At 37.8% G+C, this 144,179-nt stretch overlaps 1 protein-coding gene across 3 annotated transcripts; it reads right to left on the bottom strand.

The window, feature by feature from the left end:
* Positions 1 to 58,316: 58,316 nt before the first annotated feature.
* ETV1 (ETS variant transcription factor 1) lies at positions 58,317 to 143,103 on the bottom strand. Of its 3 annotated transcripts, none has more exons than XM_079786465.1 (13): positions 142,971 to 143,103; positions 142,376 to 142,507; positions 141,490 to 141,577; positions 140,045 to 140,092; positions 130,703 to 130,756; positions 99,387 to 99,516; positions 96,610 to 96,798; positions 91,759 to 92,006; positions 75,159 to 75,225; positions 73,516 to 73,586; positions 70,344 to 70,513; positions 64,574 to 64,675; positions 58,317 to 58,717 (listed from the first exon to the last, which is right to left on the bottom strand). In XM_079786465.1, the coding sequence occupies exons 2-13, from the start codon at positions 142,418 to 142,420 to the stop codon at positions 58,496 to 58,498; spliced, it is 1,434 nt and encodes a 477-aa protein (XP_079642591.1). In that variant the 5' UTR covers positions 142,421 to 142,507; positions 142,971 to 143,103; the 3' UTR covers positions 58,317 to 58,495. The 3 variants fall into 3 exon arrangements, with proteins under 3 accessions (XP_079642591.1, XP_079642592.1, XP_079642593.1); XM_079786466.1 differs by having other exon boundaries at positions 142,376 to 142,534; positions 142,971 to 143,083; XM_079786467.1 differs by lacking the exon at positions 142,971 to 143,103 and adding an exon at positions 142,609 to 142,717.
* Positions 143,104 to 144,179: the final 1,076 nt, after the last annotated feature.

The raw sequence follows: 144,179 nt of genomic DNA, 5'->3' as shown, positions 1-144,179 counted from the left end.
TATAACAGTTCTAAAAAATTTTCCAGATGGATTTATGTATTTGAGAACAGATGTTTCTTCTTCTTAATTTTTTTCTTGTCAGCATTGAAAAACTGACTTTGAAATTTTAGATCAATTTATAGATTTCCCATAATGTTGATTCACTTTCTATAATGTTCTATTTGAAGTAAAAATAATCTTTATTTTTATGACAATGGAAAAAAATCCTTTTGGAATATAAAATGGGATAGTCAGTATAATAAGGGAGATAGTTAAGGAGTACATTTTTCTTAGGGACAATCTGTTTTGTTAGATTTCTTAGAGAAAAAAGAAACGAGTCAGTTAGTAAAAATTATACTGTAAAACCACTGCTAATTTAAAATTCTTTTCAATTGCAAAAGAACTGAAAAATTTAAGTAAATACATAAAAGTAATTATTCCTTTTTTTCCCCCAAAACAATTGTTTTTGGCTCTAGCCAGGTTGCTCAGTTGGTTGGAGCATTGTCCCGTACACCAAAAGGTTATAGGCTTGATTCTCAGGGAACACACCTAGGTTGTGGATTTGATCCCTATTGCAGAGCATAGGGAAGACATAACCAACCAATGTTTCTCTCTCTCCTGCTCTCTCTCTAAAATCAATTTTTAAAAAGTAATATAAGCCATAGGTGAGAGTAAAAAAATTGTTTATTTTTTCATCAAGTTTCTAGAACTCTTCTAATTTAGCTATGCTTAAATTATTTTTAGAATCATATTTCATGACCGTGCCTCTAAACTTAGGTTTAATGGTTCAAAGATTGTGATTACAACTAATAATTTTTTAATAAATAAAATACTTTAAAACAAAATCTAGTGCAAAAGAAAAAAAGGAAATGATGTAGAAAATCAATGCAAATGAAATTGTACCACAAAGTACAAAACATGGATAGACAAGTCCATAGTTTTACTGGTTCTACTGAAGAGTATATATATTAGAGGCCCAATGCATGAAATTCGGCAAGAGTAGGCCTTCCTTCCACCCTAACTGGTTTGGCTCAGTGGATAGAACGTCGTCCTGTGGACTAAAAGGTCTTAGGTTTGATTCCGGTCAAGGGCACATCCCCAGTGGAAGGTGTGCAGGAAGCAGCTGATTGATGTTTCTCTCACATCAATGTTTCTAACTCTCTATCCCTCTCTCTTCCTCTCTGTAAAAAATCAATAAAATATATTTAAAAAAAAAAAAAAGAGTAGGCCTTCCTTCTCCTGGCTGCCAGCACCGGCTTCCCTGGGACACAGGACCCAGGCTTCCCTTGCAGCCCCAGCTTCCTCTGGAAGGTCATCCGGAAGGACATTTGGTCTAATTAGCATATTATGCTTCATATATATACCAACACAAGTGAGTATTTTACTTAAGTAAGGGTTTTCCTCATAAAGTACTAGATGTAGCAACACAAATAGCTCAACCTGTAGTAAATAAGTTTTGTTCCTTTTCTACAATAGACCTTCTCCTTCTTTACTTAGTATCCTGTTAATTAAAACTTAGGTTTGACACTTTCTGTGGCTTATCTTTAAATATAAAATTCTATGACTACATTCACTGTTTTACTCCCAAAAGGAGAAATAAATTTTGTTGGTCATTCCTCATTTTACATAAGACAAATACCCATTATAACCATCAATCACTTATTGCTTATATATTTTTAAAAATATACATTTTTTATTTTAGAGAGGGAGAAAGAAGGAGAGATAGAAACATTAATGATGAGAAAGAATCATTGACTGGCTGCCTCTGGCATGCCCCACCCCGTGGATTGGGGATCGAGCCCACAACCCCGGCATGTGCTCTGATTGGGAATCAAATCATGACCTCCTGGTTCATAGGTCGATGCTCACACACTGAGCCATGCCAGTGGGAAAAGGATATTTTTAAGATTTTCATTCATTTAGTGATCACTCAAATCACATTTTAGTTAAGAATTGTTAAAAGTTAAAGATAAATCAATTATAGCTTTTAGAATTTTTATAATAAATATCATTAATTTTTCTTAATACTTCTATTTTTCTATTTATATTTTTTCTTTTAGCAATATATATTTAATTATGCAAAAGTAGTTCCAAATGATACCAGGAAGGTGGAAATCTATGCCAGTTCTAACCACCATTTAATATTTAAAATCCAGGAATTCATGAGACTATTTTTTTCCTGACTAAACAGCTTCCACCTTTGGCTGCTAATTGATCGCAATGTAAGCAAGAGCAGAGAGTAAAGATCAATTATCACACTGTGGTACCCATAACATAAGGATATCTGCAATTAGGAGCCTTAAAACCCAGATTCAGTCAGCGTATGTTTTCTTTCTCTTCAATGACTAAGGACAAAATCTTTCTACTCAAACCATGTTTAATTAGCCTAAAAAAGTGACTTACATGAGGCGAGGCATATAGGCTTTATAATCTAAAACTTACTTCATTTTATTGCTAAATTCCTTGATCCTTTAGAAACGTTAGTTCTCTTTTCAATGGCATAATCAAACCCATAACCAACCTTGGAGATATATTAGAGAGAAGATATTTCTCAAATAAATTGTTCTTACTATGTACTAGATTGTGACCTCTGATAACTATTCCTTCAATAAAAGCCCAGTAATTCAACCTAGTGAGTAATTACACAGTTAAAATAAACTTTACCAGAGGAACCCTAAAGGGTGGCACAGGAACTCTAATTTACCCAAAAGAAAAAAATATACAGTAGGTCCTCGGATTACGTGGGAGATCCATTCCTGCGATGTAACACGTTTTTGCCGTAAGTCGGAACCCACCTACATAAGCACCTACGTCACTCACATGGAGCACATACACAGCAGTAATGAAGTGAAACAGTAAAAAAAATTTAAAAGAAAGATAATAATTCCTGACCTTTACTTTTGGTAAATAATGAACATAAAGCACATATGTACATACGTCGAAATGACGGAACATTTTTTTATAAATAAATGGGAGATGGCAACGTAACCACGAAACGACTTACATCGAGTCCGACGTAACCCGAGGACTGCCTGTATAATGCTCCTGTAACAGCTCTTTATTTATTACTTCAGAAAATGTCCTTACTGAAATGTATTAATTTATATTAAGACTAGAGGCCGGTGCATGAAAATTTATGCACTGGACAGGGGGTCCCTCAGCCCGGCCTGCCCCCTCTCACAGTCCGGGAGCCCTCAGGGGCGGGAGGCGACCTGGCGATCAGGGAAAGGTGACTCCCCATTACACCTCTGCTGCTGCCACTGCCAGCAGCGCAAGCCTCAGCCGGCCCTGGTTACCTGAGCCTCAGGTGGCCCTAGGTGGCTGGGCAGCCACCACCCAAGGCTTGCCTGTGCCTTAGGCCTGCCCTGGGTGCCTGAGCAGCCGACATCCAAGGCTTGCCTGCACCTCGGGCATTGGCTGGGCAGCTGCCATCCAAGGCTTGCCTGCGCCTCGGGCTGGCCCTGGGTGGCTGAGGGTGGGTCTGGCCGCACTGTGTGCCTGCCACCCCATCGGCGGGGCTGAAAGGACTGGGGGACTCCAGTGGGGCTGAGGGGACTGGGCACCGCCATCTTATGGCTATGGGCACCGCCATCTTAGTGATGGCTTGATGGTCAATTTGCACATTCCCTCTTTATTAGATAGGACTAGAGGCCCATTGCATGGAATTCATTCAAGGGCCTTGGCCCCGGCCTCCACCGCGGCCGAGGGCCTCTGCCACCTCTGCCTTGGCCCCCACCCGCTGCGGCTTTGTCCGGAAGGAAGGACATCTAGAAGGATGCCTGGTCTAATTAGCATATTACTCTTTTATTATTATAGAAAGGTCTAACTCAAATTCTCACCTTTATATATAGAGACACACAGAGAACATTACCATTTAATTATATCCAAAGTTTGTGTCAAATCTAAGAATCTTACCTAATAATAGACAAACATGTAAATTGACTGTACCTCTGCTATGCCACCAGCCAATCAGGAGTGATATGCAAATTAACCCAACAAAGATGGCGGTTAATTTGCATACACAGGCGCCGAGTGATGGGGGCAGGACGCCATGGCAACTATGCAGGCGTTCTGCCCAACCGCCAGTCTCTCAGGGCCTCTGGGCAGCGTGGGAAGGCAGGGCCAGAGAGGAAAGAGGCGGCTCTCTGAGCAGAAAGGGGCTGCTCTGGGGCCTGAGCAGAAAGGGGCTGGGCCGGAGTGGAAAGATGGTGCTGGCAGCCAGGGAAAGGAAAGCCCATTCTCGCATTAATCTTCATGCATTGGGCTTCTAGTTTATTATAAGCATCACTACAATACTTTATGAAAAGTTTAATAGAAATAGATGCTCACATGCATTGTTTTAATTTAAAAGAGTAAGCATTAAAAGAAATATTTTAAATGGAAAAAATATAAAAGTTGGTCCTGGCCAGGTTAAAGTGTAATTTTGATATGCCATGCTTGAAGGTTCCATCCCTGATCAAGGCACATACAAAAATCAACCAATGAATGTATAAATAAGTGGAACAACAAATAGATGTCTCTCTCTCTTTCTCTCTCTCTCTCTAAAATATTTTTTTTAATTTTAAAGAAAACAGAAATGACCTAGGCAAGATGAACTTTTCATAGAAATAAACAGGTTTCTGGTGGCCTATTACTTCCATTTTCCAAATTGTAGAAATACAAAACATTACATGCACTTGCAGGTCTGCAGACCAAGCTTAGGTTATGGATTGAAAAGGAGAAAGGGCAAATGTCTTGAGTTTAGCCAAAGTAGAGGCATTGGTCATATGTAATGATACAGGAAGGAAAGGAGTAGTCAAAATAGGGGAGAAAATGTATTATTCAGTATGTCCATGCAGGTGGACAGGGTACAGCAGTCAAAAAATCAAAGAGTGAACATCTGACATCCGATTCTATTTCCTTCTTGGAGTGGGCATTCCTATGCCTAAAAGTATTCCACATGAACGACACTGGTCAGAAATCTTCAGTTCAACCTTGCCCCTTTCTGAGGCAGGGTAATGATAAATAGATTCATTTAGCATTCATTAAACAATTATTTAATGAACATTCATTGCCTATGTGCCTGGTACTCTGTGGGGTACTATGTATACAATTGAGGGCAAGGCACTTTTGATTCCTGCCTTCAAGAGTATAATGATCTATACCAGTCTGCTATCTTGTATTATTTTCTTTAGCTGTGCTGCACTACCCAGGTACAGTACTAACTGTACCGATAGAGGGTCAATTAATCTTAACCCAAGTTAATGATTTGGCTGGATGCAATGAATAGGCAAAGGTGCAAGAGAGTTAGGTCACTGGTGACAGAGTTATTGAAATAGAATAGAATGCAAACTGGACCAAGAGGTAATAAAGAAAGGATGGGGTTACAAGTATGGACAGAGTGAGGCATCAACAGACTCGAGCTACTGACTGGGAAGCATAGAGATTTTTCCTACCTGCTGTGTAGAGTTAGTCCAGTTGTTCTAATTGTGAAATTATCCAAATTAAATAAATCAAATTTAACAGCAATAAGTCCCTGGGAGAATACATAAAGGACATTAAAGATACTTTTACACGGGAGGAAAAGTCTGGTTATCCACTACCAATGTAGATTTGGTTCAACAATGCAATGCAATGGTACTCAAAGCAAATTCATTCCGAGAAGGTAGACCGAGAAGCACTGTGTGCTAATTAGGTATCAGTTAGCCAATGTGCTCATCATTAGCACTGTGCAGTACATTCCTCATTGCAACACTAAAACAGATTTTAAAGAATTTGGAAAACCACTAGAGACATACCAAAAAACAGTCAAAGTTAATCTTGAGCTGTGCCAGGGGATGGATTGTGAGGTCATGGTGATCTCACTGTTTGACCTGCATGGATAAGTGATTCAGTTCTTCATTTCTGAGTGTATATACACACAGACTTTTGGGTCTTGTGTACGTTTTGAAGTCCTTGAATTCCACTACTCTCAAGTAAATGGAAACAGGAGTGCAATCAGAAGGAGAAATCTGCAGTGCGTTCCCTGGAATCGATTGGAATAGCCTGACAGGCTACCCCAATTGGCGATGTGGATGTTGGAGTAATGAAAAAGGCAGCTGTGTAGACCAGAGTACAGATCAAAGGTTAGAATGCCTATTTTTATTTTAATGTTGTGAAAAATTCCCTGGTCCAAGAACCACAGAGATTTTTAACATAAAGGCTCCATAGAGAGAAGTCAAAGGCCTTCAGTTCAGACGTCCCTTGGAAGGATCACATAGTAGTGAATGGGTGGAAATGAAAGGGCTCAGATTTTTCTTTTAAATCATGTAAAATTGCAACATGAATTTTGGAAGTCTAAAAATACCCTTAATGCAAGCAGAACAGATTTTAAAAGTTTCCATACTAAACTTTTACCTCTGAAAATAAACAACATGCTGTACGTAGCAACAGTGAGTTGTTGTTCTGTGTTTCTCAGAAGTGATTATAAATGTGTCGAGATTACATTTAGGGTTCTAGAAGCAGAACTGATCTCATCATATATATATATATATATTGCTGGGTTTATACTGCCTCTACATTAATTCTAGTTATGAAGAAATAAGGTAGAAAAACATGCTAAGGTTGTGATCTGTGCTACTAAAAAAAAATCTTGCTTTACAAAAGGGAACAGAGCTGCACTAACCACTTCATGTCCCTTTTCCCTAATATGACAGCACATCTTCTCTTCCCACTGCCTTTTGCCTCAAAATATACTGTCAAAGGGGGCATAATACTTTCAACAATAAGGATTTCAAGATATAATCTTCTTAAAGCCAAAAAATGCTGCATTATTTCTGATGACCAGACTCCTAATTATTTATATCCACCCTATGATAACCACCTGCAATTGTATAAGCCTCCATAGTCCAATACCCTTTTCCAGCTGTTGAGTTTGTATTGAATTATATTACCAGATAGGCTGAGGTCACCACTGACAGGAAGAACCTCCAGCAACTGAACACAATAGAACTTTCCAGAGCTTTTGAAGGGGATGGCCAAATGTTGAGAGAGTTCACCTGAGTAGCTTCTTTCCATCTCATTTATTTTTATAGGTTCCTCACTTTTAGCAGAATTTGGCAGGGGAAGGGGGAGGGGTGATTTAGATTCCAAGTGAGAGTCAGTTCTCAAAAATATCTGTTAAAATGTACAACAGTGTAGGAAGGGCAATGAATTCTTTTAAGTAGTTTCTGAAAATGTCCTTTATTTTTTTCTATAATCTATGTGTTATTTAGGGAAGCCATCATAACATTTTGAGGGTATCCAAATACTAATGGCGGGGGGGACCTTTCATGTATTGGAGTCATATGTCTTAGCAACTTGAGTATATACTACTATGCCTTTAAACTGACATGTGTATTATAAAAGCAATTTGCTTTTAATTTGAATGCATTACTACCAAAGCAATGTATAGTTAAGAGTTGTATCTATAGTTAATTATTTAGCTCAGGGCTTAAAGCTGTGTGGTAAATGGGTTTCTCATTTTCTTAACAGAAGGTTGGTTCAGGCTTTTAAAAGCTATCACAAGTTGGCAGCCAGGAGACCTCTAGTTGCCTCCATTCTCTCAATTTGTTCTCTGCTACCTGCTATCAGCGTCAATATCCAGGTTTGCCAGCTGCTCTCAAGTATTCTGAGTAGCATCATGCAACGCAGCTATTATCTACAATTACACAACCATTCCCAACCACTTAAATCTCACATTACCCCTGAACAACAAAGGCAAACCCCCCCTACTCTGTGAGCGTACCAACGTGTCAAATGATTTTAATAAAGGTTCATGTCGAATGGATTAGGTAATTGTGAGAAAGATAAAATGTGGCCCTGTCTAACATCAGAATGTCTCTCTCTCACTGTGTGAATTTGAATATTCTACTGAAAACGAGGGTAGTTGTTGCTCTCTGTTACTCCTGTTTCCCAGGCCTGGAACAGATGGTGCACCACCTGACTCAGAACAGTCTAATGTAAGATTCATTGTGCTTCACAGGAAATCAAAGATCAAGCAACGTTACAGAAGGTGACGCAGCACCTCAGCAACCAATAGCCCGGTATGATACAGTCAAGTGGAGAAGGGAGGGGAGGAGGGCAAGAAATTAAAAGGAAAAAGACAAAGAGAGAGAGAGAGAGAGTGCAAGCAGTATACCTACTTGGAAAATAAAACCTCGGCCCTTGAAGGCGAATATTTGAAAATACTATCAACCTCTATCTTCAACCTTTAGCCTAAGACAATAATAGCTTTCTCGCCAAAGGATTTTAGTTATCTGGTTGTTGTCAACACTAAAAGATTGTTCTGAGGTCCTTTAAGAAATGTCTTAAATTCAAATCACCTTTAAGGAATAATAGTGGAGGATGATAGTGAAATGTGCATTAAATTTGTGACTTTATCAAAGCTATGGGACCGAATAATTTGAATTACATGGGCTAAGGGCTCCTTGCTGCTTCTTTGTTTTTGTTGTTGTTGTTTTGTTTTGTTAATCTTCATCCGAGGATATTTTTTCCATTAATTTTTAGGGAGATTGGAAGAGAGAGGGAAAGACAGAGAGAAACATCGATGTGCGAGAAACACAGATTGGTTGCCTCCTGCAGGAGCCGTTACCAGGGAGGAGCCTGCAACCAATGTACATGCCCTGGTCTGGAATCAAACCTGGGACCCTTTGGTCTGCAGGCCAATGCTCTATCCACTGAACCAAACCAGCTAGGGCCTCACTGCTTTTTAGAAAAGATAATAAGCACAGTAGTGCAAGCATCTGCAACGCCCTCGTCCACTTAACATAGAAATGGGGATGGCAAACTACAACCTGTGCACCAAATTTGGCCCACTACCTGTTTTCTCTAAATAAAGTTTTACTGGAACATAGCAATTCTCATTTATCTGTTCTTGTCCATGATATTGCACATTAGCAGAAATAAGTAGTTACGACAGAAAACTTACAGTCCACAAAGCCTGAATTATCTACCCTCTGACTCTGTACAGAGGTTTGCTGAGCCCTGACCGGGAACATCTTTCCTTCTTAGAATGTCCACGTGAACAAAGATTGTCACCAAAGCCAAGCAGCCCATGAAAACTCCTATAACAAGAGTATCCTATATACTCGACTCACTTTCTTTATCTTTTAGAAAGAAAGTAGTTCCCATGAGAATAAATCCTTTGTCACTTGGCAGTGATATTGTTTCTCAGGCTTTTCCACCCACCCCCACCAGGCAGGCGTTCAAGTCCACATTAGTGGAAAGGTTGTAAAGGTGGATTCTTCATGCCTCAATGTCAGCTTCTGACTTACTCATTTAAATATGTGTGTGTGTGTGTGTGTGTGTGTGTGTGTGTGAGAGAGAGAGAGAGAGAGAGAGAGAGAGAGAGAGAGAGAGAAAGAGAGATGATGTTTTATGGCAATTATATGCTAATTTGTAGCCTCCCTACCCTTATGCTGCTAAAGCTTGTTGAATAATTTTTCCTGTGAAGCTGTCACAACAACAAAAAAGTTTTAGGTTTTAGACAAATACCACTGAGCATGTATTCCTAACCTTGTTATCTCTGTAACTGGTTGTCACACAGACTCACCCCCAGAGACAGAGTGGCATTAAAGTGCAGTCAAGACATTTACAAATAAATTACAGCCTGAAAAAATCATAATAAGTGAAACAGCATTTCATCCACAAAGAGCACACTTGAAAATTTGTTTTCAAAGTCAATTTGCTATTTCCACCCTACATTAGCCTAATACAATGCGCACAAGGCACGGTCGGTGGTGTTCCAGCACAGGCTCTCCAAAAGAGAAGCCTTAAAAGATTTCCAAATATCTGAGAAACTGCATTACTGGTCAAGATAATGGCATTCTTACAACAAATGAAACATAGCAGCTGAAATGCACAAGGGCATAAGATTGGGCATGAACATTCTGGTTCCTATACAATCCCATCATCTGCCACTCCATGCATCATTCAACGCTTTACCTATTTTATGTTTTAAATCAGTATTAGCTAGAAGGATGACCATGAGACACAGGGATACGTTTTTTTTTTAACCATCCTTCTCCCATATTGCATTGATCATGAGAATATCACTTCCTGGGCTGACAACCATTCTTCTCCCCAAACCCCAGTCATTTTCTCCTAGAAGAGTAAGATAGTGATGAACAGGTAGGTGACTAGTTGTAGTTACTGAGGACAATTTTGTCTTACAGAAAACCTAATGCACATGAGGGGAAAAAGTTTTAAAAATAATTAATTGAATCACCTGTAGTACATGTATTTCCCTCTGCCAGTTCAGCATTTACTCATATTAGGTAGTAAGAACATCAAACAGCATCGCAGAATTGGGGAACCTCCCTATTTCTCTCTTTGAGCCTTTTCAGCAGGTCCAATAAAATCTAAGTGGCTCATTGTACTGTCTCTGTGAAATGAAGACGGGTACTAATGGAGTTTTCTTGCCAATGAGGATCACCCTGTCATGGATGATCGCTTTAATAATATGCTCCGTAACATAAATACACACATTACATGCATTCTTTTGTGTATCAAATCCTACCTAATAAAAGGGTAACATGCTAATTGACCATACCTTCGCTATGCCCACAGCCAATCAGGGCACTATGCAAATTAACCAAGATGGCGGCCCCCACGCGTTGCCCCACCCCCCATCACTGAGCAGCTGATGGAACCGGGCTGGCAGGAGGGGCAGGGCCTCCCGCCACTCCGAACCCTGAGCGGCTGATGGAACCAGGCCAGCAGGAGGTGCCCAGATCGCTGCTGGTGGAGCGGGACGGGCAGCACCTGCCCCGTGCCGCTGCCACCCGGGGCCAAGCCCCGACCCTGAAAGAAGGCGGAAGACGGTGGCCAGAGCCAAGGCCTGGGTCCCCCCGGTACCAGCGGAAAACTGGTGCAGGCAGCCAGATGAATGAATGTCTTGCACGAATCTTCGTGCAAACGGGCTTCTAGTATTTCATAACAAAATAGGGAAAAGGTAAAATTTTAACAGTTTTTAAAAAGCAATGATTTGACTCCTTTAACTCACTGACCTAATTACAATGGCAGAAACAAATGTGAGAGAATTTCTTCAGCATCACTATCCTTGCTGAAATGGGCACAGAATCTAGAAAGATGTTTGCTTTTCTTCTTAAAAGAATCGTAATCTATACATTGTTCATTCTATAAGACCCAAGACCTTTAAGGGTATAATCCAAAGAGCAAACTTTTTAACAAGTTAAGTCAGAACCCAAATGCCCCATCAATATTGTCCTCTATAGTAAGAAGATAAACTGCTGAACCTGTAAATGTATTTAGGGATGAATGAAAAGTCATCGGTGTCTCCCTGACTGTATAGACAACCTCAATGATGCATTCATAGCTTCATTTCAAGATTAAGCCTACTAAACTGCTCTTACTTTTCCCAGAAAAACTAAGGAACAAACTATTTAGATTACAACTTTTAGCAACAAATTAATCTTTGATTCCTTAAATTTAAACAAATGCATATATTTAATTTGTATCTTTTGTAATTTTATACAAATATTTTCTGTTTATTCAAATAATAGCACAGAAAGCTAACTTATGATGCTATAAAGAGACCTAATTATCAAAGGTTGGGAAAAAATTATTCCAAGAAGAGAAAAGAGTTCAGTCTCTCTTTCAAAGCCCCACATGAAATAAATCAATGCAGGAATACTAATGTCACATTGACCTGAAAAACATTAGTATTAGTAGTTCTAATATTATGTTGGTATGTTTTCAGATTGTCTACGACTTAGATCAACAAAACGAAGGGGAGTAATTCATTCAACAAATATTTACTGAATGCTTGCTCTGTCCTGTGGGGAACAGGAGATAGTTTGCAATAAAAAGCTCCTGAAAGAAAGGGGCACCTAAGTGAGAACTCAGAATTAGCAAGGTCAAGGGTAGAAAAGAAGGGGGTCTTCTCAATAGTAAGAGCAAAGGCACAGAGCAGAGGAACTAAATAGTGTCTGACAAAAATGCAAGCAGTTTGGCTTTGCTAAATAAAAAAGGGCAAAACAGTGGGTAGCTAGAGGTGTGACTGGAGGTATAGGCAAGGACTAAATGAGAGAGCTTTTGTCCTCAATTAAGAAGCTTAGGATGTAGCTCCTAAATTATAAGAAGAAATTGAAAGTCTTTAAGCAGAGAGTATTATATTTTAAATCTGCATTTCTGAAGGATCATCTAGTAGCCGGGATGAAGATAGATTTGGTTGGTATAAGAATGGTGAAATGAGACCAATTAAGAATCTTATAAAAAGAAAGTAGCCAGATTAAAGATAATGAGGGTGTGAACCAAGGGGATGGCAATAGGGATGGATTAGAGAGGACAGATAAAGATTTTAAAAATCAGCAGTGTTCTATAATTAATTATATATAAACTAGAGGCCCGGTGCATGAAAATTCATGCAATGGAGGGGGGGGTCCCTCAGCCCTGCCTGTCCCCTCTCACAGTCCAGGAGCCCTCAGGGGCAGAAGGTGACCCAGCAATCAGGGGAAGGTGATGCCCCCATCACACCTCTGCTGCCGCCATTGCCAGCAGCGCAAGCCTCAGCCGGCCCTGGTTACCTGAGCCTCAGGTAGCCCAGGGTGGCTGGGAAGGCGCCATCTGAGGCTTGCCTGTGCCTCAGGTCGGCCCTGGGCAGCTGGGGGGCTGAAGGGACTGGGGGACTCCGGAGGCAGGCGCGTGGAGCGTCGGGCCCACCTAGGGGCGGGCCTGGTCGTGCTGTGTGCCTGGCATCTCGGCAGGGCTGAGAGGACTGGGTGCCGCCATCTTGTGGCTGTGGGCACCGCCATCTTTGAGGGCATGGCAGTCAATTAGCATATCCCCTCCTTATTGGCTGTGGGTGCCGCCATCTTTGTGAGGGTGTGACGGTCAATTAGCATATTCCCTCTTTATTAGATAGGATGGTGGGTAAAGGGAAGGAGTAAGTTACAAATTTCTATCCAAGTTACCTGATGGATCTAGAAAGTATTGGATGAGGAGAGAAATTTGGTAGAGGGAGGCAAATTTACTTTTTGACATATTACAGGTCAGTTTTCTATGGGGCAATCACGTAGTGGTGCCCAGTAGGCTATGGGATATGTAAGTCTAGGGAGAGGTTTGAACTTCAATTTGGGTGATGAAACTATGTGAGTAGATGAGATACTCCTACAAGCATGAGAAAACTGAGGTGAAAGAGGAAATGAATAAGAAGACAAGGAAGCAGCAGTTAGAAAGATAGAGAAGCCCCAGGAAAATGCCAAATCACAAAAGCCAGACAAATAGGCAATAGAAGGATCATAATGGCAAAAATAACAGATAGGATCAAAACATAAACAGTAGGAAAGTCTTCAGTTAATAAGTAGGAATAATTAGAAGTCATATCATAGTGGGTCAATGATTAAACAGGATGTGGACATGGAGCACTATTATGATTGGGCAAATTCTCAAATATCAGTAAAAAGAAAATAACCCCAACATCATTTTTAGTTATTTTTGTCAGAGACCCTGGTCTGTGTTATACCTGTGTTATACCTCTGCTCACAGGTACTATGTTGTACTTTTCCCAAACCTCTGACTCTATGCTTAATGCATCGTTGGGTACAAGAAAAGGAATTTTGAATGACAGAGAGATAACCACATTAGGAGGGAGATAATCTTGCTACTTAGAAGAAATGGCATCTAAGACCATGGGAGTAAAAAGGAAAACTAAGCAAGGTAGATCAGAGCTTGGAGGGTGGTTAATGTCCACGTTATTATTCTTGAGTCCTTTGGAAACACTCCTCCATGAGGACATTCTCACAAGGGCCAGTTTCTGTTCACCCTTCACATTAGCAGGAAGTGCTTGCTTCTATACTAGGTCAAGGCCAGCACACTGCATGCCTGCCGCCTCAGCAGGGCTGAGAGGACTGGGCACCACCATCTTGTGGCTGTGGGCATCGCCATCTTTGAGGGCATGGCAATCAATTAGCATATTCCCTTCTTATTGGCTGTGGGGACATGTGGCATTCTGAATGAAAAGGGCAATAGTTATCAAACCACATCATATTCTAAACAAAAGTGTCCTCTAAAATGTGACCATAAATTATGAGTCACCATAGATTCTCCCATTTCTATTTTTTATCAAAGAATAATAGAAGACAATAATAGTTTCAAATCTAATTCATAGGCAAAAATGGCTTCCTTCTAAAAGAACCAGTTTCACAAAGCCACTGATGAAGTTCAGATGATTCAATCACCAACTCAACTCTTATGTGAAACTCATACTTTCCCCCTCACTTTGCCCAGAATAGATTACTACTGCAAAGCAATTTGCACTTTGCAATTTTAAAGTGAGCCGAAAGGACTAGACTTGCCAGAAGGCACTTGGGCAATTGTCACAGGCAGATTGCTTATTCTACCTAGAAGTTTATTATTATTTTCATAGAATTCTGCAAAGATCAAGCGAAAGTGCTAACAGGCTCTGGTGGGTTTTTTAAAAGGTGGCATTTAAAGTATTAGAAAGCAATAAACCATCAAGTTGCTGGGCAGATTATACACATAGATAGTTCATATATCAGCAGGAAATACACTTAATTGTCATTCATTCCAGAACCCTGCGGCCCAGCCCACAGAACAATCTGCAGGGATTTTCTTAAACTTTTCCCCAGATTCTTGGGAGAGCTGTGCGAGTGATTCAGTGCTGGACTGTGGTAAACCAATAACATCTGAAACAGGAATCAATATTGACACTAGAAATCATGATTCTGTCCTTTTTCAGCTTCAAGTAAATTGGTAAGGATAGGAAAAGTTCACTAATGAAAACACAGTGTCAGAACTCAAGGAAGAAAAGAAACGACAGGAGCTTCTTTCTTCATGACACATAATGGGACAAAATCAAGTTCATGATTCTTCCTACGAAATAAAATTGCTCCAACTAGGAACCTGAGAAGCATCTATATTAGTTTCCTGCGGCTGCTGTAACAAAGTACCACAAACTGGGTTGTGTAAGCCACCCAGAAATTTATTCTGTCACAGCTCTGGAGCTAGAAGTCTAAAATCAAAGTGTTAGAAGGGCTGGCTCCTGTTGAAGGCGGTGTGGAAAAATCTATTCCAGGCCTCCCTGCCAGCTTCAGGTGGTTTGTTGCCAGTCTTTGGTTGTCCCTTGGCTTGTAGACAAATCACCTTGCTCTCTGCCTTCATGTTCACGTGGTGTTCTCCCTGTGTGCATGTGTCCCAATGTGTCCTTTTCATAAGGACGCCAATCACATTGGATTAGATGTCCACCCTACTCCAGGCTGACCTCATTTCAACTATTTCCAAATAAGAGCACATTGTTAGGTTACTGCAGGTTAGGATTTAAACAAATTAATTTGGGAGGGGTACAATTCAACTCATAACAACATCCTAGATGTCTTTATCCTTCCACCTATTATTGTCTCAATGTACAGTTCACCCACCTTCAATCTTCCACAGAGAAGATTAACTCCTTTTTCTCCAGCTCTGCTCTTGCCCTTGTCGTATTGTATTTCATCCTCATTGAACTGTGATTCCATTAAGGCAGGACCCCTGACCACGTTTTTCCTCCATTGATGCACAGTGACTATTGTGTGCTGGCTTGCTCTTAAAATAATACATTTAATGAGTTTCAAGTGAAAGACTCCTCATTGATTTTTTAAAATTTATTTCTCATTAGATTTCCTGTTTTTTAAACTTACTCTCCACTTCAACCCATTTCCTTCACTGCTAAAAGAAACATCTTTGAAATCTTTTTGCCATGCTCCAAAATTTTCAATGGCTTCTTATGATTTACAAGATAAAAATCGAAACTCTTTAGTGGCACATAAGGAATTTAATCCTTGCTTCAGTTTACCCCTTCAGTCTTATTTCCTCAAATTCCTCTTCTACCCCTTATCCAATAAAAGCAACAATTGTAGCTCTTTGAAAACCTTATACTCTCTTACGCCTCCAAGGAGAAAATTTGTAAAACATCTTTGCCTAGAATATGTTCCTGATCCTATCGGCTCAAGCACAACCTCCTGTGTGAATTCTTCATCAAACCCTCTAGTATACCTATATGTACATCTATGTTAGAATTATGTATATATTGTCCACTTAAATACTTTAGTGTCTTACTTTCCATAACACTCTGAATTCCCTTTGCTCTTGAGGACCAGATATAAGGCATTTTTTTCATCATTGTATTCTTAACATATAGCTTAGGGCAGTGGTCGGCAAACCGCGGCTCGCGAGCCACATGTGGCTCGCGAGCCGCGGTTTGCCGACCACTGGCATAGGGTAAAGGCAGGCACTGAATAAACATTTGCAGAAAAAATAAACACAAATGCATGGCAGAAAAACTCTATGTGTCCAGTGTTCATTTGTAGAGCTTACGTGGGACCCTTTTGTCGGAAGTAGGATATGAAAGTGATTGTAGCTCTTCCAAATCAGGAGCCAGAGTCAATAGAACACGTGCGGCACCAATGACCTCAATGTTAGCATTCTACCTGTCATATCCAGCCAGGCAAGCCAGCAAAGGAGAGCAGCTTAGACGTCCCCTTTGTTCCTAATACTTTGCAAATGTTTCCTGAGACTGAGGCAGGAAAGAGAGCTCAATATTCTTTGGCTTATAATCTAGGAATGTCTAATAGAGACCATGACTCTAACAAATAATATGGAGACATGGGCAATATTTGCTTTTTCTTTCTTAAACCAGATTAATTAAGTTGGCAGTTACTGACTCTTGACTCAGATAATAAAACCAAATCAAAACTACGAAAGTTAGCAATAGAGGGGAAAGTTTTCAGTGTGTGTGTGTGAAGAAGTAGTCTGATCATGGGCCATAGAAGTTTTTCTGTTTAGTACCAATCTTCAGATGTGGAGGTTTGAGTTTACTAAGGAATACAGTGGACTTCCTTCATGTAAAGGAAGCAATGACATTAGCAAAACATTTCAAGGAGGAGGAGAATCTGAAGATGTGTAGCTATGAAGCACAGGAAATTGCTACCATGGACATTTACCCTTCTATTTCTAGCTTTTGTCATTCAGGCATCATTTAATTATGGGAACTGGTGGATTAATTTTTCATATTTCTCTGTGGTATATACAAGATGATATTGTAGCCATTGCAAATGAAAAGATGGCTTCCCTCCTCAAGAAGATCACAACCTATTGAGGAAGGTGTATCTTCAAATAAATAATTATGACCAAACGTGAAAAAAGTTTTGCTGAAAGTATATTGTAATCTCAGAACAAGAAGTGATGTTATCTCTACTGCACATAAAAAAGTCAGAATTCCATGAACATTCCTTATTTCTGCACTGTATCACGGGCAACCTTCCACAATGTGGGAGAGAAGGGACTGACTGGGCAGGGTAAACAGGTGCTGCTTCTGTCTGATATTCGTCCAGCTGATTGATCAGTGAATAGTGGACAGTGGGAGACTGGAGAGCAGAAGGAAGACAAAAGCCCAGTTATCTCTGTCCTTCTCTCATTGACTTGAATGAGTTCCTCAGTAGTGACGATGTCTCCCCCATAAGTCCAACACAGGCCATGCCGTCCTGCCATGTTTTCTAAATGCCACATCCCCTGGTCCTCCCGCTGGTGCAATTCTCTGGGTAAGGAAAATAGTTGGCTTCTTAGCTCATCCATCAGCTATGTAAACTACTCTGTATATTTAATTTTCTTTTTAAAAAATACTTTGTGATTTCTACTTGTTTCTGTACTCATATCGATGTTTCTCGCTCCCTCCCCTTCCTCTCTCTCTCTCAACAAAAAAATCAATAAAATGCTTTGTGATTTCTACTTTTCTGTTGGATTTTGGTTGATATAGATAATACAAAACAAACCAAAGTCAGAACGGAAAATGTGTACTTCTTTCTCCAAGTCTGGGATCTTCTATGTACAAAGAATTGAATAGTCAAAAAGGTTACTAATAATGATCTTATTTCACACTTATATACTTTAGGATCAGCTTTTGAGACCAAATTAATAATATCAATGCCAGAAATTTTGAGATATTTAAAAAAATATGGAATGGCACAAATCAGTAAAAAAAAAAAAAATGGGACTCACAGGCTATGTGCAAAACCTAGCACAATATCACTACAGAAATAAACAACAGTCTGGGCTTCATTAATAAAAAAGGCTAAAAATTTACCTTCTAATTTCAAATTTTGCTATAACTTTGATATTAATAATAATCACCAAATTACCCTAAGAAGAGGTACTGAATTATCTTCATTATCCTAATTTAATAACAATAGAAATAATATGCAACAAAAATATAATACTAAGATCAATAATAATAATGATTAAAACCCACTTATGTCATTAACAATAACAATAGAAAACAAATATTTATGAGTTACTTTTTATGCTAAACATTTACCTTTAAACAGTCGGCAAAGGCATCACTCTTTGTGCCTCAGTTTTCTCATGGGGAAACCGAAGAATTTGGATGAGAATAGTTTGGCTCAACCATTGATTGGTTCACAGGTCTAACAGGTTGCTATAATTAAATATGATATTCATCTCTATTGCAATTCCTATTACTTTAATAAAAAATACAATACTTATTTGAGAAGTGTTTTCTTTAAAAAGAAGTAGTTTAAGACCCTCCATGTGTCCTCAAGTGAGCATATTTGGTGCTCAGTGGAGTTGAGATGAGCTGGCTCATGAGTCAGTCACTTAATTTCTTACTCAGTTGGTAATCCTAGCAAGTACATTGGTTTTAAACAGCACATTGCTTTTTAAAACTCTCCAATATTGTTTAATTTATATCCATAATTGACTATTTGTTAAAGGTAGAAAGCACAAGGAACACTTGTGTAGAAATGCAATAGGAAACTAGGAACATAATGATATAATTCTGCAAATTTGGTTCAATTTTTTCTTCATCAGATCAAAATTTGTGTGCATGTTTGGTACTTCAAAAATCAATTGTAAAAGCATAAACTAATCTAACAATATTAAAATATGGCTTATAATTATGGGAAATAAAAGATTATACTGCATACAATATGTTATTTAGACCTTTCAAAGAATAGCTTGAACCTCCTCTCTTATAATCCAGTTAGAAACAAAAAGTAAAAGGTATTTTAAAGTTCAATTATTTTTTAAAGTAAAGAGTTCTACATATCTGATCACAACTACACTTTTTCATATTATAACATGCATTTTAAATACATTTTTATATTTATTCACAAAACCAAATGTGATACATTATTAAATTGTTTATTTTTCAACAAATGATGATGTTTAAAATGAAATTTAAATTAAAAACATTTACTTTTACTAAAAAGATTAAAATTTATTTTTTAAATATTATTTCTCCTCTTAAGATTGTATTAAAGTATTTTATATTGTGCGGTAATGTATGAATCCAAAGGTGTGTGTGTGTGTGTGTGTGTGTGTGTGTGTGTGTGTGTGTAAACAGAAAAAATTAAGAACCTTAGGCTTTCATTCATATGTGGTATATAAAACTGAAGGCAGCAAATGAACAAACAAGAAAAACAAACAAACAAAAACCTCATAGACACAGACGACACTATGGTGGTTACAGAGGGAAGGGGGTAGGAGGGTAGTAAAGGGTAAAGGGTATGGTGACAGATGATTTGACTTTGGGTGGTGGGCACACAATGCAATATACAGATCATGTATCATAGAGATGTACAATTGAAACCTATATAATCTTATTAACAAATGTCACCCCAATAGATTTAATAAAAAGAACATACATTTTTCAAAATTAAAAAAAATGAAAGGAAAGAAAATAATTCATTTGTAAAGGAACCAAACATTGAAAAATCTCTGTCTTCCACTTGCTTCTCCTTTTTTCCTCACCATGCTGTCTTTTTGGGCAGTGTGATCAAGTTTTATACTGCCTGACACAGTCTTATGAAAACATTCATGTCATCCAATCTTTTTTTACAGAAACTTACTTTTTTCACATTCAGAGGATAAGAAGGATTTTTATTTGAGATATTTGAGAACCTGGTACCTGTTATTTACGATGGCCATTTTCTCTTTTTCACTTTCATTTCTAACTGTGCAAAATGCAGAGACCAAAGGAAACTGAGTCCCAATCCTTAGTCACAATGGGACTGAACTAGAGGATGGCCTATACAGAGAAGTGTTCAATCCTCTTGACTTGAATGTTTATATGGAATTCATTTACATGGAAAAAAGGAGATACTAGTAATTCTCACAAGCAGCATGCTCACTCTTTGGATTTCAATCATTGTGTGTTAATTAGAGAAAAAATATACCAATGAACATATAATTGAATTTTTTTCTGCTTGCTAATATCATTCATCTATTCATCCTGAAAAAAATTAAAATGAAATTTTCTAATATTGTGTTTCCAATGCTGATGACCCTTGTACCTTGAGATCACAGTTTAAATCATGACTCTAATGTAAAATTGTCACTCTTAGAATTGAGTGGAGATTTGCTCTGTCACCTTCTTGGAGAATGACAAAGGAAAGCAGCTGTGTACCAGAAATATTGCCCATGTAGTTGAGACAGTAGTTTGGTTTCACATTTTTGCATTTAACATGTTTTACATGTAATAATTATTACAGCATCTAATTTGAAGCCTTTACTTTTTAGTAAATGGAAATTAGGGTGATAGTGTGCTTCAAGAGATGGCCGAGATGTTTGTGTTATCCCAAAATTATGTATTGAAGTCTAATCCCCAGGGTGATGGTAGTTGGAGGGGGGTCACTAGGAAGTAATTAGGTTTTGACGAGGTCGTAAGGGTGGAACCCTTATGATGGAATCAGTGGCTTTCTGAGAAGATGATGAAACCAGAACTCTCTTTCAGCCATGTGAGAACACAACCAGAAGGTATCCAACAGAATCCAGGACCAGGGTTCTTCCCATAACCTGACCATCTGACTTCTCAGCCTCCAAAACTGTGAAAAAATATATATGTCGGTTATGCCATTCAATCTATGGTATTTTGTTATAGTAGCCCAAACTAAGACAGGCAACATAGAGATGAATTATTCTTTGAGAATGGGTCTCTGCTCAAAACATATTAAGATTCTTCTGATGAATCTTAGTGAGATTTCAAAATGTATAAAAATACTGACACTGTACCAGTATAAGGGTATAGGACCTTATTGTTATGCAAATACCAAGAAGAGAGAGAGCATCCATTCCACTAATGAGGAAGTGACATCAAAGTATCTGGGAGAAATAAAATGCCTTTAATGCTGATGCTTATGTTGAACAGCTTCTAAAACTTGCAGGTCCCAGAGTCATCATGAGCATATATAGTACCATTCTACTGATTTACAGAATTTATTGTATTTGTTATATCCTATATTTGTCATGAAGAGGATCTTTTGTAGTAATTATTTAATTAGTTCAATACTAAGTAATCCACATATAGCTATACTTGGAAATAATAGGTCAGGCAAATACTGTAATATAGGCAATATTTTTGTAGAGATGTAATTCTTTGGATATTTGAAATCCTTACATTCCTTCTTTCTGTATACTTTAGCTTTACCTAACATTTAATGTATAACTATTTATTCTCAACTAGACAAAGCCATGAATTGATGTTTATGTAAACATCATTTCATTTATTCTTCATAGTACTCATAGAGCAGGAACCATAACATCTTTTTTTTTTCCAGAAAGCTTAATATTTAGGAGAAAAGTGATCAAAGTTTCCTAAAGTTCTAGCCTTATGTTGTTCTTACTGCTGGCAATTTTATAGAAATGAGTGTATTTTCCCAAGTGTCCCCTCTGATTTTTCAGCTATAACTCGAATCACTTTGTTTGAGTATTCATATCCATTCGTGACCCATTTGCTGTTGGAGGATGAGACACTCTTCCCTGGCGGAGCCTAGGTCTTTTACTCCTGCTTAGAACTGGAGCGAGGGGTGGGGGAGTCTACATAAACTCCATGGACTAGGAAGAGGAAAGGGGTTTTCCCCACAGAGATTCTGGGCAGCAGACCAAAATAAAAATATGTCTTCATTATGTTCTGCTCCTTGCTTGTCAGCATCTATGCATGTTGCTATCCTAAAATAAACACTCAAAGTTATCAGGCCCTCACTGATACAATTACTCCATACATGACCAAGAGACCCTCACTCTATCCCACCAGGAGAAAAGTCAAAATTGTCCAGTTACTACATCCTGACATCTCATGAACAAACCATGAAAATTATTAATTTAAACACCCTCAACATAATCAATATACCATGGTAGAAGGTAAATAGGGTATCTTTGTTAACAACCATCTTGGAAGGGGACATGAGGAAACCATAATTACAAGTCCAAAGTGTAGGCTATCATCGGGGCATGGGAGAGCAATGATTCTCTGTCCTGACAATGAATAAGTTGCTCAGTTAACTGGGTTTCTCAAAATTCTGTTCCCTGGTAAAATTTCCCCTGACCTTGGTTTTTCTAGACCAAATATAAGCTGTTTATTGGAGAAAGATTTTCTTTGTGGAGGCTGGACCTCTTCAGCAACCCACATCCTACTGAGCTTTGTTTAAAAGCAGAGCAACAACAAGGTTCCTAAAAGATGGCATTCCTCATCAAAACTAACTTCTAGAATGAGCCTGTTGAAAACAATAGTGATAAAAGAAACAAAATGTCTAAGAACAAGCATTCATCTACTGGGAATAGCTTTTTTAAAATAAGAATGAAAAGCTGGAAAGACCAGCTGGTATTGCTCAATGGTTGAGCATCGTCGGCCCATGAACCAAGAGGTCACTGGTTGTATTCCTGGTCAGGACACATACCTGGGTTGAGAGCTTAATCCTCAGCATGGGGCATGCATGAGGCAGCTGATCTGATTTTCTCTCTCATCAGTGTTCTATCTATCTATTCCTCTCCTTTCCCCTCTTTCTAATATCAATAAAAACACATTTTAAAAAAGAAAAGCTTTTAAAAGTCTAATATGCCAAGAAGTTTACCCCTTAGAAGGATAATTTAAACATCTTTTCTATTTAAAAGTAGGCCATATTCATGAAGTGATTAACTTGTACTTCTAAAATCTATTATGACTTTCCCTGGCTTTGGTTTTTCTTTATTGTCTCAGTGTTCATCCTGGACTTGTAAACATTCTACAATGAGCTTTAAAACTTCATTTTTGGCATCAAAGCACAGTGCTCTCTTCTATACCTGGAACTGTTGTCATTGTGAGAAGGTGCTGAGAGAGCTCATTCCAGAAAAAGACTGAACAACCTCAAGCGGGCCAGAGACCCTGGCTCCCACAGAGCCACTATGGTATACAGTCAGACAGGAGACTCTACTGTGGTTTCCCAACGGCAGGATGTTATTTATAATGTTTTCAACTTAATCTGTTTATCGCATATATGATTTTTCACGTATTAGTCAATGAAACATCAGCTGTATGATCATATTGCCTCCTTTAAGCTCCCACTCCACTCTACTTGCTCTGGCTTTTCTCACTGAAATTCCCTGTTTACAGGGACACAAAGAGCTGTTTTAAATAGGAAGCCAACATTCGGGTGCCAGACAGCATGCTGGTGCCACATAGCACGCATTCCATAGTGAAACTGCAAACCAAGACCTTTCTGTGCTAAATGGCACCGAATCTCCCATCCTACTCCATTAGAGTAGATTTCCTCCACGGTGCCAGCTGCTTTTCTGGCACCAGACATGAAGGCTCGGGCTAAACGATCCCACTCAAACTACTGCCGGCGTCCTTGTGCCAGACGCGCTTTCACCAGGCTAAGTTGGAAGGCACATCTCCTCCAGGCCCGTCTTGGATTTTTTCTAGTTTTCCCTGGATTTTGTACTTTTGCATCATTTTTGTGGGCGCCGGGTTAGATAAACGTGTTGATTGCCATTTTGATTGCTGTTACTCACCAAAGCATTTCACAGCTCTTCATGCAGAGACTTGCTGCCTTTACTTCCTGACTTTCCCCCATAATGAGAATGCTATTGTTCAAAGAAGCACAGAGAAATAGGGAATTCATCGTTTCCATTCAAGGTGAGATGAAAGTCATTGTGTTGTAGGGAATCTAGCTCTTTGCAAAAGCTAGCCCTAGGAATGATTTTGAGCCAGTCTTCAGTGTAAATTACTGGTATACTGAGGTTACTTGAACTGTTTTGAGAGTATTGTATAACCCATTTCCCACGAGTGGAAGTATTTCATCATGTTCACTTTTTTAAATTGCAGATTTATTGATGTGTAATTGACAACTAATAGTAATGTTTACTTCTTTACCCAACTTAAAAATGTAATCCCTTCACTGTTCCACAATGGTCAGATAATGGCAAAGAGTAAGATGACCATCCATCACCAAAGTTGGGCACAGGAAAGAGTACAGGCTCAATGACAGCAAAAGAGGAAGAAAGGACCACACTACGTCTAAAAACCAGTCCTCACCTAAAAACTCTATATTTTAAGAGATAGAAAATCAAAATTAAACTGACTTAAGCAAAAAAAGAACCCACTGATTTCTATATGTGGAAGAGGCCGAGGTAGTGGACAGAGCTCAAGGCGATCCTTAAGACACTTCCTTTTCCCTATAGCTGCCCCAACTTCCTTAGTGTCCTTTTTCAAAGACCATCTAAATCACTGCCACAGTTCCCAGATCCATAGCCACATATCATACCATCCAGAAAGACAGAAAGAGGTAGCTGCAGCCAATCCCATCCTCAGTCACTAATCAACACCCATCATGTTTTGTTGGCCCAGATCACCCATTCCTAACCCAGTTTCATTGACACAGGAATATCTCTGGAAACTAAACTAAAAACAGAGTTCTCTGAAACCATCAGCGTGGCAGGAGGGAGGACATTTTCATGATGGGATCAATAAGGGCACAGGTATAGGTAGGATGCAAAAGGGGCCTCCACTCCACTCCAATTCTTTGCTCCTCTACAATGGAGAATTATGGGAGAGGAACATGAGACAATCACAAGCTTAGTACTTCTAGCAACTACTAACAGCACATCATCTTCTCCAGAATCCCTTTCCAGGGCTGCATTGTGGGAATGTGCTTGACCTAAAGACTATGCAAATCCTACTTCTATCAGTGAGCTCTCTCAGAACTGAGGAAACTAAGCTTCTGCTCCATACTCAGGGCATTTTTTAAATGGAATCACAAATTATCTTTAAATATTTTGTTACCTTTAATGTACATAAGATCTCCTAAGCAAGCTGACAAGCACAAAAGTCCCTATTTGAGGAACTTTTATATATTCCTTGAGCCAAGGAATATATAAAAAGAAATATATCTACATATATATACACACATATATGCACTCACACATACGTATATACTCATACCCACATATATGCATGTATAAATAGATAAATGCAGATATGAGTATATATGTGAAAATGCATATGTAAATGCACATATGTGTGTATATAGATATATACATGCATACATATACACTTTAATCATTAGCTACATTTGTCTTCATTTATAAAGAAACAAGAAATACATCTTAAAAGTCTCCTTTAACTATTGTGACTCTCAATAAATTATTGTTTCAGTGCAAGTATCCATCAGAGATTATAAACTGAATGTAGCCCACAGAAATGGCCCGTTTGATGCCTATCTAGGCAAGCCAGCCTTTCGCTTCTTGGACCAAAGGCCACAACTCCCTGCATTACACCTGGCCCAATTCACAATTTACTGTTAAGCCAGCTGCTACAGATGTTAGCCTTTATCCATTAGAGTTGAGATCAAGATGTGGTCACAGCTTGTCTTAACATGGGTATCAAAGTTAGATTAATAATCAGGCAACTCCTTGGTAAGCAAGAAAAAAGAAATAGGATGGAGTGTTCAGGGCAAAATGAGGAAATTCAAAACTACCAGGTATTTTTTCTGTCATTCAACTTTTTTAAGTGCTCTTAAAATGACAGACTTTTTTTTATTTTTAACAAATAGGGTCAAATAAAATTGAGTATGTGATAGCTTTAGCAATGCTATGGTGGTCACCCAATAACCCGAGTCATGGAAATTTGTTGTTAGGTGTTTCTTGACTCTGTGGTCACGGATTATTACTTTAAATCAGTTATTTCTATAGCTGACTGATCTCAGTTGTTTCATGATTATTGTGTCTAATTTCATTCTCAGAGGGAAACTTTAATTCCAAGAGTCCAGGTTACCTAGCTGTTACCTTCAAGGTACTCACTACAATTTTCACTATGGGTGTTAAAGTCAAGATTTAAAATATTGGTTCAGTATCACAACATGATATTGATACTGAATTCTTTTCGCTCTTTTAAACATTTTCGTAGTTTTTGTTTTTGTTTTGTTTTTCTCTCTGTAGGGTCATGTTTACTCTTCAGATGAAGTATGATAACATTTTTAGAATTTCCATGCATCATACTGTGTCTGACAGTCTTGGCATTAAAACAATCAGCATTGGGTACATGCAGCATTTGAATGCTGCCTCACTTGCTATGCTACATACGGGGATATGACAAATAGCAAAAATCTAATACACCTTTATGAGTTAAATGATGGCATAAAGGTTTGTGGGCCAAAAAGGACTAAACTACATTTCTTCACGACACTTTCTTATTCAGCTTTTTATTCCCAGCACCTAGAACAATGCTTGGCATGTACAAAGGGTTTGATAAATACTTTTGAATGAGTTAATCAACCACAAAGGTTGGAAAACAAGTTCAAAGAAAATATATTTTCCTGCAAAGTTACTTAACATGCAGGGAGATTTCTTATAGAACATCTTAGCCAAGATGAAGATATAGATGCCAGCAAAACAACAAAGTAACAACTATTTCCTCTATTTGAACTGATACTTCCAAATTATCATTTAATGACTAATACTACTTTTCAAAATTCACAGTAGAAATACTTGTTTTCTATAATTTGCCCTAAACCAAAGTTAAATATTTTTGTCTAAGGAATACACATTGTTAGGAAAAGCTTTTTGTGAACTTAGCCACTAAAATAATACTTTTCTTCTTATAGACTATCTTCTTAAGAGAAGGGAGATCAGTGATGAAAATAAAACATATTTCTGAAAGTAGAGATTGACATTGAAATGTCCCAAGGTTTACCCATGCAGTTATTAAGTTCTTTAGATTTCTTCTGCCATGGCATACTTGTGGGAGAGGACATTTTACTCTGTAAACTTGAAGCATACTCTTAATTACATGGGGAAATTAAAATCAAAGCTAATAACATTAGCTATTACATGATTAGATTATTTAGAATTTTGGGCCATACACCTGTTTCAACTCAGGAGATTATTAAAATCTAGTAAATCTTTTTTCAGGGTAATGAAAGTTAGTTGAACAATAATTGGACCAGAGCAACATGACAAAATAGATGGCAGGCCAACACCAATACCACCTGTAACTTTCCTGGATGTAAGCAATGCGACTTTATTTTACTTCTAATAATACAACTTTATTTTACTTCTAATTCCAGCTTGAATCAAAGCATCTACTACCCCAAGCATCAATGCTCTTCAATATCTAATTTCACAGTTTTCTTAACACGTATCTCATGTTATTTATTATAGTCAGAGGCATCCCAACACCTTTGACTATCCTTGTTACCTTTTAAATGGTTTATCTGGCAAACCATCAATCACAAATCATGAAACATTTTAACTCAAGGAAGATCAGTTAAGAAAGAAAACAAGGCCTGTACAGCCTAATTGGAAACATTACTCACATCAATAAGTGATAAATGCTTGTTCTGAGGAAGAATAGTTCCCCCTCAGATCTGTCTGTAATATACAATATGGACAAGATTCTCCAATCACCTTCTACCTTGAGGCCATAAAGATATTAATAAAAACAATTCAAAATTTTGTAAAGATAAAAGTTTCAAAAACTAAATTTCACAAGATTGCTTATGTTACTTAACAAGTGAGAATGTGCATTTTATGATTCATTATCTGATTAAAATTAGAGCTCACAAACAACTTGAAAAAATTGCTCCATCAATATATGCAAATGGTTTAGTTATGTTACAAAAGCCTTAATAAATTGGCTTTATCCTGAATGTCATGGGCTGGAAATTTTCAATAATCTCTAATTTGATATCTAAACTACTCATGTAAGTTTTATTAATGATATTTTAAAATGTATAATTCAAATTTTTAAAATATTACATATAATATTTTTGTATCTTGTGGAGGAGGTATTAAATATGTCCAAGTAAACATTCTCAAAATAGAAAAAGGCATAATGTTTCTTTTATAAAATTTTAATTTAAAGAACATAGATGAGCTCACTTATTCCATGAGGTCAATTGCACTACCACAACCACAGTAACCAGGTGATGTTCATTTCACTTTACAGGTAATTTATTATAACTGCAGCACTGTCACAGGGATGGTTCACACAAATAATTTAACTTAGGTAAATACCATTTTCCAGTAATGATAGGACAAAACAAACTTTGGAAGCGTTTATGAATGGTAACATCTTTTTCTCAGTACACATTTGCCCACCGATCTCTGTTGTTTGCAAATGAATTAACGATGGGTTGGGAAATCATTAGAGCCATCTGCTTTGATGGTTAGGAAGAACTGCTACGATCATTTTAATATAGGAGGAGAGACTAGGTATTATTTTAGCATGCTTTTAGCATCATTTACTCTAAATTTCACATACAATCTTAAAAAATTACCAGGATTACCCATTCTCATTGAGGCTCCTTATAAATCTATTTACTGAGAAACCACTTTTTTTAAAAATAAATGTTGAACATGGGAAATATCTATTTTTCCCCTATTAAAATCAATCATTATGGTTACCAAAAGGCTTGACTTTTCCATATATTTTAATCCCTCGAGTAAGCACCAATGAAAGAAATTAAAATCAGATTAACAAATTAGTTCCTCTGGTTGTTTTGAGTCAATGGATTCAAAATGTACCTTTGTTCAATGTATTTTCTTGTGCAAACAACTTATATGAATGTTACTATCAATGCTACCAACATTTGAATACATTTCACTTGCTTGAAAAGCATCTGTCTATCTTTACTTTCCTATGGATATTTGATTCAGGAACATGCTTGTAATGTAACTTTGAGTATTTGCTTATATTTGCCAGGTCTATAAACACAATGGGCATCACATGTCCATACACACATGCAGACACATAAATTAAACCCACTATTGTGTATGTGACTCTCAAGGAAACATGTATTTTTCAAAAGAAAGGAGAAAGTAAGGATAAAGAAAGGGTTAGAGAGGGAAGGAAGGAGGGAAAGAGAAAAGATAGAAAGTTCACTGTTGTTTATCCCTGATGGAAATTTTGCAATAACCACCAAGTTTAAATAATGTTTGATGCATAATATTAAGACACATGCTTTATCTTAAGAATCTTTTTTCTTCTCTTAGGGTGGTGGTGGTAGAGAGATGACTATTAAAGAGGACCTGTCCATTTTTAAGTGCACTTGAATTCAGTAGACATTCAATAACTAAATATATGTTGAACAAATGATGGATGGATGGATAGATGGAAAGATACATCAAATGGTATACTATCTAAAGCACAATTAAAAGTTAGAGGGAATTGTTTATTGCTTACCATTAAAAAGCTAGAGGGAAAAATCTGCCTATGTATTAAGAAGCTGTTCTCTTCAACTTAGAAGAGCATCTTTTCCCATCTGCGTTTGCCTTAAGAAGGGGACAAATAAATATATGGCTGTAATTCATCAGATTCGCTAATTCAAGACTCTGAATCTGTGGGGTGAGAAATATTCTGAATATATCTTCATCATAACTTCCTTTAGAAGTGTCTTTTTCAGTAGGATATAAAAACTGGCAAGCAGGTAAATTACACAAGTTTCTCATGATCCTAAAAGTAGATAACAAAATAGCAGATATACTTGATTGATTAAGAGAGTGAATATTGAAGCATCTATCCCTTAAAACTTGTTTATTTATTCAAAATGTAATTTCACAATCTGGTAACTGACTATTTTTTTTTCTTTTTTTACATTATTGAGAAAGCCAGCATCACACCACAGTGAAGGTTTAAGTCAGTGAAGCCAAGAGCTGGTCATAGACTGATAGTAACTGGCTTCTTCCTCTCATTGGACAAACGACGAGAGTGAGAGCGAGAGGAGGCCCAAGATGGGAGTCACTGTCTTTCCACAACCTAATTTTGGAAGTAACGCCTTCTGGGATATTCATTAGAAGCTAGACACTAGGTCCTGCCCATATTCAAAGGAAGGAAATAGCTCAAGGAAGTTAGTATCAGGAGATGAAGATTACTGGGGGCCATTTTAGAAGCTGACTACTCTAGCTCCTTAAATCATAGCCAGCCTTTCCTCCATTGGTTCATTCCAAGGTAATACTCATTTTAAAATTTGAATCATTTATTTCAAATCCAAACCTGGTGCCAATTAACCTAACTAGAGATAAGCCATTCCTTCATCTTTTTCCTAGATCTTAGAAAAGGATCTTATCCTATCTATCCTATAGGATTATGGAAAATATGAACTATGATAATGAATAAATCATCTGCTAGAGCACCTATGATATATAGTAGCACCTACTCGGTTATCTTCCCCCCCCTACATTATTGCTCAATATTAATTTCTAAGCCTCTATTCTGGATCCTATTTCTACAAGTTCTTTCAACCCTTCTGTGAGTGAATGGTGATAAAGAAACCAATGATTACTAGTACTACTTGGTGCCAAGGACTTTAGTCATGCTAAGACGCCAGAAATTTTATCCACCATTGTTTTTGTATCATAAATGAAGTATTCAATGCAGTGAAATAAGTGAATAACCCTACTACTGTTATTTAAATTTTTTTTTTGACTTTTCAAACTTCCTGAAAGTATCTCAGGGATTATCCCCACCACCCTTAGGACTCTACAGACAATGCTTTTACGCTCACTGTCCTCCCCGATTTGAACAGTTATGATGGTGGAGTTGCCAGAATGGTGAGATTTGAATTTGACGGTGCAATCTATTAGCTGTGTAACTCTAGGCAATAAATGGTATCTATAATTATTATCCCAGAAACTACAGCCTAGTAAAATGATAAATTAGGATTTAAACCCAGGACTGTCTGATGGTGCCTACATTTAAATTCTTACACCCTTTACGTGGCCTCACCATAGTCTAGTTTCCTTTTCTGACTTTCTCTGGTCTCACGCTATTCCCAGATGCCACACTCCAGGCTCCCCAGAACTAAACTTGTCGTAATCTTACAAACATATTAAAAGATGCGTTTCACATCTATTTGACCTATGCATTCTCTCTCAGTGGTCTCTCTATCAATACTAATCCCAGAACTGGGGCCCTACATATTTTATAAGAGCATTAATGCATTTCATTCCACTTAAATGTTTACATAATTGGTTTCCCTTTCTTGTGGGCAGGCATCTTTGTATAGTGGAATCAGTGAATAATAATTGTTTTTATAACTTTCAAAGACTTCAAAACACAATGTAGTTTTAATTTAGAAGACATAAAATAAAAGGATTTATTGCAAAGCACTCTCATAAATATGTTGGTTTTCAAAGGAAATCGTGAGAAATTTTCTTGCAAAGGGCTGGAAATGTTCTCTTATTTAGATTAGTCTTAAATAAAACCTGGCTTAATTACCATATGTAAAGCTGGCAAAGAGTAAACTAAATTACCTGTATAAAAAAATGTGCTGATGTAGAAGGGGTAGGAGGTGGAAGGAGGCCTGAACTGAAGAACTAAACTGGTCTAGAACCCAGAATTATACCCTGGAACTAGTGTGGCATATACACCAAACATTAAAGGTGTTTTCTTTTTATTTGAAGAATATACATGCATGTGTGTGTGTTTTTTTATCACATATATTACTCCCCATTTTCTACATGGGAAAGAATATAGAAAAAAATGTTATTTTGAAAAATACCTGAGAAAAGCAATACAGAGTTGCCCAATCACAGTAGAAAGAGGTAAAGGTTAGTAAAGAGAAATAAAAAGATTAAACATTATTTGTTTAATCACAGGTGTGAGCAAAAAAAAAGGGTGCTTAATAAATCTAACAAATGTAACCTCACAGGGAGATCTGTTCATAAATTCCTAACTGGGCAGGTCATGGTAGCTAATCAGGTCCCACATATATAATTTCTTTAGTAAAAGGTTTATCTTTACCATAAGCAAGCCCTGTCTATTGTTTCTGTGTATCTAGGTTAACATGCCTATGAAACCCTATTTTTAAGAGTAATCACCTGCCCTGGCTGGTATGGCTCAGTTGGTTGGAATGTTTTCCCCAACCAAAGGGTTGCAATTTTGATCACCAGTCTGGGTACTTATGAGAGCCAACCAATTGATGTGATGTTTCTCTCTTTCTCTTTCTCTCTCTCTTATATCAACAATAAGTAAATAAGTAAATAAATAAATAAGTGAGTAAAACAAAGGCTATATAAGAAGAGACAAAGAAGCTGACTAACACTAATTCAAAAACACTAATTCAAAAAGGCATGCATCACTAAGTTCATTGCAGCATTATTTACAATAGCCAAGATATGAAAGCAACCTAAGTGTCCATCAATATATGAATGGATAAAGAAAAAGTGATACATATACACAATGGAATATTACTCGGCCATAAAGAAAGAAATCTTGCCTTCTGCATCAACATGGATAGACCTCGGGGGTATTATGCTAAGTGAAATAAGTCACACAAAAAAAAGACAAGTACTATATGATTTCATGTATGTGTGAAATCTAAAAAAATATAAAAAGAAACAAAACAAAAACAAACTCAAAGATACATTTTGATGGTACCCAAATGGGAAGGAGGTTGTGGGGGTGTGCAAAAAATGGGAATTAATTAGTCATGGGGATGTAAAGTACAGCATAGGGAATATAGTCGATAATATTGTGATAACTATACATGGTGTCAGAAAACTAAGTTTGTTGGGGTGATCACACTGTAAGTTATACAAATGTCTAATCATCTTTTATAATAAATGCCTAATATGCTAAGTGTCCGGTCGACTGGTAGACCATTCAACCAATCAAAGTGTAATATGCTAATGATATGCTAAGGCCACTCAACTGCCCACTATGATGTGCATTGACCACCATGGGGCAGACAGTCGACCAGTTGACTATTCGCTCTGATGTGCACTGACCACCAGGGGGGCAGAAGCTCTGACTGGTAGATTAGCTTGCTGCTGGGGTCTGGCCAATTGGAAAAGAGCGAGACAAGCCAGACACTGGAGCCCTCCCGTGGTCCCTCCCCAGCTGGCCAACCTCCAGTGTCCCTCCCCGGCTGGCTGGCCCTGATCAGCCCCAATCGGGACTGGGCAAGATGGGCCGAACATGCCCTGGAGCCCTCCCGTGGTCCCTCCCGCAGTCCCTCCCCAGCCACCAGCTCTGATTGGCCCCAATCGGGACTTGGTGAGATGGCCCTGACTGGCCCCAATCGCTGGCCAGGCAGAGGGACCCCACCCACGCACGAATTTCATGCACTGGGCCTCTAGTCCTATATAATAAAACCCTAATATGCAAATAGACTGAATGGCTGAATGACCAGTCGCTATGACGTGCACTGACCACAAGGGTGCAGACACTCAACGTAGGAGCTGCCCCCTGGTGGTCAGTGTGTTCCCACAAGGGGAGCGCCACTCAGCCAGAAGCTGGGCTCACAGCTGGCGCGTGCAATGGCGGTGGTGGCAGCCTCTCCCACCTCCACAACAGCGCTAAGGACCCCTTGGAAGATGTCTGACTGCGTGAAGGCGCAGGCTGGGCTGAAGGGAACCCCCATCCAGTGCATAAATGTTGTGCACCAGGCCTCTAGTCATATTATACACTTGAAACTAATATAATATTGTATGTCAACTATAATTGAATAATAAAATTATTCCAAATGTATAAAAAAATATAAAACTGTCACTCTCCAGAGCATTTGAGATCTTGCTTCCCAGCACTTGTCCTCAATTTGGCTCAAATAAACTCATAAAAATTCTCTACAGGTTTGGGTGTTTCTTAATTGACACAGGACTGCAAAAACAAACAAACAAAAAACAAAACCTTGTGAAAAGATCAAAGTCAGGAAGCAATGTTCAATGGCATTTGACATTGACTCTTGCCAATCTTAAATACATACAACACACACACACTCACTCACACACTCTCACACATATTCAAGCATCTCTAATATTCCTCAGGATATTCAACTGAGGCTTTGTGTGTCACAACCACACCTGGTCTCTACTGACATTTCCTATGGGGCGTTCCTATGTGCAAGATGATCCATGGAGTATGGGTAGATAAAGATAAAACATAGATTTACTGGTGTACCTGGATATTCTCAATAATGAGAAAGGGTTAATAAAGCACCTATTGTATAGGGTTGCTTCCAAGCATATATAAGTTAATTCACAAAAAGCACTAAGAATTACTTGGGAGAAAGTCCCTGGATCAATAAATGATAGCACTTATTGTTGTAACTGTTATTGTTGTTGCTGATTTTTTACTGAATTTACTGGGCTGACATTGGTTATTAAAATTGTTAGGTTTCAGGGGTATAATTTTATAATACATCTTCTGTATATTGTATTGTGTGTTCAGCACCCCAAGTCAAGTCTCCTTCCATCACCATTTATCCCTCCTTTACTCTCTTCTAATTCCCTTTTCAGCCCTCTTTCCCTCTGGAAACCACCATACTGTTGTCTGTCTATAAGGGTTTTTTGTTTGTTTCTTGCTTAATCCCTTCACCAGTTTCACAAAAGCTGAGCTATACCTATATTTACAGAATGGGGCAATATTGATAACTACAAAAATACATATATTTGGATGTTCATATTCCAAAATGTTTACTGATGGGTTTCACAATAAAATTTTTGGAGATTATTGGCATACAGAAAAAAATACCAAACAAAATCTCACCTCTATCCAAAATGTGCCTAAATTCAGCCAAGTTGACAAGGTGCTACAGGAGAAACAAAACATACACACACAAATCTAAAGGGCAAATCTATATATGTATTTACATTATATTTTTGTCTTATATAGTATGTATGTATGTATATACTATATATATTTATTTATTCTCTTTCATTTTTAATTTTTTTATTTTGTTATATGTATCTCACAGATCTTAGATTATTAAAATCTGGTCAGAGATTGATTCCATAATATCATCTCCCTGGAGATGAAGACCTTACTTTTCCTTCACTTCTGCCTGAATTTGATGTTTAACCAAGATGCTCAAACAGCTAATTTGGCTAAGGATCCTAGGAAGGCCACAGGGTGGGGGGAGGGGGTATAGATATACTTTACAGTCATAGGAAAACCTCAGTTTGTATATTGGCTCTACTACTTGGGGAAATTTGTCCTTCCTTTATTTCACTATTTTAAAAGTAAATTAAAAGAAAATTATAGCCCTGGCCAGTGTGTCTCAGTTGGTTGGAACATCATCCAATACACATGAAAGGTTGTGGGTTTGATTCCCAGGCATATATGTAGGGTACAGGTTTGATCCTCAGTTGGGACAAATATGAGAGGCAACCGATTGATGTTTCTCTCATCAATGTTTTTCATCTCTCTCTCTCTCCCCCCCCCCACCCCATTTCCTCTCTCTAAAGTCAATTTAAAAATATCTTTGAGTAATGATTGCAAAAAAAAAAAAACAGAAAGAAAATTATAAAGTTTAACCCATAGCTTGCTTTAAATTTTCTTTTTTCTTTTAAGAATGTAACATCCCAGGCACACTACCTGGCACAGATTAGTTTCCTTAGGCACTGGAGATATCACTGACACCCTGAAATACAATCACTCTCTCCTAAAATTGAACTTTTAAATTATTTTTAATGTTAAATGATTACCTCATTTCTTTAATATAGTGATCTCCTTGATGACAGACTCAATCTCTTCCTCCTCTTTATTATTTTTCAATGCTAAGCCTGGGACAGAGCTTGCTGAATCAATATTTGTTCCTTGAATTGAACTGAGCTGGGTGGTAAGATTTTTCCTCCCGTTTTGGTTATTTTCAACGTGTGCTAATGTAAGTTGGAGTCTGGATGATCCATTCCCTCAAATATACAGTACATGTGCCCTTGCTCAGCCTGCCAGGCTGTGATCACCAGCCAATTTTCAGCTGCAAGACCACATTTTTTTTTTATTCTGGGAAGTTATAAAAATAACAATTCTGCCATCACTTTCTAATTCACAGAGTGACTTGAGTCCCTGCTTTCTAATTCCTCTCATTTCTCCTTTATAGGGCTGCCAGGAGCCTTGGCCTCTGCTGGCCTCACACACTTAATCAGAGTAACCAATGCTGATGATTTTTACAGGGAATTAAGTTTGATTTGTTTTGAAACATTTATTTATTCCATATGGCATTTGAAGTAACTGAATTATTTTTGGTGTTGGAATGAGGTTGCATGAACTAGATTAGAATGTTCTAAAAAGAAAAAAGAAAAGGGGGGAAGAAAACACAATCCCCAAAGCCCAGGAATTTTGTAGAAAACATCCTCTGTAAAAGAAATTAACATACTACACAGGGATCAGAACAGGGATTTGGCAAAATCACAAAGGTAATTTGGCAAAACCTAAATCCCCAACATAAAACCTCAGGCCAAGGCTTGGTCCCACAGTACAGAGAGCACTGTGGACAGCCCCTGGGAGCACCCTGCTGGTCCCTGCTGCCGACCTCTGCAATGTCAGTGGCATTGGCAGTGACACTCTCTTAGCTCTGGGGGTCGAGGGGAGAGGGCCAAGTAGCCTAGTGCAGTCAGTGAAGTGCCTTCGTTCTTACACAGCTTCAGGATAGTCAGGGGTCCAGGCCTAAGGCCCAGCATTGTGCACAGTGACTGATGGTCGGGTCGGACTTAGGGATGTGACCTAATTTTGTCCGATCAGCAACGCCTAGTATTTGTATTCAATGCTTGGATAGAGATAAAACACTATTATTCCAGATCCTGAGGTTAGAGGATGGGCATCCTGACGCTCCTGCAGCCATTGTCCTACCAGGACCCGACACACTTAGAAAAATTAAAGACACAGAGTCCGAGCCTGATCTTCAAGCACCGCCTAGAGTTCACTAACCTGGATGGGGACCAAAACATTGTCTTTATTGTTCAAGCCAATGGGAGTTGGATTTCTTTGTTTGCATTTCAAAAACAATAAATAATCCTGATGTCTACGTAGAGATGCAGCCTAGTACATGCATAGTTGGTAAGTCCTTGTGCTGGGGTTCTTCTGCTGGGGGCCAGTCAAACGGGGGGTGTTATTTTACACATTCCCAACGGAGGGAGGCAAGACCGCCCTTCAGCCCTTCGCCATGCTCCAGGGGAAAGGCTGTGCTGGGAAGACCACCGTTTCTAATGTATGCTACAAGGTGGATGCTAATCAGCATTTTAAACTAGCTACGTGCATCACGGCTGTTTCCCTTCGTTTGCAGTTAGAGGCGTGAGTCATGCTTCCTGTTAAACCCAAAGACAGTGCCTCTGTTTGAGGTTTTATTATTTGGTAACAAAATGGGAAAGCACACTGGGGCTGCGTCAGTGAGCTGGAAGCAATCAACATTGACTGGGCTTACAACACATGAAAAATGCAAATATGTTCATTTGCAGGGATATGGGTTGGTGGCTAGACTCAAACAGTTTACACCCCCAGGAAAAAGGAAGTTAAACCACAGGCTTAATCCTTGACTAAATCTTGAGGCATTTGGAACCACAAATTAGAAAATTAAAACCAAAATGGGTTCTGCCATTCCAAAGCTGAAGAGCTAAGCTCTTCCTGTAGAGGCTGGGAAACCCCACCACCTTGGCCCATTTCACTGGATTCTTCCCCACTGGTTTACTTGTATGGTCTGCTGCCGGCCCCTGTAACACAGAGCTGTGGAACCATCACTCTCAGCCACGGAACCAGAGGCTGGGTGGCCAGTAGGGTTGCGAGGTCACCAAAAGCTTCCACCTGCTGAATTTCTAAGGACAGCTACAGGAGGTCTCTGGGCTATCTTGAAAAAAAAAAAAAAAGTACTTTAACCCGAGCAATTGGATTTCCACAGCTGAGAATTCTCTAAAACGCATGTTAAAAACCCTCCAGAGCAGAGTTTGGGGATCTTTTTCTGTAAAAGACCAGATAATACGTATTTTCAGCTTTAGGAGCTTAATGGTCTCCATCACAACTCTTTAACTTGGCCATTGCAATGCAAAAGAAGCCGGGAATGGCAGGTATACACAGGGGCATGGTTGTGTGCCAGTTAAAGCTTATTTCCCAAAACAGGAGCCGGCCAGATTTGGCCAACAGGATGTAGCTGACTGACCCCTGACTCCTGTAACTGCTGTGGCAAATGATTTGTTCAGTCATGAAAACCTGGCATTTAACCACATCACCTCTCTGTCCTCCTTTACTCTTAACCCCTGTAAAACTGCTAGATGTTACTAATCAGCACTGGTGTGTTTCACTTAGTGAGCTTAGTCCCTCTTGCTAGAATCAGATGCTTGATGTGAATTTTCCACAATAAATCATTAATTTTTGCACCTCCTCGGTTGCACCTGTTCATCGCCTGTATGCTGCTGGCCTACATTTCCCCTCGTCTTTTCCTCCACCTGCACTGGCCCATCTCCTTTTTCCCTTTACTTCTATGCTAACTTCTACTTATGTTTCTGCACTAAATAGTCTTTCTTTAAATCCATGACTTTATTTTTCCATTTATGTCTCTACTCCCTATGTACAGCTGTGACTGCAACACTTTTATTTATATGTATATCATCGGCATCTCTGTGGACACCATGTAAATTCCATAAAGACGAAATGATTAGAGAATCAGCACTGAGCAGGGACAGCTGAAGAGTTCAATGCTACTCAAAAGTTTGTGTTAATATGGCCTAAAGGCTGAGAAAGAAATACAAGATGAAACAAACAAACAAATCTAAAGTGAAAGTAAACTCATCACTTTCCTCAAAGAGACTCTACTACAGCTGAAAGGGACGTGACTATGTCCACCACTTTCTAAAACAAAAACACTGAAATCAAGAAATTACAGAAATGTATTGAGCTGGATACAGAGTTTATCGAGGAACTGACTCTCAAACCCAAGTCTTCTGAGTCACCATCTAGACTTCCTTCTAGTTACAGAAGACCTGAAGCGGTGAAGAGAGAAAAAGCAATGAAATGCTCTTCCTTGCACTGATCTAACATATTGCATCATTATTCCTGGCTCCAATTCCTCAGGGAGAATGACTGAGGCTCCTTCCCTCACCTACAAAGATGAACGTCCAAGTTGGTTATATCTTCTTTTCTTAAGACTTGCTCCTTTCTATTTATTTTCTTTTAGTCAATCCTCATTTGAGGATATTTTCCCATTGATTTTTAGAGAGAGTAGAAGGAAGAGGGAGAGTCAGAAAGAGAGAGAAACATTGATTGGCTCCGTCCTGCAAACACCCCGACCAGCGCCAGCATCAAGTCTGCAAACAACGTTCATGCCCTTGCCCGGAATTGAACCTGGGACCTTTCTGTCTGCGGGCCGACATTCTATCTACTGAGCCAAACCAGCTAGACCAGAGTTGGTTATATCTTTAAAGAAAGTTCAGTTTTAAATCCTCATTGCAAGTCAAGCATCCGTCTCTCCTTTCTTGAAGACTTCCACCTGCAAAAAATCCCAGGGCATGGGGAATCTGTCCTTCGTCAGTATCAGTATTCCTGTCCGTGAGGTGAAGTTTTATAAAAGCACAATTCCGAAATGGTCGCTCTCCTCACTCAAAATGCATTCAGAGGCTCCTCACTGCTTCCTCACACTGCAGTAACTTCTTAATCTTTGAGTTTTGGTTTGCTTTTTCCTTCTCCTAAAACCAAACCAAAACAACAATCTCTTTGTCTCATCACCACTATTCTTGTCAAAACCCTAGTATTACTTTGCCAGGACTGTCATAGCAAAGTACCACCGACTGGGTGGCTTAAGTATCTTCGCACAGTTTTGGAGGCCAGAAGTCCGAAATCAAGGTTAGCAAATTTTCATAAGTCTACAGACATACCTCATAGATGTTGTGGGTTGGGTTCCAGACCGCTGGAATACAGGGCGTATCGTAATAAAGCAAGTCATCATGTGGGAGGTGTTGCCTTTAATTTGTAAGAAACACAACACCTGTGAAGCGCAAGAAAGCAAAGCGCAATAAAACGAGGGAGGCCTGTATTTGGGCAGTTGGCTTCCTTCAGGGGCCTGCGAGGGACAATCTGTTCGACGATCTCTCCCCTGGATTCTGGTGCTTTGCTGGCCATCGTTAGCTTTCCTGGGCTGTGGCAGCATAAATCCAGTTTTCACATGGCGTTCTCCCTATGTCTCCCGTGTCCCAATTCTCCCTTTTTATAAAGTCACCAATCATATTAAACCAGGGCCCACCCGACTGACCTCATCTTAACTTGGCTACATCTGCAAAAACCCTATTTCCAAATAAGGTCACATCGTGAGGTAATTGGGGACTTGAACATAGGAATTTGAAGAGGAGACACAATTAAACCCTTAACTACCACCCCCCCACCCCCCGTTATGTTTCCAGGCCTTAAGCAAAACTGTCTGTTAAACATTTCCTACCTGCCGGCTGAGCCCTTGAGTGACAATCCCCTCCCCCTACCTTATGGCAAATTTCTTGATTTCTTGAAATCAGGGATTGTTTTTTTCACAACTTGCTGCTTTATCCCCCAAATCTGTCATACTGCATGACCTAAAATAGACCTGCCCCCCGAAATGTTTGCTGGACTGAGGAGATGGCTCGTACCCTTAGGCCCTATCCGATAGGGGCTTAATCACAAGTAACAACAGCCTGTAATTATTGGAATCGAGAGTCTAGGTCAGTGGTCGGCAAACTCATTAGTCAACAGAGCGTCAAACCGCGGCTCGCGAGCCGCAGTTTGCCGACCACTGCCCTAGGGTGACAGTAATGTTTCTGTAGTTGGGATCCAAGCAAAGGTGTTACATCTTCTCCTACACGTTGACCCCAATGCTGAGACAGCACAGCATTGTGGGTAAGAGGATGGACTGGGTTCCAATACCGACTTTGTCATCGATGTTTGTATGTAACGTTAATGTTGTTCACCTTTTGCAAATTTCTCTCAGATCTCCACATTTCGAAAACATGACCTGTATTCCATACCTTGAAAGATTTGACTGAAAGTCAAGAGAATAAGTGCAACCTCCTAAATAATGGCAGCTAATAATGCTGCTGTGTAGGCCGGCTGCAAGCTTAAAGTGCTGACACATTTTAAAGACTTCAAACAGTTTTTAAAGAATTTAAAGCATGTAGCATGACTATAGTTCACCTACACTCGCAGAAACACTTTTTGAGCCAGATTCGTGAAGAGGAAAAAGAAAAATAAGAGCCACTTTGTATAACATTAAGGAAATAGTGGTCACGACTGGTCACGGAGAACAGACAGTAATTGTGCCGAATAAAGCTATAGATCCTACCTTTGACTTTTCTTCACACCACACAGCCAGGAGAGCCATTTTCAAATATCAAGGGCAATACAAACAGAGTTATTATCATCACTCACTCTTCAAAGCAGTGACCTTTACTTTGGGCAAATTTCTTTGGCAAGGAAGTTTGGCATGAAGCTGCTACAGTAACCTTAAACAGCAGCAATCTATTCTTGTAACTACGCTCCTTAATGGCAATTTAACAACAACAACCAAAAAAAAACAACCACCACCTAATGTCAGGCTCAGTGGTCAAAATACTTAAGATAACTCACCTGAGACCCTCAGGCAGCCTATTTATCAAAACAAGTTAAAGTCACCTTCTGAGTAATTGCTGTGGAGGTCTTTTAACACAGCACAGAGGCACATTTTCTGTGGGTTGAGCAATTGATCACTAAGTTCTAGTAACAGGTGCATCTTGCTTCTAGGGCCCTGAAACATGACAGCCCGGAGAAAGGCTATTAAAATCGCTTTGCTAACAAAGAAAAATCAATTGTTCTCCACAAGGAGGTGCCCGTCGGCGCAATCGATATACAATAGTATGGTGCTGGGCAGTAAGAATGTGAACAGATTTAAGCTTTTGATTAGGTGAAAGGTACAAAGGGTAGCTGTTTTTCATCTCCCCATGGACTAAGACAGATAAATGCTGCAAGTGGCATTCAGTTTTTCTTCAGTTGATCAACTTGGTAAGAAGACAGGTTTTTTTTTTGGATTTTTTTTCTTTCTTTTTAGTGCAATTTTTTTAAAGTGTCATTTTACTTGTTTTTAGTACACAAAGTATTTGGGAGCGCATCAGAGTCAGTAAGAGATATACCCAAGTCTGAGACGAATCCAAGAGTAAAGATGGAGAGACAAATGGAACAGAGACACTATCAATTCCATTGCTAAGAGCTCTAGTTAAAAAGGACCTATTTGTGATTTTTTTTTCCCTGCTAAATGTAAGAGATATATGAGTTGAGGTGTCAGTAAGGTTTTGGTACTTTTTGTGCATTTTTCTAGCAACAAATTAAAAATCATTTATCAAGAGTAGAAAATGGCATTTTCAACCTCCATGTATTTTCATAAAGCTTTACCAACAATCTTTGAAGCAGGTACAAAACTCAAAATAAAACTCAACTCAGGCTTTTCAGATGGGGGAAGCATATTCACAGTAACAAAGAACTTTATTCTGAGAACATGAAGTGCTTTTTTCTCAAAGGGATGCTACCGTTGAATAGTGCAGACAAAACCCATTGAACAATTGTCAGGAACTTTTTATACTTAGAGTGTGTATGTTAACAGATTTGAAATGTAATGTCAAAAATGTTAAATGGTCTTGATTTTATAAAATCAGCAACATATTTTAGTATTTTCATAGGAAATTGTATGCACTGATTGAGCCTAAAACAGAAATGTTGTCATTTAGCTAGTGTTGGGAATTATGCATTATATAGAGGATAATTTTTGTTCAATATATACCAGCTAATAAGTATCGTACACTAAAACTTCCAACCTCATGAGTTTGAGTTTAACCAGGTTAATCTCTTGTTTCTCTCTCTGGGAGGCTGTTTTGCCATTGAGAAGTCAAGTACATGGCCAGACAGAAAACAATGTGGTTCTCAGTCTATGAATCCAAAGTGAAGACCTGGAAGTTAGACAGGTAGTGTTAGGAAGTGAGGCCCAAACTGAAAGACAGCAGAGAGCTGTGGCGTCCAATGCCAGGAGTGGCCTGTGAGAGTGTCTGCTCTAAGAGCCCCATGGATTACTGCTGCCATCGTTCAGCTGGGATGAACTAGACCAGTGGTCGGCAAACTGTGGCTCGTGAGCCACATGCGGCTCTTTGGCCCCTTGAGTTTTTAGCAAAGGCCAGCTTAGGAGTACCCTAATTAAGTTAATAACAATGTACCTACCTATATAGTTTAAGTTTAAAAAATTTGGCTCTCAAAAGAAATTTCAATCGTTGTACTGTTGATATTTGGCTCTGCTGACTAATGAGTTTGCCAACCACTGAACTAGACAGAGCTATGAAGTATCCCTGATCTGCATCTCCAGAGGAAAGCTGTATTCATCCCGGAGCAGATACTCCCCTTGTTCACCTTCCAACTTCCTCAGTTGTTTCAATGTCTTTAACCAGTTTTCTAAACTTGGATATTTAGGTTCCTCTTTTCGTTCCATACCCATTTTGGTCCTCTACTTACTGTACCTGTGCTCCATAACAGACTCTTTACCTTCTGTCTCCTTTGTCTTGTTGCCCTCTGTTTTTTTCTTCTCTCCTTCCTTCCCTGTGTTGCCTCCATGAGAGCCACGGGAGGTGTCCCCTCCTTTCTCCTGCTGTACAATAGCCCCGTCACGGTGTTTATCCCCTTCTGATACCAGCAGTAATGCCCAGCAAGTACTTTGGAATTCTATGATTCTATGGGCATGAGATATTATTCATCCTAAGAATTTGTTTTCTTTATAACTAGAAAGAAGACAATTCCCTCAAATCTTTATCAATATTCCTCCTAAGTTCAGAGTATATTCACATCTTCCTATAGCTAGAAAGAAGTCAACTATGCTAATATTTAATAAACCACCCTGAACTTCCAGTCACTTACCTTAACTGAAAAAAAATGCCATTGATTTGTTTTTGCATGGTTACCTTTTGTTCAGGAATATGGCTTTGTTATTTTCTCTAAAATGACCTTGGTATGATTTTCCTGCTGGTTGATTGAACTCCAGCACAAGTTAAAATAATGGCACAAAAGCATATCCTGTGACCCAGCACTTTCACTTCTAAACATGTAACAACAATAACAACAACAATAAAACAAATCCTGTAAGATAAAACTACAAAGATAAATCTAGCTGAAATTTATAATAATGCAAAACAAACAAACAAAAAACTAGAAGCAACTAAATGTCTAAATTGGGAAAATAAGTGTTGCGTTATGTTGCTTGTTTTACCACTGTACTTTGGTTGGATAGCTAGAGCTTAAGTGATGGGTTAAAGAAGAGGAATATAAACTGTATATACTACTGAGACAGTCTGGTCCCCCCCACTGAGCTTGGAAAGGTCCTGAGTGGAATTTCTGTGGCAAGCACAGAAGTTGAATTAGGGAAGCTCTGAATCTGACAGTCAAGTGTTCCTGAGGAAGCTAGTCTTAAAAATGTATAGTTTTATGGAAGGGTCTTAATATATAAGACACTGCATCAAGACTGACAATATTCTCTCTTCCTCTCGCCTGCCCGTCCTTAATATTGGCCTCAAATTGTCTACCAAATTTATATGCAAGGGTCATATATTATTTTATCTATAAAGATGTCTCCATATCCACATTCAAACATGATTAACTGCTCTTATAACTGTACTCAGCTCTGTATCAGATATTTATAATACAAAATTCACCTGCTGAATTATAGTCAGTAGTCTGTGTCTTTCTTGCATACTAGTCTAAGCTCCTCAAGAGCTGGTGTCTTCCTTATTTTTTGTCATCTCCAGACCTAGTTCAATAAATATTGAAGTCATTAAGAATCACACGTTTTATAAACACAACAAAACAAAGATCTCAGTAACAGTAAGAGTGAAGTCAGTGAGACAAGCTCTAGTGCTGTAATTTTGACCCTCTCCTCTCCAGACAACTCTAAATGGCCAGTGCAAAGCAGTTCTGCTCCATGTTTTCCTGATGTTTTTATTCTGAATGTCAGTGTAGTGACCATAGCTTCCATTAAAGGTACCATTTCCACGTTGGGAAGCTTTGTGACGCATTTCAATATGCTGTTCCTTGAAATTCAAAAAGACTATTAAATGACAAAGTGAGTTTGTTTATTCATATTAAATGCCCCTCCCTGCAGAAAGGTTACACATGTCCACTCTCTGGAGCTTGAGCGGCCGATTGCATTCTGGGCCAATGACAATGAACAGAAGTCCTGGTGTAACTTCAGAGCAGCTCCAAGAGCCAGCAGACAGATACTACGTCCTTTTCCCCTATGTCATTATGACCATCAACGTTCTGGCTTGAGAGCATACCATCAGAACAGAGTCTGAAACAGGAGTGTAGCTGACTCATGGCAGATATGTAGAGAGATAAAGAAATAAACTTTTTGGAAGCCACTTAGTATAATCTTGTGTATCCTGATACAAGGCTCTCGTGACATTGGACTGTTGAACAAAGCATAGGTGTCTTAGAATTCCCGAGCTGGTGTGACAATTAGCCTGAAAACCTTAACTATTGAGCAGACTTTGGTGTGTATGTTTTCAATTTCTCCCCCCCACTGCCCCAAGCTTATCTGAGATAGGGGATGCCCTTAGGAGCACTTAGAAAAGTATGTGTATGGTATTATACCTCCTGGAAGATGTGCTGGCATGTAGTGTCTGGGGGCTACAGATGCTCTACGTGCACAGAGAGTCTTGTTCAAGAATCATCTGGCCTACACACCCGCTGCTCTGGTGGAGAGACACTGGACCCACAAACCACTTGAAAGCAAGTGGGTTAATTATATCTCAAAAAAAAAAAAAAGAGGAAGAAGAGAGAGAGAAAGAGATAGAAAACATGCAGATTCAATGGTTATATTTATAATGAACATATGAAAAGTGTATATTGGGATTTGAATTTTTATTCAAATAGGTTATTGAATCCGTTAGTTTGTCAAGATTATTCTTATGTTCTTGGAAAATACTTGTTCAGAAAGCCATCACATTTCTAATTTTCTGGCATATTTTTGAGTCAATTCTTTAATCCAAGGGTGAAATTTGAAGACTCATTCTCAGATGTATACTCTCCCCCTCCCAGGATGTTAATTTTTACTGTGGGTAAAAATTCATTCATTCTCAGTTTTTCCAGTTAAGTGTTTTTCCTGCACTTTAGAAAATATTATCTGTTGCTTCTCACCTTAACAGATGTTACACACCTGCAGACTAACTTTATAGTTTCTTTCCCTTTTAATAATACTATATATACTTTGATCTTTCATCATGAGCCCAACCTGCCACTTCATAATCATTCCTTGTTGCTATGCTCTGATTTCTCTCTGTATCTTTTCATTTTTCTAGAAAAGGATGTTTCCAAAGAGAATTATTTCAGTTTCCAGAAGGGACATAAGCAGTATATTCTGAAATTAATAAATCTTTTTCAACTCATCTAATAGATTAAACACCCTGTTACGTGTCGGGTGATAGCTGACATTGTAAACTCATATGCAAGTTGCGGTTTTCTGCCACTGTCGCCTTGTTGCATCCTCTGGCGTGACTGCTGAATGCTTTTTCTCTTTTCCCAGTTACTCTTGTGCTTCTCATTCCATATATGCATGTCTCAGTTGTGCCAGGGTTCTATCATTTTACTGGCCTCCCTACTTTTAGCAGAACCTCACAATTTAGTTTTTAACTGTGAAATTTGTTGGAATGCTTCTACCCTTTCCTATTTATTGAATTAGGTATATTTAACTTGCACCTTGAAGGCAGTATCTAACATGAAGTCCACACACTGTGGTGGAATTCAAGTTTCCTGAACATGAAAAAGCCAGGCCACCGAGAGAGCTTGTGCTACCTTCTTCATGAATCCCTAGTATAAAGCCAGGTAGATTGGGGGACTTAAAGAATTGGCTTGTTATCTGACACAGACAAAGATCAAATATCAGCAGCATGACAGAATCTTAGAGCATGAAGTGAATTAAATGATGCAGGGACAGAAGTAACTATTTGCAAAATCATTAAAAATGTTTGAGGCCAAATCTATTTTCTTCTTCCTCTAAATCTGAATGGACTGTATAGAATGTCTGAAATCAGGGGGTGCATTCTGAATCCTTTATTCCATTTCTTTTATCAAGTCTGAGAAAGCTGTGTGAATGTTAATATGTGCTGAATAAATCCTGTGATCACTGTAGCACCTTATAATGATGTGTTCCCAAGCTGCCATATCACGGTTGATTATTACTTCTTTTTCTTTGCAATCCTTCATTTAATTTCCATTCCTCACCCTGGTGTTAATATTCCTGACGATTTGAATTCATTTTAGAGTTCATGAGATGCTGTATCAAATGTTTTGCTAAAATCCAAATGTATTACATCTCCCACATTGCATTCATCCGCTAATCTTGTAATTCAATAAAAAAAGCAATCAGATTTGTTTGGCATGATTTGTTCTGTGTAAACCCATGCTGCTTATTGCTCAATGGTGCTTAAATGATAAGTAGTGCTCAATGCAAATTTCCTCATCTAACTTCTCATTTAAGCTCAGAAAAGTCTATAATGTTTTTGTTCATAGATTTTCTTCTGGCACATAGCTAGCTTCTGGTCCTAAAAACCAGAGAACAGAAAGGACATGCTAGTTGTGTGTGTGTGTGTGTGTGTGTTTGTTTTGTTTTGTTTTTATAACATTTTTCTCTTTCTGCTTTTGTATTACTCGTTTTTCCCACTTATTACCCATACATTTTTAAATTTAGATTTTCATTAAATTTATTATGGGTTTAATCCCTTCATTTCTATTTTCCTAGTTTATTGATGGAGGGACAATAAGACTATGAGAATAAAATTTATTTCAAACATCATTATTGAGAATATAGGGCAATGCCTTGGTTATATTTATACAATTCCTTCTCCACATTAGTTATCTATATGTATAAAAGCCTAATATGCAAAGTGTCCCCTTGGACGTTCGACTGACCGGGTGTTCTATTGCTTGCTATGACATGTGCTGACCACCAGGGGGTGGCATGGAACGAAAGAAGGCCCCAGGTGGCAGCTGGCAGTCAGGGAAGGGAGGTCCCTACCCATGCACAAATTTCGTGCACTGGGCCTCTAGTATAATATAATAAATAGTTATAATTTACCTCTTACGTCTGAATCTCTCATGTAATGAATGAGACATTTCATTTTAATAGATTCTTTCACTTTCATATGATCAGAATATAAACTCTGATTTTGGGTTGTGTTGTATCCTCACCCCAAAAATATATGTAGAGTCTTAACTGCAGCACCTCAGAATGAGGCCTTATTTGGAGAAAGGATCTTTACAGAGGTAAGTTAACATGAAGTCAATAGAGTGAGCCCTAATCCAATGAGACTGGTGTTATCCTGAAAAGAGAAATTGGATACAGAGGCAGATGCAGTGGGAAGAGGATGCAAAGAGATAAGAGGAAAAGAATGCCAACAATAAATTAAGGAGAGAGGCCTGGAATCAATCCAGCTCTCAGAGGGTACCAGCCCTGTCAACACCTTGATTTTGGACTTCTAGTCTCCAGAACTTGAGATAATAAATTTTGATGTTAAACCACCATGTTCAACTTCATGAGGACATATCTAAAGTTTATAAACCTTAAAGTCTAGCCACTTCAACCTCATAAAAACCCAGATAGATGACTATGTCCCTTATAAGTGTCCACCATTCCTTGAGTGATAAAATATGATACAGATGTAGAGGAGGCGGGAATGGCTAATTTTATGAGGTCTAGGAAATTTTTCCTCTCAAGGATATCTGTCCTGAAGGGAAGTTTTGATGTTTCCATCTGGGAAAGCTATCATTCGAGGCTAACTGAGGAGAGCATTTTAACCAGGCTTTCTTATCTAGGATGCAGGTAACGAATGAATTTATTTTCCAAACATTGAGAGTAAAATTGGGCACAGTTAATAATACCCAGAGACAAAAGAGGTGAATTAGCCAAGGCCACTAGGGACTATCCCATGCAAACTGGGATACTTAGGCAAGTATAAACATACTAGAGGCCTGGTACATGAAATTCATGCATGGGGGGGTGTCCCTCAGCCCAGCCTTCACCCACTCCAATCTGGGACATCCCTCTCACAATCCAGGACTGCTGGCTCCCAACTGCTCACCTGCCTGCCTGCCTGCCTGATTGCCCCTAACTGCTTCTGCTTGCCAGCCTGATCACCCCCTAACCACTCCCCTGCCGGCCTGATTGATGCCTAACTGCTCCCCTGCCGGCCTGATTGCCCCTAACTGCCCTCCCCTTGCTGGCCTGGTCACCACTAACTGCCCTCCCTTGCTGGCCTGGTCCCTCCCAACTGCCCTCCCCTGCAGGCCTGGCCCCCCCCACAACTGCCCTCCCCTGCAGGCCTGATTGCCCCCAACTTCCCTCCCCTGCAGGCCTGATTGCCCCCAACTGCCCTCCCCTGCCAGCCATCTTGTGGTGGCCATCTTGTGTCCACATGGGGGTGGCCGTCTTTGACCACATGGGGGCAGCCATCTTGTGTGTTGGCATGATGGTCAATTTGCATATTACCTCTTTATTACATAGGATGAGCTTCCTGCTGTAAGAGTCACAACAATAGACTGTTGAGTGGTATGGATCAAGATCTGGAATAACTCAGAAGTATGCTGTACTAACATCTATTGCCCTTTTTGAACACAATTAGGAGGTTTGCAACAGAGGTGCGATTGTTAGGGTATGTACCAAGGGTAGCTATAGTGTCCACAAAATGGGGCCCCTTTGGCTTTGAAAGCCTTCTAACCAGTTGGTTATTGTTGCTTGGAACCATCAAACATTAATACAATGTTCCCTTCATAATACAATGAGGAATCCCAGCATGTATACACACACAGCAAGTGCGTGTTTGATAAATGTTTTCATGCAAGATGCTCAGAATCAAGGCAGTCTAGAAGTTGCTGACTGGGTAGTCTGCCCTGCCTTGATTTTTAGCTAAAATTTTAACATCCTCCTGTATTATGGACCACGTAGACATATGCTTCACTTAATAGTACATGGTTGAAATGAAACAATCATCATATTTGAATAACAGTATCTCTGCTTCCCACTGTCACTTGCATTCTTAAGGCCACATGTTTACCATATTCCTTTTGCATAGAGTCTATGTACTATATAATTAAATATTGCAGCTTAATTAATATACCACATTATATAGTTCTCTAAGTATGTGTTAAATTCACATGGGTTAGTCTACCTATTTGGAGGGAGAATAATTTAGATGCAGAAGATACATAATCAACTGATTTTAAAGCAGAATTTAATAACAATTTGTAAAAGACTCATAAATGGGGATTTTAAAGGATTAAATAAATAGATTTCCCAATATAAAACAAATGAATAATCCAAAGTCTGTTCTACTATGAGTGACTTAATAAATCAATGTGGAGTGTATTTCTACTTTGGGAATCTAAATTATCATAATATTTATTTTCATATTTCTCCTTGTTTTAGTTTTAGAAACACTGCCTCAGGGATTCTACATAATCACATTTTTTTGTGTGTGTGAAAATAAACAGTAAATTCTGGTGAAGTCTTTTTTTCAATTGATTCTATTTCCTAATATTCTTGATACTGAATTTCAGAGGTAAGCATGTGAAATAATTAAAATGACAATTTTATGGGTTATTTGTAACATTTCCTATTTACACCTGCAAAACCAGCTCCTCATGAGGCAAACACGTAAAAAGCCAACAAATAAATTTGAAATGTATCACATTTGGGCCTGGTGTTTCTATCTGAAAAAAATTAATAGAAACTTACTTCTTCAGATGCTGCCTTTTCAATAATAAGTCATAATTTACTCTGTAAAATGATTCTTAAAAAAGACACCTTAATCTATATGTGATTAAGTACCATCTTTCAAGGAACAAACTTTGAAAGGAACCTATAAGAGACTTGAAAAGTCACAAAATTATTTGGTTTATTTTAATCTAGCAAATTCTTAGACTAAACATATGGTGAGGGGGTGGTGGAGAGTTGCCCAATTTATCTGATAGCCTAATTTCACATGAATTAAATACTGTTATTAAAACTAGCATGTTTCTGTTTGGGAATTTTTGCCATAAACGATATCTGAAATTACCACCATGTTAAAGAATTTAAGCATAACTTCAATATGCTTGTGTCTTTATGACACATTAGCCAAATTCCTCAATTCAAACTAAAGAAACAGGAGTGCAAAAGATTAGTTCTCTGTTTCATGAAGCTTGTTTTAAAGGGCTGTTTTTTATTTTTTAATACATTTAAATAACTGAATTATTTTTAAAACATCCAATAAGGTGGTCACCTAAATGAACTTTTTACCCTGCAATAATCATTGAGGCTTTGTAGAAATAGTGCTTACACATGTTGTTTATTTTTCTAAATAAAACTATTAAACTACACCATAAAATTAAGGCCAACCATTAATAAAGAAACCACAAGTAATGTCAATTATTAGAGAGTATAAAGTTACATTTTTTACATTTCTAACTCTAATATACTTCAGTATTTCCTGTAGTATTTTTAATAACACTTTAAGAATAAAAGAATCTAAATGTGTTAGAAGTAGTGGCCATAGTTGCACAACATTGTCAATATAATTAATGTCACTGAACTATACACTTAAAATGATTTAAATGGCAAATTTTAGGTTATATATATTTTACTATATTTTTAAATAGAAAACATGTAAAGAATTTTATTAGGAGTATTTTTAAGTATAAAGTAAAATATTTCTGTAGTGTTAAAAAGATAGAATTTTTCAGTTTCAAAAGTAGTGCCACATGCATTTATCATTTTTCTTGCCATTTTTTTCTCCATCACATTTTTCTTCTACCAATTAAATTTACATTAAACTTTCTATGGGACAAATAGTTTTACTGCTTATACAGGAAATTAAAAAGGTGTATAAGATGTCACAGTCCCCTTTGCAGCAATGTGACAAGTTTTAAAAATTAAAATGTCATTATAAAATAGTTCCTATGCTTTCAGTTCTACTTTCTTGTAGAAAATCTATTTTTCTTTGAAAATCTATTTGTTACTCCTTCTGAATCATGTGACTTTGAATCTACTATGCTTTAAAAGTTTTCTTGGAAATCTATTCCGTTTAGACATCATGTCTAACAGCATGTCACGAGGGCAGTGTTTACAACTTTCCAAAGAATTTGATCAGGACATCTGTCTTTTGGGGAACCATTAAGTTATATCCCTCCCCAAGAGGAAAACAAAGTGGATTCCAATCCTTTTCACTTCTAGATTCTGAAATGCTCCAAGTAAGTAACTACATACACAGATACTTACTATGGTTTGATTTTGGTGTTAAGTAGCACTTCATTTCTTTTTCAGATTTTTCTATAGACTATTCAAAAATGGTCGAAGAAATAAATTTTAAGTAAGACTTTAAGTAAAATGTGAGTCATTGTTACATACATTTTTAAGTCATTAAAAACCTAAAATAAGAAGGTAGCAAGGTCCAGGTTACGCAAAAGAGTAAGGTTTATGAGTTTGCCGGTGATCACATGACATCAACACAATGACATTTTGGTATTGCCATTTGCCTCAGCTTCTCAGACTAAGCCAATTCAAGTGATGGGGGTGGAAGCATATGGCATGTTGGCTGGCACATGGGAGTCAGGGACATAATTTAGATAGTTCCTTCAACAAAATTTCTTCCTGACATAGTTACTGAAGAGATTCATTTTCTCAGAAAAGTTTAAAGGGATTAGATCATAGAACTAAAAAAAGTTTTATCAGGTGTCCTGGGACCTGTTACCACGAAGAGAATAATACCTGGGAATTGATAGGAGTAAAGACATTACTTAAGTGCCTTGATCATAACTTAAAAGATCTTAAATGATTAAGATCTTTTAGAGAATTAGAAGCAAGTCAAAATTAGACTACATTTATCAGTTTTAAAATGTGCCACATTCCAGAGTGATCACGATAGTCCAATATTTTCCATTTCTGGGCTTTGATTTTAGACTAGAGGCCCAGTGCATGAAATTCGTGCACTTGTGGTGGGGGGGGTTCCCTCAGCCTGGATTGCGAGAGGGCGCATGCCAGGCCGAGGGACCCCATCAGTGCACGATCAGCCTGGATTGCGAGAGGGCACATGCCAGGCCGAGGGACCCCATCAGTGCACGACCAGGGCTGGGGAGGGATGCAGGAGGTTGACCAGCCGAGGAGGGACCACAGCAGGGCTCCAGAGCATGTCCGGCCTGTCTCAGTCCCGATCGGCCAGATCCCAACAGCAAGCTAACCTACCAGTTGGAGCATTTGCCTCCTGGTGGTCAGTGCACGTCATAGCAACTGGTCAGCTGGTTGACTGTCTGCCCCCTGGTGGTCAGTGCACATCATAGCAAGTGGTTGAGTGGCCTTAGCATATCATCAGCATATTACACTTTGATTGGTTGAATGGCCCACAGGACGACCAGACACTTAGCATATTAGGCTTTTATTATATAGTATTTAAATTTTCGCATATTTATTTTGCTATAATTAGATAAATATCATAGCATATTTTCTCAAACCATAGGTATAATTTTAATACATCCAAGTGAATTAAAAATCTTTTCCCATGAAAACATAAATATAATTTTAGAATGGAAGTAAATAATACTAGAGCCTATTAGCCAAAAAGCCTACCTTACATATAAATTCATAAACCATAGCTATTGTAGATACCCTTTTAATTGAACATTCTAAAGTTATCAATATTTCCATAAAGGCATCCACTACTGTCATCAAATTCTCTCTTCTTAAACTATATTCTTCCATAAACTGTTTTTTTTTGGTAAGTAAATCTTTATTTAAAAAAAAAAACACAAACATGTTAAAAAAAAAAAGTCAAGTCCTAAATGTTCCAGTTGCATTGAGTAAACTGGGCCACATTCTTCAGTGTCATGCCCCACACTGATACCTTATGGAAACTTAGCTATTATGCAATTCTTATCACAATTGCTCAGTATGTCCATTTGCCTTCTTTAACTTCCTTCTATTATTTTTATCCAAATTCTATGTTTTTTACACCTCTATTTTTCCCCTCCTTTATATCAAACTGCAACTGGAAAATAGCTCACAGTCACTTCTTATTTTTAAATTTTAGTTTTTCTCTTTTAAGTTACTAAGTAAGAAACATTCAAATGGTCTTCTCTGTAATGTTTTGTCATAATAAGCTCTGAAAATGCTATTTTATAGACAATGACTCATTTTTAAAACTACTATGATCTAGCCAAATGGTATAATATTGGGTAATATAGTTCCTCCTTATCATATAAAGATAAGTTGACTCATATTTCAGAATTGTTATCTTAGTAACAGAGATATTCTAAACTAGAGGCCCGGTGCACGGATTCGTGCACTGTGGGGTGCCTTGGCATGGCCTGCAGGGATTGGGCCGAACCTGGCAGTCCAACGCTGCCTGCCACTCCCACTCATCTGGGCCCTGGTCCCACTCATCTGGGCCCCGCTGTGCCTGACACGGGCTCGTGCCATCAGTCCTTATTGGGAAAGGCTCGTGCCATAGAATCAGTTCTCGCCAGCCATGAGACCTGTGTCTGGCGCCCATTGTCAGCTGAGCAGAGCTCCTGCTGTGGGATCACACTGACCACCAGGGGGCAGCTCCTGCGTTGAGCATCTGCCCCCTGGTGGTCAGTGTGTGTCATAGTGACTGGTCATTCAGTGGTTCGGTTGCTTAGGCTTTTATATATATAGATATTAGTCAGACCTAATAGTCAGTTGCAGATATTAAGATTGCATAGTAACAACTCAACCTAGCACCAAAAGAAATTTATTTTTAAAAATACCTGGCTTGGACAACAGAATTAATTGTGCTACTATGCTGTAATTATCATGAAGGGGAATTAAATAATTTAAAAGCTTGCTTCAATTACCAGATATTTGACAGAACAGGTGAATTTTAATAAAGAAGGTTTTCAGTACCACTTATGCAGAGTAAAGTGAGAGTATCTCAATGGTGATCAAAAATGTTCTTTAATAATTTCTAAGCATAGCTCATTCCGTAAAACATATTTGTCCATCGCTAAGTCAACCAGTATTTTTACTATACAGTGTCTTCATCTGTGTGGTAGACAACGCCCCTCATCTCTATATCCATGTTCTAATCACAGGAACCTGTGACTGATAACTGATTTGGCAGAAGGGACTTTGAAGATGTGTTTCGCTTAAAGAATTTTGAGAGGGGAGATTACCCAGGTTTATCTGGGTGGACCCTAAATGTAATCATAAGCATCCTTCTAAGAGGGAGGTAGAGCAAGATTTGTCTGTAGTAAAGGAGAAAGGAATGTGGCCACAGAAGTAGAGATTGAAGTGATCAAGCCAGAAGCCAGGTAAGTCAGCAGTCTCTAAAAGTGGAAGATGCTAAGATGGGGTTCACCCCTGGAGCCTCCAGAAGAAACAAGCCAGGTGGACATCTTGATTTTAACCCCTTTAGACCTATTTTTGACTTCTGATCTCCAGAATGATAACAGGATAAATTGGTGTGGCAGCCGATGATTTTGTGGTGATATGTTACAGCATCTATAGGGAACTAATACTGGCATACCTCAGAGATATTGCAGGTTCCACTCCAGACCACCGTAATAAAGCCAGTATCTCAATAAAGCGAGGTGTAATCTTTTTGCTGGTGGAGGGTCCTGCCTTCCGTTTGTAAGCAATGCAACACCTGTGAAGCACAATAAAGCGAAGCCCAGTAAAACGAGGTATGCCTGCACAATCTGTAAAAAGGTTTAATTAAAGAATCTCCAAGATCCTCTATGATTTGAGAAAACTGCTCTGCACTGTTAGCCTTATGAATTTTTATTTTAAGCTTTTTTTAATAGGCATAACTTAAGAAAAAAATATTTTTTCATTAACTATTTGGGATGTAATGGTCTTTGTTATCATTAGTCTGTTGGGTATTAGCATGTCATCAACAAGAGGCAGCAAACACTAGGGGAGATATTTCTTTTATTTACTCTAAGTTGGAGGAAAATGTTATATTACTGATTTTTATGCTTGAGTAGCCAATTCCGTTAGAAATTCAGAACACAAAATCTTACAGAAATCAGCTGCCAGATTTATTAATCTATCTGAAAATAAAAATACAACCAAACAAAATTAGAAGAACAGAACTTAAAAATAAAACTTTTAGATTCATTTCCCAAAAGTTCATAATGCAATGTTTTAAATCCTTCTGTATTAGAAATATCCTTAATGTTGGCCAATTACTTATTTCATTCAGTGAGTCACTACCTTAAACAGCAAAATATATAGTTTGTCCTTAAATAGTATATAATTAAAACCAATTCTTCCATTGATTCCTTAAGATAACTCATAGCCCAATCCTCCCCACTGGCAAACTATAGAATTTTAAGAAGAAAAAAAAATGAAAAATAAAAAAGAGAAAATAAAAGAAACAATCCTCAATACAATTTTCATTTACATCATATTTTAAAGATCCACTTTCAATTTCTCCAAATATGTCAATTCTCTTTCCAATAAAACTTTAGCTGAATATTTTAAAATCTGTTTTTATTAAATGGCCACATGAGCATGGCGGGGAGGAGGGAGGGTTCTGATTTTTAAGGCATACTTATTAGCCCACAATGGGTCTAATGATATAGAATGTATGTGTAGAATAATCGTTGAAATCACAGGTTACATACATATGTTGAAATTAGAGGTTTTTGTAGGAGTAAGTGTAAATAATATCAATTCAGAGATGTGTGGGAAAATGGGTAGCCAGGAGATTATCTTTACCAATCTTTCCTGTGCTCAGTAAAATGCTTTCAGAGGTTGATTTCGGATTTGTGTGTAAGAATTTTTTTTTAACATTTTGATATAGACTAAAAATGTTGTTCCTCTGGGATATGGATGGATTGAACAAAATTTACGTTTCTTGCTTGAATTGTTTAGCAAGCTATTCGGAGATGATATAAAACCATTTACTTGTGGTTTTTTCAAGGTGAATGGTACAACAACACAACCTGCTTTAAATATTTTCTCCAAATGCAAAAAAACAAAAACAAAACAAAAACCTTTGGAACTTTAAATCTTTAAATCTTCTTTCAAATAATCCAATCACATTTACACAAGTGTCCAAAACAAGAGGAGGGACAGATATCAGTGCCAGCACTATGTCACACAGCAACTTCCTCAGATACTTTTTGACAGTTTGTAAATCATTTTCCATTTCACCAAAGTTACAAAAGTTTCCACAGTTTCCCTTAGCAAGCTGAAGCTTACTCTTCATTTGTCAATGTGCATAAAAGCTGCTTATAACAGAGCATGGCGTAAGCTATTCTTTTAAGCAATAAATGGTTTGAGTCATCTATTTTGTCCTGAAATGCTATCTGTAGTTAACTGCATTGCTTATAAATGGTCATAGTAAATTCAGCATGAAAGAGAATATTACAGAAAAGACAGCAGCAGAAGCATTAGCATTATCTAATATTTATATATGTTATCAACATAACACAGCAGTAAAAGGTTTAAATGCATATCAATGGGTACCATCTCTAAAAATTACTATAGTACCTATTTAGTGTACTGGATACTTTTCTTAAGGAGTGCCTGCCGTATCTAGAACAGCATAATATGTGATTTAGTACAGTTAATTCTTACGGATTAAATAATGTTTTCGTGTACTAAAATAAATGAAAAGGCAGATTTTTTTTCCTCTTTTTTGCTTCATTGTGATCCCAGATTTAACATTTAAATGGAAGTTCCAAGGCCCAAGATGGATCATTATTTAACTGAAGTGGGCTTCAAAACATTGGAACAACAGTGTGGTCTGTATCGAAATAGCAAGGTGGCACCAGATACATGTAATGCTACTGGCCTGTGACTCGGTTTGGAGCCAGAGTCCAAAATTGTGCCTCTCATTGACAGTCACGGTGATTACTCAACTGCAGAGAGAATTACCCATATCGTGGTCACCCTCTGGGTGCCCAATATAAAGCAAAACAAAACAAAAAACAGCAAACGCAATCTCTACATACCTTTCTACAAGAGGTGCAAATACAGTCATTGCTAACATTAAACTGCCACTTACAGTAGATTTTTTTGTACACCTTGCAGAGACTCAGAAATGATAGGGGAAGATGCCCAAGGCAAATGGTCTCCAAGTGGATATTTACACAGTGTGAATTAACTGTACCATAGATACCCAGAGAACATGAACATTGTCTTACGTTGTTATGAAATCAAATGAACATGACATAGTTTCATCATACTTAAAACCTGTAGGACCCCCTCCCAAGCCGAAGTAAAAAGGAATTCCCCGCTCCCCACCCGCCCCTTCACCCTCTATCTTCCTGTTACACACAACAAGTGTTTAGATTACTCCCACCCACCCACAAATAAAGTGCGCAGTCCATGGCAGACCATAGTAGAATAATGCAACAGGAAAAGCCCCTTTGTGTGTATTATTATTTAAAAATAAAATACAAACAACAAAAATCCAACAAAGACTGGAGAGAATGCAGAGATTCTCCGCATCTTCCAAAGAGAGGGCCGTGCGAGGAGGCCCCGCTGGACTGTCCCGGGTGTGACTAGTACACATAGCCTTCGTTGTAGGGGTGCGGGTTGCAGCAGCCCCCCTCGGGCATGTAGGCCATGCTCTCGTCAAAGTGGGACAGGGGCACCGTGTCCTCCTCGTTGATGTGACGCTCCATGTCCGTCTTCAGCAGCGGCCGCTGGTTATCGGGGAAGGCCATGGAGAAGAGGGCTTCTGGGTCACACACAAATTTGTAGACGTATCTCTCGCCGGCCACCTGATGAGAACATGGAAGAGAAACACCCAGCCTTATGAATGCGGTACCGGATAGGAACCAGATTTACTGTGGTGACTGCACAATGTTTACAAATAGCGAATCTTTGTGCTGTATGCCTGAGACTAATATAGTGTTCAATGTCAATTATACCTCGATACACACACACACACACACACACACACACACACACACACACACACACCTTCACTATCCCAGATGGAGGACAGGGAAGGAAAAGAAAGAAACATCGTTTCATCCATCAGAATGAATGTATAACAAAAGAAAAAGCCACCAAGTATTAGTAGATACACATTAAAGACCAAAAGAAGTTTTACTTTGTGGAATAAATTATAGTTCAATCAGAAGAAATGCAAAGTGTTGACCCGGAATAATATTTGCATTCATTCCAGATATAGCTAGAAAGATGAGCTGGTTTTAATATAAAGGTAAGCTTATCTTGTCATTTGGAGGTAAAAAAAAAAATCAGTGATTTCATGCAGGCATCTCACAATTATTTTTTTTGTTTGTTTGTTTTAAAAAGCAATATCTCTAATTGTAACTTCACTGGACCTTTAAGGTGCAGTGTCTCCCTCTTAATACTACATTTGTGAAACTGCAGAGAAAGTAAACTTCCAAACCTAAGAAAAATGTGTTGTGTTCCTAATCAGACTAGACTAGTGATTCACTGATTCACAGGGTGAACTGTGGGGTGTTTTTTTTTGGTCTGTTTTTTCCCTGCTGTGTATTCTCATTGAAAAAGAAAAAAAAAGACACATAGCCTTATTTAAATGAAAGATGGATCAGGAGGGCAGCATTATCCTGGGTACATCACTTTAAAAAATGAAGGCGAGATGCATTAGACAGAAGTTAAGGATGTGTGTAAAGTGTCAGATTGAAGTAGGAGGTGTAAAAAAGTGAAAGGAATTTAAAATACACAATGCATGCGGAGGAAATGAGAGCAAGAAATGTGACAGCTGCCTGAAATAAAGGAGCCGCATAATTTGTAGAGAATGAAATGTCCCAAACTTAAATTCTGAAGAGTGATGCTTCTCTAGGAAATTATAAACAATTGAGTGAAACAAATATAGGTCTCCACCCCCCGCCGCTATTAATCAAGAATGCTGAGGTTCTCAAAACCGAGGTGATGGGTGGTGTAGAGATCAATACAATTCATTATATGAACTTTGGGAGTAACTTTCTGTGTGTGTATCCAGAGTCCAGTCATTTTCAAAAGGTGAAAATTAATCACCTCTGGGTTCCTATGCATCAAAAAGGCACTGCTGGTTGCCTTGTGATCTGGGGAACGGTGAGTTCATGGCTTATGAACTATCTGTATGTTTGGAAAGAAAGAACTAACTACCAAAGAGACATGCTGTTCTGGACCCAGATTTAGAATAATTTTGCCCTGGTTTTTTGTCCTGAAGGACAAACAATTTAGAGAATTCTAATAATCTGAATATGCTTAGGTTTGAAAAGGGTCAATGCTCCATTTGTATGAATTTGGATACATTTCGTAAACGGCCCTCAGCTCCCCCTGTTTGGGTGTAAATGGAGGAAGTCGGTTGTAAGTAAGATTGAGATGGAGGTCTCTGGTACCCTGCAAGGCAAACCGAGGAGCCTGGCATAAACTTACTCACTTTGGTCCTTTATAAAAAGGAAATTGGGTTCATAAAGGTGAAACTGTAAAATTACCATAAAAACAAAAATAGGCAATATCAGAAACAAAGCTAAGATACTAAGTCCTAGTTTACCTTTTTTTTTTTTTTTTTTTGGTTTTGTTTTTGTTTTTGTTCAAAGCATTTTGAGTAAAAAATAAATAAATAAATAAAATAGATGGCTTTCATATCTCAGAGTGTTTTATCACCTGCTTTGTTTCGTTTGGGGCCGTGGAGAAAAAGCTATCTGGTTTTGGCTACGAGAGCTTTTTTGTCCGACCTCTTGCTATTGGTTATAATTAGAAATAACATAAATCAATGTGGGGAATTAAACTGTATAGCATGCAATCAAGATTATAAAATCTATTAAGGACTTGGCCTTGATTCACTGCTCCTTCTAGTTTTCTTTTGAATAAACATTTCTAGGGCTAGTACTATATTTATTAGACTACGTTAAATGCGCAGAGCTTACAATAAGGGCTGATAACCAATGTAAGGAAATGATACTTTCCATTATTAGTAATACAATTACAATATGGAAGTTGCTATACTTTAAGTATGCTCAAATTGTAATGCTGAGATAAATAAAACATGAATTTTGCAGGAGAGAGCAATCAGAATTAAATAGAAAGTTCCTTTTGAACTGTGCTTTTTTTTGAAAGACTAGATATTTAAATTATGTGTTAACTTAAAATTTCAGCAGTAGCACAGGGATCCTGGAGGAAAACTAAAAACTACAGATTAAGCCAAAAGAAATAATGATCTATCATTATACCATCCAGAAGTAACCACTGTTAAAACATTTGTATGTACTTTTCTATGCATTTCTAAATGATGAAATAGAAGTATACACATATACTCTCTAGGGTTTAATCATCATTACTCAACTGTTTCTTATTTCTTTCATAACTACTGAAATAATCAGTAATTTTTACCTGTTTACATCCACTTGGTTATTTTTATTTTCAAATCTTTATATATATATAATAATAAAACTGCAATATATATATGTGTATATATATATATATATATTGCAAACTTGTTTAAACTTAAAATTATATGTGTATATATCCCATATACACATATAGTTTTAAGTTTAAACAAGTTTGGCCATATGAAAATTTTCCTACACATTGAAATACATAATTCTACATCATAGTTTTTTTTTAAAGAACAGCATAATTTTCCTCTGAATAACTATACTAAAATTTGGTAAGAATTCCTTTTTACTGCAGCGTAGTATTCCATTGTGTAGATGTACCACAGTTCTTTAATCCATCCATCTGCTGATGGGCACTTAGGCTGTTTCCAAATCTTAGCTATGGTGAATTGTGCCGCTATGAACATAGGGGTGCATATATCCTTTCTGATTGGTGTTTTCAGTTTCTTGGGATATATTCCTAGAAGTGGGATCACTGGGTCAAATGGGAGCTCCATTTTTAGTTTTTTTTGAGGAAACTCCATACTGTTCTCCACAGTGGCTGCACCGGTCTGCATTCCCACCAGCAGTGCACGAGGGTTCTAAAATTTGCTTACCCATTAGAATGGTACATATTTTAATAGATCAAGATGAGAAGGCAGGACATTCTGAAAAGTGGGAACAAAAGTAGAGCAGTGAGGGAGTCACAGGGGTGAGAAGAGTGTCAAGTAGGATGGCTCAACACGTGTGAGGAACAGTAAATTCAGAAGAACTGTAAAAAGCCTCGATTGTGCTAGTTAAAAGTACACATTAACTTTTGCATGTTTCATCATTAAATGACCTACCCTTTCTTACATTATACAGTGACACTCCAAAGGGTCTGTCATACTTGCCACTTGCTATCCTGTATTAGCTGATGAATAAACAGTTGCAAATAATTGTCTCTGACAACTACACTAGAAGGGGAAAATGTGAGGGAGGAGCAACATTTTTATCTGTATTTCAGCACTATGCCATTATTTGATTACTTAATAGCACATCGCCCTTATTAATTTATTAAAATAAAATATGGGATATGGATAACTGGATGAATGAATATGAACCTGGAAGTGGTTATAACAGCAATAAGTTGAAGTTTGAACACCTTTGAGAATATTTAAGACCAGGCGTGACAGCCTGTCAAATGCTGTGTCTAAAAGCTGAGGTGTGATTAGAGATCTTACAGTACGTTTTGGCTCTCTGTGAATGCTCCCTTTAATAAAGAGCATAGGGATCAAGGCACAAAACCCAGATATGCCCTGGGTCACACTGGCTTCCGGGTGTGAGATGCATTCAGAGCTCCATTTGTTGACAACTTTTATTGTGCCAGGTACAATGCCAGTGTCTCAGGCCATTAATTTTCATTTAAAAACTGCACCGAGTTTCTGAGGTAAGAGTGCACCCTTTAGTAGGAGAACCTAGCAAACCTAGATCATGACTGCATTTTCTTTTACTGCCCAGGGGAACTGCTAAGCACCTACTGTCAGCCCCCCACATGTGCAGGAATTGGGAGATGGTGATGGAAATGAAAGGAATGGGATGCATCTGAAAGGATGTGGCTGCAAATGGGAGTGGTGAGTGAAAGGCAGGAATTAAAAATGAACTGAGGGTTGTGATAGAATAGAAGGAACAGGTAGTAAATGGTTATACGTTCTGAAGGTGAGATTCAGGGACAGAGGCAGCAACTGAGAATCTAATTCAGCCTTATCTTTTAAGGATCTTGGAAGTTTAACTTCTAAGCTGGCACACTCTGGAGCCCTGACTTTCTTTGGTCCAGGAAACTCCACGATGCTGTTCCCCTCTCTTCTAGTAAGTTTCATGTAGCAATTGGTCTAGCTTTTCTTGGCATAACTACGGTGACATAAACATATCCCACAAGCCTATCTAATAAAGAGGGAATATGCTAATTGACTGTCACATCCTCACAAAGTTGGTGGTGCCCACAGCCAATAAGGAGGGAATATGCTAATTGACTGTCACACCCTCAAAGATGGCGGCACCCACAGCCACAAGATGGCGGCGCCCAGTGCCCACAGCCCTGTCGGGGTGGCAGGCGTGCAGCACGGCCGGGGCTGCCCCAAGGCGGGTTCAGCCACTCCACATGCCTGCCTCCAGAGTCTCCCAGTCCCCTCAGTCTCCCAGCCCCCAGGGCCAGCCCAAGGCGCAGGCAAGCCTCAGATGGCGGCTGCCCAGCCACCCAGGGCCGCCTGAGGCTCAGGTAACCAGGGCTGGCAGAGGCTTGCACTGCAAGCCGTGGCAGCAGCAGAGGTGTGATGGGGGCGTTGCCTTCCCCTGATCGTCAGGTCGCCTCCCACCCCTGAGGGCTCCCAGACTGTGAGAGGGGGCAGGCCGGGCTGAGGGACCCCGCCCCCCCTTCAGTGCATGAATTTTCATGCACCGGGCCTCTAGTCTGTAATAAATAACTATATTCATGTCCTCCCAAAGCATGCATACTAAAACTGCAATGATCACAATGGATAAATTATAAATTTAGTTCAGTAAAGACAATTAAATTGAATACACATGTGAGGCTGAAAATGTAATAACAGCAAATATCCAAATATTTTATCTTTATTTGTTCATGTATTCATTTCCTTCTTCAAAAATTATATATCATGTTCTAAATGTAATTTTTTTTTGTTTTATCTCATTCTTTTTAAAAAAGCTACTTTCGAATATTAAGGGAAACTCATTTGAAATAAAATAAATTTATCTTAATTCTACCAATAAAGTAAGATCAAATGCTTATTTTTAATAAATGGTTTAGGATGCTAAGCTGTCTGATAATGAAAGCAGGCGAGGTTTCAGGCAAGAAAAAATGTTTTTCAGAATGAGGACAAGAAATATCCTGAATGCTTTAAGAATCAGAATAAGGAATAAAAGTAAGAATTGGGTTAGTGTTAGAATCTAAAAGCAAGGGAATTCAAATTTATATAATTCTTGAGACTGTAGTTGAATATCAACAACTTTTCGGGATGCATACATGCAATATTAGTACGGAAACAACCTTTTTACCCAACACAGTGAAATAGAAACTTCCAGAAAGTCTACTATTTTCTACATGATAATATTATATATTTGTCTATGATGCCCATAAATTTATACATAGAAAGTCTTACTACGCATATGTTAAAATGAGTGTAAACCCTCTTCAGCAACGCAATAACATGTGGCTTTTAAAGTATGACATGCACATTTATGTGCAACATTTCAATGAATCTTAATGTTGTATGAACTACTCACCTTTTGCATGATACCTTTCTCATAATAATAGCGGAGCGAACGGCTAAGTTTATCATAGTTCATAGCTGGCCTGTTTTTCTGAATGCCCCAACGCCGGGCCACCTGCCACCAAGACAGAATTACATTGTAGTGTTAGATATTAACTTATCAAAATATTTCACTGAAAACATAACTAATTCACTAATGACTTCCAACCCCTCCAAAACACATACAAATGAAAGAGGCAAAAGCCACTGTCAGCTGCATTTCCTGTGTCCTGGTTTGCTTTTTAAACCAGGCGTGCAGTAATCCTGAGACATCACAATAGAATTCTTTGTCACCATTGTTTTGGATACAAAATTAAATGGAAATATGGGAATGTGTTTACAACGGGAATGAACAGGCCGCAATTCACCAAAATGAGGCAAGTTTCCCATTCTGAGAGACAGTGTGGGTTTTTTCTTCTTCTTCGTTTTCAGATAAACACGATAGATTAGGAGCGGCTTAGGGATCTCTTTGTGAAGGTGTCTTCTGAGGTCATGATACACCAAAGGAAAAAAGATATCCTAGGATCAAAAGATATCCTCCTCTTTTAAAGAAACAAGAATGAACAAGTGGCACTGTGTGGATAGCAGAGGAGAAACAGTATACAAATTAATCATCTGGACGGCCAGTAGTTTTTATTGCCCGAAGCAGCATCACAATAAAATGGTAGCCAGTACTAACTGGAGAATTACACATTCATTCAGAGAACAGTAATTGGATGCTCAAAATGAAAAGGAAGTGGAAAAGGTCAGCATGTATATGAGTTCACAAACAAAAATCTCTACAGCAGAAATGCCCACTTTGTTGTTCAGTGAAACATCCTCAGGGCTCTTTATCATGTGGCTTTGGAGGAGCAACTTCCCCGGCAAAGACAGTCTCCAGTGGAGCTTTAGGAAAACCCCCCTCTTCAATGTGTATGCATCCCCCACCGCACCCCCACCCGGGGCTAGCTAAAGCATGATACAGCACAGTGCTGCCAAAGTCACGTTCGCATTAATTTCCACTTTTTACTAGTCTGAGCAGAAACTACCGCTGCCATTCATACTTCGCCAACCCCAAGGGAGTGTTATGTAATGGGGACGCTGTTTTCTTTCCTGGCCACGAAATTCCAAGTTGTTGCCATGTCACATATGCTAAAATGCAACACTTTCTAGAGAGATCATTCTGTCTCTGCACTTTATTAGATTAACCATTCTACAGGTTTTTTTTTCTTTTCTTTTTAAAATACTGATCCTTTCTAATTTCTCTCTCACCAATTTATATTCCCTGAGGAAGGTACGATGTAATCTAGTCGCATGCATCAGTATATTTTTTTCAGGCCCAGGAATGTGGTGTAACAGGGACAGGACTATATATCCAAGCAGACAGTCACAGTGGCAGGTATATCTTAACTTTCCAAAGAGAAACTTCATATCGATGTAAATGTTCCGAGCAATAATCGAATGGGAAGGTGGCAATAAGAAATTAAAGCAATACTTTCTAAACAGAATGTGTTTTAAGAACGTAACAGTGGGCATCTGTATGTTTTTAATAGGCAAGGCAACTCAACTGCATGCGAACCTAGACGAGATGTGAAAATAAAGTACGAATATCTCCTTAAGTTAAACTAAAATTTCTGGATATTTATTCATTGATAAATGATTCCTTTCTAGAACTCAGCAGAAAGTAAAATATTTGCAGCAACAAACTTTAAGACAACGTTGTGGAAGTCTCCGGGAAAGAAAGATGATTTTGTTGTTGTTAATCCTCACCTGAGGATATTTCCCCCCCATTGATTTTCAGAGAGTGGGAGGGAGCGAGAGAGACACAGACAGAGAGAAACATCGATGTGAGAGAGACCCATCAATTAGTTGCCTTCTGCAGGGGCCTGACTAGGTGGGGATCCGGGCAGGTATTCAGCCTGCAACTGAGGTATGTGTCTCTCACTGGAATCAAACCCAAGAGCCTTCAGTCCAGGGGGGACACTCTAACCACTGAGCTAAACCAGCTAGGGTAAAGATGACTTTTTGTTTTTAAATGCTATAATCAGAGTTTAATTTTTAGGATACCCATTAAAAGTCTCAGCACTGTGGTATTAGTAAACCACATTCGTCATATAGTTGAGGGAAGTGGGACATATCAATATGCCTATGAGATACGAACAAGTTCTAGAAGCCTACTGTACAACACAGTGCCTACAGTTAATACTGTACTGTACGTATAAAAATTTGATAAGAGGGTAGATCCCATGTTAAAGTGTTCTTACCACAATAAATCATCCCCAGGATGGCTCAGACCACCCACCAACTAAGAAAGTCCATTCAGCACTGACTCATGACGCCCTCCCCAACACCACTAAAAGCCAAGGCACTATTTCCAACAGGATGTGGGGGCGACGGGAGCAATAATTGCAGTGACTTCCTTATACATCTCCTTCCAATGAAAACTGGCTGGTAGTGAGGAGAGTGAAAAAACGATGGCACAACAGCATGAAGTTACTGTCTAATGAAGTAAACAGGAAAATGTATTGTAATGTAATGATGTGTAAGTTCTAGTATTATTCAATTTCTTCATAAAAATCATGCTTGGATATGCAACACTAAGAAATGGAAATCACAGGGCATGGCTCTCGGACTTCTTGGTGACTCTTCCACCTCAACAAGTTTGAATATCATCAAAAACTTCTACTCTGAATCCTACGGATGCTTTCCCATGCTCAATCCAATGTAAGTGAAAACTAATATTTCATTATCTCAAAAAGGGAGATGGTAAGGATTATGTGCTTGCTAGAGTTTTCCAGACACACGGGGCAGATAACCAGTGCAGGTCTGCAGTCTCACTCAGTATCATTTTATTTTTATTTTATATTATTTTTAAAAATATATTTTTATTGATTTCAGAGAGGAAGGGAGAGGGAGAGAGAGATAGAACCCTCAATGATGAGAGAGAATCATCCATTGGCTGCCCCCTTGTACAGCCCCTACTGGGGATCAAGCCCACAACCTGGGCATGTGCCCTTGACCAGAATCGAACCTGGGACCCTTCAGTCCGCAGGCCGACGCCCTATCCACTGAGCCACCCCAGCTAGGGCCAGTATCCTTTTAAACTGCAAGAAGAAATATAAAGAAATGGACCCCCTGAGTACTTCCAACAAGGATGGCTTCACAGCCATCTTTCGTAAGTGTGCCGACACAGACTGCCCCAGATCTGCTGTGTAATAGAGGGAGGAGGGTGATCACAGGCCACGCGGGCTGAACCAATTTCACAGACACTTTCCAAAGAAATTTCAGCATAAACAGTAAAGTCATGGCCTGATGGAAGCAATTGCAAAAGTGAACAATACAGCAATCAGAACTGGGATGTTTCGTTTTGAACAAAGGCCTTAGGACACATTTAGTGCTTATTGCACAATTGCCATTCCGTTGCGTACTCTTTGGAAATGGCCTACTGGCTCTGAATTACCCAGCCCCTGTGGACTTCATGAGTCTGCCACAGACAAGGAGTCTAAATGCTGGATTGCTGTATGGAACAGAGGTAACTGTATGGCTTCCTTGTATTTAAAAAAACAACAACACAGAAATTCAGAATTTGATGGAACTTAATGGTCCTCTGGTCAAGTCTTTTACTTAGTTTGAAACTGATTATCATAAAAGTCAACAGCTGCTATATAAAGAAAGTAATCACTTGCCTATGAATTTTTACTTTCCTGAATGGATCAATAATTACTGACATCATTCAACAATTCTCCTAACTTAACAAATATATAGAAAGAAACTTAATAATCTGTTTCTCATCAACTTCGTTTTAATCTCACATGGAAGGGAATAACTGATATAAATTCCTGTTGAATGTATTCACTTGTAGCATGAACCAACTCTTACAATTATTATTAACATCTTTCCTGAGGTGAGGAACACATACTCCCATGAAGTTAACGGGCTTTCAGATTACTTTAGGTTAAGTGTTCTCAGTCTCAGTTTGCTTCACATTTTTACAATTCTTATATCATTTAAGTATACCTACATAAAAACTAATTTTTTTGACAAATTTAGCTTTAGACACATTACAAAACTCAAACACCCAAAGCATCTAGCCCATACTAGATAATGGGCACTTTCACATTCTGATGTTAGCCCTCTGTCTGTGTGTGTGTGTGTGTGTGTGTGTGTGTGTGTGTGGCGGGGGGGGGGGGGGGGGCGAAGATAATGTTGCCAAGCTAACACAGCAGTGTCACTACTTACACTCGGAGTAGACCAACTCCTCTGTTTCATACTTCTCTTAATACATATTTGAATCAGATCATCTCCTAAATCTTAATGTGTGAACTTATCACTTAGCTAACAAGTTAGAGCATGTGATCTTATTAGGACTGAATACATGATATCCTAGGGTAGAAATTGTAAGATATATATAGACGCATTAGCCTAGATGGTAGATGTCCAGTCTATATGAAACTAATCACTTTAGGTGTAAAACCAGCTGGATATCTTACTGAATTTTCCGACCCCTTCTGAGGTGTTTAAGATGCTATAGTCAAATGACCAGTCACAGAGAGTTATGTTAGCTACATGTCTTCTATTGCTTTCTTGGCTAATGTAAATCAAAGTCAGTTTTTAAAATATATATATATTTTTATTTATTTCAGAGAGGAAGGGAGAGGGAGAGAGAGATAGAAACATCAATGATGAGAATCATTGATCAGCTGCCTCCTGCACAACCCCCACTGGGATAGAGCCTGCAACCCGGGCACGTGCCCTTGACCGGAATTGAACCTGGGACCCTTCAGTCCGCAGGCCGACGCTCTATCCACTGAGCCAAACCGGCTAGGGCCCTAAGTCAGTTTTAATGGTAGCAGTGCAAGCAACTTTAATAAGACAAACATTTCATAGAACTGTCACATTTCCATACTGGGTCCAAAATGCTATTGCTAAGTTACACTGTAGTAACAACAGTATTCTTAAGCCTAAATCTAGAGCTGGAAAGGTGGGGGAGAGAATTAACTGAGAAGTTCTTCAGGAAAATACTCCATTTGTATAGGGGTGGGGACCAGTGGGGAACAGCGACAGCTGAACAGTTAGTTGAATGTGTTTTGCATTTATTCATATTATCTCTAGCCAGAGTCCTCTCATTTTGTTAATTTCCATGCATTATGATGAGTTTTAAACTTCATCCCTACCTTCCAGTGGTGTGTGCCAGGGCCCAGCTGACTTGAAACAAATGTCACCAACAATCAAAGACAAACCATGTTCCTACCATGCCTGTGTCTCCTAAGAAACATTTAAGGAGTGAAAATGCCCCACTGTGGCCCTTGCATGCTGCTGTCCCCCACAGCTCTTTCCTCCCTCCCCTATTGCAGGGACTTTGGTCTCTAAATATTATACTCTCCAACTCCCTTAACAAAATCAAGATGGTACAAATAATAACTACCAAGGAGCAACAACAATTCCTCCTACTCAAAACTAGTTGAGCCTCACAGATATCCCCTTTCTGCCCTAAAGACCATCCAACACCCCACACTTAGATGCTCCTTTAGAGACATCCTAAAACCCTACATTCTCGAATAAATACTTATGCTAATGATGCTCTGGTTGATTTTCTTCACCATCCACGCTGTAGGATGGTGTTCAACTGGAACAATCATGCAACGTGTTTTATTTTAAATGTATACCTGCTTACCTCCACACTTTATTTTAAAAGTTTAAAAAACCACATATCTGGCATATTAATGACATATGTTTCTTTATATTATAAGATCTACTAAACCCACCTCTTCGGGCTCAATCAGTTTGAATTCCATGCCTCGCCCAGTCCAGGCAATGAAGTGGGAATTTGAGGGGTCATCCAGAAGAGCTACCAAAAACTGCCAGAGCTGAAGGGATCCTCGCCGCTGGTATGTGGGTCCTTCCCGATACATTCCTGGCTCTTGCTTGATGTCTCCTAAATTAAAAAGAAATTACGTTTCTATTATTAGCAACATGACATTTGCATAAATTTACATTAAACCAGTGTTAAATGGTTAAACCACAGACACTTTATGGGTTTCTATGAAATGTGTTACCATTAAATAGGGCTTTAAAATACTTAGGGGATTGAATGTAAACCACATATCTATCCAAACTTACAGACAAATGTATATAGCATATAAGGGTCAAAATAACTGCATATAGCTGTGGAATAAACGTATGGATGTCATTTACTTATAAAAAATTTGCATTGATATTTTTTTTCCATTGATTTCTTTAAAAACCATAGCATCTAATCACACTTCTTGGCTTTTGTTAATATCATTACTCACTGCTCTAAGCAACACTGAAGATGGAGGAATCAATTTTAAGCTTTGGGCTTTTTATTTGTAGAAATTAAATTCTGCAAACTACAATTTATAAATATCTCATTGACCTGGACATGACAAACTTGCATATTTTAATGCAAACATGTCAAAGCAAATTTAATAGCATCTTAAACTCTGAGTTAAGTAATATGCACTTTATACAATTAGGCAAATCTCAGGGGCAATTAAGGGCATGCTGGTTACCATCATAGCATCTTTCGTCCACATCTTCATACAGGCACTAACACTTTTTGCAACTGGCAACAAATGAAAATTCTCATTTTTCTTTTTTACTTGTGTTTCACTCACTTAAATTTAGCTTGCTTCCCTTTTTCTAAAAGTCCAACTTAAAAATGTATACACCAGAGCTTTCCGTAAATTTATATTTTTAAGCAAGAAAGGTTTGTTACATAAGTGTAATAACCAATGAAGCAGATTACAGCAATAACAATGTTACTGTTGAAATACTTCTGGTATAAGATCAGTTGTCTTGCTTTTAGCAAAAAAACAAAATAAAAACAAATAAACAAAAAACTACTGATTATTTACTTGTATCTCCAGCCAACTGTCTTTAAAATATATAGAAGAGGTCACACTGGAAGTTTAATGTCTAGTGCCCCACGAGTATATCATTGTTAATGGATGAATTTCTCTTCTCCACTAAAGAAACAATTTAGACAGAATATATTCAAGCTGATCTACTCACACTAAGTGTGAATTATAAAACAGACCAAATCACAAGCTTTAAAAAAAAACACACACTTTCCTTTGATCAGTAAACAAAGATACACCTCTTAAAATAATTACAGAAAGTACACCACTTTAAAAACCTAAACCAAAGTCAAATTATTGTCAGTAGCTGCTAAAAATCATTATGTTGTTTTGGTCTAAAGCTAGGTAAATACAGGAGTGCTGCTCTCTTCATATTGATTCCATGACAGTTTTATTCATCTTTTTTTTTTCCTTCTGAGATTTACAAATTGTTCATGGGGGCAACTGAGCAATTATGCAGACAGAGTGAAACACTGTCAAATTTTATAATCTCTAGATTGCTTCTGCCTATAAATGTGACCGACTGTACTGGCCTGGTACAATGAAAAATAAACAACCTTTTGTTATTCTTTCTTCTTGTTCTCTACTTCCTATAAAATGTAAGACTCTTACTATCTTCCAAAAATATTTTCTACTATAAAACTGACTAATATTTAGAAGTCAAAGGGAATAATCAAGACAGTTAGCTGCCCTGAACATGAATATGATATTGGCCTGTTAGATTATATCATAATCCTGTCTATAGTTTTGAGCTATTTTTCTTCCTTATATGCCCATACTGCCTACCAATATTTCTTAAAATGTTAAGCTTGCTAATACTGAACAAAACTGTAAAGGTCATTCCAAGAAGTAAAAGATTGATGCTTTGTCTCAGGGGAAAAAGTTGTATTTTAAGAATTGGGATGCTCTACGAATGGTTAAAAATAACACAGATCATGCCTCTGAGACTCAAAGCTTAAAACTAACATCTATTATAAAATAAAGCCAAAAAAGTGACCCCTATTAGAGTTTTCACCCTGTGACCTTGAATGAACTTAACAATTTAAAGGAAGGCAAATCAAACAGACCTTCCCAAGACTTGGCATCCCATCCCTTCGGAGAGGCGTAAGCGAAGCAGAAACCTTGAGAACAGAGGAGTCTACAAGCAACTAATTAGAGATGGAGAAGCAATCTGAGCATGACTTTGCTGTTTAAATAATGACAATTAAAAACTTCTGAGAGCTACCAAGTCATTATGGCCATGATCCCCAAAGTTTGTGCAATCAGCTCATCAGATGGCCCCTGGCTCATTTCCTGTTAAACAATCCAAGCAGGAAACATGGAGACCACTCTGAAGAACCACCAAGTCAATTAACTGTTCAATTTTTACCCAAGCTTCCTCTAGATGCTTGACTTCTGCCACCCTTGTCAAGAAAAGAAGATTCTATCTCACTGGCACTCCTTTCTAACATCTGGAACCTTCTCCTGGCAGCAGCGAAGGATGTTAAAAAGGTAATGCTTTCCCAACTCCCTTTCAAGCAATTACAAAGTAATGCCACTGGTAATGAACATCTTCCCAGAAAAAAAACAAAAAGGAAGGACTAGCAATCACTAACCAAATGGGCAGCTAGGTTGGTCCTGTGTTCCATAATGCATCTTTTCATGAACAATAAAAGGAAAGAGGCCGCATTAGTCATCTGTGCATCCACAGTAGCATGCTTTCTGTTCTGCTTTGTTAATTACGGGATCAGCTTTCAATAAATCTCCAACAACAAGCTGCATGTGCTCAGTGGGGCAATGGAAAGCCCCCTCTTACTCTACACAGAGCTTAGCAAGAAAGGCACTCTGGCTATATCTCTAAGAATGAGATCTCTTATGGGACAAAAGAAAAAAGCTTCTTAATGGACACAGGAAAGAGAATTTATAAAAGGTAAAAGTTTAGCAAGAATTGAGTGCATCATAAATGACGCTCACAGAAATCTTTATGTAGGGACGTTGACTGTTTTCAAGAGAAGCTAGAGTGATCTCTAGACTCCCACTACAAAAAGCAAAACTTGAAGCACAGTGAGAAACCTACCATCGAATTTCTCGGGGACAACACAGGTGTCATCATAGAACTGCCTGGGGCCCTTTTCAAACATACAGCCTGTGGGAGAAAATGAGATACATTTAGTCATGATAGAAATGAAGCTCACAAACAACTTATAGTACAATAGAACACCGTAAGTGAGGTAGAAAATAATTGCCATTTTTCAGCTCTGTGACCTTGGGCACATTATTTAACTCCTGTGCCTTCGTTTCCTCATCGATAAAATGAAAACAATAAACCATCTATCTTTTAGGTATGTTGGGAGGATTAAATGATTTAAAATATACAAGTTTAGACTAGTGTATAATACATGGTGATATATGAGAATTACCTATTGATGTTATTGCTAACCCAAGCATAGAGTTCACATGAACACTGGGATACCTAGGGTTTATAACCTATCATCTCCTTTCCCATATTCTTCCAAGTTTTGTTATTCAATGAGATGACAGGGAAGTCAAAATAAATTACCGATATTTGCTTTGCATTATTGCTCTAATGAACTAGTCCTAGAGTCTAGATATTTCCTTCCTTGGTGAAATATCTAGACTAGTCTCTTCATGTTTTCATCTTTAATAGCCAAGGTAGTTAAATAAAATTTTTTAAGCTTTCCTTTTTTGCTGTAAGTCCACACACACAAAAAAGGGCAAAATAAAGTGACAGCTTTTCACAATCATTTTGTCCTCCAAATATTCTTAACTGTGGACCTTAATTTAATTGTTATATTTAATCACCAGGAGGAAATTTCACATAGTCATGGTTTTATTTCTAAAATGTATTAGTCTCTATTGTGGATACATAAGATTAACAACAGTAGCAAAAATAATTTCATTACATTTGTGCAGACTTTTGTTCTCAAATATTTTGGATTTACTAGCGCATTAAACTATCTTTTAAACACAGGAATTTACTTCTACTAATATAATTTATATTAAACAATCAATATTAGACCAAACCTAGCAGGATACACCTGCATCATGTCACTCAAAATACATATATTGTTTCCATCAAGAACCATGCACCTATTTCCATAAATATTTTAACGTGAATGATATCCAGATAAAATCATATTTATTCTTTCTGTTGCCAATATCAAAGTCCTTTAGATCAAAGCTTTTCCCACCATGGTTACCATAAACACATCCACAATGAAAACTCCATCTCTAGTCCTCTTATGTGAATTTCTATTCGTAATAACTTGTCCAAAAATGTAAAATCCCGGATTTTTAAAAGTAAATACTGTATTTTATTTTTAAAAGATTGACTTAGGTCTGTAAAGCAAAACTGAAAATTCCTCGAAGATACATTTCAGTAGAGAGCAGTAAGGTGGGGTAATCTATAAAGCACATGTTTTGTTTAAAAAGGATGTGGTTATTGGCAAAAAGGAACACAGAAATCCACATTTCAGCTGTTTATATGCACATGACTCATGTTAACAACCAAATGCAGGATATCATGACCTAAAAAATCATTCCTCTACTTTAAAAAGGTAACGTTGAAAAGTAATGGTTTAGGGAACATAAGTTATTTTCCCTGTAAAACATAATGATTAATTAAGTGACTGCATCCTTGGGAAGACGGATGATTTTGACAAGTACTTGCCAGGAATGTCAATAATGGAAAACTTAACTTCTGTTCTGCTGGGATGAGCCAGGAAGCCTTCTTGCCTCATATAAATGGAGTGGCAGCTAGGCACTTCTGAAAGAGGAAACAGCATCGGTCAGGGAGAAGTCTGGAGCTGAAACCTGCTGTTATCAATGGACACAGTGCAGATAAGAAAGTAACAGGAATTGACACGAGTCTCCATGAGGGGAACTTGTCAACACAGTTAACATTTCAGGCAGGCCACACGCAAGAAATGGGAGAAGCATGTTGAACCAATTCCCTTGAATACATATGGGAATTCAGAGTTTTATCCACATTAATCTTGCTAAAGGCTGGCTCTACCTACAAGTCCCCACATGATTGTGATGGTGTCCTTGAAACAGTGCTATGAATTAAAATAAGTTTCAGGCTCTTTATGGAATAAATGTATATATCCCATGGCGGTCAAAGCAAAAATCAACAAAACTAATTCATAGCTTATTTCATGAACACTGGATAGAAATTACTATGACAAGATGAAATAGCTACATCTCTTAAAATTACTCCATCCCTTTAAGGTGACTGCTATTTTTTCTCCCTTGATAAAAGCATGACTGGCTTTTCATTTTGTTAAGCACACAGGTCATATTCAAAACCAATGAGGCTATAAAACAGAAATCCAAAAATTTCATAGCAAACACTATTACCCAAAGAGTGAAGCCTTCCCTATGCGACCAAGTTAACTCATGACCAAACTTGGTTAATGGTTCAACTTGAATCATACTGTGTATTTAATATGATAAGTAGCTTAGATAGGGAGAAAAAGAAAGAAATGTGGATTATGAGACAGATTAAAATTCCAAATCCTGCATTTACTACTAATTAAGCTACATACTTTAGACACACCATTTTGTGCTTGAATTTCTATAAAATAAAGGGTTGGGTCAGATGTTATCTAAACTCTACTACAGTCCCAAGTTCTTTGATTCTGAATATAGAAGTTCACTTACATAACCAGAGGGGGATTCAGGTGAAACCAGTGCAGTTTAAACTGTAGAACCCTGTATTTCCAAATGTCTTCTGAGCCCTGAACCTAATGTTTGTATATGAACCTAATGTTCTTTTCCTTTAAGAAGATTCTCCAAATTTTTTAAGTTTTATTTCCCACAAACCTGAGCCCAATGCTGCATAATATCTATATCTATCTATCTATCTATCTATCTATCTATCTATCTATCTATATATAATGACAAGATGAAATAGCTACATCTCTTAAAATTACTCCATATTTTTATAAGAAGGTATAAATATATGTGATCAAATTAATTCTATCATCTGTATGCATTACCAAAGTTTTTTAAAACAACATATACAAAAGTAAATTTAGAAAACGTACACAAAAAGTGTGCTATCTATACTAATAATAGGGTAATATGCTAATTAGACTGGGTCGACTGGACACCTTCCGGTTGTCCGGTCCTCCTTCAGGACAAAGCCACGGTGGCGGGGGCCGAGGCAGAGGCGGTTAGGGGCAATCAGGCCCATGGGGGAGGGCAGTTAGGGGTGATTAGGCCAGCGGGGGAGGGCTTAGGAGCGATCAGGCAGGCAGGCAGAGGGCTTAGGGGCAATCAGGCAGGCAGGCAGAGGGTGTAGGGGCGATCAGGCAGGCAGGCAGAGGGCTTAGGTGCAATCAGGCAGGCAGGCAGAGGGTGTAGGGGAGATCAGGCAGGCAGGCAGAGTGGTTAGGGGCAATCAGGCAGGCAGGCAGGTGGGCAGTTAGGAGCCAGTGGTCCTGGATTGTGAGAGGGTGCAGGCTGGGCTGAGGGACGCCCCCTCCCATGCACAAATTTTGTGCACTGGGCCTCTAGTTTAATATAATAATAGGTCCTCTTTTCTACCACTTGCAGTAAGCACATCACCTAACAAGTAATAAAGAACATTTAAATGACTTGGAATCTAAGGACCATATCTCCTTTTAACTACCCATCTATAGACTTTCATGTGATAGATAAGTAGCACTACATGGCCCAAATGTCATCATTGGCCTGGAATGTTCCATTTTTAAAGTCTATCTGATTCATTTTTAAACCATTGTGGTGATGAATGGCAACCAAAATATAAGGTGTTTGTTTGTTTTTTCCCCACAGAAAAAAAGTTTATTGTATATGGTCTCAATAAAATATATTTTAATGGTAACCCATCAGAGCAATCTATAATAATAAAAGCATAATATGCTAATTAGACTGCACATCCTTCTGGAGGAAACCATGGCAGCAGGGACCCAGGCAGAGGGGCCACCATGGCAGTGGGGGTAGAGCCGCTTGCATGAATTTCGTGCATCGGGCCTCTAGAAACATATAAAAGTATGTAGGAATCAACAGCTTATGAGTTGAAAACTGCCAGAAATTCCTTACGAAACATCTTATTACACCATGCCTTCTTTATATAAAGTATTACACGGTATACAATTCTGATCCTACAAAAGAGAGTTAACCTTGTTCCCTGCTATCAGATTTATAACAGGGTGGCAATGTAGTTGATCTTTTGGGTTGCCAAATTTAGCAATACATTTTATCCCAACTTTTTAACCAATGGTGCCTGGATGTAATTTTTAATGTTATTTTGATTTATTGCCAGGTATAAAGTCCCTCCAAGCAGCTGGGTCTGGAGGGGATGGTGTTAGAGACTCTGCCGTCAGCTCAGCAGCTGCTTAGAGGCAAGCATTTTGTCCTACCAATGTTGACACGCTGCCACAAAATACTTTTACTGACGCTGCCCAGCTGGAGTGTGGCTGCTAAAACAGCTGGCTGGCTCTGGAGGCAGCTAGAGGAAAACATATAGGCAAACTCTATTACATATAAGTGTGTGACTAAATGTAGTCTTTACTCCCTAGCAGAGGAAAAGAGAGGGAGAGAGAGAAAACACAAGCATTTCTAAGAAAACTACTATCAAAGTTGAAGGAACATCTTATGAAAGTGCTCTAAAGTAATACAAAGTAAGCAAAATCCTTAAAAATTAGACACTTAACATCAAAGATAGTATTTGATAGAAAATTTTGCTAATACTCATGTATCTACTGAATTGGCTGCTTTCTTTTTTTAAAAAAAAATCTTTATTGTTTAAAGTATTACGTATGTCTCCTTTTTCCCCCATTGACCTGTTCCCACCCCCAGGACATGCCCTCACCCCTCTACTGTCTGTGTCCATGGGTTATGCGCATATGCATGCATATAAGTCCTTTAGTTGATCTCTTACTCCCTCCTCCCTGCCTTCCCTCTGAGGTTGGATGGTCTGTTCGATGCTTCTTTCTTGATTCTGTTATTCTTACTCTGTAATATTTATTAATCTTTGATATTTAAAGTATTCTGATTTAAAATATAATAAATTAATGACATAATAAAGCTAATGCCAGACCCTCCGTTACATTTCAAAAGACCCAACTTGTGATTTAATGTCTAAAAGGGGAAAAAACAGCACTGAATGACAATTTAGAAAAAAATTTCATATGAGACTATAATTGTGTTTTTGTCAGTCCTTAATACTATTTATTATACCCTAGAGTGAATAAAATTAGCATCTAGCTCTTAAAATTTGGACACTTGGCTAGCACTGTTTAAACCCAATCTATCTTTAAAATCGGTGTTCTTTATATGGTCCAAGGAAGCCTGAAAAAGCTAAGAGGAGTTTATTCCCCTAAAGTAACTAAAGTCATGTTATCCTAAAGTGATATCAGTTAATTTATGACTGTCAGAGTAGGTCAGACTCTAATCAAATTGTAGAAACATTTCCAAAGTGATTATTCAATCAAATGACTAACATGGTTAATTAGGAGCCATAAACATTGCTCTGAAGTTCATCAAAGTAATGACTTGCCCAGAAAAATTACTGCTAATTAAATTGCCTGCTGCTTTCATTTCTACCTTATCTAATAAAAAATCCAGCCAATGAAGTTTGGCATTACATTTTAACTTCTGCTAAATGCTCATCTAAGATCTCAACTAGCTAAGCGGTGACTTCAAAGGCAAATGTTTCATGGCAGGGAAAAGAGGCATTGCATATACGGTCACGTGTGTTTTTCTATGAAATAAAAGTTATAAAATTCAGCAATAATAATGAACTGTCGTTTAAGCTCTGTACAAGTGTTAAGATGACAGCATTTTTACGCTATCCTTGTCCATAGATTATACTTTTAAGATTAGTACAGCACAGTGATTACAAACATGTACCTTGTCATCTAATAGAACTGGTTTTGAATCTTTTCAGGGCAGTATGACATTTTGTTAGTTCTTTAGGATACCTAACTCTCAACCTCTACATCTGGTAAAATGGGAATAATAGTGATATCACCAAAGGGTTGTTGGGAAGATCGTACGGGGTAAGTTTTGGGCAACATTTCACCCAATATCTGCAAATGGTGATGATTCAAAATACAGTACTTATTACTAATGCAAGAATCGATTTTTAAGTGAACCTCACAAGGACGTAAACTGAGTGAGCTACAGTACCTGAAACTAGAATTATGTATCAAAATTATTTTAATATCTTAATTTGCTATGCTTAAATCATCTATCCATTGAGATAGTTGGTTTGTTGTTTATTAGTGTACTTATTCTGTAATAGTCTTCACAAATGTATTTAGTAGCCTATGATATTTAAAATAGATTGATTATAAATTCACTATAAATTTATTATTTATAAGGTTTGGGTGAGAATTCCCATTACATTTGAAAACTATTTGGAGGAACCTCTTTTGAACTTCTGTTTATAGTAATACCTCTTGATATGGAGTACTAAATAACTTTGGTTTTAAAGTTTTCAATTCAATCTGTAAACTGAATTATGCAAATTTAACTTAAGATAAAGGATTTTTTTTATTACTTTAAAACTTATGTATCAAAGAGCTCTACAACATGGCATTAGTACTGGGCCAAATCAGCTTGCAGAAACTAAATTGCCTGTAATTTGTCACTGGTGAGTTCATGGTGATGAAAGCTGATCTAACATGCTGCAAAAATTCAAAGCAGAAAAACACTGCCGTCATTTGAATGTACTCATCAGGGAAGGGGAAATCAAGAAGAATAGTAAACTAACTCTCCAAACGGCCAGTTTTCATTATTCTTCATCTGTAGTGACTTTGTTAAAATTCTCTTTTAAATTCAGATGTGCAGGTATGAAACGAAAAAGTTGTTTTCTCTGTCTCTTGACTTGCATTTTAAGGCTGTATTGGGAAACATAATACTGACTTGGGAAGCTGTCCCAAGTGTTTGACCACATTGTGTAGTTTTGAATTTGCACACGTATTATTGTTAGGTACTGTTCTGATTTGCTGTCTAGTAGTTCAGAATGAAGGATTCCCTTCAGGGCATGGTTTGCTTCAAGTTTGTAGGAGCAAATCAGGCCAGATCAGAGAGAAAATATTTGTCACAACCACCTGAGATACGCCTGTAATCTGTTGAAATTTCTTATTATACAAACCTGGAAATACTCCCGATTGTAAACTCAGAACAAGGGGGAAAAACACCTCTCTTTCATTTGATATTTCTACTTACATTCCTGTAGCAATAAGCAGTGTGATAACTTAAGAGTAAGTCTGTGAGAGTAAATGAGAAACCCCAGCAAAACAGGAATAAGTATAATGTATTTTAATGAGATTTTGCTTTCATATGTGTGTGAAAAGCAAAGACAGATGCAGTATACACATGACTAACTCTTTGAGGAGGTGACAAAATCAATACCTAAACTTGTGTATTGGACATTGGTGGTGGAGGAAAACTTTGCACAGTAAATGCCCAGAGCCAAAAATGTGTGTGTTGACATATACCTACATTATCGGGTACTTGGTGAAAAATGAGTGTATGTGCATGTGTGTGTGTGTATTTTGATGTATATATAGGAGCTTTAACAAGTTTTTCAAAAACATATCATCTATTATCTAAAGAAGAAATATTAAGTTGCATCTAGAACTAATTAATGACACCCATCTCATTCAAGATGAGCATTGTGGCATAATTTGCCGAAGTTTTATTTGTTAAACTTTATACTTCACCGTTTTGTTTTTCTCATTTCCTGGTAATCTCACCTTTCAATGTTCAAAATGCAAAGGTTTTCTAGAGTACATAAATAACATGAGCTTTCTGAAGATAAGTTTTAATGAAATGCATTCATAGACATTCTGTTATAGCAAGCATCCTTTTCCTCTGCATTTCTACTTGCCACAAGAGTAGATTTCATGTAGCTAACCGAGAGGACTTTATTTTATAATGTTTCCTGAAAAGGATGCTAATGGGAGGTAATTTGATATACCATATGATCCCTCTATTATAAAAATCCAACCTAAATGGAAATAACCCTACAAATAAGGCCCAGTATTATATGTCTGGATTTTCTTGAGAAATAAAACAAGTGTGACACCAAAAAAAGTCAGATTTTATGAGGCCTATGTGTTGTCAGTCACAAATGCATTATGTGAATATAATAGTTTATCTCATGGGCAGAAGCCAAAAAGCTGGAGTGGGCTGAAATCTCAAGAGAGTGATGCATATAGTATTACCTCATTCACACTTAGATGGGCTGGCTCTCATTAGGATTTTCAGTAAACTGTGAATACAGATATGTAAAATCTGCAGAGATATCACTTCCACCACAGTTCACATGTACTGACTCTACCATTGATAGACCAGAGAACAGTAAGAGAACTACAATTGTCTTTGTATGCCTAGCATAGCTTTTGCAAAATCTAAAAAAAAAAAGAAAAAGGAATGCAGTTATCTGCAATTCAGATGCTTTTAAAAAAAACTTCAAGATCACCTAACGTGAAATAAGTGTAGAATTTTACTTATAAAACCGAAAATTTTTGTAAGCATCTGGGTTTCTATCCAAATAATGACCAGATTCAAATAAGATTAGTTTATATGATCTAATAGGCTCACAGTTTTACAAGTTTGACATGCTTGTGAAGGTTTTATTAAGTTAGAGTTAAAAATAAAGTTGAAGTGGTAGGAAACATAAGGACAACTGTAACTCTATTTATTAGATATTGGTGTACTCTGAGAATTAACAAGAGTTTCAAATAAAATATGAGGAAAGATCCCATGAGCTGCCAAAACAGGCCACGGGGGGGGGGGGGGGGGGGGGAAATTAAAGAGAAGGAAGTTTTGATGTTGAGCTTTAATACTAAATTGTTCACCTTCTAGAATCTACATGATTTGAAGCAACTACATCATGGATTGTTCTGTCTTCTCACTCTTATCTCTCTTTGGAGCATCACAATACTCAGAAGATTTATTCCACTTGCTTCCTACAAGAAGTTCAGTAGGACTGTTTCACTATCGGAAATAGCATAGTAGTACAAGATCTTGTTTGCCTTGCACAATGATTATTTTTACTTTAAGAATGTGTCTCTTATTTTCCCTTATCTCCTTTAGCTCCCCACCCCCAAATGTGTTTATAAATATTAGAGGTAAGCATGGCATCTTATTCAAGGACTAGCAGTCTGTGGATATCTCTAGAAATTGAAATAAATCATAACGAAAATCCTTTATTATTGCCTCTACCCCTAACACTATACTAGTAACTTTACAAACATAACCATATTTAATCCTTACAGAAACAGAAAAGTAGGAGAATTATTTGGTCCTTTTCATAAAGAAGGACACTGAGGACAAAAGAGGTAAAAAAACATGCTCACGCTGACCCAGTACACAGGCGGCAGGCCCAGGGTTCAGTATAATATTGCCAGTGTCATTCAAAGTGGGTGGTTTTATTTTTTTAATGCTAAGAATAACAAAAACATGTGGCTAAGGCAGTATAATGGTGCCGGTGCGCTGAATGGAGCATTCAGAGATACTTTTCCAAGTTTGAGAGAATGAGAGAATAGTAAATAAATCACAATAACACATGCTTGTCAGTCTTTCGGTTTTGTTTTGTCTGTTTTTCACATGTGTCTTTATATGTATATATAAAGTTTTCCAGAATTAGAAACAATTAACTGGAAAATTCACGCAAACAACACATGACAAAAACAATATCATCTATTTACTCTAACAAAAATTTCTTGAAAAAGGTTTAAGTTTTTCATATGTAAGATTAAAGTATGTTATTAAATAAAGTCTCCCTTTGTCTCTACTATTTAGTTAAGTCAAATAGAGAAATAGTTTAAGTGTAGAAAATTCTGTAACAATTTTCTAAATCTGAAATATATCCTTTTAAAAAATAAATAATATTTATCTCTCCACTCCTGTTCACATTCAACACACACACACACACACACACACACACACACACACACACACACAGAGAGAGAGAGAGAGAGAGAGAGAGAGAGAGAGAGAGAGAGAGGAAAAGATCTAAATATGCACCCTTAAACTGTTTTATTTAATTTCAAATCTTACTTGCACATATAAAAACAGCTGTATGCTCATTTGATCCATGAGCAATAAACAGTTCTGGGCCTAAGCATCCTGGTTGTTTTCTTTAAAAAGAAACTAAAATTCTCACACTATAAAGTACACTCCCTTCCCCCTTCTAATTCCCTTTTTTTCAAGCCAGTACAACTCACAAGCAGATTAGCCCCCCCTTCCCCCTTTCCTGCCTGTAAAATCCAAGTTAGACAAACACTGAGCGGCTGAAATGACATATTTGAATGGAATTCAGACCCACCAGTTCCTGTTTATGTTTCTGATTTGAGAATGTTGTCTTCTCATTCACTATACATTAGGAACCCTGCAAGGCCATAAATAGTGTCGGGTTACATGCAGGCAGGGCCAATGAGCATTAATCATTACTTCCAGTCAACTGGCAAAAGCAGCAGCTGATGGAACACTACACCCTTCAGCTCTGTATAAATGAACATTCCAGAGAAAGAGAGTGAGTGAGTGTGTGTTTCCTTTCAGTCTCCATTTTATGAATGAAACTCCAGGCTCTATAGAGTCCATTCATGTAAGAGAAATGCTTACAGGGCTCTGCCCCTAGGGATCAATCCGTCATGGGTAAAACTGATGTGATTGGTTTAAGACAGCCCTCAGCCTTCCATTACTGACTTAAATGCAGTCCCTGTCCATTTGACCTGTGTTAATGCATAAAGAGTAAATCCAGACCGTAGTCTCAATTCTCAAATCAAATCACTAGCCAATGCCACTTACTGTAACTGTAGATTTAGAGCATATTTAAATATTTCTTAGAAAAAACTAATATAGTAGACCAGAGTACTGTTTGGGGATATCTGCTATTTTAACTCAAAAAAAAAAAAAAAAAAGAATAAGGAAAACCCGTATGAGATAGGCTAAAAACAAAAGTTAAATTGTAAGGCCAACCCATGGCCTCTATTATCATGATAAAATCAATTAGGAAGACATCACTATCACTTTTTACAATTGAAGCACCTAAAAATCAGAGATTAAGTGATCTGCTAGTCCACAAATCACTGGTTGAGTAAAAGAAAATTATCTTTAGATGTTAGAGAAATAGATAAGATGTTAACATTTTCTGAATGATCAATTCCTTTCAATTCCCAAGTGATCCTCCACTTAGCTTTCTTGAAGCAACAGTTTTGAAGTTAGGAGAGAGAAAAATGAGCTGCCATGTTTCAGGAGAAAATGTGTCCATAAGCAAATGACGCTTAGTAATTTAATGAAACAGAGCCGGGCTCAGCATTTGGGAATGCTACATACCAGGTACAAAAAGCCACAGTTCACGAAACATAACCATTACTGCCTGAGAAATTACTAATATCTAGAGTTTTGAGGAGGGAAAAATGCTATTTCTGAGCAATTATGGGAGTGATTTGTGAAGAGTGAGTCCTATACTGAACACTGTTAAACATGTAATAAGTTTTATCAGCCATCTGTAACTTGATCCTTGACTACAGAGGAAAGAAACCCCTTCTCTTCCAGTGACTTGAAGCCTTATGGGAAAACAGATGCAGTAAAAATCCCAGTGTGTATCTCTGTCTACACTGTTTCTCATGGGATCTTTACCATGCCCAAACAAAAGGAATGAAGAGAAGCATGAAAAAATGCCTGGATTTTTGGTTTTAAACCTGTGAAGAATTGTCTACAATGGTGTTATGACAATTTAACCTTCATCTTCCAATTTCTAATATCTGATAAATAAAATGGCAGAGCATAAAGTTACCATCACATTTTGCTTTTTTTCAAAGTTAAAATGCTTCACCCAGCCAGGTGGAGAGATGGTAAGGAGTCCGAGACTCTAGTATCCAGAGAAGGTATGGAACTGAACAAGACCACTGAAGAGTGAACATATATTGAATTAGTGATTCCCAAATGCCATTCTTTTCTCAAGGCTTAAGAAAAACTTCAGTATTCTTTTAGGGATTACTTTTTAAGGTGGTTCAAAGATATGTAGTAAAGAATGATAAGGCAGATGTTTTCAAATATAATAGTTCATATTTTTTAAATTATAATTATCAATTATTGGGGCCTTCCCTTTTGAAATGGACAAGCTGTTAGTTATTGCAGACCTGGACATTCAAAATAAACATCAGTAGCCTTTACTTCTACTCCCCTTGTTCCATCTGGCTTTAATTAGCATTTTTTAACGGTTGCCTTTTGTAATCACTGCATTCCTGTGCTTCTTGAACAATATTTTTGGTTGATTATGCACGTATAACTCAATTGTTCAGTAAGAATGTAAGAAATATATTAGAAAAAATATATAATTTACCTACAATATGTCTCTTCATAAATTAATAAGTAGAAATCATTTTTAAACATAATATACTCCGATGACAGAATTTCTGAGCTATTACATAGTAATAGTAGTAACTATCATAATAGTTTAGAGATTAACTACTGGGTGAATTCAGCCTTCTGAATATTGTTGTATGTTTTAATTTTGTGCAAGCTGAGTCAGCTGAGTGAGGCCCTAATAAATCACATGAGGCCCCAAACACATAAAGCACTACTTATTCATATTCCTATGTGGCTTCAGAAAATAATCATGTTCTTCTTGCTCTGTCATCCACTGATCACATCCTAAAACCTTCACTTTAAAACCATATTATAAACCCTATAAGGAGAATCCCAGACAATGCTTACTAGAAGCAACATTAGAAATTACTTTCCCGCTTTCCCTACTATATATATGCCTAAGATGAGTACCCACCAACAGCAAAACACAATGGCATTTACAAAAATTTCCTCTCTTGCCATTCTAGAAAGCCACAGCTATTTAACTCTCTTGACTAAAGTGCCAGCTTGGGCCTATGTAAGTACCAGATACAGTGGTGAAGAGTAAATAAATTTAAAAATGGAGAATAGGAAAGGCCCATCTTATTTTTCCAAATGTAAGAATCCCTTACTTTTGTTTTATATACTGCAGCTCCTGTTAAGCTTTCTGGTGGGAAAAAAAAATGGATTTGCTGACAAATGTTTGAAAATGACTGCTCTAGTTTAAATTTTAAGCCATCAAACTTAAAGACTGAAGTCCAATAGACAAACTCAAAGTTCATTTCATCACAGAATTTTAGATCTGCATCCATTAATTTGCCACTTCTCCTTCTAATTATTAATTCAGACTTTTCCAGAAGAACTATTAGGAAAAGTCACTTCCTTAAGAATCTCAACTCTTGTGCAGATTAAAAAAGAAAAAAATAGAATGTATTCTAAGCCTAAATATCATCTGAGGTCCTATATTTTCTTATCTCACATCAGTGAACACCTAACAGGATAAATTTGAGGACTACTAATGTGAAATATACACTTCCAGATTAGAAAAAGCATACCTCTGGTCATAACACAAACACTTCTATTTCCCTGGATAATGTAGAGCTTTTAAACCTCATAGAAACACATTTAGTCCAAAAATAAGAAAAAAGAATCAATGATATATGTAGCTAATTATGGATTAAAGTGTTTATTTTGGACAATTACATAGAAAGATACATTTGCACTAAACTAAGAATAAGAAAGCCTTGGTTCTAATTTTGGCTGTTTCAGAAATCACCTGTGTAACTGATGACAGTGACCTCGGATGAGCCTTGGACATATGATAGGTTCAACTGGGACATGGAGAAGGAATATGCATGAGGTGATCACCAAGAGCTCATGAGCGTAAATATTTATAATTCTATGAAACAACTACTTGTGTCAATTTCCCAGTTTAAAATAGTGCTGACAACATTTGCCATCACATAAATGTTACATGTCTCCAAACTGAAAGAAGACCTCATCAGCACCAGCACGAGTGGCCCAGAAAGAACACTTAAAAAAATACAAAAAGCATTTTCTTCTGGAGACATATGTCAACTTTTTTCCTACCCTCTACTTTATCCTCCTCCCCTGAACTCAAGCTACGTACTTTCCTGTACCTTCTCATTTCAGCAACCTTCTGCATGTCCCTGAAATTCTCCTTCCCAGTCTTCAACCCCGGCTCTTAGGTTATAACTCTAATTAGTTAGGAAGACGCCTCCCAGTCATGAAACTTCAGCTTCATCTGCCTATCACCCCTTAAAAGTACTACCCTAAGCTAACAAAAGAATAAAAAATGAAACAAACAAAACAATCAACTAAAACAACTCTAACAAAATGTTGTGATGGAATATCTAAAATATCTGTCTCAGTGGGTATTCGAACCAGCAAAGTCTCATAGATAAGCACGAAAATGGGAAAGTAACTCTGATTCTATGAAAATGGGTACTGCGTAAGGCACGCCAAAGGAGGCACTCAACGTATATTCCACTATTTGGCCATAGAGGAAGAAAGAGAAAATCATGTACAATTCAGAAAAAACAACAACCAACCGACCATAAGCTTGTATATTGCTTCGTACAGCACCATTCAAATAGAGATTAAGAGAAGGAAAACAGTAATAGATGTAATCGGACTATTTAGACTTTAATACAATATCATCATGATCACATTGTACTGGTTCACCAAATTGGCCTAACTATCAATTGCTTATCCCCTCAGTGTCTTCTGCTCCAAGCTTTTCTCTTTTCTCCTGAATAAAAATTTCTACTCTACTATTGTGCATTTTTTTTAGCTTAAATACTCTGCAGTTGAAATTGCATTCCTGTAATTACAATTATAACTAATAGACCTTCCATTTCCCATGTCATAATTAATGTCAGGCTTTATTAGAAGTATAATCATGCAGCCTTTCCACTTGGAAAGCTTACTTTATATTCACAACATTGATGTAAAATTGAATTAAGCGATAAAGAGTTCTAGAGGCCTTCTGAAAAGATATCCTTTGACCACAGATCCTGAGTAAATTGACTATGAAACATTTTTTACATTGTTTGTAAATCACATAAAATATTTTCTAATGTGTACGTGTTCACCATCAATAAGTGAACCAAGAAACCAGTGGTTCAGTGATAAATTCGTTAGATTTCCTATAAAGGTCATTGAATGTGTTCTCTGCAAGGATGAAAGAACTACTGACAACAAAACAAATACCTGGAGATCATACTTATTGACTCTAATGTATGATATATACAGATGTGTCAACTTAGTTGCAGCAATTTTATAGCCAGTAGAATACTTTGATACCCACTGATTAATTTTTCATAAGCTCCGGTTACACTGCTGCTACAGTTCTTTTTAGAGCATATCCAGAAGATAAAACCTTGCTAGTCAATACTTCAAGCAAAACACAACTGTATCCTATTGGCAATGTTGAAATTAGAATTCAAAGGTATTGTAGTTTAGCAATTTGAAATGTAATTTCGAGGGGAGAAAGTAACATAAATTGACTGCTTCTCAAATATTAAGCAAATATTGTACCTGTAATTTACAAGGTATATGGTCTACTTACAAGAGATACCCTAGGGCCGAAACCGGTTTGGCTCAGTGGACAGAGCGTTGGCCTGCGGACTCAAGGGTCCCAGGTTCGATTCCGGTCAAGGGCATGTGCCTTGGTTGCGGGCACATCCCCAGTAGGGGGTGTGCAAGAGGCAGCTGATCGATGTTTCTAACTCTCTATCCCTCTCTCTTCCTCTCTGTAGAAAATCAATGAAATATAAATAAAAAAAAAGAGATACCCTAGGTATCTTTAAAATTGGATACTGTTATGGACTGAATCATTATGTCCTCCCAAATCCACTGTTGAAGACATATTGCCCCATGGGTAGTATTTTGAGGTGTGGCCATTGGAAGGTGATTAGTTACAGTGGCTCTTCAGGGAAGGTGCCCATGGTGGGACTGGTGTCCTTACAAGAAGAGGAAGAGAGACCAGAGCTCCCTCACTGTCTCTCTTCGCCATGTGAGGACACAGTGAGAAAGCGGCCATCTGCAAGCCAGGAAGAGGGCCCTCACCAGGAACCAAACCTGCTGGCACCTTGATCTTGCACTTCCCAGCCTGCAGAACTGTGAGAAATAGATGTCTGTTGTTTAAGCTTCCCAACTGATGGCATTTTATTTAGTATAACAATCTGAGCTAAGGCATGGACTATGCTTTTTAGATTACATGTGACTAAATCTGTGCTGTGAGAGTCAGTGACTAACTCTGAAGCTCATATTATGTATGGCCCATAAGTAATGCAATTAAATCTTATAGCACCAGCTCCTATTTTTGCCCTCCTTGGATTATTTAAATTGCTTCATTGTTTGGTTCACATCTTCTCAACACCATGTTACATATACTATATACTAGTATAATCTCCACAAAATCAAGAAAATTGTTTCAGTGTTAACCTTGCTGGGTTTATACAAAAACAAACAAACAACAACAACAAACCAACACATTTCTATAACACACAAAGAAACTTTTTCAATGTTATGCTCTACAAGTGCTTTTGAACCAATTATTTGAGCTATTTTATATGATTTCCACGTAAATTTTCTTGAAACCATGGTGAATTCAAACACTATGCAGCAAATTAAAATGTCATTTGGAATAAAGATAACATCAGTTAACAGGATTTGAAATTTACAGAGAAAAATGAATCCTATCTGTAATAAAGTCCATTGTATCGCAGAGTTCCTAATTATGGACTTAAAGCATGGACAAATAAGAAAGGTTCTAAACTGAACACATTATGGTATATTTCAGGATAGTCTCCAAATTATAGGGTCTGGGCAAGAATTCAAAAAAAAAAGCCTTCCCACCATATGTTTAAATTTTTAAATTTATAACTGAACCAAATAAACTGATAAGTAATTAAGCGTACTTATCTACTCTCATTCCTTGAAAATATACCACCATTACAACCTGAAAAGCTAGGTTAAACCGGAAACTTGGCGAAATTTCTAAGATTAGCCCTAGAATAGGATGATTTGGAGCTAGCTTCCAGTCTTCAGACCCCCAACTCTTGCTTCTCTTCCTATTCCTCAACCCCACATTGCAACAAACACCATGGGGCCTCACATGTAAGCATAAGGGCTAACCCAAGCTCCATCTTCATCCTCCTACAAACAGCTGCCTTTTGGCCACCTCCTGAGACTTAGGGGTACACACAGGAGCAGTGTGCTCTGCCTTCAGAAAACGAGTCCTGGGAGGGCTGGATGGGCAGAGAATTCATGGGTCTTGGGTAGCTGGTGCACCGCCTAGAAATGGAGGCAGGGCCTCTGAGTGGGCAGTTCCTCGTTTTAAGTTTCTTTTGAATTTCTTGCCCAATGAGGAAGGGTGGCCAGAGGCCAGGGAGAGATTCTCAGTTATAGGGCTCCCTCTTGCCAAGCTTTTAAGGTGGTTTATAACAAAGCAAGTGGTTTTATGCAAGTTGGAAACTCAAGACTCAGACACAATGTTCTTTCCTTGAATAGAACTGATAGGAAAACTCAGCAATTATTCCTAGAGAAGCAATAGTTCCTTCCATAATTTAGCATCCTAACAAAAGGAAGTTATTTTGTTTCCAAACATTTCCAAGTCCACAACCATCTAATGACCACAGTTTCAATGTTATAATATCTTGCAAATTCAGGGTGCCCTTCATTATAAGCATTAGCCTTTATTTTATACTTTTTTTAAAAAAGTTCCTGAGATGTCTGAAAAGCAGATGTCCTGATTTTGAGGAGAAACTACACACAAATGAGTTAAGAAATTCTTCTAAAGTCTCAAGGTCAAATTTAGTGGTAACATCTGCAAAAGATTTAAAAACTCCTTATTTTTAGGAAAAACCCCTTCTCCATCTTGACATACTACTTGGGAGGGCCTTTCTGCTTCAGGAAGACTAAAGCTAAGCTCTATGAATAAACAAAAAATCTGTATTTCTGTATTCTTCTCCTAGCATGTAAGAATCTTTCATTCTGGACCCTTGGAATCTTGCCACAAGGAAAAAAAAACAAACAAATAGCTATAAGCAATAGTGACCCAGTGCGGAACATTACTCTTTGTAAACACTGTTAATTAGATAGTCCTTTAGTAGCAAATAGAAAAAACACACACACTGAATCCAGAAAAGAATTACAAGGCTACTTACTCTCTTGGGCTGAGAGTGTGTCTAATTTTACAAATTGTACTCTTCTTTGTACAGGTTTCATATCTAGACACTATTTCAACCATCAGTTCATGACAAAATGGTTTGATAGCCCTATCCTTCACATATAAAGATTCAAAGAAGTGGTAAAATCAGAAAGATCCCACACACACAAAAAAATAGTCAGGAGCCATCCAGTCTGATGCCAACACTACTCAAAGGAGCAAGCCAGTGAAAATATGTCTTAAATGTAACTTAAAACATGGGCCTACCTGAATCATATGCAAAATCTCTGGGTTCCTGTTTAATCATCAGAGGTGGGGGGAAGCTTTGGCTGGGCGCGCCTCCAACCATGGTGTTGTGTTCATACACTGGGTCGTGGTACTCCTGCTTAAAGCCTTGAGGTGGGAAGGGGATGTTGGGCTCAGACATCTGCCGTTGGTACATAGGACGTCCTTCCCTTGGCATTGTTGGCAAAGGAGGAAAGGAATTACAGGGTTCAGAAAGCTGGCGGCGAAACCTGGGAAATAAGAGAGCATGTTTCAAATAAAACAATAACAAGGAATGCTCTTTAAAATACTGGCACAATTTTTTAACTGTATAATGAACATGATACCAACTGATCTAAGGCATAAATGTTTAATAATTACTTCATTTCGCTTTCCTGGGTCAGTAGCACTGTGCTTTTTAATCTTAATAGGACAGGTGCTCCCCTTCTAATTAGTCACTAGCAGCATCATTTTGGTCCAATACTATACGTTAAAGGTGTGCTTTGAGTAAGCCTAGGAGAACAGTTCATTACTTTGAGAAAATACATACCCTTAGAGTAAAAACACCCAATCCTAAATCAATTGGATCATTTAACAAATTTTCATATTAAGAGGGCCTCAAATAATTATATACTGGGGAAAGAATGGGAAAATTTGAAAGAATTTGATCTCAAACTATATCCTTTACCTTTTAATTCTGTTACCTAACTAATCCACAAACAAACAAAAGCAACCAAATAAAAAGCTACCTACTGGTTTTCCTTCCTCCTCCATCAGTTACTGAGGAAGCAAGAGAGGAATGACTATCTTCTCAAGTGGGCAAGACTCTTAAATCTTCAACAATGTCCTAAAGAACGCTATATTCTACTGATAAATAAAACTAGATCATGTGATACTAAACCAAGCTTATTTTTAAAAGACCATCCCTTTACTACCAAACAGTAACACAACACATTGGCTTCTAATAGCTTCTAATGAAATCTCAAGTTGATCAAAATAAGCATACAATATACAGCAGAGCTCCAAAGATGAAAATAGTGTGGTGCATTGCATAGATTTAGGACTGGCTGTGCTGTTAGGCCCTGAAGAAGTTTGGAGATCTTAGCAGGAGGCCGAGAGTGAGTCTCTGCTCCTATCTGCTTGGTAAACTCTGTAACGATTGGCTAGTCTTGTGCTCGGTCGGTTCCGTGTTTCTCATCCATAATATCATTGACCCACCACAAAGATGTGGATTAATTAAAGATTTAAAAGTGCTCTAAAAATGCCCAGGAGTGCTTAAAAATAACCTACCCCACATTACTATGAGCAAATAGAAGCCTATTAAATAACTCCCTTCTTCCCCCCTCACTCCACTAAAAGCATTTTAGAGACTTTAGTTTGGAAAGTGAACATTTAATTTTGGTAACGTTAAGTGAAAATAAGGTAAAAGCTGAAGAATTGCAAAGCAGTTGCTTTATCATTTCCAAGAAGCCTGAACCCTGTGATTTAACTCTCGTCTCCTCAGCTACCCTGGTTAAGTACCAGAATCCCACCTACACCTGCAGAAAATAAACTCAGAAACTCCGATATTGCAAAAACAGTAAGACTGAATGGCAGTGCACTCGTTTCCCTTCCCTTGCTTATTTCATTAGTAAAAAAAAAACAAAACAAAAAAAAACACAGAAATTATCATTAAGAACTGTCAAGGAGTAAATCAGAAAATTGTAACTTGAAGTTAAAATAAGAACCCAGCTCACCCTGGAAGCCTCGAAAGGAAGTTAATAACACGTGTACTAAAAGCTTTGTGAGGAATCAAGCCATTTATTTTTAGGAATGAACCTGATTCCAGTACATTCTGAGGACCACGTCTCCTATCAGACACATGCTTCATAGGGAGCTACAAGTTAGTGGTGCCTGTGCCTGAAAAAGGGCCACATGCTAACTGACTAGTTCAAGGAAGGTCTGCATGGAGGTCTTGCAAACTCAGAGACCTAAAGGAACCACAAAGGGTGGCCTGAAATTAAAACTTTTTTAACTGAAAGCAGTTATGGTGGGTAGTCATGTCATAAGTCGGTATCTTCCTTGACAAAGGTCAATCTTTACCTTAACTAAGCCTGTCTATTGTCTTTTGCATCTATGATAACATGCCTTGGGAATGTCAGGGTAACTCCCCTTTTTCAGACCTCACAGGGCACAACCAATACACCAGGGCAGAGACCATAAATTATCTTTGTTTTTATCATGTTCATTGTTGACCTAACTATCCTATTCCCATCTATGTAAAAGATGTACTGTCTATCATTTGACTTTTCATCCAATCCCAGAGGTCTCCTCCACCTCCACCCCTGCTTTGCTTTCTCCCACCACAACTAGTCTGTCACCTGTGGATTTCACATAACCCACTTGCATCATCTCTTTTGATTGCAATGTATAAAATAAGGTGTAAAACTGCCACTCTCCAAGCATTATCTCAGAGATTTCACTTCCTGGCAATTGTGGACAGTTTGGCTCACACTCACAAAAATGCTTCACAGGTTCGAATGTTTCTGACGTTGACATGTCACTCTTAGGAGCAGCTGACCTACCATAAAGAGAAGGTGACTCAAGAAGCTTCTGGGAGAGTGTTAATAGGTAAGGGCAGCATGGTGACAACCTCTTGGGTAAAGGAACACAGTCTATAACGGGTGGGAAAGAGTGAGAAGAGAGACCAGGCTCCTTCGCAGCGGGTTCGGAAAAGAGAGCCAAAGGGCTGACCTGAGGAGCCCAATGAGCCATGGAGAGAACGCAGGGGGCAGCCCCGAGTGAGGCGCGGTGCCCAGGCTGGAGGGGGCTATTTGGGGAAAGGATCTGTTCCCAGAGAAAAGTTGCCATTTATAACTGAGGGACTGTCATTTGTTGGCTCGAGCCCTCCAAGAAATCCTCCTTAGAAACATACGGCTCCAGAGATTTTCCTGGGATTGGCCAGCTGGTGCTGTCCTCAGAACACCATGGGGGGCAGTGGGAAAAGACCCTGAGCTTCCCTCTGGTAGTTCCGGACCGGCTGTTCTCAGTCTCAGGTATTTGACTTCAAGTAGAGAAACTCAAATGGATTTGGCTAAAGCATTTCAAGTTAGGTCACCTGAAAACAGGCACACTGCTTGTTCACCAGCCACCTTCCATAGAAATAGCTTTTCCGCACCAAGAGCCAGCTCTACAGCCCAGCATTCTGACACTCTGAAGAGTGAGAGCCTCAGGTATTTAGAACTCTGGGAAGTCATCAGAAGTGGACAAAACACACTGGCTTCTTCTTTTGTTCACTCTTTTCCCCTCTTAGCCCTGCACAATGTGCATCTGTTTAATGGCCCACCCTGCGATGGGATTTCTTTCATCTGTATTTACGAAACTGTTTACACAGATGCACATACCATTGCGCGCTGACGAGGTCTCAAGTCTATCGGGTGAGAAGGCAAAGATCACTGGGAGCATTTAGTAACTAAAGCAAGGGAGGACTTCGTGATGGAAACAAAGGTAGACATGAGGCAGCTTAGTTTCACATTGGAAAGAATGCTTTCATCTTAGCCCTTCACACCAACAGAGTTGGACTGAATGTGAGACTGAGTTGGTGTAAATAACCTGGAAAAAGCAGAGCTGAGTATTCCCTTCTTTCCAGCGAGGTGCACATCTGCAGATAGAGAGGATGACTTTGGCTGAGCTCTTTTCCTAATAGTGTCAGAGCCAGTTTGTCCTGGCTTATTATTAAGTTTTCAGAAATTCTGTAAGTCAATTGTTAAAGACAGCCATTATGAAGTAAATTATGTAAATTTATATATATTTTTTAAAATTACATTGCAAACAGAGGCTATTAATATTCAAACCTCATCACTCCCTAATTAATAGTGGTACTATTAAGTTTGTCCTTGAGGTTATGACTGCAGCATCTATATGGTAGAAATACTATAAAATGGAGTGATACTGCACCTCTCTTTCCAATTCTACATTCAAGGTTGTCACATTGATAGCTTGCAGTCAGCCATGGGGGAATATTTATATCAAACGCCTACAGATCAGGTCTTTTGGGTTTTCTCCCATAGAGCCTGTTGTTCAATATTTACCAGCATATCACTGGTTCTATACAAGTACAAGGTAGAAGGGGAAGGAAAAATGAGGTACATAATCAACCTGTGTTTTAAGCTGTATTAAGACCTCTAAAAGTATCCTGACATTTTATTCAAATGTAAATTTACTCATCTCTAGGAATCAGGAATAATCTACCACAGGATTCTTCCTAGTTCCATGTTCTGGTCCTTGCTTTGCTCCTTTCTAAGTAAGAATAACTTGACCTCTATCTCTTTAACTTTATATTCTCAGTGTCCAGGGTTGTATGTCTACTAGCATTAAATATTCACAACATGGAAAGTATGGAAAATGGTTTTAATCAAATAAGTTCTGCTCTGCAAAACTGTGTACATTTACGCTATTCAAACTAAGGTAAAGAACCTAATTCCATAAGCCACCTACTAAAATTAGTCTCCTAACTTTATAGAACAAGTACACACATATGCTCATAAAAAGAATGCCATGATCTGATTTAAAGTGTGAGCGAAGCAATTTAATTCAGGCAAAGCAAAGGGGAGGTGTTCAAATGTCAGTACATAGATTAATTTTCCATTTTAGCAACAAATTTAAATGTTTATAAAAGGATTCTTTATAAGTGACCTTCTTCACCAATTATTTATAACTATAGAGAGAGAGGGCAAGCTCTCCCTAAAAATATTTTGCCCAGATGCGCAAAATTAATATGTTCACCCTCAATCTACTATAGGTCTTAGGAATTGGTAACAGCTCTTCCACGAATACTAAAAACAATTTTTGACAAAAACAGTATTTGCAACATACCTGTGATCCATGGGGTATCTGCTGTCTTGCATGGACTGTGATGGAGGGAGGTGAGCTGGGAAGGCGTGGTCAGGTTTTGGAGTGTGAGTTGAGTTTGGAGATGCATGATGTAGTGGGGACACTGGAGTGCTGGATGGCGTTGGGGGGTTGGAGGGCCTCATTCCCACTTGTGGCTTCTGATCATAGGCACTACCCGAGGCATAAGGAAAAAAAAAAGAGGATATTTGTTTCTTTGGAGAAATGTAAAAAAAAAATTCTAACCTAAGGAAACAACAAAACATTTTAGGCTTAAGTCATAAAGAAGTTAGAATTTCATGTCTTTTGGTGTTTGTAATTCTAGAACATGTAATCTTCAAAACTGGCACACACTTTAACAGAAAACAGAATAAGTGATAAATTAGTAACAGCAAACATATACAATGTATATGTTTTTAACATATATGCAAACAACTTAGTATGAGGAAAAGCACTATCTATGAAAGCAGTGGCATAATTTCCATCTATTCTTGATATGTCTCCTGGAGTAAGTTTCATAGATCTTTTCTACTTCATTAAATTACCTTGATATTATAATTCTTCTATATTACATTAGATTTCAGAACAAGAACATCAGTTTAATAAGATGGAGATTATACCTGGCTTGACTTTATTTGTGGTAAAATTTTAAGAAGGCAATGCTTTGGCCTGATTTTCATTTTTTATATAAAATAAATGATGCTTGCTATTAACTTCCTCATATGGGATAATAAAGATTAATGGAGCAAATTAAAATCTCTCTGATATATTTAAACTTTCTTGGAGTATAAGAACAAAATGATGTTCTTAAGGATAACATCCTATTGTCATAATATAACTTCTAAACATTTGCAAAGGAATAAAATGAGTGAGCTTGTTTATGAATTTCAGTTGATTTTCCTATGTATGCCTTTCAAGGATGTGATCTAATTAACTTTTGTGATCTAAAAAATATTTTACTAAAAACAAATTTTACTTATATTTCCAAATTAAGGAGATATTTCCAGGTTAAAATACTGTATTTCCTTGTAACATAAAAAGAATTCATCAATACATATTTTTATTTTAAAACAAAAACATTTCTTTTTGCTTTGACTAATGTAATAATTTGTTCTGTTGCTCCATCTATACAAGAGAATGACATCCGAATGTAAGAATAGTTTATAGGAGTAAAGTAGTATATGCTGTTTAAGTCTGTTCTTGCCTTTAAGTACAGCTAATGGTACTCATTATGTTCAGTTCTACTTGTTTTCTTTACCAATTATTTCTAAATGAGAATCTACTTCTATAAAATGGTTCACCTAACTCTTTCCCAGGTAAAAAGAAAAAATGATATATCCTTTGTTCTAGGATATTACTTTTCCCCCCCATGAAATGTTATATTTACAGTTTGTATGTAGAAGGAAGTACCAGAATTTAATCCATAGATCCCTTTGGGAATTATTGGTTCCCAGGAAGAACCTCAAAATATTCAGGCAATTCCTCTACTGTTGATTTATGGATATTAGATATACCATATAAAGCAGTGGTTATTTCATACACACTTCTGATCAATGCTGAAATTCAATGACAATTTTGTATCTATTTGGCTCATTAATTAAACATTCTTCAATATGTTAGATAATTATTCTGTGAATACATAACACTCTTGAGAGAACAGAAACCCTAGAAACACTATAAAATGAAACTCGGATCAATATTGTTTTATCTAAACCGAGTATGCTTTAATAGTTAGCGTCCACAGGACATCTTTTTTATAACAGCTTTGTAGTTTTAATTGAACTAGCTCATAATTTCAGGCTCTGGTAACCCTCCTAGAAAAGCAGATATCAAAGACAAGTTTGAGTGTGCAAGAATGAACAGTAATAGAATATGTAAGCATTGGTCAGCTGCTGAGAGATTATACAAATCTAAGTTTCTTGAATCTTATATATCCTGGTATAGAGTATAAGTAGTAAACATATAAGAAAATATAAGATCTATTTAGATCATAATGTATTATGAACTTGAATTCACCTAACTTATAAAACTGCAAATATTTATAATCATTTTTTAAGTCTCCAGCCCAACTCCTTTTAAGAACCAAGTTTCCACTATAATTGAGAGTAATAATACTCAATACACAGAGCCAACTTCTTCCTTATGCAATTAGAGGCCAATATGAAAAGTAGCAGAATGCAATTTACTGTGAAGGGTTTTTAATGAACATGTATGTTATCAAATTTTCTAACAAATGAACAATGTACTTTTATTGCTCCACCCTTTATTATCATCAGAAGGAACAACTGGCTTTTTAATAGATAATAGCCTCTGCTAAGCCTTATAAAATTCTAACTTTATTACAATTGTCCATAAACACATCTTATAGATCATCTGCAAAGCCTGTCAGATAACTAATGTACTGCTGAGACATGCCAAATGTTTCCTTTTTTTTTCTACAAACTCTATCTAAAGTGCATAATGCATTCATTCTAATAAGAACTTTCAATAGCTGCTTAGGCCAAGTAAGACCCTCTTTTCCCACCCAGGATACATCACTGCGTAGGAAAAGCAACCAATAATGTGAGTGAAAATTATTGCTTTGAAATTATTCTAAAAGTGTGTGACTGGATGGTAAATGGCTTTTTGGAGTTCTTCTAAACACATTACCTAATTATATGCTGAAGATATGACTCATAAAAGTTGACTTGAGATTTTATATTAGATTCTGGACTTTTGGTTTTGCTAAGAACCACCATCCTATATACACCTGATTGCTTTACCTGACATTGTACAGGCACTTTTCTCCATAGCTGAATTTAAAGGGGTGTTCTTGACTGCAGGCAGAGCCGAGTTCTGAACACGGACTGTGGGGCTCTTTCTTGATTTTCAGTGGTAGGCCATGAAAAGCCACTAGAAAACAAAACAAAACAAAAATACCCACAAAAATGAAATGCAGTTAAGAATTAAGTGTATTAACCTGTTCTACTTCTCTTCGTTAAAATGTCACTAACATTACATATTAACTGCCATAGAAAAGAAAAATCACATTTCATTAATTTCACCGAAGAAGATTCTGGACAATCTCTGTATCCTGCTTTTCTGTTTATTGTCTAACAAAATTCATGCTTGAACTCTCCTTACTTTAAGGGAATCACTTGTAATTTGCTTAGCTGATATTAATTTAAAAAGCTCTACTTTCAGAAAGTATGTTTTGAAAACATTTCAGGAAGGTTTCCAAGGACTAAAACAGAAAAAAAAAAAAAGAAAGGAATTAACTGAAGACTGGAACATAAAAAAATACAAAAGAATTAACTGAAGACTGAAACATAATTTTAAGCATTATTGAGAGGAAAATATCTCAAATCCATCAATAGTAATGGTTTAATAGAATAGCAAATATGAGAAAGAAAATTTAGGTGCAGGTCCACTGGAAACCAGTGATAATTTGGGCAAAAATCTCCACATCTTTGAAGGCAATGCTCATTTGTAAAATAGAGATAAAGTACCTGCCTATCTACTTACCAGAATTCTGAGGATGAAATATGAAAAATGTGACAGTTATTTGTCATTTGTAATCCACCATAAAACAATTATTCTCTATCATATGTTTTCTCCTTCTTCATATGACAACATATGGTGATGCTTATATTCATTAATGTTTTATACAAATACAAAGATCACATAAAATATGAAGGCTAGAAGACATGTATATCTGAAGGAAATCATAGCTTTAAAAACAATTCTTAACACTACATATTTTTTATTCTTTTATATGAAATATTAAAGATCTATTAGAGATCCTGTCAGACAACTAAAGTTTTAGTATACATGGAAAATTGGTAAAAAGATAAAGAAAAATAGACATGAGAATGGAAAGGGCACTAGTAACTTGTTAGAGTTCTGGAAATATTTTAGATCTTGCTCTGCATGGTGCTTATTTGATAATATACATCTGCAAAATTACAATAAATGCATATCTCAACAAAAAGCTTAAAAATGTGAGGGGCATCAAGCAATGCTATACAAATGAAGCTATTTCAATGCATCTGGCTTCCTGTTTCAGCAGACATCTGAGAATATGCTTCAACTGCATAGGAGAAATAATTCCTGATGAGGAAGGGGAGGAATGATGAGTTTGGGGCACCATCAGGAGTGGCTGCTAGCCTGACAGTAGCCTCCTATCAAAATGCCCAATAGTATCAAACTAGAAGCATCCTGGTGGTGATCATCCCACTGTCTGTCTTGAGCTCTAGGGCTTTCAGATGCTTTCAGGCACCTCCTGAATGGACTTTAGAAGAAAGGATATAAGGATCCCCCTCCCCCCTACCCTCCGCCTCAAGTGTTATCAGAGGCAAGTTGATACATAAACTCAGAATCCCAAATCTGGCCAACAATCTAATTACCCAGGTAACTTTAAAAAAAAAGAAAACAACGCAAAACAAAGATTTCCAGACTCCATATTATAAAATTCATATACTGAAGTCCTAACCCTAGTACTTCACCTGGGCCCTTATTCGGTAGATAAATGAAGGTGAGGCCATCAGGGTGGGATCTAATCCAATATGATTCATGTCCTTACAAAAAGGGGGAAATAGAGTACAGACACTCACAGGAGAACACCATGTGAAGATGAAGACAGAGATCAGATCCAATGCCAAAAGATTGCCGGCAAACCACCACAAGCTGGGAGAAAGGTACAGAATAGACTCTCTCACAGCACCCAGAACCCTGCCCACACCTTCACCTCAGACTTCTAGCCTCTGGAACTCTGAAACAATACATGTGTGTTAAGCCACCCAGTTTATGGAAGCTTGTTATGGCAGCCCTCGCAAATGAATATACCATTCCCAGAAGTTCTGATTCTCCAAGGCTGGGATATATATCAGGCTTCCGTATGTGACAAAATTTCTAGGTGATTGTCATAAGTGGATTAATTTCAAATCCGCTGTGGTACTTGGCACCACCTGGATCCAGTGTGAGCTGCATTGAAATGGGTCCAGTACTTGAAAAGACTTAAACAAAAACGAAAACAATGTCTTCCTTTTCCTTAGATGCCAACACTCAAGAATTCTCACAGGTCCTCTACTTCCGGAACGTGAGGGTTTCCCTACCCTCTGGATAACACATTCAACGTGTGTGGGCCTCTTAATCATTATGGGCTCTTGGAACTGTGATTCTATTTTTCTAATCAGAAGCCAAAAAAGTAATCCAATGAATTTGAGTTGGCTAGGATTTTTTTTTTTTAATTGCTGCATGTGAGGAAAACAAAGAGAAGCCACCCTAAAGAACTTCAACATTTTACACAAGGACCACGCACTACTTCACTGTCCTCATGTTCACTTTCCTGCCTCCTGGAGATTCTATGTCGCAAACGTGACTTATTTCTTCTCAAATAAGGGTAGGATAGAGACTCCCACGAGAGAGGGCTGGGCTGAGTCCGTGTTGGGTATTTCATCACGGGCCTGAGAGCCGGAGCGTCTGCTAACAGGCAGTTTTCCAGCTCACTGGCACGGGCACAAGGCAAAGCAGCACATTCATTTTGTGCAATTTGCTTTACCTTCCCACATGGAGTTGGTGCATGTAAAAGGCTGTTAAGTACTAAATTATTCCTTATCAAATCACCATCATCTGGAGTCATGATCAACACTAATTAAATTAACTTGCGCTGAACACGGCTCCAGCCTGCTGCCGAGGCTGCTAGACATTTCATTCCGCTTACTGTACCGTCCGTGCTGGGTCTGGAACACAGAGCTCCCGGCATCTGCATTGTGGGTAGTCTTAATTAAAGTGAACCTTTCCTTCTTCAAGTGCATCACATCAACCGAGTTAACTCCTTCATGTCATGTACAAAGAAGGGACGGCTCAAAAGGATGTTCCATTATGTCTGGGTCCCTGACTTCAGACTGTTCCGATCATTAACCTAGGAAGTCTGCAGTCTTCCTCAGGCACCCATCAAACATGTTTCCAAGCAAACTGGAATGACCCCCAACTCCTCTGGCCGGGGAGATCTTGACGAGAAAGAAGCAGAAAGAACGCTGGAGAGCCGCCTCCTGCATTTCCCTTGGATGGCTGCTTGACCTTTAAAACCACATCTTAAGGCTGACTGGTGATGACTGTGTTCTTCTAATGGTTAAACCTAAGAGCTCCAACATACCAGAGCTTTTAAAAATGCACTTCCAAAATAGACTTAACCACTTCTTAATTCAAAACGTTTACTTGGGGTTAGGGTATTCATCGCAAACTATTTGTTAAATCAGTAACTGTTTTGGTTTTAGATTTATGAGCTATGAGGCATCGTCTTGCTCCCATTTATTTCCGCTGATATTTTGGAACGGAGGCACAATCCTGTCCTCATCCCACTGGAGCAGAGACACGCCCTGTCCTCTCCAAGCACAACAATGCTGGTATAGGACCACATCTTTGGCTGAGGGTAGACATGTATTAAATCACATGTAAACACCTAAAAAGACAGATGAAGATCATGTCTTTTTAAATTTGCACAGAGCAAAATAATTTCCTAAACAAAGGTGGCACAAGAGCATTTTTTCGTACCATTAGAATGAAAACAGACCATGTTTGTTATCACTGACTGGTTCATGTTTAGCCCAAAGACTAAACGATGAAATCTATGAATCAAATTTTGGTTTATATTTCTTACTGATTTTTTTTTTTTTTTTTTTTTTTTTTTAGAGAGAGAAGAAGGGAGAGGGACAGAGAGATAGAAACATCGATGATAGAGAAACATTATTTATTGGCTGCCTCCTACATGCTCCCCTACTGGGAATTGAACCTGCAACCTGGGAATGTGCTCTAACCTGGAATCAAACCCATGACCTCTTGGTTCCTGGGTCTATGCTCAACCACTAAGCCACACCGGCTCGGCTTGGTTTACCTGTCTATAGTGAAGATGATGATGTCTTGTAAATTTAAGAAAGATAATACGTCTAACTATGGGTGTTGACTTAATGAATTGTGGTTGAGTTTGGAATGGTGATAGGAAGCAGTGGCTATGAAGCTTTAAAAAGAAAAAAAAATCTCAAATTTACATAGTATTATAACATTTTCAATAATCTTTACCTATTGTATTTTATTCTCATCATTTAAAACAAGAAGGATATTTATTTTCATCTCCCCATTTTGCAAATATCGTGAAAGCATTAAGAAACTAAGCTTCATGTCAAACCAAAGACCTAGAACTTACAATAGGTTAAGAATTAAGAGCTCTGAGCTTTTGGCTGCAATTCTTGAACCCTTACCATATAATTCAAATAAACATCCTTATGATTTATTTCTCGCATGAACACCACTATAACATTAATCAGATGTTTCTTTATCCATCCTTTTCTTCATTAATACATGCATTTGCTATGGCCCAGATACTATGCCAGGTGCTAGAGGGGGTGGGGAGTGAATATGGAGCTAGAGAGAAAAGATGTAAAGATACAGTCTTACCATCAAGAGTTCACAGAAGTTCAGAGTTTTACTTAGCTTTTTTTTTATATAAAAAAAGAGGTTTTCTCTAATAAACAGAGAGGCAAGTCTTCTTTACGTTTGATTAGTTTGTATGTATGCAATGCATATTTCTGTACACACGGCCTTAATAATATATCCTTGGCACCTGTATCTAAATGAAAACAACTTCTCAGAGCATTTGTTCTTGCTTTTAGGCATTCTGCCTTCTTTCAATTTGTCACTGTGACCAAAGGCATTTACAAATTCACACCAGTCAGATTCCACTGACGGAAATTTGTGGCTCTCCAGCATCTACAGCTTCCCCTGGACTCTGTACCTAAATGTCACCAGTGACGGTCCCCTTCTAGATGGGGACAGGGAATGTAAATACAATGATAAGTTGTCTTGGGGCTGACCTTTCCCTCTGCTTTCAACTCATCATAAAATTGAAATAGAGTAGCAATTTCTGTGAGTATAAAACAATTATCCAGGGATGAGAAACATACCACATTTTTAATTGCTTCTCTAAACAGAACCAGGTCTCTGAATCAAATCAGTAGGTTTTGCTTGTTTGTTTTTTAAAGCAAATCTAGCTAGAAATACAGAACCTTGCTGGCAGTCTCCTGATTTTGATGTTGAGATGTCTGGTCTGCTTAAAAATTCTGTTTTAGAATAGTCTACTGTACAATGTTCTAGAACGGAGGTTGGCAAACCCGGCCAAATCCGGCTTCCCACCTCTCTTGGTAAATGAAGTTTTATTGGAACACTGCCCAACCATTTGTTTAAGGATAGTCTTGGGGCTCTTTGAGTATCAATGGAGTATATGTGACAGAAACTCTGTGACCAGCAATGTCTAAAATACTTATTATCTGACCCTTTGTAGAAGAAACTTTGCTGATCCTTGTAGGTTGTAGTCTAGGAAAAAGGAGGAAGAAAACACTGAAGTGGAGGAATGGTACAGTGACATCTGCTAATGACAGGGTACAGCTACATTCACTAACAAAGGACATTTAATTGTGCTTTATTAACTCTTTACTCTGACTCTCAAAAGCTAGTGTGTGGACTTGTGTAGCCAGCCAATTTACGACGATATACACAAAAAAACGATGATGAGAAACATACACAATATTGAGGCTCTAAAACATTACAAATGTATGTGCTTTGAGGAATTTCAAGGCATGTACTTAGAACATGGTTATGTATAATGTGGAGACTTTTTTACACTTGTCTACAAACTATAACTAAGAAAGTCAAAACAAATCATTCTGTGGACACTGAGGTGCTTATAAAAATTTTTTCACTTGGCTATAGCAGTGAATTTTTAAAAAAAATCTCTGTAAAAAGATTAAAAAAAAAGTAAATGGTATACATAAATCAGATTATTTAAGACCAGATACAAGCATGGCATGAAAAATGCATGCAGCCTTCTATGTAAATATATGTTGTTAGGAATACACTCTCTAGATGAAAGGCATTCACTTTAAGTTAATAACACTTCCATTTCAGGTGATAAATGGAGAGAAATGGCCTCAATTAGTACTACTCGGTTAGGTTCCAGAAGCAAAGGGGAAGGCTTGTTTACAAACAAGGACAAGAGTGTCACATCCTCTTCCAAGACACAAAAAAGCAGCAGGCACTGCTGCTGCATCTACCAGGGCCTCTCGCAGGTCCTTTTCCAGTACATTTACCTCTCCGAGCCTCCCCACCCCCACTGCACACACACCACTCACACATGCACACACCCAACATCCATTACTAAAGGGCCTAATCTCAGCCATCAGCAGAGTGCCTTTATGGGGCCATTAAACCATTTCTCTTGTTTACAGTGCCTGAAGAAAGATGTGAATTATGTCTGTGACAAAACAAGCGATAACATTTCTAAGCTGCTATCAAAATGCAAACTGAAACACATGGAAGGCCAGAGACCCTGATTCAAGTTTTCACGATTTCCCATTATTTGAAGCATCTGGAAATACATCCGCCTATCATATTTCCCAGACAAATTTAGACCCTGGCACCGCAAGTGGATATTTATTTATTTTTCTTAAATAATATTATGCAGGTAGGGTGTTTATAATATAATAATGTTTTTAAAGGACTGTTATCAGTTGGGGTAAGTACCATGCCTCGGTTGCCCTTTGATGTTATGCTGGCAACACATAATAGGCAGTAATCGTAAGGGAGACTCACCCCTTGTAGTGAACCTCTGCCTTTTGTGTTGAAGAGGGCATTAGAAATGAACAAGTTTTAGGGGCTGAGTTAGGTACTCAGAAACCTTTGTACTAAAGGAATCAAAAGTGAAAGTCTGAAGGCTACAAAGATAGAAAGGAAAAGCTACTTTTATAAGAAGGGAGTCAACCCACCCCTGTACCTTGCTCCCGAAAGTAAACACTCGGCATCTGTAAGGAACTTCCTGGGCAGTTTGGAAACCAAAACTGAGTGTTGGAGAAATCATGCATTTCTCAGAAGAGGATACCGATTTTTTTTTTCTAATGCCAAATTCCTATCAGTAATAGCAGCTGCACACTCCATGTGGGGACTCCAGAACAGCCTTGCCAGGGGCGTGCCTGAATGAAGGGTGGGGGGGAGAGCGGGGTGTAGCTTGAAAAAGTCCCAAAGGTGAGCCCACCCGGCTGCTCAGCCCCATTCAGGATCAGATGTCCACGGGCCGGGACGCCAGTGCGGAGGACACACTGAAATCAGAAGCCAGGACTCCTTACAGTCCACAGAGTCAAGCCTTCTGATTACGTCACAGCCCCACAAGACAGTTATTTCTTCAAAGTACACTGAATAATTCAACTTTCCACTGCAAAGTCCCACGATGCCCCCTTCATAGGACAGAATGGACCACAGACAGAGGTTAGGCCTTTCTTCTCTTTAAAAATAGTGGCGATAACCACAGTTTGCCAATGTCTCTGATTGGTTCACCGTGTGGTTTGAAATTATTGGTTCAAATAATTGTAATGAGTTATGATGATTTAAAAATCAGCTCTGAAACACTTTTCTGGTTTTAAAAATCGAAACTTCTGGTTTCTCTAGAAAAACGCAGCAGCACTGAGTCCATTTCCCAGACTGAAAACGCAAGGCAGCAGCGGGCTGAGCCCAGTCCATGATCAGCTACCCCTTTGGGCCGGGTCTGTGTTTTCCTGTTGCCATCGAACCCTGTGCAATAAAAGGTGATCCAGGGACCACCACGCCCAGTTCGTGCCTCATCATCGCCTGCAATAAATTCACTTCTCTCATGTATAGGCTTGGAATGAGTGTTTTCTACCCCTCATCTAACACAGCTAAGAAATCATCAGGAGTGTGCTTCCACATGTGCACATGCATGTTTGCAGCAGGGGGTATGTACACACACACACACACACACACACACACACACACACAATCTCTAGTCAGCAAAAATAAATGTTACCAAACTCCCATTACACTGTGGCTCAGATACTCGAGTACTCGTTCTTGGGCAACAAACAAGGCATACATAGTGGCAAAGCTGGCAGGCACTTAAATTGGCCTGGTTTCTAATCTTCCTACTGCCACTCACCAGCTCTAAGACTGGGCAAGCCACTCAACCTCTCTCTGTGCTTCAGTTTCATCTATAAACTGAGGCTGATAATAGCTCCTGCCTCCTGATTGGATTAAATGAGGCACTATTGTGTGGTATGTAGTAAGTGCTCAAAAATTTAGCTCTTGGTTACCACTCAAACCCAGAATCTTTAGGCTTTACAGCTAAAGAGAGCAGGTAGATCATCCAGAGAAGAAAGTAGACAAGAGCATGGTTACCGAATCTTGACTTTGGTACTTGTTAACTAAAGGACTTCTGGTAAACTAGGTCACTGCTGTGATTTAGTTTTTCCCATGTAATAGGAGGCTTATCACCCAGATCTTCCTCATGGGGTTTGTGTGAGAATTAAATAAGGTAATTCACATCAGAACTTAGAAGAGTGCCTGGCACATGGTAAGAACTCAGTAAATGTTAGTCATTACCATGATTCATCCAACCACGTCCTTTCACAAAAGGTAAACTGAGACTCAAGGAAGTAACGTGACTTATGATAGTAGCAGGACTTCCGGCCATCAGACTGTTAGTTCAATTCTGTGTTTATTTCATCTTGCTCCCAATTTATCTTTATGTCAACTACACATTAAGAGCAAAAATTTACCCTAGCCTGTTTGGCTCAGTGGATAAAGCATCGGCCTGCGGACTGAAAGGTCCCGGGTTCGACACTGGTCAAGGGCACATACATTGGTTGCAGACTCCTCCCCGGCCCAGGCCCTGGTCAGGGCTCGTGCAGGAGGCAACCAATCAATGTATTTCTCTCACATCAATATTCCTGTCTTTCCCTCTCTCTTACACTTGCTCTAAAAATCAATAGAAAAATATCCTTGGGTGGGAATTTAAAAGAAAATTACACAAGAAGAATCTGTAGGTAAACAGTGTTGTCTGGTAGAATGACCATTGGATTGGGAGTATATTAACCTTTACCTAGTTCCTACCCCAGCCCTAACCAGCTGTGTGACCATGGGCAAGCAGTGCAACCTCTCTGGGCTTCCATCCCTAATCTACAAAATGAAGGCATTAGACTAAGCAATCTTTCCTTGTAGCTCTAAAATGTAATGTCTGGATCTAAGTACCAGCCAACTTATGTCAGAAAAGAGAAAAATGGAAAGATCCGATATAAGAATTTAGAGGGCATAACATTCTGAGGCCATGCTGAGCTCTATGCCTCTCAATAACAGCTGAGGGCATTACTGCATCTTAGCAAACAGTGGTCGCTGAAATTTATAATAATGAGCTTTAATCATCATGAAAAAGCAAAATTGGGTATAAGCTACTGTATTCAAGAAGGGAGGGTACCTAATGCACATTAGAAAGGTGTACATGCAATATGGTTAACATTTAAAAACATTTGGTGCAATAAAAGGTGTTCCAGGGACCACCTACTTCCCAGCTGATGGCAGACAGGAATGTTATATCAACAAAACAAAAAAGCAGAATGAAAGAGAGTTATTTCCTAATTTTAAAAGCATCACACAAACCATTAATTGAAAAATACCGAAACCAAGTACAGAATGTGTTGATTCATTCCTCTCAATTTTAAAGCCCAATCCTCCTATCATAGGCGTCAGCATTTGTGGTACTAAACGATCCTCATCTTCACCGTCTAATTGCTAGGAGAAAGTGCTCTGGGAGGAAACTGGTTCTTCCATCTGGAAAAGGTTAAGAACTGGGAAAGAAAGGCCTAATGTATGAACAATCCAAATCTAATCAGTTTTGCATTTTGCATTGGCTTCAAATCAGATCTTCCTACCCCTACTGGTCCAGTAGATGGAAAGCAGCACGACACTATTTTTTTGGAAACGAATTCTGTACAGTGAGCCCAAACATACAGTACTTCATATCCAGCTGGCAGGAATGAACCCTGAACAAGCTGCAGCTATGTGGGAAACAGACCTAGGAAATTGAAATGGAGTTCTGAGTCAAGATGCCCACCCAAGCCTACACCTCTCAGAAACTGCTCTCCTTAATAAATTACCTAATTGTGACTTTTATGAATATGGAAAACACCTTCTCTGCAGAAGTCATTCCACTTCACTTTAATATAAATAGACTTTGTAGCTCTATAAAATGACAAAAATAAACATTACTTCTCTGCCTAGTGATTCTGTAATTTCTTTCAAATAATGGACAACACTCTTTGGAAAAGACTTCAAAGTAACTATTATTATTCCCAGCTGAGGAGGGCCTGGAAGATCCCATCACTAGCTGGTGTTTCTCAGTCTAACTCAAAGAAGTTCTGAGGAATGCTATGATGGGGGGAGGGGGCGCAGAATACCCAGACACCAAGGTGCTCAGTCCACACTACCGTGTCACCATGTAGACAGTCCTTTCCACAGTTAGAACATGCTGAAGGTGGGCTTTCCCTGCCTCCTCCAACTGTCTAGAACAAACCCCAGAGTTCTATCCTCTCGACACATCCGTATGGATCTCTAACAAATGGTTCAGAAAAATAAGTGGTAAAAATATTATCTGAAATCCCCTGACATAAAAAAAGAAGGCAGATAATAGACCACAGAGAAGAGTCAATGCAGACGGTAGCGTCTAAAGAGGTTTAAGTTATAAGTGGTAAAGGATAAATGTGACCTTTAATTTTCATTCTTTCTTGAATCTCAAACACAGGAGCTCCAACCTAAAGTTTTACATTAATTACTCTATAGGCCATAGTAAGATAAAAAGCAAAAAATGAAACCGAGGTAATATTTCATTGCCAAAGAAGAATGCCAATTCTGTCATCGCTTTGGAAAAAATAATTACCTAAAGGACCAGCAGTTCCTATGATGTATAAGTTTAGTCACCAAGAGCAAGTAGGCAAATAAATAAGATTTTATGAAATAAAGTATAACCATTTTCTCCAGTATTGTTTTTAAAGCAATGAGCTTTAAAATAAGTAATGTAGATATTTAAGTTTATTTATTCTTCTGACCTTCAGAATTAGAGCAGTATAATTTGAAATTTAGACTGCAGCTCAATGCATTAGCATGATTTTGAAGTCTTTAAGTAAGCCCAGAAATAAGAGAAATGATTGATATATGGCCTACAGAGTCAATACCACTTCCAGGACAACTAAAACTGCAAACCTACATACCACACTCACAAATCTAACAAAACCCTATATTGTTCCATTTCTTCAAATGTTTGTGCTTTACTTGTTTTAATATTTATCCCTAAATAGGATCATTCAGTGTTGATTTAGTGAATCTGTACTGCTTGAAAAATTCTATTTTCTTCAAATTAGTGAATCCTGACTTTTGATTCAACATGTCAACATACATTTTTTTCTAGCCTGTATATAAAAAGAGCCTATAATTTGCATGGTCTTAAATTGACCACTTTAGCACCAAAATGACACTTAGGATCAATAGGAAGCAACATCTGCATGGCTGAAGTGCACCTGTATACCATTCCAGGTCACTCTACTGAAGACACGATTGAGCCAATTCAGACATTATTAGCCTCTTGGCTCCTTGTTCAAAAAGATGCCATTGGTAGACAATCAAAGTTGAAAATATGTTCTTAATACCAGAGCTAGAAAAGTTTGCCCAAAAAAAGAAAGCCAGCTGGCTAGGCAAAAAAAATAAAATAAAATAAAATAGTGCCTTTCAGCAAATGCCAATAAAACTTTACATGCTGCCAAAATAACAAAGACAGAGTAATTACAAAGGAAACTTTGAAATTTTCCTGACAATAAACACCTTCTTAAAAAGAAATTATCCGTCACCTGGCCTCAATTGTTATAGCTGTTAAAACTAGGTAGGGTAAATCCTGCAGACACATTTTACTGAAACCAACTGCTAATCTGGCATAAAATTTTTATAATTTCTTCCCCAAAATAAATGTATAGATTTTTCTTTAAAAATGGCTTGTAATCTTTAATTTAATGTACTTTAGAGCAGTTTCCACGAGGAATCACTGCTCTAACAGAAAAACTTTTAGCCAGAGTATTTTGCTTGTCTTGAAAAATAGTCATCTAACTCTATTAGATTAAAAATCCCCTCAATGGAAAAGGGATATGCATGAGATATAAAAGTAAAACAAAACACTATGACTTGAGAGCCACATTCTTAATCCCAAAATAACCTTTGTAGAGAAAAAAAAAGTAATCATTATTATGTGGAAACATTTTTAAAAGTGCACTATTCTTCATACAGCAGACACTATTGATGTTGGCCAAAATGTCTTAGGAAAATCCATGAGACTTTCTTAAAAAGTAAGACTTATAGCTAAGTAGCAGTGTTTGCTTCCTAAACTGTTACAATACCACCAACACACTGCCAGATACAAGCCAACCGTTCTGTCATTTCTTAACAATAAACACTGACCAAGAAAACATTGATAGCACAAGAATATCAGAATGATGAAGTATAAAAAGTCTCTTCTGACACAAGCCCAGCCTTCACCAATAAAACAAGACGCAAACAAGCTGAACACTGACAAAGAAATCCAGCCAAGAAAGCCTTGGATAGGCTTAACCAAGGCCATGAAATAAACAGTCAAGAGATACCATGTCAGATACATTACATAAGGAACTGATTTTCCTGTGTGTGTTATAGGAAGCCAATATAAATGATCAGTGTGTACATATCACATTTCCATAGCTAAAAGACACAATCCCAAGGAAACTTCTTAGAACTAAGAGTTCTAGGATTTTATTAGCATGTTTAAAGTAATTTTATGATTTCTTAAACATACTCATGTTTAATAAATTATTTCCTTTATAAACTTAAAAAAAAAAAACGTGTAATCTGTTAGATGGAAATGTACTTGTTTCCTACAGGAACACATCTTCAATTTTTCATTGGCGTAACAGTGGGAGTTATGAATAGCAAATGAACCAAGTCAGATTGCAGTGTTTCATAAGGAGTTTAAGAGATTATTCTTGTCTACCGTCACAATCTTTTACAATGAGCAGCTATTGAGAAGGACTTTAATCATGGATATACAACCTGTTAAAATCTGACTTCTAGACACTGCAGCCAAAATTGTATTAAGACATTCAAATGGAGTTATAATTATATCTGACCTAGTTAATATGATGTAGGGATATATAATTGTCAGAATAGCTTAAAATAAAAAAAAATAAAGTATGATGCAATTATTCATTAGTTATATACACTTGTAAACTCAGAAATTTTCTCCATTTTCCTCCTATTTACAATATTCCAGAAGGGTTTCTTAAATGTGTAGAATATTATCCTTAAATTTTAATTACGCATTACAGTTTGGATGAAACAACCTAGCTGTTAGTTCAAAGGATGTCTGTTTCTTTTTTTTCCCCCTACTCCAGAGCCTTCCTACTGCACTGTCCCACAAGGGCATCCTTGAAACTACATTACAGGGGAAAGCTCCATAGTAAGATCCTTCTGCTCCTCCAGGAACCAGGCGGGCCCTGCCTGATGGGAACCAAGACACTCACCAGTTACTAAATTTGGCTCCATAACAATAGTGTCATGGCAACATTCCAAGGTATATTTTTTTACTTCAACTTGCTAACTGCAAATAAGGGGAAATTAGATTACCACATTAAACATAAAGTGTAGCGCCTAACTAGATAGCAGAGTGGTACAGGTGTTATTGGAAATAGAAAGTTGCAGCATGGAGGCAATAATATTTGAAGTTATAAATTTTTTTTTACACCTATCTTAGGCAGAGATTTGCATTTTGATGTTTGTGGTAACATCAAAATACAAATCAAATCATACTAACTCATCATAACTAACTAATAAAAGTGTTTAATAAATTCTTTTCTTCCCCTCCCCAGGCCTTCCCAGCACTATTGTCTTTCCATGGGCTATGCATTTATGCATGTAAGTCCATTGATTAATCTCTTCCTGCATGCCCCCACCTCCTTTCCTCTGAAATACGGCAGTCTGTTGCATGCTTCAATGTCTCTGGATCTTTTCTGTTCATCAGTTTATTTTGTTCATTAGATTCACAGATAAGTGAGATCATGTGACACATTTACTTCTATGTCAATCTAAAGTACATGTTTAAATTTAACCTCTTGAGACTCTTGGATGTTAACAGCATGTCCATATAAATGCACAGATATTACCATGGCTGTTATAAATTACAGATTATACAGGAATAATCATTTATCTATAACTCTGTGATCAAAGAGGATGATACACAATGATGGCAAACAGCACTGTTTCAAACCCCTGAATGGTTTACCAACACAACACATTGTAGGAAACGCAGCTGTAAAATGGATTTCATTTTTCTATTTCCGTTTTATTTCATAGTCTACAATATAATCTAATGCTTTAGAACACAGAGATCTGCCAATGCATTACCTGTAACTCCAGGTGTAAGGTGACTACTAGGTGTGTCAAATACTGTAGCTAGCTGATATACTCAGCAGCTTAGATTAGCACTTAAACAGACAACGAAGATTTATACAGTTCCAAGAAACTAGAAAAATATGAAGATAAAAGAGTACTTTGCTCTCCATGTGTGCAAATAGAAAAGATGAGCTTTATAGAAACACATGGATACCACCTGCAAAACAACCGCATGAGCACAAACATCATAGGCCTGGTGTGATGATCCTCCTTGCCCCTTTGAAGTTAATAGGAGCTTTGTAAATTGAGGGTGTGCATAGGGATAAACATTAAGTCAGATAAAGCTTGAGTCTCCTTCCCTTCCATTGCATGTGCAAGTTCTTAGCCAGCGTACATTTCTTTGAATTATCACATTAGATTCCACTGACATAATTATAATGTCTGATGTATATGCATCAATTAATATCTGTTTTAAATATGGCTTACCACAGTTTGCCTATTTGCTAAAATACATTTACAAAAAATATGCTATTCCCTTTTGTTTTTTCTCTCTACTCTCTCTTCTTCAATAACATGAGATCTAATTTTTCACACTGAGGAATTTCTAGGCTGGGGCATTTATTCTTAGGAATAAACCCCAAATATAACTGTTTGACTTTTGCAGAGTCACAAAATTTGACTGATTTTAACCTTTCAAACTTCATCTCTAGCACTATCCAATGCACACCTCTATCTCCAAACACTGCCTCTACCAGCAGTCAGGTAATCCTCATGCTCACTTCAGAGCAATTAACACCTGGTCTTCATCTCCAACCATGCTAATCTTAAAGAGACAACCGAATGTAGTTAACACAGAGGGATTGAACATTAGGTACCAAGGAAGATTAGGTTCCACTTCTGTCATTACTTGGGCATTAAGTACTTGTCACTTTGGCAAACCTGTTTTGCCCCACCACCTTTTCTTAGCACATAGCTCTACCTAAGACAGTGTAGGATCGTGGTTAAAGTGTAAAATCCAGATTCAGATCTGCAACTTGGGTCACTGCATGACCAGAAACAATCCATTTAGCTACTCTGTGTCCCAATTTTCTCATCTGACAAAGGGAGGCCACAGTACCCACTGCAGAGTGTGTTGCAAAGACTGGATACATAAAGGTATAAAGCGCTTAAAGGAGTGCTTAGCACCCAGAGAACACTACGCACGTATCAGTTATCACTGTCCATTAAGGGCACATGATCTCTAGGCTCATTTCATTTCTAATTATTTCATGAGCCTGGGTTTCTAGTTCCAGGTTAGATTTTATTCTCTTCATAAGGCCATTCTCAACTATTACCATCTATACTGACCTCTTAATTAAAAAAAAAGCACACAACTATAAACTTTACTGTCTGTAACATTCATCTAAGTTGTAGTCATATAATATTTTTATTGTCAATATTATAAAAGTAATGGTGTTAATAATTATGACCGCCCTGGCTTAGTTTATTCGTGTTCCACACCTATGACATCCTTATTATTGGGAGCCCCTTGTAAGCTGAAAAAAATGGAAGTATTGGAAGATTAAGTGACTTACCAAGGTCACCCAGCTAAAACGCAGTAGACAGGGGCATGGTGCCTAACTAGTAGAACTTGTTCTCTGGGCGGCTATGCTAACTCCTCACTCTACTGTAGCTTACCTGTCCTCAGCATGGTTTCCCCTTCTCTTCCAAACGTCCCAGGATACTTTTTGAAGACAGGGATTATGGGTCTTTTTTTTTTTAATCATATTTTATGCATGCAAACTTTATCCTATATAAATACTTAAACATTTGTCTATATTTATCTTGACATTATAACTATGCAAGTAATACAATTCCTAAAATAGAATGACTCTAAGCCATGAGTTTTCTCCCCAGCCAGCAGCCCCTGCCCCCTTAGGCCTCGATCGCTGGCCAGGCTGAGGGACGCCACCCGTACACGAATTAGTGAGCTGGGCCTCTAGTATTAAATAGATACTGACTATTTCTTACTTCCAAAGTGCTACTGAGTTATTAAATACTAAACTTGACATAAAATATCTTATTTAATCATTACATCAACCCATTTACTCTCTCCCTTTACTTGCAAGTATTAAAGACATTAGAGAATTAGTTCAAGATCACAAATATGGCAATGGGGGAACTATGGCAATGGTTTGAACTTACACATATCGGGCTCTAAAGCTGACATGTTGCCTTGTAAGGTTATAGCTACTTTAAAATCTTTACTTCAGTGCTGAACAAGCCTCTGATGTTAGTAATTCTAGTTTTATGTTGTTGTTTTACGGATGACAACAACAAAGTAGTTAGAATCTACTTTTCTTAAATGTAGCATGCAGATTCCAATTGTTGGGTCAAACATATCTGGTGTGGTAGAAGCTCAGGCAGTGTCTAATAATTCATTCATTGGAGTAGTAGCTATTTTATAAGGATGATCTTAGGTCATTCACAATTTAAGCAGCCAATTACTTTTAAATGAGCTCCCAGAGTCCATCTCAAAAGCTGAATACAATTTCATTGCAAGTAGTGTTACAGCAAAGGTCCCGTCGATTAATTTTTATGATTTAAATAAGAGATGAACATAAAATTAGCACCCTTCTACTATAGTCCTCATCTTGATTATTGCTATTTAGTGAAATTTTTTCTTCAGGCTGAGTGAACACTGTAATCATTATTGCTTTCCATTGTAAAGGTTGCTTCTTAGTTAAAAAATCAACACGTTTCACTTTTCAATGAGTACATCAGCTTCAAAATCAACAAAAGCATTGAAGATGCTGGCAATTTTGCTAGAAACACAAATTCAGGTGTCCTTGATCAACCAGAATTCATAACATGTAATCTTAAACATAAGATGTTAACTGATTCTATAACCAGGCCTGTACTTCAAATACCAAATAGTTTCAGCTCAACTTTCTGTTCATGAATCCTTCTCATCAAAAATGACAGTTGGTTTGAACAAACAACAATTCTGAGTATCTTCTGACAGTATCACTAAGGACATGCACCAAACTGCTTAGTGTTGTCAACAGTGAAAGGTCAAATTAGTCTTATAATGATTTTACAGTATGTGTAGAAACAGCAAAGTTGATACCTATAGATATAATTTCTGAGCATGGAAAAAAAATACACCACAGAAAGATAAGGTGATCAAAATGATTGCATTTATGATACATTATATAAATTATGTATTTTATACATTTCATGCATATTTGTGTACACATAGAATAAAAGTTTATATATAGTGCTTTCTATGTGCCAGACACATCTATTTCATATAAATATACACAAGTTACCTTAATACTTAAATTGCTCTAGAGCAGCGATTTTCATCTCATGGCACATATAAACTAACTAGAGGCCCAGTACATGAAATTTGTGCGGGGGGGGGGGGGGGGGGAGTGGTCCCCTCAACCCAGCCTGCACCCTCTCCAATCCTGGAACCCTCAGGGGATGTTTAACTGCTGATTTAGGCCCGATCCTAGGGATCGGGCCTAAACCAGCAGTCGGACATCCCTCTCAGAATCCTGGACCACTGGCTCCTAATCGCTCACCTACCAGCCTGCCTGGTAGCCCCTAACTGGCCCCCACTCCACCGGCCTGATTGCCCCTCATTGCCTCTGAGTGCCTGCCTGATCGCCCCTAACTGCCCCCCCTGCCAGCCTGGTCGCCCTTAGCTGCCCCCCACTGCTGGCCAGGTCACCCCCAACTGCACCCCCTGCCGACCTGGTCGCCCCCAACTGCACCCCCCCCTCCTGCCAGCCTGGTTGCCTCTTACTTCTGCCCCTGCTGGCCTGGTTTCCCCCCCCCCCCCCCCGCCGGCCTGGTCGCCCCACGCAGCCTGCTGTTCAGTCGTTTGGTCATCCCTCACTAACCCCCCTGCTGACCTGGTCATAGGCAGCCATCTTGTGAGGGTGTGACAGTCAATTTGCATATTACCTCTTTATTATATAGGATTACTAAAATTCTGTGGCACACAAAAAATACTATATATTTTGCCAATCTGACAAAAAATAGGTATAATTTTGATTGATTTACAAAAAATAATAATAGTAATTACCTACCCTTTTAGCTCCAAAGTGACTTTTTAAAAAATCAGGTGCCTATACTTGTATATAAATATTTCTGGTACCAAGAATTAACCAATCAGACATAACCTTATTATGTGACATGACCAATAAGATGCAACTCTATTATATGGCCCATATATTTATGGTTCAAGACAGGGCATTCATTCCAGACAGCTATTGTTATGTTGGCTGTTGTCACTTTTTTATTTGACAATTTAAGGGAAAAGAAGTCAGTGCTCCTGACTAAATAAACACCAGTTGAAAATCACTGCCCTAGAGGAAGGTAGCATTATTATTCCTGTCTTAAGCAGGCGGAAACTGAGGCACAACGACCTTAACTTGCTTATACATGGTCACACACCTAGCAAACAGAAATTTGAATTCAGCTGTCCTTGTCCAATGCCTTGCTCTTATGTGGTATGCTGACCATATTCAGTCCCCTGAAAGAATCATATCATGTTTATATTTTATGGCTTTAGTTTCTGCAGCATTAATACTACAAAATAGCATGAATAGATATAAAAAAATAGCAGCTTCAGACAAAATGCCAAAGGCGATGTTCAATTAATCTCAGTATAATATTAGCAAATGTTTCTGGTCAAATTATATAATACCCAAAGCTAAAGTGTCCCAACCAAAATTTAAAAATCTTCTCTTGAGAGCATTATTTATTTATTTTTTTTTACATAAACATTCAGGATACCTGAAGCTGAAGGCTCATGTATACACAGGACTTAACCACATTTCTACAATTCAAAACATAAAGATTTTCATAGACTAATAGGGAACGTATAGGGCTGTCTACTCCACCCTTGCTTTACATATGTGTTATTTTGTACAACATATTATAAATTAGAAGAACTTTAATAATAAATATTATTAAATAATAAATATTTTGAAGTTTTCCATTTTTCCTTGAATATTATCTATCTATATAAAAACCCAGTGGCCGCAACAGCAGAATGACCAGAATGACCAGAACAACCAGAATGACCGGTGGCTATGATGTTCACTGTGGCAGCCAACCAGCCTGAGCCAGGCTCTGATCGGCCCTCTACCCCCGGCTGACCCGGCCCCCAAATGACCCTCCCCACACCCCAGTTGGGGGAAGGGCCAGTCGGCCAACTGCCCGAGGACCCTCTCCCCTGCTCGGCCCCCATCAGGGCGTGCTGGCTGGACCCCACCAGTGCACGAACTCATGCACTGGGCCTCTAGTATTCTATAAACACACAAACTTTCGTATGTGTACAGGCAGGTGGCCAAAATACTTAAATGTTAGTCTTAACATGACTGATGAGCACATTTTGCTGGGATGCAAATAAGAGAAAATGTTACGAGCTGAATCTTGATTCTGTTATTCTCTACCTATCTGTGAAACTTTGAGAATCTCAATAAATCTATCTGAGCCTTGTTTGTCCTACCTACATCCCAGGGCCACTATGAGAAGTAAATGAAATGTGGGATGTGAAAATGAACTCAGAATTCTAAATTGCTAAACAAATATAAGGGATTAGTATTATCACAAATATCGTTTTTATCTTTCATTCCGTAGCATCTAGCATAATGCCTGGCACTATGCATGTTTGTTAACTAAACTTATTTTTCATTATGGAAAAAAAAAATTCATTGTAAGCATTTAACCAAAAGAGCAAACAATGTTTTTCCAAAATAAAAATGCCCATCTTCCGAGTCTAAAACTATTATGCATTTTACTATAAAGTTAATATGAAAATAAGAGCAGTTTTTTTTTTCTGATTTCATAATCACAGCATTTGTGCTTATTTCTCACTAAGTGTACAATTATTGAAATTTTATATTAGGCATTTAGGAGGCATTTTAATACCAGTCCTAACAAAAAAGGTTTTAGGTATTTAGAGAGAGAAAGGGGTTTGCTGATGATTAGAAACTTACAAAAATGTTAAATGAGAAAATATTATTTTATATAGAATAGAGATGAAGCCATTTGTATATAGGGATCTGCTTCCGTATACATCACACATAAATTCATATGACTACCTCTAAATGTACATTATAGGATAGGTCTATACATCCCATAAGCACATCATCCAAACCTTCAGAAACTGCCATTTAAAAGCTAAGGGCCTAAATTTCCACTTTGATCAATGCAACAGCTTTCTCACAAGATGGGATGACTGAAGTTTATTGATTAGCTGATAACCTTCTAATGCACCAGCCTTTAATCTACAATACGACGGTGAGTGAAAGTAGAGCTTTCAGAAAGGCAAACAGGGCTTGATTATCCTAGAAGAAAACAAGAACGCGGAGAGACTCAGGAAGGCAGAAACATCCAGAAAACCAGAGCAATGACATCCAGTTACTTGACTTTCCCTGCAGCCCCGCGAGTTGAGATAACTGTGTCACCTGACATTCTGGCTCCAGTGCCAAGGACTAGAGGGCCAAATCAAATCAGCATAATAAGGCTGTTGTGTCCAGGAGGACGAAGAAAAACAACCTGGAAGAGTAGTAGAAGTTCATTTCACAGCATGACTGCCATTTCAAAGGAAAAGCTAACACTATTTAAGGGTTTACGTCAATATTATCCATACATCTTGATAAGAATGAGTCACTTTTAACCACGGCCAGTGGCCTTGATTGCATTTGACAGAACTTTTGCTGACAACTCTCTGGCTGGAAGAAAATCTAAGAGCATCTTATGGTTAAGGACTAATGTCAGTGTTGAAAAGTTCAGGGGGAAACGTAGCCAAAGGGGGTATACATTTCTCTCTGATCAAAATGTCTACAGCATTTTGTACTGATTTATAAAACTGGATCATATTTAATCTGAAAAACTGAAATAACGGTACACTAAGAATTATGTAGAGCTACACTAAAATTGGTAAAGTAGATAAACAAAAGCCTGGCATAAAGATGTATCGAACTGAACTCATTCCTTCACCCAACAAATATGCATGTGTGCTAGTGAGGCAGCAAAGTTTAAAAGCACTTCTTTAATGAGAAAATGGTTGAAAAAATATTTCTTATTCTGGTGTTACAAATAGAGATTAGATAAAAGGTCACTAGTAAGTGCAATTATCTAGGTTCATATCATTCTTATTTGCTATTTTCCCAACACACAAGTAAGAACATACAATCTTTCTTTGAAAATCAGAGCCCAATAACCATTATGAATTTAACTTTTTCATCTTTAAAATAAAAGTTTTGGTGTTATTAATCTACAGTGTCTCTTCCAACTGCAGCTTTGGGATTTCCATGAATACTTACTACTATTGAGGAATTCCATGGCACTTCTGCTTTAAATAGCAACTAGTATTCTACTAACTTCTGCTGCTGCAACTATTACTGTCTTTACCACCCAAACAGATCTTCCCCCCAGTGAGGAAAATGTGCCATGCCTGAAACATTTCTGAAGTCAAAAATTACACATAAACAACATGCAAATATACAGTGTTGTCATAAATCTCTCAAATTCCAGATAAGATAAAAGATTTGAGACGATGTAGCCTAGACGAGAATTGGCATAGTTCCCAAGTTTTTCCCTTTTGCTTTTCTACAACTACTAGGCTTGAACAAGTCCACAAAACATCTCTTTTCAGACAAACCTCTAGTTATCTGATTATTTTATGTCCTAGATTTCTCTCTATATAAATGGGAACAATACCAAGTTATCTCAGAACTTGTATTAAATAGAGATTGCCGAGAAATATACTGTGAATCTCAATATTTATTAGAGAGCCCCAATCTGATAACTGATACTAAGCTCTAATGTTACATAAATGCAAACAGTTTTCCATTACCCTTAAAAAAAATGAAACATGGGAAAATAAAAGCAGATATGTGAATTAGATTTCAAACAACTTAAACCATGTGTGCATGAATAATGTTATTTTTAAAAAAGATTCTAAAAACCCAATAAACTACTCATTCAATTCAATATTCACTGAATACCTACAACATGTGAATTATACAAGCATGAGTAGGACATGCTCCATCCTCTATAAGCCAACTGAAATAGAAATAAAATTGAGATGTGTATAAAGTACTAATGGGCACACTAAGAATTACGTAAAATTAATTCTGACCAAAATAATCAAGGAGTAATAACATGGCTCACGAGCATTCCAGGGGTTTTTTGTTTGTTTGTTTGTTTTAATCCTCACCTGAGGATAGGTTTATTGATTAGAGAGAGAGAAAAAGTGGGGGAGAGAGGGGAAGGTAAGGAGAGAGGGAGGGGGAGAGAGGGGAAGAGAGAGAGAGAAAGAGAGAGAGAGAGAGATAGAGAGAGAGAGAGAGAGAGAGAGAGAGAGAGAGAGAGAGAGACATCAATGTGAGAAACATGGATCAGTTGCCTCCCCTACCTGCCCTGACCAGGGATTGAACCTGCAACCTTTTGTTTGGATGATGCTCTAACCAGCTGAGCTACCTAGCCAGGGCATTCCAGTTTTGCAAACAGAAATATACTAGTAAATGTAAGATTTCCCTACAATAAGACATAAATAAAGAACAATCACAAGTTAAGCCTCTCTTCCTGGATCTAAAAATCACTCCTAAGAGGACTGTAAAGCCAAAAACTAGGAATAATTGTGAAATAAACTTCTGAATGGTTTAACAATGTGGCATCTATGCCAAAAGGGATTTCTTTGCTAAGCCTTAGATTTAAATAATATTCAAAGAAGATTGTATACAAAATGATTACACAAACTTATTTTTAAATTTTAGTCAGACATTAAACTCAATTATTGACAATTTATTCAGGATAAATTGTCAATAATTGAGTTCTTAAGGTAATATCGTCCTCAGCTAATGTCAAATGCTAGTAATTGTTGAGGAATAATTTATTAGATTTAAAAAACAACCACATTAAACCGACCATTTTTACTTAGCAAGACACAGCATAAGCTCTCATTAGGAGAAAATTCAATAACAGACAAAAGCAAATATGCCCTGTCCATATTCAGTTCATGTCCAATGTTATAAAAGGAAAAATGGAAAAAGAATGATATAAAAACTCCTAAAAACACTAAACATATAATCATGACATAAAGATTCAGTTTAGATCGGATTTTTTCTTCTTTACATTTGATTTGATGAAATTTACATATTCTATGAAATGGTGGCCCCAAAAGGTACTTATTTTCATAACTGCTTTGGCTTTATTTAAAAAAACTAACAAATGTTGTTTGCTTTTTTTATTCATCACTATATGTAAGTGTATGTGTATATATTAAAAATACTAGAAGAATACTTGGTTCTGCAAATAATGTTCTACCTTCATCCCTTAGCAAATTTTCCAACAAACATGTTTGGCTATTAGACTAATAAGTCCAGTTACTGAATAACAACATGCTTATTTAATATTGAGTAAAGTTCAACCAAAGATGGCACAGATCGCTTTTCTCAAAATAATTTGTTACTAATTATAGGCAGGGTGAGTGGAAAGTATTTGTTGACTTACTTCCGTTGAGCATGTTTCTGGAGTCAATTTGTAGGATTATTTGTTTTGCTAAAGGCAGCATTAAAGAGGGTAAAAAAAATAGGAAAGGATAAGCTAAAAACTTAGGTGAGCTATATATCATTTTAGCTTTCAGCTTTAAATGGAACAACAAAGCCCAGTTTTGCAGGAAGGTTTTGTTTTGCTTTGTTGCTGTTGTTTTGTTGTTTGTTTGTTTGTTTGTTTTGGTTTTCACTTGGCAATTAAGTCTGAACTATCTATCTGAGGAAGAATGAACTAGTAAAACCCCAAAATTTGACAGGATCTACTAAAGCAGACTTCCTTAAAACTGATGTAATTTTCTAGCTGTAAGTATCTTGTCATTTATAATCATTTCTAGTTCCCCATTATGTTTTTTCTAAAGTCCACTTTTAAATTCGAGTGAGAATTCACCATAATTAGAGGTTATCCTGTTTTTTTTCAGAGTGTTGAAAAAGTGTCCTGGGAAATGATAATGTGTTTTGGGCCTGAGAGATGATTTTTTTGTCATAAATAAATGAAGGATAACTGACATGCCCAAGGTGTAGGAGTTAGACTTTGTTTCTTCTATGTAACGGTGATCGATTTCAGAGAGGTGACCTACAACTAAATTTCCTGCAAGATGTAGCTTTCCCCCCCCCCCCCACTGAGTTTCTATTTTGATTTGAAAAATACGTCGCCTGTGAAACAAGCAAGCACAACCTAAAATGTCTGTTTTGTTGAAAAGGTGACCACTGGACCCGGTGACAGGCCCAAGGCAGGTGTGTACCAACCACAGCAGAGCAAACTATCCAATGACAAGACTCCCTGCTGGAGGCACCTGGAACGGGGTGGGGCGCCCAGGGCTTGAGTCTAACAGACATTGACAAGAGTCACAATTTCCTAGGTGGCCTTCTAAACCAGAATCGACTCTAGCTGGACAGACTCAACAGGCTCCAGTGACCTTCTCATAGCTACTTGTCAGAGAAGACAATAGTCTGTGGAAGTGGAAAATACAAATAACTCTAGCAGAAGTGCCAAAAATAAACTATTTTTATATGTACTTCATTTTTAATTCTCTGGTATATTTAAATAATAAAATGACAACGTTTACTTCTATAAAAATTTCAGAAAGTCTATTGCCTAATGAATTGTAAAGAACAGCGTCCATCGTACTAATTCATTGCAAAAGAGTGACTGTGCCATCTTTCTTCCACAAATGAGTAAATAACAGGCTAGGAGGCAAAATGTCTAACCTTGTGCTCCATGGAAGGCCAGCATCGGAACCACCTAACAGCGCCTTAGACATTCCCAGGCCCAATTCCAGACCTGAAAAGTCAAACTCTCCCAGGATCGGGAACATGAAGCTGCATTTGAACAAGCTTCCCAAATAAATGCTTTTCATTCATACCCAAGTGTGAGTAAGAGGACAATGACATAGCTGATTACTTTCAGAAAAATAATTAAAACTTATCCAAAATGCATCCCTCTCTGAATAGAGCAACCGATAACATCTAAAACTGATAAATCAAGAAGTTGTAGCACAAACATATTATTTAGTATAAGAGATAAAAAGGAGAAAAAGCAGCTGTGTCTAGAGAACAGGACTGTATGGATTGGGAATGATCTTATCTGTTTTCTGACTCTATGAATGTATTGCTTTAATAAATTGTTGAAAATGCAAAAAAGAAAAAACACACAAAGCATCAAACAAACCAAAAACCACCAATGCCATAATAAAAAGCATATAAAAAGACACAGAACCTTCAAGAGCTAACTATTGCTTGAATCTCAGGTGTACTATCTCAGATGATGAAGGGGGCAGACAATTCATCCTTGAATAAATCTGTGTCTGACCACATTGACATGTTGAAATACGCCTCAATTTTTTTAAAAAATAAAAGAATCAAAACACAGTAACAAATTTATGTTCTCAAATCCCAGAAATGGAATTCTTCTTTCAATGTGTGCTCAACTTCTGGTAAATACAATCAGAAAAATAAAAGACAGAGTCTTTCCAGCCAGTCCTATCTAAAAATTTAATCAGGCAAGAAAGGTTTCCAAATTAGTATTGAAAAGTAAACTTTTATAAAGTACTTTTATTCAGATGTGCAGAAAGGAACAGAGTGCAGGAAGGTGGGTTAGTAGAAAGGCATGAAACTAAGAAACACATCAGAAATGGCACTTTTCTCTCTCGGGCAAGTACATGTTACTATAACAGAAATCATTCAGTCGGGGTCTGCATAGACCTGGTCTGATTTTCAGTTTTTGTAACAGTAACCTGACATATTTCCCCCCACTTCACTGTTAAAAAAAGGCCCAAAATACTATTCTTTTGTAAAACTTAATGCCTAATAAAATAAGGCATAGAAAGAACATATATTTGCTTGGACAAAGTGTCACCGGGTAATAGTGGCTTTAAACATTTGTGTCCCCACACACCGATTTGTCTTGATTATTTTCAGATGGGTCACTAGGATTGTATTAAAAAGTTCGGTTCAAGTACAGAAATTTGCAAACTTTTTAAATATTTAATTTCATAAATATGTCAGAGCCAAGGTTATTATTCCTTTGATGACATTCTCATTGACTTGCATTCCCATGTTCTATCTTGATTTTAAGAGAAAGGAGAAAAGTTACAAGGATCTATCCTGCTGGGCATTTTGCAAAACCCTGGCTCTACCTCTGGGACTGCCCTGGGAGGATGCACCGTGCGAATCACGGTAAACATCGAAAAGAACAAATGGGAACAAACTAGTTAGAAAAATCATAACACATAACTTTGTAATGAAGAAATGAGAGGTCGGAAATTGAAAAACAGTAGTGATATAACTACATTTAAAGTATATCATTTAATATGTAAGCTTATTGATGTACTAAAATTAAAACAAGATTTAGAAAAAAGTCAGTTTGTATATAAATCTGTATCGACTTAGGAAAAACAATGCTCATGTATGTTCCAAATACTTTTTAAATTCTCTTTTCTGAAGATATATATATAACTTTACTTCCTCTGGACTAAAGCATATCCTGAAGTAATTCTTTATTTTTCAGCAGAGTGTCTGAGTTCTGAAAAGATCTGTCAAGAAACTATTTGCCACAGCCACGTAATTGTCTCTCTTAACCTTCACTCATATCCTAGGATACACTTATAGGGAGTTTTTTGTTTGCTTGTTTTCAAGTCTCTGTATGTGCTTTAAAAGTCCACGTCTTTCAAAGGTTAGCAAGCTATAGTATACATCCTTAAATTCTAGATTTCCAATTGATATATTTTTTTCAATAAAAATAAAGAATGCTTGGGAATGTTTTTAGAGGGTACCCAACTCTTGTGGCTTAATCTCACTTTCACAATTTCTGAATGCTCTATTCTCTACTTTGCTACACATATTTATCCATGTTAAAGTCAAATGGGTGTTCTATAATCCAGTATTGAACAGAATTTTGCAGTTCATTCTCCTAACCTACATTTTACCAAAGGGCTAAAGCAATAAAAGCCCAAACAGAAGCATTTTATTTGATTGAGGTATGTAAGGAAATCAGATTATTCAGGTTTGAAAAGATAGCTCCATAGAATTTATAGACAGGCCACACAGCGGGGATGGAGTTCCTTTCTATTCCTAGAGATAGGATCCCTCTGCCCCACTAAGCATTCCCAGACGAGAATCAAACATTTGTAAAGGGCATTTAGGAGACAATATAAGCTTTCAGTTCCAATATTTGATAACCTTCTCCATCCAGAAATCCTCCTTAGAATCTAATCCATATACCCTATTCCTCTTTTTAAACCATTTCCCTCTTGTTCCGTCCGGAATGAAGATTGAAACTACTGCTTACCATCATCAGAACAATAGTCCTTTATGTCAGCAAAAACTTGAAATAAAACACACCTCCACTTTCTTTTTATTAAACTATTTCAGATTTCTTTTTACCTTTGTTTATAACTTGCCATTAAATTGAGGTGTTTTATTCACAGTCCCAGAGCTATATTTGTTAAATTGTAAATATCCACTAATTGAAGTAAAATAAAATTTCAGCATTCTGAAAATGTTTAGCTAAACATTCATGGTTTCAGCATATTTTTTCCAGAACAAGACTACATATATATACAAAATATGCTTTAAAGCATGGTCATATGTTTATACCTTAAGAAGGGAATTAGGATTTTGAAAATACCTTGGAGAGGCTGATCGTGATTATGATGACAATTTTACTTATTGTGCTTTTAGAACAAGCAAGGCATGACTACGACACACTACTGATCCTTAAGAGTTCACAGTCTTATTGAAGAAAGACAAGTATCTAAAATATTATAATATAATAAACACAAGAGACAAGATGTTAGAGTCTAACTCAACAGGGTAAGGATGGCAAAGAAGAGGTCAAGAAAGGTTGCAATGAGATGAAGTCTAAAATGAGTCCGGAGTAGGCGGCTCACCAGACTGCAAAGCAAAATGAGCATGTGCAAAGGCAAAGAGGCATACAAGAGCTCGCTCTGGGGAACTGAAAGATTGGAAGGGCTCAAGCTCAGAGAATGGGGAGGGACAGGGTGCTGGGATGGCAGGAGTTAAACTAAAACAGTCAGTAGTCCAGGTTATAGAAGGCTTAGGTTATAGAAGGATGTTCTGGACAGCTCAAGAATTAGGACTTTGTACTGAAGGAAGTTGCAGGGGGAAGTAACAAGGTCAGATGGCTGTGTGTTGATGCCTCTGCAGGGAGTGGACTGAACGGAGGGGAAACTGAAGGCAGGGATGCCAATCAAACGGCTGGTTCACCAGTTCCTTTGAGGCAGAATGTGGGTGTGAAGTAAGGAAGTAAATAGAGATGAACAAAGCCACGAAATCAAGTTAAATTTAAGAGGCAGAATTGGCAACTTGGTAAGCAATTTGAAGTAAATGGTAAATAACTGGGAGGACTGAGGATAAATCAAACGTTTTTCCAATTGGGTGATGATGCCATCAACTTAGAAAGGCAAGAGGAGTAGGAGAGAAAGACAATGATGTCAACACTGGTCTTACTGAACATCAACTGTCTGTGGGCCACCACATTGAAGACCGGGGTTGCGTGTAAATGCCATTTAATGCCCACAATCAGCTGAGGGCTGAGGGGGTGAGTCCAGAGGAGCTGCATTTTTCTAATTGCATAAGGACCCAGCGGTGTATCAGGGAAGATGTCTAGTAGACAAGGCAGAGGAGAGACCCTGGCTAGAGATCAGAACGTTGGAGACCTAGATATACAGAACTGCGCTGGCCACCACAGTAGCCAATAGCTACATGTCAATATAAAGTCACAATAATTAAATTTAAAAATCCATTTCGTTAGCCACAGTTATGTGCTCAGTAACCAATGTGATCAGCCGCTACTATATCAAATGGTACATACAGATTTTCCCTTCATCACGGAACGTTCTATGGGATTGTGGAAGATAAGAGGAAAGGTTTGGGGACAGGACCTCAGGAAAGAGAAAGCCAGGAAGATGAGTGGAGTGAGAGGGAGGGATCAAAAGCGTATACAGACAAAGGAAAAATCATACCACTGTGACCCAGAGAAGATACTTCAAGGAGACGAACAGTGAAGAATAAGAAAAACTAAAAAGAGATCAATTAAGAAAAGGAATAAAAAAAATTACTTTAGGGTAGTTATTTCACCCTGGCATTTGGTATAGTGTTGGAATCATTACCAATTTTTTCAGATGTAAAATGACTCAATGAGAGGAATTCTCCCACTCAGATGACACGTTTAGCTTTTAGAAAAAAAAAACACACAGAACCCCAGAGGAAGGGAAATGTTGGAAATATGACCATTCTCTTCCCACACTTTAATGAAGGGGAGGCTTTCCTTGCTTAGCCATCATCCAGCTATCATCCTTCTGGGAGTTTCTAAGAGTCTCTAATTAAGGTCTAAAACATTGCCGTATAGGTTTCTTGAAATAGAATATCTAATAATTATACTCAGACATCAAGCAACACAATTCTCTTTTCATATCAAAAACCAAGCTGATAGAACAGCAGTTACCAGGGGCTGAGGGCAGACTTTTCTTTGTGAAGTTATTTTTTAGTAAGTACAGAGCTTCCATATGGGATGGTGAGAAAGTTCTGGAGATGGGTAGTGTTGATGTTTGCACAGCAACCGGAGTGCCACTCAACTGCACACTGAACAATGGTTAAAATGGCAAATTTTCTGTTACATAGACTTTACCACAACAGGAAAAAGATTTTTAGTGAAGCTGAACTAAAACGTAATATGGGAGAGAATCTGGAAGAAACCTCTTACAACTCTTGGCACATGGGACAGTGAAGATACCAAACATAAAAGCTGAAAACAATGCTCGCAAACACCTGTCACTTGAAGTAACGTGGGTATTGGTGTTAGATTTATGATATTCGGTGGGGGAAACATGGGTTTATAGATTGTAAGGCACACGTTGTTACTGTGGATGATACAGCCTCCTGTGAAAATGTCAATGGTCTGGAAAAATGGAAGTTGGAGCTTTACTTGGTGCTAACAAAATAACAATGTATTAGGTCAGTTTCATAAGCAAGATGGCATTTATACCCCTTTCTTTACTATTTGCACCTCAAGTCAAGGCAAAGCATAAATATCAGAGGTAAATCCCAAGGCAACCATGTTTGCACAGGCGCAACGCTCACTCTGCAGTCACAGGAGGGAGAGGAACCAAGAATCACTCCCCACGCAGCCTCTGGCCGCCCGACCTTGCAGCAAGACTCACGGAGAGAAACACTGAAGGGCCCCTAAGAGAAGCTATCGGGTGCTCCCATTTCTGTTACTGCCACCAGGAACAGACAGTGAGGCGAAAAATGCAATCAAAGCAGGTAAACGTTCATGAATGCAAAAACTACAGTAAGCCAATGAATGTTGGGCCCAGAATTTTTATAAGTTATATAATAATAATCTCATGGATGTTAACTACGGACTGTCTTCCATCAGCATCCAGACTTGTCTTCGTGAAGCTATTGAAAGACTAGAAGTAAACAGTCGTATGTTATGGATCTCCCCATTTCTTCTCCAAGGATATGGACCAAACATAGAGAACAGGACCATCTTTTAATCCAATCAGTTTTCCTGGGCTACTATTCGGAGCTCTGCTCAAATCACAGGGGGATTCTGCTGATGCCACAACGTGACAAGTCACATCACCTCGTGACCGCGAGCTAAAAAGGCATTGACACAATGCAAGAACAGACACTGGAAGTGGAAACAAACCAGAGGAAGAATGGAAGAAGGAAGGAAGACAGAGAAAAATTGAAGAGATGAGTCAAACTATACTTACAACTTTCAGCCTGATAGTCTGGCACAAACTGCTCATCATTGTCAGGTACCTGAGCTGAAGGGAAAAAAGAAAATTAAAAAAATAATAATTAAGAGAAAAAAACTGCCAAGACTTAAGGAATGTCAAGTAAGCTCTTCCATGCCAGATATTTTTAGGCTGGGATAACATTTCTGATTATTTGCCAATTAGCCTCTATTTAAAGTGGTATTGGCAGCAATACTTGAGAGGGGAAATTTCAGCAGCATCATTGTTGTCAACTAGAAAACATGTCCGTCAGAAATACAATGGTGGCAGTCCCTCTGAATTTCACCTGCCAGACGGAAATAAAAGAGACATGCAAAGTAAAAGAAGCCATAGGATTTCGATTAGCTGCAGTGTTTCTTTATGCAAGTAAAAGATATGCTTTTGGAGTAAAGGGTGTTCAAATTTACCCACTGCCAGGGCTTAAGCAGCCCATTTGAAGTAACCACATAATTCTTTCAAATAATGTGCAGTTATTACATCTCTCAGGGATTCTGCTTTCTAGAAATCGTCTGATTTTGGCAAGTTCCATCTATTGCAAATTAGACTACCATAACTAAAAATGTTTGCCCCAAATTTGGCCAAAATATGCAACAAAAGTTTCTTAAATTATTGTCATCTATTTTGGTCCTATATTATAAAGTGTTACAATTCAATGACTATGGTTATAACAAGGCAAATAAACTCCATCTTTTCATGCAAAATATTTTCCTGGTTACTAGTTAGAATTAACAAAAAGAAACATCATTATTTCATCAGTCTTTAATGTCAAACAACTTCCCTATTTTTAGCAAGGGAAGCATTACCGAATAGCAAGGACTTTATGCATTCGGCAGCAATTAAAACACAAGTAAACTCTTTCACTTCTATAATATTTTCATCATGGTTGATTGAGACATCAAAATAGCCTGCTCCAAATTGACAGAATATTACAAAAACAAGTTTTCACATGACACTAATGTGCACACTCACACGTATAGAACTACATAAAATAGAAGTGAGGTTACTTTTAATTTGGTAAAAATGTAATGAACTATCATCCTAATTAAAGCTGGTTGCATTAGCTAGTATTACTTTACTAATATTATGTAATAGTGAACCTTTTTATCCAATCAAGTCATATATAAACAGATGTCAACTGATTTTTTTTTTTAAAGAGCCTATTCTGTGTGGGGGAACGAGTACTAAAGTAATCAGTCTGTTGAAAAATGTTTTGTCTTGGTAATTCAATTGAGTTAAGAAAAAATTGAACATGAATAATAAATTCTATATTTAAAAAGTCTAATAAAAGAGGTTTACAACATACATATAATTAAAGGCTCTTTTTACCAGCTTATTTAATAATATTTTTAAAAACAGAATTATTTGGTTAAATAAAATTTATGATATTAAGAACAGAACCAATAGTAGTCTTGCCTGTTATCAAAATATATGGAGTCTGACACCCATTTTATAACAACGTTCTTCTGGCCACCAATATTTAAACTTATTAAAGACAAATCCCATTCTCAGCCACAAAATGAAACCAAACAAATTAAGGGCGTTTTCCAGATTATAACTGATGCCTGTTTCTTCAGTCTATATTTGAAGAAGGGTATTCTCTTCATAGTCCATTAATATCCGATACCTAACTAACAAAAGTCATGCAAACTTCAAATCACAGTTCCGTGACTTGCTAGCTACATAAACTGTGTAACATTTAACCTCAGTGAACTCCATTTTACTCACCAGTTCCATATCGATAATAGAGATTTCTGGTGAGGATTAAAATGAAATAGTCTGAATAAAATGCCAGACAATGCCAGATACTCGAGAAATGTTGTTTTCAACTTTCCACCACCCACTCATTTTTTTTCCATTTCACTCACAATAAAACTGCTTCAATCATTAAAAGGCAGGTTTAATACCTTGACTTCTAATGAATTATATTAGACATGGAAAAAATTAACAGCTGAAATTTGTACCTTGGCATTCTCTTAGCTACAAACATTTCTCTTGCATTGCAGGAAGCTTGGGTTTTCTTATAGATGCACAAATTATAACGAGAAGAGTACCCTTTAAAATAAGTCTCCACACCAAAAAAAAAAATTACAAGAATGTTTTTAATATCTATTTAATAACTAACAGCAGGTAGAGAGGATCAAATCCTACATATTTTTCCAATCATATCCACATGTTTTGGTTTTCCTTCTAAATTAACAGCTAAATAGACATAACTATTGAGACACAAAAATTATCAACCACAACAATTATTATGCTTTTAAAAAGCCAAATGCTTACAAGAACCTAATAAAAGTGTAATATCGCTTTACAGGAATACTAGTTAAAAATAGCTCCTGAGTAACAAAAGTATATTGGTAACTGAATATGCTGGTATGAATGTCCTAAAGGCCAGACATTTTTATTTATTTATTTTTTACTATGATAAGAGAAAGTTGCAACTCCATGATATGTATCACTTCAAGAAAGGGCACAAAAAATCTCTGCTGAATGTGAGCTGTGTGATGGGAAATGTATGCAAAGAAAAGGCACAACTTTAGGAGCAGAAGAAACTACAAGTACACAGAAAATAGCTGCAGACTAGTAATTTGTAAAAAGAATCAAACTTGCTATTTCTGTTCTAACTCTTTAACATGCTGAATAAACACTTCACACTTATGCTTGAACATATTACAGAATTTTAACAAAAAACATATGACTCACATATTTCACAGAAGCTAATCTTCAGAAACTGAATGGGCCCGATGAAACAGCAGGCTACTTAAATAGACAAAGGCTGACGTCTACCTCTAATATGAAGTTAGAGTAAAAGGAAAGCAGTTAACGAAAAGCACAAGTTGGATCTGGACAAGGAAAATATGACAAAGTATTGCCACACTCGTAGAATACATTTCCTTTCTTCCCCTCAATTCACGGGAATTCGGTGAAGCAGCAAACTATAGCTGCCTAAAAATTCGTGACAAGTCACACTAACTCCAAAGTGGAAGAAAGTTAACAACAGAGGCCAACCTAAGAAAAAAAAAATTTTAAGAAGGGATATTTTTCCCCCAACTATCTATGATAACTACGCTTGGAATAATCACCTGCGAGGAATGAAAATGTTTCCACACGCTCCGTAATTAAGAGGAAGGGGCAGAGGAGGAAAGAAGGGGGAAGTATAAACCCAAAGACCAATAAAAGGCTTTCAAGAAGATTAAGCATGTGGATGTTATTGGCAATAGCTGGAGCGGCTCTATCGGATCATTGCCCGTTAATACACACGTTGCCATCAAGTCTCAGGACTTCTGCTTTCAAAGGAGAGTATCTGCAACCCTGAGCTATTGGCTTTACCTAGATTATTATCCAAAGTTGCGTTCCTCTCTCTCTCCCTCTCCCTCTCCCTTCCTCTCTCTCTCTCTCTCTCTCTCTCTCTCTCTCTCTCTCTCACACTCTCTTTCCTTTTACTACATAGCAATACATATCATGATAAAGAAACTGATGAAAGCAGTCATCATGTCACAGAATTACTAACCCTCATGCTTCATTTTAATATATTTCCTTAACATTTCCCGGGGAGGATGGGGGCAGGGCAGTTTTTCGTTTGCCTTTATTTTATGCATAGTTTAACCTTGCAAATGGAATAATAACCATTACTGAAGAAAAGGTGAGCATTTACATATTTTCCAAGGTTGGCTGCAGGCAAGGAGAAAAAAAAAAGCCACACCTTTTCCTTACAAACTAGGAGCCTGTTGGGTTTCTCTTAAAGCGAGAGAGAAAAGTGGAAAAATCACAAATGAAACAAATGTCAAGTATCAAAGGGGTTAATCTTTAATTAAAACCAGTTCTATCCACTGTAACAATGACCTGGAGCCAAACAAGGCGGAAGATGTATGAGTCATTCTTTCTGCCCGTGAATGAGACAGCTGATCTCCTCAGCAATTCCTCCAGACGAGCAGGCAGAGCTGGAGTTCTGCCTCCATTCACAAAAACACAGTCCAGCGTGAGCCATGCGGCCCAACCACAATCTTTTCATGTCACACCCTTCTGCAGAGCGAACGCTAGTCAACTTGAACTTACAGTATAAACACTGTTTTCTAGCTCTGTCTCCAATACAGTTCAGATCCATGAAGGTGCACGTTTAAAGAAATGACAAGCTTTAAAAAGTGAATTCCATAGATTTATTCTCCCTACTTCGTAGGGAACTTGCCACAGATACGTAAATGTACAAAACTAAAAAGCAAGGAAGGAAAGAGGCAAAGAAAAAAGGAAGAGAGGAGGGAAGGAGAGAGAAAAACCATTTTGAAAAATGCCCCCCCCCCTTTTTTTTTTTTTGCCTGTTATTCAAAGTTTCTCTATCCCAAGATTTTAACAGAGTGCTGCTAACTTTGTAGCATTTCACTTTGAACAAAGGGTTAAAAACAACTTTCTCCAAAGAAAGTGAAATTCTAAGTAAGAGTAAAACAACAAGAAAACCAACCTCTGCACAGTGGTATTCTGTTTAATGCTAAAATGAAGCTTCGGGCCACGGAATAAAATAATCATGAGGCCACTAAGCCTGGTTTTATACCACATCCGCTTTTAACATTAAAATGATTGCACCAGTGTGTAAGCATTAATTAATGCAGAAGTATAAACATATTCAAACAGATAAATAAAGGGGCTACTTCCCCAGGATAGAAACATCATTCTTACTTGCTAAAGACATTCTGTATGTTCTAAAAGAAAGAAAACAGTAAGTTTTAGTTGTCTTTAGTCTAAAATTAGCTTCAATTTCTAACTCTAAATTGACCTGTAGTGACTTAAAAACTTAAGGATCGCTCAGAGCAGTTTCTTGCCAAATATTTTCTCTACAGAGGTCTGATGGTGGTGATGATGATGATGATGATGATGGTGATGATTTTCTTAACTACAAGTTTATACATAGGTCAAATGGAATCAAGTCATATTATAAACTCTAAGGAATTACACATTTTCAGTAACGGAACTGGAAAAGCTTAGCTATATTTCATAAACATTTATTACAGCCCTCTGGGAAAACTATATTATGCTACAACCTATCCAAATTCTACTCTTGAAAAACATTATTTTGCAAGTAGACCCTAGATGAAAGGTATTTATATAATTTCAAAGAATACTTAAAAATATAATCCATTATTACTCTACCTGCTCTACCTGCTCTCTTTAATCAAGTACAAAAGATAAATCTTTCTTTCACATTTTAGAGAATTTCCTGGTACAATGCAAAGAAGAGTGGTAGCCCTCCTTAAAAAAAAAAAAAAAAAGACTCTTGTTCAATTCTAATAAATAACATAGACTTCCATGCTTTAATGCTTAAATTCTCAATTCCTTTTTTTGTAAACCTCATAAAAATAATGCCGTTTTAAAGCTTTTATTTCCTACTGCCTCACCTGAAAACAAAACAAAACAAAAAAACATTCAAGAGCACATCCAATTTGTTCCTTTTTAAAAAGTTACAGCATATTTTTTAAAAAATGAAAATGAGTACATTGTGATGGAATATTGTTGGGTGACAATATGTATAACATATTATTTAAGAAACTTCATAATAAATGTCTCTACTTTTACGTCAACCTGATTATTTGAAGGTCAAGTAGTAATCAAAAGAAAAGAAACAGAGAAAAAGAAAAAGAAAAACAGCCTTATCTGCCTGCTGTAAGGACCTCTGGTGTAGAAAGGTTGTTCTTGAAGGTGAAACTCTGACTCAAGTGTGGTGGCAGGACGAAACCTGACTTACTACAATACCAATGGAAAACACTGTACCCTGATGGCAGCGAATCACTATTGACTGTTTTCCCTAATATTACTCATGAAAGGGAATCGCAAGAACATCTAGAGCAACAGCAAAAATAACATTCAAAAGTTGCTATGTATTTACATTTCATCTGCATGAAATGTATGACTTGTCTTTCCGGTGTGTTAGTAGGTAAGCTTTAATAACAAACTTTAGAAGAATGCAATCCTTTTAAAACTCAGTTTTACCTCCTTCTCTTTCTGTCAACCCCCCTCTTCTCTTCCCCCCCCTCCTGCTCCCCGCCCCATACACACAAAAGGGTCCATTTAACTATGAATTTCTAGGACACCATTCGCTGAAGCACCACTTAAAACAGGTTGTTAAGAATAAGACATGACTATGATGTTGACAGGATTGATATTTGAACTCATTATTTCATGGGATCAAATAATTGAAATTGCCTTTCTGTCAGTAGCAATCTAATTCAAAAGACAAAGAATCAATAAAGAATTGTACATAGTTACAATTACAATATAAAGCAGCTATAGCAAAATTTAAAAATAGGCACATTCTTTTTTTAATTGTTACTGTGTCACTGGAAACATTGCCTTTTCAGTTTTTCCAGAATGAAATGTGATTATTTTAAATTGTGGGATATATGTTAAAAATCTTTCAACTATAGTGTTAACTGCAGTGTCAGTACTTTGAAAGTGATACTAATATAAAGTTATAGTCTTCACAAACATATTTTTGATCTCTGGAAATGAATTTATTTGAGAATGGAATTCTATTTTTAGAGATAACTTTAGTGAATTGAAAAACAACTAGTTCCAACCCCACCCTCAAATAGTCCTGCCTTATCCCAATTTCTCCTTAGACATAAAACACATTTCTTACTCCATAATAATTTACCTATGACTAACCCATATGTTGCACTTTGGGTTTAATTTGGAAAATTCTTATAGGGAAAAACAAACATGCTAGGATATATCATCTTCCAAGTATATAGGGGCTTTGATAATTTCTTAACACAATTTTCATATGACACATGACAACTAACTTGACTCTCAGGTCCAATAAGATTTTTGGATCTGTTTAACTTCTCAGTGGGATTCTAACTCATGGAAGAAACTGGTTAATTGCCAATGATCTTTTTTAAAAGGGTCAAGATGCTTTAAAATTCCATGGTCAGTTTCTTGGCTACGAAGCATTATAAAAAGAAATATGTAAACGGTTCATGTCAGCCAATTTGGCAATGGTTTAATTTCTGGATGTCCAGAGGGACATAAATGGACAAATCCAGCTACGAAAAAAAAACAAAAAAAAAACTAGTGTAATTTTGAGAATCTCTTCTTAGCTAATATTGTTCAAGATGCCAATAAATCAAGTTAAAATGCTAATGCAAATATAATTATATATATATATATATATATATATATATATATATATATATATTTGCTAAAAATAAAAATATGCGGTCTACTAACAAATATCTCTCCTCACTATTGTATTCAATAAATCAGGTTAACCACTTTTTTGCTTATATCATGATAGTATAAATTAATGTAAACTACTTTGAAAAAATTGTATCCGTAGTTTGTTAATAGAAGCCCACCTTGGCATTCAATACAACAGTCTGAGGACTAATTCCTAAACTTACTTAACCTTATGAATTCTTTTCTAAGTAAAAGTCCATGTTCCTCCAAATATCTGAGTCATTTTCTAGGTTTATTTTATATAAAGCTAAATCTTCAGATTTGATTTACAGGTATGTGAATAACTGAGAATAGTCAGTGCAGAGTTTGAAAAGATAAACTCAGATAAATTATGCAAATTACTTATCCGAGCGACAAACAAACAAGTTGAAAGTAAAAAACTGTACTAAAACTGATTATAAAAGGGTAAGAGTCTGTCACAGGTTCCACATTTTAAAATTCCAGGAACAGAGTTGCTATGCACATTCAAAATCAGCCAGCAAGTGCACTGACTTGGAATCAATGAGACTTAAACATCTTAAAGAACAAACCTAGCTTCCAGGACAATTTAAATAGATATTTTTAATTATTTTGGATAAGTGAATAAATTCCTTCATAAATATAATGGTCTCGAAAGCTTCCACTTTGCAAACTAACAGTAAAAAGTTAATACAAGAACCTCTGTGCAATTTTTTCTTGAAAAAGTTACATTGAAATATATGGCTTATGTTGCAATAATAAGTAGTCTATTGCAATAAGTTTCATTTACAGAGACAAGCAGAATGACCTTTAAATATAACTAAAACTTTTATTAATACTTACCTTTCATTAATATACAAATACAATCACCCTTTTGGAAGCGCTACCAGGAAAGCTATTTAACTTAAAAGGTTAAAAAATATTGCAAAAGCTTTTAGGGGAACTAGAACATCAGCAAAACAAAGAAACTTATTTTACATGCTAACAGCAACTTGATCAACTGAAAGCAGGACCACTGATAAAACACAGCAGTCAGCCCCAAATAGCAACAGAAAGACTGGGCTTCCATTTAAAGAGACCCTCTCTCTCCTTTTAACCATCTTAAAAATCTGTTCCAAAAAGTGCATGTATCCCATATAATGTAAAGACAGAAAAAAGAAGAAGAAAAAAAAAGCAATTATACACAATACTTAAGTACCTATAATTGTCTTTGTTTTCCACCAAATACATCATAGGGTAAACTTAGTATTTCACAAAGCCAAAAGAAAAATTTCAAATTATGAATACCAACAAAAATCCCTCACCATTAGGCATTTCCCAAGTTGTATCAAGCTGTACTGAAGCACTATCTCACTGTTCCTATAAAGTTTACACAATAAAAGGTACAATAGATTGCAACACAGATTTTTAGCAAAAAGTAATAAAAAATTAAAGTCATGCCTTTACATGTCCCCTTGCTATCTTAAATAAATCCCTAATAAAAGTAACATAATAACCAAGGTCAGTTTCAACAAACATCACATAGCAGTAACAAACAGAAAACAGTTCAAAATTCCTCAAAGCCACAAAGATTTATTCTAAAGCCATAGATTTCCTAAGTATTGGATACACACCTAGCGTTCTGTGTTGTGAACAAGGTGGGAAGAAGACACTTGCACTTAAATCCTGAAGCATCCCGTCCCGATGAACCCAGAGAAACTAATTTCTGCCATCAGAAAAGTCCTCCACCAGAACACCAAATAATGATATGCGCTGCTGTAAAGGAAACAGCTAGCCGGGTTCTGGCTCTAGGAGGTCTCTGGAGGTACAATAATATAAACCTGATCAATTGCAATTAAAATCTGAACAGAGGCTGAGAACTTGAAGTCTTGGTGCATTAGTTCTTGCCAAAAGCAGATGTGATTGTGAGCTGGAAGCAATTTCTCCTGGTAATTTGTGATGACACTGGGTAGTGCAGCCCCAGATTCCCCAAAGACAAACTCATCAGAGGCTCTAATGTATGCATGACACATGAGGTGGCTCTTTTAGAGCTCAATTAATTGGGCTGAACATTAAGACAGCAAGTTCAGGACGTTCCCCCCCTTCTAGAGTTGCTTTCCCCCTCCTTTTAAAGCATTTTTTTTTTAAAAAACCTACCTTCTGCAAGCCATGTCTCCTGTAATTGACTTAGGTCTTGAAAGAGTTCTAAAAAAAAACAAGTCAAAGAAATAAAAGGTTTGCAAACCTTTAGGTTTCATTACATGGAAATGTTTGTCATAAAACTTTCATAATATCAACTTAATTTGGGGAGGGGGGCAATAAAAAAAGAAAATGTAATTCATAACTTACAGATCTCAATAATCCTGCTCATTTTGGTGGTTATGAGGCAATACTTCTTTAAGAAATTCTTCTGGTCAACTACATAATAAAGTCAATATCTCTCCCCCCCCCCCCTTTTTTTTTTAACAAATAGCTTAAAAAGCTCAGGAACACCAAATAGCATACATACAATAGGATTCCAAAAAAAGCTTAGGTAAAGGTATGTCCATGGAAACCTTTTCTAAATATATTCAACTCTTGTAAAATAGAGATAAGTTTAGAAAGTCTGAAAAGTATTGTATTTATATCTCCTGAATTTTATATCAGAGATATAACAACACATGATATAAATCTCAAAGTACTATATGTTTTCAGGTTCAATGTCTCAAAAAAAAAAAGGAACAACTTTTAAATGCAAGTGTTTAGAGGAAAATTTCTCTATTAATAGGTTTACAAAAGTCAAAGAAAGATAATTCCCTGGCACCTGTTTATTATCAAGTCCAAAATTTTGTATTCTGTCACAGTGGGGAGAGAGGTGTCCTATAATTATGAGGATTTGAGGAAGTTTCAGAATTCAATATACTTTATCTAAATAGCCAACTGAATTTTTATAATTAAATATAAGTATATTAAGTTTATTATTAATGCTCCCATATGGCTGGAATAATTTATAATAGATTGACTTCCTATGAACAGTTCATAAAAAGAATCTGGAACCTAATTTTCCAAATAGGTATTATAATTATTAATTAGGCCTTAATTATAATTCAGTGAACACTTTAAGACCTATAAAACAAGATATAGGACCTCACCATGGAGTCATCAAAATCATCCATGAAAAGTTTTATAACTTTATATGGTTTTCGTGTAAAGGAGATGGAAAAAATTAAATAATCATCTACATTAGTTTAACTTCTAATGAAGAAAGTAGAAATTAAGCACTTTGCATAGTTGCTTAATGGGTCCCACTGGGTTGGATTTTTAAAATTGTTGCCTTAGTGTGTGGGAGTACTTATATGCCCTATGCACAAGGGTTTTTACACATAAGAGAAGGATGCCTCTGTTAACTTTTTATTTTCTTCTTTCACTAGTTTCTGACAGGGCCTTAAGATATCCCCCAGTGCAAACTGCCACACTATGTTAATTGCTCAAAGTAAAAGTCTTAGTTAAATACAGTAATGTGAATATTTATTATTTTTAAGCTAAGATTGAACTGCTGCTCTTCTTCATGAGGGTAGGGAATACAGGTAAAGACAGGGATTCACCCCCAAATCAAACCTCACCTTCTGAATCATGAGCCAGATCTCTGTTAATGAATTTTCTTTTCCTGACATTTGTTGGTTTCTCGTTACAATTTCTCCCACGCTGATTCTACAAAGGGAAAGATAAAATCCTTTAAAAGAATGTAAACCTCAAAAGTCACATACAAAAATACACATGCATACATACACTTGTCTAGAGGATCCTCTCTCTAAATTAAAAAAAAAAATTGAAGTCTATGGTATCAATTCTAGTATTCATTTTCTACATTCATTTCACAGTGAAAGCTTATGCTGAAAATTCGACAGCCAGGAAGAGTAGCTTCCCAGTGCCGATCCTAACATACTGTTTGCTAGTCATATATTCATGGTATCTCAGCATCAAAACAATATTAAGCAATTATACTTAAAGTCGATTTTAGGCTGGATCAAAGCTAGATTAAAATACAATGTATTTTTATTCTGATACTCCCCACTAGAAACAAAAGAAAGAGTGGTGAAATAAAAAAAAAAAAATGAGAGAAAAGGAGGAGGGGGGGGGGAGGAGAAACAAAAACACCCCATGTAAACAAAAAGTGTTAGCATTAGTCTCAACTTCATTCTTTTCAATGTGGCAGACAAACCCAGCCAAAAACTTTGAGTGCAGCAGCTGCTGCTGCCCTCCATCTCCTCTTCCACTCATCTCGGGCCCTTGAATCAGAAAAGGGGGTCTTAAAAACAAAACTATGCCTTAGCCAAATCACTGAAAGGTAAGCTCATTGTGAAGACTGGGCTTCTAGAGGCAGAGTCGCCCTACAGTGGCAACAAAGCAGATAAAGTATCTGCAATCCCAACCTCCTTGCCCCCTCCTTCTCCCCCCCCCCCCCCCCCATCAAGTTTATAAACAGCAACTCTCGAACTGATCACTCACATTGGTGACCATGTAAGGCACTTGCTGGTCATAAAATCCATCCATTCTGCTGCTCTTCGCAAATCTCAGCCCAGGGTTTTATATTTTGAGCATTTAGCTGCAGATTTCCTCGGGATCTGGACTTCTATCAACCTAGAGGGGAACAAAATGGCTTTTAGGCTAAAAGGAAAGAAAAGAAAAGAGAAAAAAAAAAAAAACATGAATGAAGCTCTTGAATTTGCATAGCTAATTACCCTCCGACTGTCCCATTCACAAAAATAACCCTCAGTACACCAGCCTCCTTCACCTGGATAAAAAAAAAAAAAAAAAAAGAGCCTAGAGAGTTCACAATTTACATATTTTCGGCTGTAGCAAAAATCCGAACTAGAGGAGTTGTATTTATTTACACTCTCGATGTTTCCCTTCGCGGTCGGTTGCACCCCGGGCAGCTCTGATTCGCAAACGTGTGCAAAACTAGCAATGGCGATCAGCGAGACTAGCTTTGCACCTAACGGGACTAAAAGAGACGGAGGCACCTCTTTCCTAAGGGTAGTTTTTGCAACCCACAGCCATGCAGTCATCTGGAGAGACATAAAAAGTTGCTGGAAAGACCCACCTGAAGGCCACGCTAGGCGAACTGCTGCAAAAAAATTCCCTCCAAATTTAATAAAAACATTAATTATTGCCCAGCACTTCCCCCTTGGAAGCCGAAAGCGCCTCTGACAAGAGCTCAATTCGGTGGTTTTTCCTCTACTTCTCCTCCAGGGGCCTCCAAGCCAAACTGATGGATCGCTGCCTCCCATTGGCTCCGCGTCTCTTTCACAAGATCAGATTTCGGGCTGTCAATCAGGCGGCTCGCGGGGCCCCTTCCCCGGGATCTCCCGCGCCCCTCGGCCCCGGCCGGGTGCTCGGAGGGCTGGCGCGGGGTCCGCGGCCTTGGAAACGCCACACAGGAAACCCGCTGCCTTCCTAACCCGCGGCGTCTGGCGAAGGCGCCCGGGGACACCGAATCCCTGCGTGCCCCGGTCGCCAGTTCCCCTTAACTGGTGTGTCTGGTCCCTTCTTGGGCTGATTTCCTAAAGCACGTTGTGTTCGGTGCAGGTCTAGACCCTGAAGCGCGATCCACTCAACCCTGGCCTCCTTCAACTCCCGCTCCCCCCTCCCCTCTCTCAAGGCCGCCAGCCTCCTACCCCCCACCCCGCACCCCCACTTTTAACCTGATCGGGAGCCCACGAGCTCCATAGCTTCGTTCCCGCTAAGTTTTGGGCCCAAGATCTTCTGCCGTGTTTTTGTTTGTGTGTGTGTGTGTGGTTTTTTTTTTTTTAACACCCACCACCATAATCAGGGTTTATCAAATACATTTTTTAACGGCCTTGCTCAAGTAGGACAAGATCCAAGTCCTTCATGGGACAGCAAAATGAAGAATCGATGGGGTCCGTGCCTGAGAAAAGCAGGGGGCTGCGTTGGGAGGGGAAGGGGGAAGACGAGGGAGCCACCTAGGTGAGAGCAAGTGTCCCAGTCAATGTACCCCAGGCGCACCCCGGGGCCGGGTGCTTGCAGCCCACCTTGCAGGTGGGGAGGCGCAGGGAGGGGCGTGCGGGCTCGGCTCTCCCAGGGACCCGCACATTTCCTGAGCTTTTGTTATGTACACACGGAGACAGAGGGTGTCACTTACTGCCCTGGAGGGTTCCACTTCCTCTTCTGCTTTGACACAGCCGCGGCCCCGAGTTGGGGAGCGCGCGGGGAGGATGCTCGAGTTTCAAGGACAATGACTAAGGCTTTACAAAAAAAGAGTGAGGGCTGCCCCTCGGACACCACTGGCCCT

This window comes from Cnephaeus nilssonii (genome assembly GCF_951640355.1).
Source record: "Cnephaeus nilssonii genome assembly, chromosome: 12".
NCBI classification, from domain to species: domain Eukaryota; kingdom Metazoa; phylum Chordata; class Mammalia; order Chiroptera; family Vespertilionidae; genus Cnephaeus; species Cnephaeus nilssonii.
Note: the sequence above shows the minus strand (reverse complement) of the source record. Positions and strands in the feature narration are given on the sequence as shown.

Coding starts and splice junctions, on each gene's coding strand:
- ETV1 (XM_079786465.1), bottom strand. CDS start 142,420: ATGGATGGATTTTATGACCAGCAAGTGCCTTACATGGTCACCAAT. Junction 141,578..142,375: donor TGCCTTACATGGTCACCAAT/GTGAGTGATCAG, acceptor TTCCCTTTGTAG/AATCAGCGTGGGAGAAATTG. Junction 96,799..99,386: donor AAGTGCCTGTACAATGTCAG/GTAAAGCAATCA, acceptor TGCCTCGGGTAG/TGCCTATGATCAGAAGCCAC.